We start from the raw sequence: 144,179 nt of genomic DNA on the forward strand, positions 1-144,179 counted from the left end.
AGATCCAGGACTAGAGTGTTCAGGGCGTTGCAGGTCATGAGTGAAGGAGGCGAAGCAGGATAGCTGCATGGACATGGCTGCACACTGTTTGCCTCTTGCTAACCTCTTGCCAGCACTCGTTTCCTCATTTTCATCATTCACTTTAATGTTTCAAGAACAACAACAGCAATTATTTTGAAGTCTCAGTGGATGTGCATTGTTCCTCCCCAGGGCCTACTGAGAGGCGTCTCTATAACTTTGTATTTATGCTGATAGAACTACAAGCTGAATTTGTCTTAGTGTGGGTATTAACACTTGGCCTGTGTAATGTTTTACCTTCAAAGATGTCAGGGGTCTTTCTGAAGGCAAATTTATAGAAGGCAGTGATAAATGGGACCAGCATTTATAATCCATCTACTTGTTAGCCATTCATATTTTCATATTTAGGCTTTGGCTTCCAGAATGTGTAAGCATAAGGAAATTTTATTAGCTTCCTTGAGAACTATATTCACCCTGTGCCTCCAGGGACCTCATTCAGGGTACAAATTCAACCCTTTAAGTTCTCCTTCAGGCTAGTGGCAACATCTTTAATTGGAACAAATAAGCACAAGAAAGGTAACAATTAAAAAAAATAAATCTAGATAGCCTGCAAAAAGGCTGCCTGGATCATGAGATTCAGCAACCAATTCATAGGAATATAGTCAAGAAGGGCTCAAAATTCTGATTTAAACATGTGCCTTCTCACCACTTTATGAGGGTGCTCAGTAAATTTAGCAACAATGTCCCCTGACTGATGCTTTTCCTATTTACCTTTTCTGTCCTGAAGTAAATAAGAAAAGGCAGAAAGCTTTCCATAGGAAAATAAAAAAAAAAGGCACAAAAATATCATATCTGGGGAAAATGTCCTCAGTTTGAATATGGGGGGGAGATTTGTGTCTAACAAGTTCAATATTCAATAGAAGAAGAAGTTTCAAGCCTTCTGGTTTTGCTGGTATTTCATAAGAACAACTTTTGTTCTGCTCTTTGTTCATCTCATTTGTACTCTTCCAAACTGTACTGTCATCAGAGAAATTTCCCTGAAAGAAATCACAAGGATAACACCCCAGGGCCACAGAATAGCTGAAGAAATAATCTGCAGTAGTACTTGTGCTCTTCTCACATAGAAAATGTGAAAGATAATTTGTTCCTCACAGCCTTCTCCTCCACTCTCTTAACAGTTTTTATCACCAGTTTAATTCTTCCTTCCAGCATTGTCTGATCTGTCCAAATGAGATATTATAGCAGTGTTTGTTTTGCAGCTGTGTGGATCCCATACTACCCTAACCTGCAGACCAAATCTTCATAGCAAGCTAAAAACCTGAACTAAACCCAAAGCAGGCGATACCAATGTGAAGGGAGCAGAAGCAATTTTTTGGTCATCTAGTTAGACTGTTAAGGAGCAATTATAAAAAAACACAAATGGAAGCTGAGGATTTATCAGGAATTTTCCCAAAAACAAGTGAAATTAAAAGAATAAATTCATTAACCCAGTTTTGACCATCTTGACTTACTGCTCTACAGGCTTCTGATTTGGGATTTTTAATTTTAATTAGGAGTACATGCCATTCAATGTTTTCGAAGATATTCTAGAAGACAAAGGTTCAGATGTCACAATTCATTTACACATATTTCAAAGGATCTACTCAACCAAAAGCATGTACTTCATCTGGTTGAAATGACATCAGAATTAGATTCTTCACAATAACTTTTAAACTGCTGCTGAATTAATATTTTAGATTTATTTCTCATAGGTGGCAGATAAACTTTTTCTTGCCCTTTTCACTCCAACAGGCATCAGAAAATAGATACAAAAAGCATCATGGAAAAGAAGCAATATATTTCTCTATGAGCCAAAACCTAGACTTTTAAAATAAAAAGATGTGCAACATAGTTCTTTTAAAAATGTACTTTACAACCCTCTTTCTTTTTTTTTTCCTTTAACTTATTTTCTCTTACAGCTGGGATGTCTGGAAAACTGTAGTAAACTGGCTTCCAATTCCAGTAAGCCCCCCTAGGAAAGCAGCTTTCAGTTCCAGGAGAAAAGTTTTACTTAGTGGCTAAAGGAGTTCCAAGTTCATGATCCAGAACAGGCCAAAAGCACTTAAAAGTCAACAACATCATAAATTAGCTAAGTAAAACTAAAGTACAGAAGTATCTGAGGTTGATTTTAGGGATATCAAATCAGAACTTAACTCAGACTTCCAAACCCTATTTAATTTTCTTATAGAAATTTTGTCTCAAAATCAAGTCTGTACCAAAATACTACATCCCACAAAACCCTCCACTGAAACCTTGAAGAGGCTTTGCATTTCAAAGGCCAAACTGTTTTTTTCCCCTTGATCATCTTTTTGCTATAATCAGACTTCAAATAAAGAGCTTTTCTGGGAGGAATTAAAAAACACTCACAAACTACCCCCATTTTAGATTGACTTTGACATTTCATAAGGACGTTAGAGCTAAGTCTAGCCAACTCTTGGGTGGAAGACTTCCAACCCAGATTTCTGCGGCACATAGGGCTGGTGGATAGGTCACATTCTTTCCTCCAGCCATACAAACTGATGTCCTAATATGGTGCTAGGTGGCACTATTGTGTGAAGACTCCTTCCCAAATACAATGTAACTCTTCATCACTAAATACCACTGTACTATTTGACTGAAGTGTGGCGTTAACCCATTCTTTGGCAAGTCTAGGGCATGAGCTACATTAGTCCCTGTTTTGGTTCATAGATCCAGCTTCATTTACTGCTGCTGTTAGAGAGGGTATAGGTCTTCATGTATATTTTAAAGAGCTTTTGCTTTCTACATAGGGTCCCATTAAAGTTAAGGAAACCTTTGAAAACTGTCAATAGAGTATTCATGCGTAAAAGCTCTGTGAGATCCTTTAGAAGAATGGTTCCAGATCTATATGAAGAATTTTTTAATGAGACAAAATTTAAAACCTTCGTCCTGTGCTGTAGGTAATTCAGACTCATGCTGACCTGCTCCCTAATCTGCTGATTGCTGTAAGAATGATATTTCTGTAAGAAAGGATATTCTGCTGTAAGAAAGGATATTTCTTTCTTTGCAGTATACCTTCACACCTTCCTTCTTCCTCTTTCTTTGTGGGCATCACTGCTGTACAAGGATCCATGAACAAAAATTCACTGGGACAGGACACCTATTTCTTTAGGGGACTGAAACCCAAAACCTTGGCCTACAGTACCGAATGTACCATTAACATCCTGTGACAGTTTTAATCTGTGTGCCTCAGTTTCACCTAGAAGAAAATATATGGCAGTATTTTTCCATGCTTATGATGTCTTGACATAACTAAACTGTGGCATCCAAGTGTCTCTTATTATCCCTTCCATGTATCACTGGTAAACAGAGTGCATACAGGCAAGCAGATTTGCTTTCCAAAATACGTAAAGCAGAAATGAGGGGAAAAAAATGTCCTACCTCCTTACCATGTATCCTTCCAAAATTTCTTCAGTGTTTGGTGTTGCAGTTGCTTAATGTAGTGTCATTTTCAGATGATGATTCCATTTGTAGTCACTTGTAATTCCTATGTCTCCCCAGAATACCCTTGGGGATACTAATCTCCTGTATTAAGCTCAACTTCTTGCTATAGTCCAAGATTTTTAAAAATAGCAATGCTGGGGACCTCTAATACAAGAGAAGCTATTTTACATTTATTTCTTGCCATCCATTCTTACTGGTGATTTGATGACATTCTGAAAACATTTGGCATTAGGCAAGCAATGTGATTGGACTAATTAACAATGATGTTCTTAAATACTGCACATTATTGAAAAAATCCTCTAATAACAGACAAATTTTCATGACAAGAAAGCTGTAGAACTCTGTAGACATTAAAGCTATGTTTTTCCAAGCATTTCAGGTTCAGCTCATTATAATAGGATATCTGTTGAAGCTGCATTCCCAGGTTTCGACTGTCTTTATAAATAATATAATAGAGTACAATAGAAGGGTATCAGATTTATCATGAACATATTTCATGGAAAGGAGCTCCTTCTTTATTAGCCACCAAATGAAACAAGGGAATAGTTCAAAATCCAGGGTGGCGTGGGGGTGTAGGGGCAGAGTGAGTTTTGCGTTACGTCCCCCCCCGCCCCAAGGTTTCTAGCTTGGCTGTTTTCTTATACATTCTATCCTGTGGAAGGGCATTCTGCATTCCTATCTCCTGTTCTCCAATTTGTCCATCCCACATGAAAGATAACAAGAATGGGCCAGGTAGCAGAGGCAGATCTTGCTATGGTTAAGGCAGCGGAAGAACTAGCGGGCCGTGCGGGAGCAAAGCCATGCCTCCTCTCCATAGCGCTGCAGCCTGCACAACTTTGCCTCCCTTTTAGAGGGGCAGGTTATGGCCAGGAGGAGGGGCAGCCCCCAAGAGATACACTTTGTCACTCTAGCCTATTTGCAGACATCAAACAGCTCCATGGGGTTGTTGTACTAACACTGTCCCATTTGTTGTCATCTTAGGCTCTGGAGAAAACTTCTGAGTAACGCCGAGTTTACTTAGCTACAGAACGTTTGGTGAACTTCAGTTCATTCTGAGGCCTGTTAACAGCAGGAAAAGTCCAGCCTACAGCTACAGAGGATTCACTGCTTGATGACATTAATAAGATCCAGATCCAAGAGGTAGAGACAGCTGTGATCTTCTGTATCCTCTGCCCTGCAGGGTGAGTATGCTAAAGCTTTTCATCTCCTTTATAATGTTCCCACTCCCCACTCAAGTGCTTAGGGTGAGGGGAAAACAGGATAAATTAGTGCCCTAACTTTGCATTAGTAAGAATTTGTAAACCTCCTCTGAGCAGATAAAACTTGGAGAGACTGCTGTAAAGATATTCCAGCCTCACCAACTTTTTAAACAGATACACTCATTAAGACAAGAGAAACAGAAGCTTTTTGCAAATAGCAAAACCAGAAGAAGATAAACATACACATAAGGCGGTTGACATGGGTTTCTTTGATAAAGTCAAGATTCTGGATATACAAACCACAGCAAAAAAGCTGAGGATGCATTAAGCTCCAAATATACTTCATAAAAATGATTTTTATGTCTATATTGTGTGTTACACTAAAAATGTGGGTTTTATAAACAGGCAGAGATATTACCAAAATGTTTAATGAAATACCTTTGTATTTTTATGTCATTTCAGCATCATAGGTGAAAAATGTAACAAAAGTATGTGAGGGAGAAAAAGCAATGTGCTTCTTTAGCTTTGTCTTTTCAAAAAAATAATCCATTTCTAGTGTGAGCAATTAGTGCCAAGTATCATTAACATATGAGTTATATATGAAGCGACTGTACGCCGCAAGCTATTCAGACTAAACAATTTGCATTCTCCATTCAGAAAACAGAGAGGATCCTATTCTGAAAATCATGGCTTGTGTGTAGCCACTGATCACTGGTGGTATTTCTTTGAGCTGAGGTTAGCAGGATTAAATCCTAATCTGTGCACCTGACATCAAACCGTCAAGGAAAATCCATGCACACAACAGACGTTTATCCTAAAGTTTAACAGTGACACACACAAACCACATCATAGAAAACACAAGAGCCCTTCTGAACTGTATTTATTATTGTCAGGAAATATATACCTTTAATGTCAGGTAATGGAATATTTTGGTTTATTAAATCTAACTTGAACAGGTGAAACAGTAAGAAACAGTTCAATTAATAGCTTATCTTTTAAATTCAGATGGCATTGCTATAGTTGAAAGGAATATCAACAGAAGGCGCAGGAGATAAAATGAACAAAGTTGTAAGAGATTGAAAAATATATTTGTTACTGCTTTAGACCAGTAGCTTCCAGAAAAATTTTTCTTTGGTTATTGACAGATGAAATACTATTATCACTAGAACCTTTCTAGTCATGGGTTGTTTTACTATAGTTATATACAAAATTATTCAAAATAACTTTCATGGAATACACAGATTTTACCACATAAAACTTCAGTTCGGAATGAACCATCATCTCTAAATCAGTATAGTGTCTGTGTGATTATGTACCCCTTCTACAGTACTTGCATTTCCCCAAATGTGCATGACCTACAAAGAATTTTAGTAGTTGTCTAATTCAAAGTTGCTATTCATGCTTGGCCTTGACTTTAATTATCTGAGTTGTGTGCCTGTATCATGCTGTAGAGCTGGGATCTCGTTTAGGTGCTGCATTATTAACATCGGTCAAAAAAGCATTGCTTTCAAAAAGAAAGAAAAAAAAAGAAAAAAGAGAATTAAAAGAATTTGTACATGCATAAAGTTCAAATGTTGCACATGGTTCTTATCAGAAGACTAATATCTGGATATAGCTTTATTGGAAAGCCAAATATTTATAAAATAATTTGGCCTTGCATTTAAAGGTCATCTAATTAAACAAATAAATAAAAATTAAATTAGTCACAAATGTTCTTAAAATATTGGTTTGTGCCATTTACCATTATCCAGTAGAAAGTTGACTCATACTTCTCACATCTGACAAAGTGTTACTTTTGATTTTTAAAGCAATAAAAGGTTTTAAGCTGTAACAGGCTACTAATATTTAAATGGGAATTGAGAATTGGCTTTGAGTCATGTTTGGCATGATCTTTTCCTCCCAAGGGTAAAAATTGTTGCTGAATTTCCCATTAACTTTCACAGCAATGTTCTTTGGACACAACTGGACAAATTCTACTCAGATTTACACTCTGGAATCCCATGCAAAGCCAGTAGGGATGCAAACTACAGCCCAGCAGCTATCTGCCAAAAGGTGACATGCTGTGATGCGTCTGTTTGCCATCAGGATACTGCTGTGGTAAAAACTAATATTACAGTTATCCCAAACACCTTTTCAAAGCCACTGCTCTTACTTTGAACATTTAGGCAGTGTTTACTTCAGAGAAACACTAATCTGAATGTATGGAGAGTTAATTTGATCCCTGCAATTTAGCGCCTTTGTAGTACAGCATTTGTAAACGTACAGATAACTAAGTGGTTTCAGAGGAAGTATTTTAATGAGACAGGGAGATGTCTATTATTTTTTAAAGCATGGCACTAATTGTATCTAATCATTGTAGTATCCACTATTCTTCTGTTGCTGTTGACAAAGGCTATTGTAGCTTTATTTAATACCTTCTTGATTTTTGCTACAGAAAGTGTGATTACATACAGTCCTGCACTGAAATGTTTGCCCATTCGCCAGATGATGTGAAAATTATTAAGAAGCATATACAAACAAAAGTGTTCCCCTAACTGTAATAAGCTAACAAGCTATAAGAAGTTCTTAGCCCAAAACAGAAACATTCTGCAAAGCCCTAATAGCATGGCCCTGGCAGGATCATACACACCAGTTTCAACTGCTGTAGATTTATTTTCACTTCAAAACAGTTTATGCCCAGAGTATGTTCAGTTTTAGTTTACAGTGCTCAAATCTATGATGTACAACAGGTTTTGTTTTGATCTAAACTGACTTCAGTTTGGAGGTAATTTTGTTGGCATAAAACAGAATCTGAATTCTCAATTGTACTTGCTTCCTCTTTTCCATCCTGGGCATAGGTCTGCTCCTGGAAAAAATAAAATGACAAGGAAATACAATATATGCCCAAATCATTTTCTGTAGCATATGCCAAATAGTAATATAAGGGTTCCAGTTCCTGCTTCAGTGACAGTGTGCAGCAAAATTCCCACAGGTACAAAACCACATTGTGTCGTATCCTCTTGACTCTATATATAACAATATTCAGCAAGCTTAATACTTTATATAACATATTTCAACATCAGAGACAAAATTATCTTTAGACATCTAATTCTCTAACCTTTCTGTGTTATTGTAAATCACTTTGGCCATCACATTTGGCCCCCCCATGTAAACTGGAATTATTATATCTGTGAAGAGTTCAGAAATCACTATTGAGCAGACTGGGAGATTGCCATCAACCCCAGCAGTCCACAGAGCTCCTCCCACTAGCAACACACAGAAAGAGGCTGAGATCTTCAGTCTGATACAAACTTAATAGCCTTAAAATATTTGCGAAAGTTAATTTGAATGTCATTGAAATTCACCTCTTTAATACAAATTTAAATCTATGTGAGACAGCAAAATATGCCTGCCTACTCAGATCATATCCTTCTTTTACGGATTTCAGTCCTTCCTTAAAGAAAATTGCAAAACTCCTGCTCATGTCACTGGAAGAAGAATCAGATCATTTCAGACCTTTACCAGGGACTATAGCCTACAGGTTTTTACATGAGAATCATCCATATCCAAAAGTATTTTTGCAATGGCATTTAATATGAAAAAATGAGGCCCATAATACAGAATCCAGAGTACACAGTACTATTTCTCAACCCCTAGAATTTGGCCAATTTACTTAGTCCCAAACAGGCTAGTTATAATCCAATTCATAGGCTTCAAGATGTAGGAAAGATCCAACAGTCAACAACATCTAGCTGAAAAAAACCCAAATGTGCAAGCAGAGCAGGGTGTCCCCCTTCCTACATTAACAAGACCTAAGTATACATGTGCTCAGCTGAGTGTCAGGCTCAGTCACACTGTGGGACAACATAGTAATCAAAGCAGCTCTCACTGCAGTAGCCTTGTGCCCTTATCAGACTGTGCTGTCCCTTATTCCCTGTAAAAATAGTCAAATTCTCTGCTTGGGCATACCTTACAAAACACTGAAGTCTTGGTATACAACTATATCTAACACTTCGATAATTAGCTTGAGTTCTGGTTTGGAGGGGGTTGGGAAAAGAGCAGGAGGAGACTAAAAACTGTGTTAAATATTGTAAGACTTCCGCCGTTTTATATGTAACATCAGAAAGAAAGAACTTCTGCATAAGGTCGTTCTCATGGTTTTCATTATCGCATATAGTTAATCAAAAACACTTCAACCCCAGGCAACCAACACACTGCAAAGAGAATATTAAGAGGGTATAAAAGCATCCTACTCACTTGGAAACTAATTAACTTGGTTAAAAATGAAACAGTTTTTTAAAAAGTACTGTAGTGTCAGTTGTTGATACCTCAGATTTACTATGTGTGCACATAAATGAAAGCCAATTTTGCTTCTGTTGAAGGTCATGGCAAAAGTCCATCTCCAGTGCAGGCATATCAGGCCTTTAGCATTAGACTTAAATCTTGAAATAAATAGCATAGCTATATAGTGGCTTGGGTTTAAAAAAAAAAATAGGCTTAGGTGCCTGGTGCTAGTTTAAGAGCAATTTAGGCACTTAATTCCAAAACAATAGCCCTGAAAATCCTTCTTCAACAGTATCCTATACTTTGCAGTGTTTCTATTATCATGAATATCTATTGCCAGTTTGGCACAAACTACACAGCTCCTTTCTGAAGTGTTACACTGCTCCCAACATAACTTACTACTTACCCATGGCCAGATGTATACGTTATGCTCTTGGGCCAAGACCCTTCCATTGAACCGCAGTATTGGTGCCCCATTCTGACACTGTCAGCAAGAATCTTTGTATGGTCAAAGAAGATCAGGTCGCTGTGGTTAATGGAGTTTGGGACACAACTCACTCTCCCAAGGTTTGCTCAGAATTATGGTATAGACTTTACTGTATTGTCAACAGGACAAGTACCTCAGGCGTTGATACTTGGAGGTAGGTAAGAAGAGCTCTGCATTTGGGATCACTCTTTCTGTGTCTCTTGTCAAGAACTCATTCTTTAAGCACATCGACTGAACACCAGCTGAAGCACAATCTGCATAAAATGCAGTAGCAATTCCTTCCATTCAGAAGATGCCTAAAAGAACTGCGTTCCCTTTTACATCAAGAAATCAGAGCACACATGCAGATTATGCAAGAATAATTTTCTATCTGAGAATGTTTGAATTCATGTCCCCAGATGTGCCAAAGCCCTCCAGGTATTGGCTAGTCTAACGACTATGTCAGATTTCAGACCCTCTTAATGAAGCTGTTCCACTAAACAAACAAACAAACAAACAAAAATTCATTGAGGTGGAAGAAGACAGTAAGAGGGATCAAGGCTTTTTGCAGCACCACGTGCAAAACCCCAGTCTCCTGAACAGACTACAGAAGCAAGCAAAAGCACTCTTTCTTTTCTGCAGGCAACGTACCTCTCAGCACTAGGCCAGATTCCCACCTCTCATGAGATGGCCATGCTCAGGTGTCCCACCCACTTGGCACCCCATGAGGTTTCCAAATAGAGATCCCTCTCTGAAATCCTGATAAAATATATAAAATACCCAAAAGCAGAACAAAACCCACCTTTGTTCACTTTATTTCACCCAGACTAGCTTGGTTTGGATTCTATCTTGAGGTTTTTCTCTGTATGGAATTTATATTAATTCTGGGTTATTTTCCAGTAACCAGTTTGTTAAGAAGAATACAGTTTCCTTTAAGACGTGTTCAGCTTCTGCCAATTTCAGTCCTGACCTTCCACTGAAAGCTTCCTGGCTATACCCTGTCTCTGTATAGGAAGCCAATAAAATGCTCAGCAAGTGCCTTAATATATTATGGGAGTTTCTGAAGAATGGAGGCCCTAATTTGAAATTCTCCCTTGCTGACATGCATTAAAATTAGAATAGGCAAAATGACTAAATATTTCTATTTAAAAAAAAAATACATCAAATCCTACATTAGAGTACCTTTAGACATAGCAGCACAACGATTTAAACAAGGATCTCAAAACTTAGTACAGAATAGGTCATGAGTCTTTAAAATTGTTACTGATGCCTATTGTGTGCTGGGATATTTTAAGAGTTATTCTGTTGCACTGATTAATAATAGAGCGCATTAGAGCGGTTTTATTTACTCAGCTTTCTCTCACATGAAACTAATCCACACATACATTATTGATAAATAATGCACACCTCTCCAGTTTACAGCATCTAAATTATGCAGAATTAGGAACAGCGGATGAACTAATACACATAACTGTTTGTCCTAGTAGATATCACAGTATTTGTTGCCAGCATACTTGGTGAACCGCAGTTTTGAGTAAAAATCGTAGTTTTATGTATAGATGGAGTTTTGCCATAGATGCCACACATTTGCCATTCAGATTGATACCACTCTCATTGTTCTTTTGCTCAGATAAAATATATTAGAATTAAATATAAATAGAAGCATTATTTGAAAGCCATAATACAGCCTTATAAAATACAAAGTTTTACAGTATTTTAGAGTATATTAACTTTCAAATGTTTCAGTACTGTATTGCACTCTAGTTGTTCCATCAACAATATATAACCTTCTACCAATGCTTACTCCTGCCTTGTTTTTACAAAGTAGTGCTCATTTTCATCTAGTAACTAAACACAACATTGTGAAGCAGCATCTCTCAACAGTCATGAAGTATTTAGCACAATATTCACCTGAGAGCATCACTTAGCACAGATTTTCAATGCAATAATCTTAGGTTACCTTCGCATTGGGTTTCCAAGAGGAAGTATGAGTTTTCCTACACAGATGCACACGGCCAAATTCACCTCATCAGTTCACTTAATTCACGTCTGGAATGAATTTGGGCTATTCTCTATTCAACTGTGTTGAATTAGACTTTGCATCTCCAGCTTTATTTAGGTGGAATTACTTACCTGAGAAAAGGCCTACAGAATACTCACTGTTTAATATTACAGTATTACAAAGAAATATGTAAAATTTTGCATAAAGTTCATTATATACTGTACGTTCTGCCAGTTATGACTGGGAAACTTAGGTGAACCATTCATAGAGCCAATGGTGTACATTGTGGGGTTTGGACTTTTTTGATCACTGGGGCAATACAAGTACGAGACGAAAGCTTAAAACCCTAAAAGCAAGCCATTCTTCAAATACTGAAATCTAAATCCCATTTTATTATGCTGTCAATGAACTGCTGAGATTCTCCTTTGCTTGTTAACATGATAGCAGACAGATGAGAAGAAATAAAAAGTACTGGCCTGTGAACGGCAAATCAAAAGGAGAGATTGAAGGGGTTTCTCGAGTTACTCAGGTGAGTCTTTACGCCCCAGCCAGTGACCCAGCCAGTGGTCAGAACGGTGCAGGTTCCGTTTGGTTGCTCCGAACGCTTAGACATGGTATCCAACTGTCTGCCCAACAGGCTGAGAATTTGCAGCTTCTTTGTAAGCTTACTGCACAATAAACAAAAGGAGAGAATTTGATACTAACTAAACAGAGAATGAATAGTCAATAACATTGTATAAACTTTTTCAAGTCACAAATCTTTATGCAGCAGGAGCAACTTTGCATGTTACTGGAGTCTTTTACTGCTAAGATTGCTTTTTTTGTGCCCTCCCCTTATTTTTTAGGTGTAAAATGTATTTTTCTAAAATGAAACCCTCACCTGTTGGCAGATAACGGTATCAAATCCCTAACATCCATAAAAGAAAGGTAAACCACAGATTAAATAGATGTTAAAGTGAATTAAGAAAATGCAGAGCACTATGGTTACAGAGATACTTAAATATTCTGCAGACCTGCAAAATAATTATTTTATGACTTTCAACATGGGTGGCATAATGTTTGTGAAATAAATGATTCCTTTAAAAAAAAAGTATATCTTTCCTTTGTTGTACCTCTAATTCTTAAATTTAAAAAAGCACTTAAAGTACCATGACCAACATTTTGAATAAAAAATTAAAATATGTAACAAGTCCCGTGCTATCATAACTCAACAATTATTAAATGAGGTGGCATATGAAGAAGAAACACAGAGGACAAGATGCAATCACAAGGATATTTGTACAACAATTTTTAGTGCAGTTAACTAGAGTTTATAGACCCAAGTGTGAATACTCTTACAGTGGAAACATTATTGTATGCATCATGGTGTACATTTCTCAGAATGCATTAGCTGTCAAGTTTAAGTAATACCTTACATGCCCTTTCGTAACTTGCAGAATTAGCTTTATGAAACCCAGCTGTTCAAAATAAAGCCTGGACTAGCAGTGCCATCTAGCATCTTTAAAAAAGAACCCAACAACAACAAAGTCTATGTGCACTTACTTGGTAGGTTAGCATTTATTAAGACCATCAATCTTTGTAATAGATCTATGCATCAAGTCTAACCCTCAAGTGAGGAACAGGACATGTTTTGATAATCAGTGTATTACCAAATATAACATCTGTATGCATCACAAACCATCTGGACAGTAAGTGTCAGACAAAACTCTTTAGTCTTTGAAAGAGCTGAACTGACTCTGGGAAGAAGACAGTTGCATTTACTCATGCAATGTTGGATTATAATACATGGATAGTGTGAAGCTGTGATAAAGATGGGAAGAAGGAACAAGAGTTTTTCTTCCTTAAGCAATATAAAATATGTAGAATGCTTTAGATGACCAAAGGAAATATTTGCTTATGCCAGTAAAGAGAAACATCTGCTTTGCATAGCTTAATAAAAGAATTCCCCATTCAGAAATCTAATACACTTCTGCTTTTCACAGGTATATATTGACCCGTTACAATGGATATGAAATATATTCATTTGCTCCTCTCTATATGGAGTTAAAATGCCTAAGATTTGCAAAAGTATAACAGTGATATTTCACACACTTTTATTTTTTGTTGAACACAATGAATTGCTTGGCATTGCATAAGACAAAACATGAAAACAAATACTGCCTCTCAGAGCCTACAGTATAGAAGACAGGCTCTGAAATGACAGGATGTACTGGGAAGCCTTGAAACACAGTCATTAATTATCATAATTGTTAGGAGCAAGTCTTCAGAAAGAACTTGAGTGCAAACAAGGATGGAAGACACTGTAGCATACGGAGTTCAGAGAAGGCAAAGTGAGATGAGTTATTATCACAAGCTCAGCTACAGCAGCCCCTTGGTACAACATGGTGTATAAATGCAGATATAGGCGCACTCCTTTGCCTCATAGCCAAGAATCATTTCTGTGTTGCATAAAACAGAGGAATTATTTATATCACAGGCAGAATAATTAGATTATGAATCTTTCTGTTGAAAGCTCCTGAAGAACCATTCCATTGTGAAAAATTATTAATGCATTTGTGACTTTCAGACAGATTTAATCTGCTATTGTTTTCCCCTGTTCCTGTGCGTTTTTGTACAGATGTTCCCTGAGAAGTTTCATTGATCTAGAATGGTAAATTTAAGATACAGCTCACAATACCGTAGACTATGCTGTTCATGAAGCAAAATTCTTCCCCCACCCCAGCTAAATTTTCTTGGGATAGAAACAAAAATAGTGCAAAGATCTAAATATATACCTCTAAAGCAAAACTAATCCCACCGAGTCCAGATGCGTACTCACCCTCCCAGATAACCAACGTGTCTGGTCTATGACACACAACCAGCAAACTTTGTTTCCAGAGAAACACATACAAAACAAACCAATCAAGAGATAGTTTAATGTGACATTCTGCATCTGGCTTAAATGTTAAAAATAAACTAGGTCAATGTAACTCTTTGGCAGCCACTATAAAGTCACCTGTAACTATCTCAAAATCATTGTTCTGTTAGCATCCCTGGTAGACAAGTGCTATACCTAGATATTTATTTAGGTGATTCTCTTTCAGGGAACAGGTGTCTTTTATCATTCAAAAGCCTCACTTTATTGTTATTTACTTATTACAACTGTTATTACATAAGGTTTTGTGAGCTTCAACTATGGAACAGCATTCAGCGAACACTAGATATTTATCCATGATATTCTCATTTTCCATGTCAGGACTCGGACTGTTTGATTGCTTGTTTTTCCAAAACTCTTTTTTTTTCCTAGGGAGAAATGCTACTCTGTAAGAATAGTAATTTTAAAAATATATCTGCGCTACTTTCAAAAAGGCCAGCAGGTTTTACATAGAGAATTGGAAAAGCAAGCTGTCAACACTATAGTCTGATAAAATGTTTTTACCTTTGTTAAAAAAATATACAAATGGTAGCAGCATGCCATGTTTTCCAGTACAATCAGCCTAACTTCATACTGACTAACAGAAAGGAACACCATGCACTTTGAAAGAGAGTCTAAAGGAAATGTGGGAATGGAGGCATGGCAGATGTTTTACAGAGCTCCCTTCTGCCCTCAGTTGCTTATTTCAAGCTTACTAGAAAGGAAATGCTATGAGGTGGTAACCCAGAGGATGTGTTTTTTTTCACACGCCTTTCAACTTTCTGTTTAAATGCAAGTTAGTACCTTACCTTTTTGCTGTATTATTTTCCCTTATTTTCTTTTTGTTATGGCAGGCTGGTGTGATTGGGAATTCATCCCTATGGGGGGAGTCTCTACTTATACATCTAGGGAGCAAGGTACCTTATATACACTAGTATAGCTATTTATGCATATCACATAGGTTTATTCAGAAGACTCATCATATCCCTGCAGAGCTCAAGGTCTGATATGAGAGCGCTCCCAGTTGTTAAACACCATCCCTTCAGTGCTTAAATAGTAAGAATGTTTCCAAAGGAAAGCAGCAGCAGAGAATAAAATACACAGGGGGAAATACATTCAAACTGACACACACGACTAACCCACTGGCACAAAACTGATTAGCCGCCTAAGGCCACTGAGAGCATAGGGACAGGATGTTTTCCTAAGGGGAGGAGGGGCTAGTTTGACCTTTTAATTTATAAAGGGAAACCACACACCCAGGTGTTGCAGCTCTGCTCGCTAGGAGCAATTAGGACATAATCTGGGTTGTTTATTTTGTTGGGTTCAGAGGTCCTTGCTGAAAGATCAAAAAAGACTTATAGTCACTCAGTAAGCTTCATGTATGTGAAGGTTTTCAACTCGGTTTTGTGTTGGTACTGCCTACTTACTTGTTTGTTTGGATGCTTTAAGTAGGAAATCCTACTTGGGCTACAGCAAGGCAAATTTCACCTTCATGGTAAAGTTGGATTTTAAAGGAGAAGAAACTTGAAAGGAAATCTGTGTCTGTACAATGAGCAGCAGCCATTCAGTCAAAGGTGTATTCTTAAAACTGATACAGCCAATCCTTTCTAGATTAATCCACTATTATTGAATACTTTGTGATTTAATGTATGTTGTTATAAACAAATTTAGTAAATACTGAGATTGATTTAGTATATTTTAAACCATTAACAGGCTTCAGAAGCTAGAACAATTCTGCTTGTTATCTATAGGGATGTATAAAAGAAACAGTTAGCCATCAATTACAACAGGTGCTTTAAGGGATTCTTCTGGGCAACTGTGACACTGATATCACAGCAGAAGTCACACAATTACCTCTGCAACCTTCCTAGAATGAAAAAGGCAAGATTGCATGGCTCTCCTGGCCTAAACTGTGCCAACCTGGCAAAGAAAGTTGGGCAGTATTTCAAAGCAGCAATAAAAAAATGTTTATCAGGCTGTCAGCACAGAACCAACAGTTGGAGAAGAGAATATGCTGTAGTATTCCCAACCTCTGGTATCTTGAATCTCTCCAAAGATTTATAGGTGCTGTCCTAAAAGTCCTGCCCCTTAGCGTGGTCTCAGGTTTCTTTAAAACAGTCGTGCGTTAAAGACGTACACAGTAGACCCTTTGGCCATGATATTGGTTCAAGGACATGCCTGACTGTAACAGTTTAAGTTATGTTTGTTTGGTTTTTGTGTTTTGTTTTTTTTTTTTAAATGAAGGTGGAATATAGTACTTAAATAAAAAATGCTTTTGTCGTCCACCCAGGAAATGTGTGTCCCTCTGTGGGATAAGACCTATCATTTATTATATGGATATGCAACTTCTAGCATACTGTAATGTCTTGGACAATCTTCAAGCAAGAAAGAGATTCTTCCCCTCTACTAAACTGCTTGGTAGTTGATCTGTCATCAACTACCCACAAGAGAGAAGGAGGGTAAAAATAGCCATTCTTCACAACAAATTCCTTTCCAAATCTTTCAGATTCCCTGTCAATGCCTTTTCTGTGCTTCTGTTCTCACAGCTACAGGGGACCTTGGCCAACAGCATGGCAGGCCAGCCGTACAGTGGAAACTCTCTAAAATCTTGAGATTGTCACAGAAAGATGTCAAAACTCACCAACAGAGTTACCCTACTGCAGTGACTAATAACAAGCTGGGATACTGCAATCTGGCCACTACTCTTGCAAAGTCTTGTACACAACTTCAAATTAACATACTGTTAGCCTGATCCAGAAAACACTGATATGAATGGAAACCTTCTCCAGCTGATGTGGCAGACCTTTAGCTCAGGAACTGCAACTAGCCTTGTTTGTGTGAGTAGCGTTTCTCAGAGTGTAGGAACTTAAATAATGAAGGTTATGACAGCAACACTTGCCTGGGACATGTTGGGATATGGCAGCCAGAGTGCTAGAAAGGATTAAGACAGGCTGCCTTTTTTTCTTGAAATATTCTGTTTATTTCTAAGGTTTGCTGACTTTTCATCTACATCAACAAGAAACTTCAAATAAAGACAAACTGTCTGTTTGGTCTTGTCTTCACCATTTAGAAATTTCCCCTCTAAGGTTTTCATGGAAAGAAAATAAAAACCAATCTAACATCTCAAACCCCCAGAATAATCCATAAGCCTAGACATGTCCATTTCTTTTCTTTTTTATTCCCATTAAAATGAACCAAGTATGTTTTTCTAAAGGAAATAGCAGATGAAAAATTTAGCACTGTAAGATGTGGTTCACTGCAACACCTTATTCTTCCATTCCATTCTGACTAATACAAAGACCTCATTTTATGTGACATTAATATTTTCCACAGCCTTGATACTCTAAGACAAAATTACAATGCAATCAGTTCTGTTATCTTTAGCTTCAGTGAAGAAAAACTACAGCATTCTATAAGATTCACAAAACTAATTTTCCTTTTATCAGAGCTAAAAACTATTTTGCCATGGTACAAACAGGAAAGCCAGAGAAAATCTGTTTCTGAATGCATATGTGGTTATGAACAAAAACTAATTCTTTGTAACTGATGGAAAATTTTAAAATCTCAAAAATACAGTAAGAGCAGAAAATAAAGAACTTTCAACGCTTCATCCAAAATTTAATTTCCTGAACTTAGATACCAATTTCTTCATTTTATATAATTGGAACATGTTTACATTTTTTCACTTTTGATTTTTTGGGGGTAAGGCTACTGTACAAATTCATGAATTTCTAGTCCATAAACCAGCAGATATCATAACTGGAGCTTGTTCCTCCTCACAGTGTCGACTAGAATCCACTGTTGGAGGCTTCTGAAAAGTTCTTTTAAGCACAAGTTATTGTACTCGCTGCAGGAATTGTGTGGAAGATAGAAAGAGGAGCTTTCTGTAGCATACATTAGAATGCAGGATGGATCTGATAGCCATAATAGTTATACCTGGCTCTAGTGTTTATGAAGAAAAAAATCGAATCTTTATCAATAACAGATGTAAATTTCATTCCATATTTTTAAGAAAGCCTACTATGCACAAAGGTACAGAACTACAAAGCTGGTAGTAATTTAAACAGAAAGGCAAGATATAATTGAGAAATACAGAAGCAAATTCACTGGTTTATTTCTTAAAATTTTAAACTACATCAGATGAGCAAAAGAGCAAATGAACAAATAAGCAGATGAGCAAAATCTTATTTTGTCAGCTATTTTACTATCCAAAGTGGACACTACATGGGAAAAAAATAATTTGCTGAATACATGCAGTAGCACATTCAGATTCTGGAGATTTGGCTCTTACCTGGGCTACTGGGCTTCTGGATTGCCTTTAGCAAGTTACTTCCATAGCGGTGTACCTCAATTTCATAGTACATAACGTGGATTTCCTCTGAAAAGCATTCTGATATCTCTTATTAATGCTTTCATAGTAAAATTGTATTGTTTTCATATTTTACTGAGATCTTATCCTTTTTGAAGGCAAAATATAGTTTTGGGATGTGGGATATAATTCATCCACAGCACTACCCTTGGGCAAATAATGTTAACCCCGGACTATTTGCAGTATCCAAAATGGGATCTAAGGCAGACTTATGCATCTGATCAACTGAACTTATGGAAAACCTTTGCTCAGAGATTGTTTAAAGTTCATAGGAGCCTCAAGGCTTCAATAAAGGTTCATTGGCACCTACAGATCAACATCTAATGTGTAAAAAAAGCACCTAAAACTGGACAGGACAAGCAACTCTGCACACTATTGCATGACTTTTGCCATGGTGTAAGCACATGTCCTGCTGGAATCCTGAAACTAAATCTGCTTATTTCCATGAGGGATTCAATCCAGTCGGTGTTAACAATCATACCTGTGAGAAGAGAGACTTGAATTTCAGTGCCTACTTGAACTGCTGCTTATTTATTTTGCATTAAGCAGTCATAAAATGCATAAACAGACCATGGAGCAATGACTGGAACCTAGATCCTTATTTTAAGAGGAAAGCTTTAACCCTAGTCCACAGTTGGTGTTTTTCTGGACACAAGTGCATGCAAAGTGGAAAACGATATTAGAATTTAGTATGAAGGAGGGATTATTTCACCTAACACAGCTCAAGCACTTTGTTGGACTGGAGATGCAGACCTAAATCCTCTTCAGGCAGAGGGATTTGAACTGAAAAGTCCTATCACATTAGTAAGAACCTGTGGATGAAAAGCAATCACCACTTGTGCTTTCACCTCTGTTTCAAAGTACTTCATCTGAACAAAGGATATTTACCTGAAGTGTCTATAAATTCAAGGGAGAAGATGGCATCTTCCTCTAGTATGGAAACAGCACCTAGGTCTCCAGCAGAGTGGTAACCAGGTCAGAATGTTTTCTTTGAGGTATACAGGCAACAATCTAGACTGAAAAGGCTGTAGCTTCTTCTAGAGGAACCAAGCATCTGACACTTAGGGACTGTGATGAACATCACAGTGCCAAAATCCTTTATTATGAACAGATTCCCATGGTAGTTATATTGCACAGAAACAGGAACTCACTTGTAGACATGATGACGTCTCCAGACACCCGGCAAGTTTTGGCAGTTCTTACAATGTTTCAGTTCAGATTCCAACTTTGTAACTCATACATTTTCTCCTAAAAATATGTCAGAAGAATGTTTTATATATTTTGTGCTTACCAGTAAGAAATTACATTCTGACAGCCATGTAAAGGCACAATCAGTAACTAAACTGACATGAGTCAAACACTGTCCATGTCTAGTTCAGGTCCTTAGTACCTTAACCCTCTCTCATGTTTATTTCAGCTAATTTCAAGAATGTTGCAAAAAGCTGTGGGTGGAAGGGGTGGGGAGTGAGGGTGTGTGTATACACACACATTTCTGAAGAGGTTGATTCAGTCAGGATTTGTGGCAGTATAAATTACAGCTTCCTGAGTGTTTGTTATTTAATTATTTGTTTGAATGCCAACTATCTGAGGATACGATTCTTGGTACAGTTGCCTGGTTTTCACATCTTTTATCTATACAGAAAATACCACAAAATCTGGCTCAACAAAAGACAAGACTACCTCTAAATGACAGAGTATTTACATCATTTAATTTTTGAGGCAATTAACACGGTTAAATTTTTCACACAATTTAAAACCAGCAGAGGACCTACAAGTAAACAGGCTGCAGAATTGGTTTAGCACCATTTGCAGGACCTGAATTGTTAACCTAGCCTTGGGTAAGAGTGACAAACAACATCAAGACAGAAGAAGTCCTTCTGAGTCAGATAGCTTCTTGTGACTTCTCTTCCCCCTTTCCATGAATGTCGATCATATCAACAGCAAAAGATTCCTTCCTCTAACTCAGCACCAGAGGAGTAAAAGGAACTTCGTCTACTATTCTCTGCTACCACCACCCCCAGCTAAATACCTTGGTGCACCAAACACATGTATACCTAGCTCCTACTTACCACTACCGTAGCAGACCAGCGTCCAAGACAGAGGAACAAGGATAGCTGAAGAGGTCCTCTCTTTCTCAGCTGTGAGGATGCATTCTTCAGCCTAATTGGTTACAAATGTTCACTTAACAAGCAAAGTTATTCGTATGTTACAGTAATGCAATAGTGTCTTGAAGACTTTAAATGTTGTTCACTTGTCTTTCTAAATCAAAATCACCCAGCAATTATTATGGAAAAAAAAACCCAGTACTTAAAGAAAATGTCATTTTCAATCTAGGAGAAATTTGTATCCCAGAATTTAATAGATTGTTAGCATTCTTTTCTTTTTTCTTTTTTTTTCTTTTTCACAAAAAAGCAAAACCTTTATAAGAATCCCTAGCATAGCTTGAAAAAAACAAGAATTAGAAAGAAAAGTAGAAGCTTTTTGCTGCTATACTATTAATTTTTTCACTCAGATGTGATCAAATAACCAACCTGTCTGCCAGGTATTCAGTGCACTGTGTAAAATAAACTGCTATATCAAACTCCTAGTGGATGTGCTCACATGACGCACATATACTGTACTGGAAAAAATATAGGAAAATGAAAAAATCAGCATACACTGAATGAACATTAATTACTGTCTTCCTGTCTACACCAGGAATTTCCAGGGATTTTCTAGAATTGCCACGCCCTGATGTATTTTCTGCAGTTTGGTCAGCACAGCAAAACCACATAGATTCTGTTGAAGTCAGCTGCCCAGAATCAACTGAAATTTGAGTCCTGTTTATTCTCTAAGTTTTACAGAATTAGAGTTTTAGAGAGAGAGGATCCTCATAAAAGAAATGGAAAATAAATTACTGTGAAGGGATGAGAAAGCTTGCTCTGTTCTTGCTTATGCTGTAGTTTCACAGGAGATGTCGCTTAGTAGTACAAGGTTTTGTTAAGCTTTTAATTGAGATCTATTTGTTTTCTTCAAAATCATTAAAACTATAGGAAAAGAATCCAGCAACCATCTAAATTGATCCCTGCACCAGATCAGGTCCACGTAGAACAACCCAACAAATTTCTTTCTAATGTACTTTTGAAACTTCCCATGAAAAAGATCATACAACTTACTGGTTCCTTGTAAAGCTTATCAAAAACACCTAACATTTTGTCCATAATAATGAACTTCTGAGAGAATACGTAATGGATGATTTGGTACCATTCTTTCCAGTTATGAAAATGTTAGTATCTTTCAGACTTCAAAAAGTGCCATGCAAAATTAGTTCTTTATTCTGTCATTTTGGGTAGTTTTTAATCCCTTAAAAAAGTCTTGATATTCTCACTCCTGATACCCAGATTTCTACAAGAATTCCACACCTGAGGAACTTTTTATAAGCCATCTGAAAGTCTGAGTAGGAAAAGCTGAATAAAACTGCCCTAAGAGCACTTAAACATATATGTAGGTTTGAACATATGAGTTGTCATATTGAAATTTATTGGAATATGCAGGTGCCTAAGCACAAGCATAAGAAATTGTCTAAATGGATGGCAAAGGGCTCAAAGTTCTGTAGGCCTAATCCCAGTTTTGCTTGAAGATTGCTAGTAGATTAAAGGGTCTTACTTATGGATAGTGTTTTCTGTGTCATGATTTGATGAGTTGACTTGCATTTATTTCCCTGACAGTAATATCAGGGAAATAATTAATCTCAGTAATTATCTCTTCATAGATATGGCTTGCACATTTGCTCCTGTTGTAGAGGACAATACTTTTTATACATTAGCTAATGTTGATTGATTTGCTTTTGTCAGAAATCCAGGGTGAACATAGTCATTCTTGGTAACTATTCCCAATTCTATTCAGTGTTCAGAAAGGAGATTTACATGTGACAGCCATCCGTCAAAAAACTGGGGAGATGACATCCCAGCCATCATTTCGCTGCAGATGCGCCATGTTGGGAACAGGATAGGCTGTTTTCAGGGTCCACAATACTGTGCATTTCTGAACCGATATTCAAGGGCAAGTTTCAGTTTTGGAGGATGTATGGCTTCTCCCTAGCTCCCATTTTAGGATACCAAGCAATTGCAAGAGAATGGAAGAATATTTCTTCTGAAGGCCACCAGGAACCAACTTGTCTAGTGGAGCTGTGCATAAACTCCCAGTCTTAGACTTCTGGAGGAGCACCTTTTACTGCAAACTGTAGAGAAAAGAGAGCTTTTTTTCTCTCACACCCTCTTCTCAGAGAACTGATTTGTGGTGGCTTATCTGATGATGTCATTTGTTGACAAATTTGAAAGTATGTCCCTAGGGAACCAGGATCAGAAAGACGGTTTGGTAATTAAATTATATGGTCTGAGTTAATGCATTATTTGTAAATGCTTTTTTAAAAATTTTCTGACTAATCGCTATTCAGTAACTATAAATCTAACTAGCTGTCTCTCCTGCCTAGGTTTTTTTTTTTGTAGGGAGGATTTACCTGCCACTTAACTAGCTAGCTGACTAGCTACCTAACTAAATAATATAATTGTTAATTAATTGAAGAGTTTTCTACCTTTTGGTGTATGCCTGACACAAGCACCAACAAGGGAAGCTGACCTGGGGCAAGAGGAAGCAAGGGTCACCACTGTTCTGTCGAGTGATTTGTATAGCAGACTCACAGAAGTTCAGAAGATATTAGAAGCTCTAACACTGAATGCCTCAGAGTTACGCAAATATTGTTACCCCTGCATCATCTGTGGATATTGTAGGTTGGTCTATCTCTTCAACCCTTCCATATGCTCTCCTCTGCTTAGACATTTTGTATTAGTTAAAGCTTTTCCACAGACTACAGTCAACATTTGCCACAACTAAGAAACTTGCTCTTTGTTGTTTGTATTTCTTTCATTCAGATACACAGAAAAGACTCCATTATGATATTCTTTTCCCAGTAATCACATGAATTACGGGGATTGAACTTGGTGATTCAGGGCTGGAAAGAGTATCAGAGGCAAAGCCGCATCACCAGCAGAGTACAAGAGAAAGAAATGGAGGTGTCCCTCCTTTGGCTTCCTCCCTCCATTCTTTGGGTGCAAGAACCTCTTGTATGCTTTTGAAAAGTGCTCAGAATTAGCTTATACCATGTACACAAGCTTCTACTGCTTATTATGATCAGTAAGGTCTCTTGGTTTGGCAGATACCAGCCTGGTTTAGGACGTACATATCCCTGAGCTGCACTGAAAAAAACTACAGCAGTTATTTTTAGTATTTAGAAATATCCAAGGAAGGTATTTCACCAATTATTGCCATGCAAAAAACAATGTGTGTCATTTTCAAAGTTCCTTGCTTTTAACTGCACGTAGGATATATGAAACGTGAGGTCAGGTTTACTGGATCTGGCATTTAGGAGCTAATCATTATCACCAGTAACTGGCAACATGGTTAAAATCTGCAACAATTTGGATCTGTGTGGCCAGTTGTTACCCAGATGCTGTAAAGAAAAATAATCTCTTTAAGCCTCACAGAATGGATGACTGCTTTTCAGAGAGTTGCTTAAATCTTTAACATGCTGTAAACATTTTAAATAATGCTAGAAAGAAGATACCATATTGTTATCCTTTGTCTCTGTGTTTTGATCTTAAGAAAAAGCTAAACAAACTGTTAATAAATATAGAACTAATTAAGCTGCATTTCCAAAACCATAATCAACAGCTGGAGAGTACCCTATAATAGAAGAAAATAATTTTTAAAAGATCACAACCCAGCAATAAGCTGATTTTAAGGGACTCATTCTTTGAAACAGAGCCTAGCACAGCAGTAGAGCCTGGCTGTTCTTTCTGAAATCCAGGACTAAATAATAAGAAGGGTGTATCTAGCTAGGCAATTATATCTGAGCCATGGTGTTCTAACTCATAACATTAAAGGTACTAGTATGCCCTAAGCTATGAAGTGCTTAGGGAAGAATCACGTATATTTGAGCTCACTCCACATTTGGTTTTTGTCTTTACGGTATCTTTGATGAGTCATGTTTGCCACATACATGTGAAAAGGTATGTTCTTAGGAAAGGTGGTGTGCAACACTGCACAGCACTTCTGTGGACACACAGGCGGAGTGTACCCTATAACAGGTAATGTGCTACGTATCTCCTGGATGACAGCATATTTAGGAAGACTGACAGGTGCCCAGCCTGGCTTGCAACAGCTCCGACACTGCCTGCTCAGCAGAAGGCATGGGGAGCTGTCCCTTGCTGCCCGGCCCTGCCCCACACTTCTCTGCTAGCAAAAGGCTTGCTTCCATCACCCTTCCTCACACTGAGAGGTGCTTACTCACAGAAGTAATTCCAGTGACTGCTACAAATTAACTGACAAAGAAGAGGCAATGTGTGAGCTATTAACTAGCTCAGAGGAGCCCAGCTGGCTACGCTGGTTGCCTGTGGTGAGGCAAGCATGTTCAGCTGTTGGGCTGATGTTCCTAGCTGTCAGCTCGGTTTCAAATAGCTCTACAAGCAATGCCTAGAAGTTACTTCTTCGCTCCCTTCCAGTAGCGCTCAAGGAGGATGGAGCCTAGCAGAGCTGTGGAGTTTTGGTTTGGCTTTGTTGCCTTTCCAAAAGGGATTTTGGTCGGATCCAGGAAGAGTACTGGATAGTTAGCACCTTTCGGGGTACACAACCCTGTTCATAAAAAAGCTTCTACAACTTTTTTGGTTTTGTGTCAGTTACATATCACACAAACAGCTTTCCCAGTACATGAATAGATACAATTTGAAGATACAAAGATGACATTTAAGTACCAGATTATCTCTATTTCTGGAAAGTTTCCTTCAGGGAACAGCAGCTTCAGTGTCACAAATGAGCCAACAAGGTTTGGATCCTGGGAATGGTTAGTGAAAATGTTTATAGTATATCTTCAGAAAAAGTTGTAAAATCAGTTAGAATAACCCATATGGGAGAAAAAAAAATCATTACTGCCAGCATTAACCATTACAAGGAAAACTCACAGGTGTATAGGTTTATGGAGAAGGGTATATCAGAATGCACAATGTATTTCCTCAGAGTCTTGCTAGGTTTCTCTGTGGAAAATGCTTAGGTGAGATTAAGTGGGTAAAAAAAGAATCTGGAGAAAGAAAAAGAAATCCTCTAAGAGTAAAGAAACTCCTTGAAAATATTGCCTTTTTAATTATGTTTGTGCCGCAGAGTATGCAAAACTGGCTGCCAGCAGACCATTACTAAACACAGTCAGTGTCCAACCCACGCACATAGCTATTTATGGCGCTGCAGCTCAATGTCTGGGGGTCTGTAGTCTCCTCTAGATGACCTCCATAGAATGCATTTTTTTCACTTGTTTCTTCTTTTTTTAATGGCTGTATTTGTCAAACAAAAGTCATACAGATATTTTCAAATGTCATGCATCTCTTCGTAACTTCTTTGCCAGGCATAGCATAACCATAACCATATTGTATGAGAATAACCATAATTAGCATTTTAAGAAGAATAAACAGTTTTCTTAATTGTCTGCTTGAAGCACAGCATCTAGACAGTTTTGCCAATACATCCATGAGAGAGAAACACATACTACTGATTTAAGTAAGGGTGTAAATCTTCCTGGTCCCACAATTTATACGTCTGTTTACAAGGAGATGACCTGTGCAGTCCTAAGACCTGCCATATTTTACTTTGTTTCTTAAAAGAAAAACATAAAACAGAGTATATTCCAGTTAATCACTACTTACCACCAGTGGCAGTGCTAGCCCAGCCAACTCATTGTTCTTCCACTGAAGAATCACAGAATCCCAGGTTGGAAGGGGCCTCAGGGATCATCTAGTCCAACCTTTCCAGGAAAAGCACAGTCTAGACAAGATGGGCCAGCACCCTGTCTAGCCAAACCTTAAAAGTGTCCAACGTGGCCGAGTCAACCACTTCCCTGGGGAGATTATTCCAATGGTGACTGTTCTCACTGTGAAAAATTTTCCTCTGGTGTCCAACCGGAATCTCCCCAAGAGCAACTTGTGTCCATTCCCCCTTGTCCTCTCCATGGGACTCCTTTTAAAAAGGGAGTCTCTGTCTTCTTTGTAGCTACCCCTTAAGTACTGGTACATGGGGATGAGATCCCCTCTGAGCCTCCTTTTCTCAAGGCTGAACAAACCCAGCTCTCCCAGCCTATCCTCATATGGCAGCTTCCCAGATCATCTTGGTGGCCCTTCTCTGGACCCCTTCCAGCCTGTCCACATCTTTTTTGTATAGAGGGGACCAAAACTGTACACAGTACTCCAGGTATGGCCTGAGAAGCGCTGAGAGCAGGATAATGACTTCTTTATCTCTGCTGGTGATGCCCTTTTTGATGTAGCCCAGCATCCTGTTGGCCTTCTTGGCTGCAGCAGCACACTGTTCACTCATGTTGAGTGTCTTACTCCTCCTGAGGAGGACTAGCCTCAGCCTGGGCAGGGCACCAGGCCATTCTCACTAGTTACTCTGTAGGCTGGGTGGAACCAGCTCTGGCTAAACTACATGTCAGCTATCTCGGACTCATTTTGCACATGTCTGTTGTTATTTCTTACCTAGGAATGCAAATCATTTTGAAATAAAAAAGAAATGTTGAAACAACCATTTTATTAACCTCTGCTAAACTCTGCTTGAGTTCTCCTCCAGTTTTGGATGCTTAGTTGGAAAGGAGTGTGTGCAGAGGAGCTAAGGGGTATGCTCCACACACTACCATATCACACTATGTCTTCTTCCAGCTTCATACACACAGATGAGTTACACTGCCTTCAGTCTTGATCTTTGACAACTTAATGGCTTATTTTATACCTCATTCTATACATAAAATTAGAATAATATTAGTATTTTGACACTTTTTAAATGAGAGGGCGACACATGACAGGGTGAAAATGGAGATGAATATAATGATGGTGATTTTGACAATTTGTCTGAAGAAAACAACTGTAATGATGATTTTTTTTCTCAGGCTTTAAGACATACTTTATTCAGATAAAATGCACTGGCCTTCAGTCACTGTTGTTGGTGGGCATGAACTCCACAGTATAAAGATTTCAGCAAGTAGCACTGCATCTCAAATCAAACAGCTTATCTTGCTGCTGGTTGGTGATTGTGGACACTATGTCCTACTACCTTTTCTTCATAACCAAGATTAATGTTTTAAAACACTGCCAAGTTCTGCAGTGCAGAACTGACATATAGACAGAGGCATCTGAGCTGTCACTGGCATTCAGCATTCCTTGCCTCATTTCTGGCAGAGCCATATCTCTGGCAGTGACGTTCCTAGCTCTCGTCTCACTCAATGAAAACGCTGGCAAATTTCCCAGCACCTTGAATAAGAAACGAATTGGGTCCCGTGACCAGAAGATCTCCCATCATACTGTAAGCAGCATATGTTCATGATTGCTATCCAGCAATCCAAATGGAGGGGCTAGTGACATCTGAGAGCAAGTCGATTTTATTAACACTCAAAGGCATAGACAGGAAGGAAATCATACTAGGCAAAATCTATTTCAACTACCTTAAAATATACCTTCTCCGATGCAAGTAATTTATTTAACAAGGTGGGGGGAACAAACCACAACAGAAGAAACCTCAAAACATCCCTCCCTGCTGATCAAAAGACAAACACATGACATAAGCTAATGCTACAATTTTCAGAAGAATATTTTGTTTAGACTATTTTTCATTAAAATTCACCTGTGCAATTCATTCCCCTGAACAGTCTTTGGAAAGAAAACAGCCTGAACAAGGAAAATATTAAAATGTATTTTCTACTTTTTGCACGGTTTTAGAGAGGATTTCCTTTCTTTATAGATGGGTCCATGTAATCCAGCATTTATAAAACTGCAGTGCAGTAAAATTTTCACAGAATCTTAGAGCAGCAAAAGGCAAAATAGAAACCCTGTTTTAGAAGCAGGAGGTACCATTGCTAGTCTAAAATGAGTACTGAAGGTAGCTGCTTTTCAAGCTTAGCAATGGAACAATTAATAAAGGAACCCATTAAGGTCTGATTGTTGCTGCTAAAAAGGAAGGTTGAATTTCAGTCCTTTGAAGTAACTGAGAATGATTCAGGCCTCATTACAGAGATATAATCTACATTCATACATTTATGTTAGTGATTCAAATCTATTGGGACAGATTGAATTCCATTAAATAGTGCATCTTTCCTGTGGAACTTTTCTCAGGCTTTCTCAGGCTAACCTAAGAGATGACCCAACAATACAAAGTAGTGGGATATTTAGGGATTCAACTGTGCTATAAAAGAAAGGCCTTACAGAAAGTAGAAAAAAGAATGAGATATAATCTAAAAAGTTATGTCAGGTTTTCATTTGGACTCTGTTTTGTAAACGCCCTCCCTGTCATCGCACAGGATAGAAAAGGACTTTATGTGTTGTAGTAGTTTTAAGCACTGCACTGAATATTGCACCTGCCAGAAGCAGATTTAATATGAAATTCCGGATATGTGGGTTTTGTTCTTAACCACAAGATCATACAAACAATATACAGCCAATCACAAGCTAGAAATAAGTCTACGCAGAACTCCTCTTGAGTAAGTTCAAGACAGTACCTATATTTTTAATAAGCAGGGGTTAAATATATCTGTTTGGCCACCAAACTACTATTTTCTCCTGCCACCACAGATCCCAAATAGCCAAATCATTGTATTTTTCAGTATTTGACAGGAAATGGAGAAAAAAATTGAAAGGTTTCTTCAAATGTATAATTTTAAGACATTTTAGTAATTAGTTATGAATTAAGCTGATGGAACCATCAGAACTTTAATTTTAGAAATAATGTGTTGTATCCTTCATGTCCTAGACAGCAAGCAGATATTGACACAGCTTTGTAGACGTACAAGTAAGCTGTCAGGCATTCACCGAAAAGTAGGCTTTTGCTTTTCATTTTGGTTTTACTTCTTTTTTTCATTAGTTGCCACAAAAGGAAAGTCTAAATCAGATTCACAAAAAAGAAAAATCTGAAATGCTTTGCACTAAGTGCAAATACAAGCAGAATAAATACTCTGAAGTACCATAAACAACATCATAAAACATATTGATTCTAACATTAAATGGTTTCATTTTTAAGGCTGTTTAAATGTCACCCCCAGAAGCTGAACGCATAAATTTGGGAGCGGACTCTCTCCAGAATAAACACTATAATTGGAGAAAATAATGTCTAATTTCTGTTGTGAAGTTAATATATTTAACATCCTAATCTAATGAATCAGTCTAATTTTAGAACTATTTGTTCTTTTCTGGATTTTGTGTTGTTTAAATGAAGATTTACTCCAAATGCCAGAAGTTATTGCATAGGCGGTTTTCCATTGCATTCCACTGATTTGCGTTATTAAACTGCCTCTATTTCAAATAAGTCTGGGTTTATGTATTGAGCTACTCACTGTGTTTCTGTACTGCTTCACTTCTCCACTACTCCATTCTCTTAGCAAATGTTCCATCTACCTGCATTCCAAAACAGTTTTTTTACAATAATAAATACTGAACCAAATTTTAATGTCTTGCACACTGCCCATATCTTGTCAGTCCCCAATACCTTATTTTGGTGTTAGAAGATAGTACATCATATGGAAGATGCCTGTTAATTACTGGGAAAGCTGCACTTCAGTAACAGGCAATATGAATCTGTCATAACAGTCAGTATGTGAAATGACAAATCCATTAGGAGAGATGGAATCAAAGGAAAGCCCAACAACTTAAGAACCTCCAGGAAAATAATAGCTTGAAAAATCACTTTAAAATAGCCTTGAAAGTGGAAAATTTGTTTCTTTCTGGAAAAGGAAACTGCATTAGGTTGTTGGTTTTTTTTAAAAAAAAGACAGCGCGATCTTGAAACAGATTTTATGGGGAAACCTTTGCAATCCCAATAAAGCCCCTTTTGCTTTGAAGTCAGACGCGTGATCCAGTAAATGACTCATGTTAGCAATTAGAAAATGGTCATTTAGGGCCCTGATTTCTTTTGAGACAAGGAGGGTGAGGGTGGGGAAAGAGGCACAATAAATCTTGAGAGGCTTAAAAGGAAGAGCAGGCTAAAGTGTGAACTTTTTATTTCAGCAACGGAAGCGAGAAATCAGTGATTCATTAAAGGAGGGAGAAAGACCTCCATGGAAGCTGGCAAAGAAGAAGGAAAAGGAGCTAATTATGTCTCTTCCCTTTTTACTCTCTCTGACCAGCTATAATCTGCTTTTCCAGGGTCTGCCTGTAGTATATACTTCTTTCCAACCTCTCCACCCAACCCCTCCTCCAGCGGGGGGGAGGGGGAGATCTAGCAGGCAACAAGCTCCAGGTGGCTTTCTCAAGCACTTCACTGCCAAAAAAATAAAATAAAAACAAGTTTGGTTTTTGGGTTTGGTTTGTGGTTTTTTTTGGGGGGAGGTGGAGGGGGGGGCGAGTGGGGAGGGAAACCTCCCTAGAGGGGATTGGCTCAGCCTGGAAGACAGGGAAATTAGTAAAGCATGAATCTCCAAGCCATGCTGGTGGCCGGCGCTCAGAGGAGAAGAAGGCTTTAGGAGTAATTAGTAGAGAGCCGAAGGCGGCGGTGGCGGCTGCCGGGAGGAAGCAAGGGCAGCTCCCGAGGCTCCCTCCGCAGCCGGCACCGCTCGCTGCAACTGCACAAGGGTTTCAGATGTCCCACCACTGCTTGACCCCCTGCAAATAAGGGTTGACCACCAGAGGCACATCCCACCTCTGACTTGTAATCGCTGACATTTAGGCTACAGCTTCCAACCTGTTTACAACCAAAGGGGGAGGGAAAGGAAAGGAAAGGAAGGGAAGGGGGGGGGGGGGGGGAGAGACAAGTTGGGATTTCTCTCTCTCTCTTTCTCTGGATTTTTTTCCCCTTAATACTGTCCTGCAGAATTCAAAGCAAAACAAAGAAACTGCCTCCTCTGGGGTTGTCAGTGAGAAAGGACGACTTGTGCAACTGGTTTGGGATTTGCAAAAAGGCAAGGGGGTGGGGATCAGAAGAAGGTGCAAAGCCACAAAGTGTGAGTGTGTGTGTGTGTGTGTAAAGGGGTATGTGTGAAAAATCCCTTCCAGCACCCCTTTCTGTTGGTTATTATTTATTGTTGTTGTTGTTGTTCACTTTGCTGTCATCTATTTTTCAGACCTTTCTGCATCTAAGATGGTGAAGAAAGGAGTGAGGAAGAGAACAAAATAACCACTGGGAAGTCTCAAACCAGGTTGGGGAGTGTGTGTGTATGTGGGGGGGTGGGGTGGGGAAGAGAAAAAGGAAAGAGGATTAACCACAGCAACCCCCCCAAAAAAACCCAACAGCTCTTTTTTCTGAGGGAGGACTCGAAGGATTAAAAGGCAGCAACTTCTGAGGCGATTTGTCCCCTGAGTTATGGATGTTGGTGCACTTACTTCAGGCCAGATCAGAACTCAGAGGGATCTAACCAGAAGCAGCAACCACCGGTGCTCCACTTGCCTTTTACCGGGTTTTACCCTTCCAGTATGTTTCATTTGATAAGACATTTTCCAGCGCCCAGAGTTTCAGTACAATGTGCAAATGGATACTGACAAATGGTGCCTCAGCCTTTTCCCACCTGCCTTGTTGCTGCTTGCTGCTGCTCTTCTTGGTGTCTTCTGTGCCTGTCACCTGCCATGACCTCGGCCAGGACATGCTGTCCCCGGAGGCCACCAACTCTTCTTCATCATCCTCCTCCTTCCCCTCGTCCTTCTCCTCTCCTTCCAGTGCGGGGAGACACGTGCGGAGCTACAATCACCTCCAAGGAGACGTGCGCAAGAGGAAGCTCTACTCCTACAACAAGTACTTTCTCAAGATCGAGAAGAACGGCAAGGTCAGCGGCACCAAGAAGGAGAACTGCCCCTTCAGTAAGTACGGCTCTGCCCCGCGCCGCCGGCCAGCGGCTGCCGCCCCCCCCCCCCCCCCCCCCCGGACCCCGGCCCAGGAGCGCCCGAGCCCCCTCGCCGGGGAAGGAAGGGGACGGGGAAGAGGAAGGGGAAGGTGGCGCCTCGGCGGGCTGGGGGCTCGGGGCACGGGTGGGGTGGGCTCCCTCGGGACGCCGCTCCCCGCCAGCCCCTATCTGCTAATCTCTCCCGTTACATTTGTTTTGCAAATGGCTCCGCCGAGCACAGTTTGTTTCTTTGCCTGGCAGAAGAGCAAAATTAGAAAGATTTGAAAGGATGTGGCGCGGAGTTGGTTGGGGGAGACGACATTGTCTCCCGAATCTGCAAGTCATTATCCCCTGTCATTAAATGCCTTGACGGGAACGCTGTATTGAAACAATGCGTCGATTTCCCCCGCGCGCACGGTCGCACTCCTCGCCCCGAGCCGCACAAGAGCGGTCTGCTCCCTCCTCCCGAGCCCGCGACGCGGGGGTGCTGGTGGTGTTTCCTGGGCGCTGGCGTTTGGCCGGGGTCTGCTGTGGCCGCGGGGGCGCCGGGCGGCGCTGGGAGCCGGTGCGGGGCCGCGCTGGTGCCCGCCGCTCCCGGGCGGCAGCGCCGCTGCACCGCTACTCGCTCCATCGTAAACATCTGGGCTGGGTTCGCACAGACCTCACACGCGTTTCATTGTCATTTTTTTTCCCTAAAAGAAATTATTTCAAAGTAAAAGTCGGACAGCTGTTTCTGTGGTTGAAGTTTCGAGCTTTTCTTCAGTATTAATTAAGCTTTTAATAATAGTGGGCTTCTGGTAATGTATTTTTGTCTGTCAGTGCTAGAGATGTAACCTTTATTCGCTTTTCCTGCCCGTGCAATCTCAAACTGAAGCAACCGTAGTAAATCACAATATATTGCACTGTAACTCTTACGTGACTGCATCTCATTGTAGTAACATGCTGAGAAAGTAAGCTCTGTTATGCAAATGTTGGAGGAAACTCTCTGAGTTGTTTCACTGGTGGAGAAGAACCACTAGTGGAGAGAAACCACTGTTTGGTTCTTGGGTTGTTTTATGTAAATCCAAACAAACAGGGGATAAATATTCTGTTAAATGAAAACAACTTAAAGTGACTTAAGTAGATCCCTTCTCAGCTAATGTGTGAAGTATACAGTACTTCAGCAGGTTGCCATGCTGTACGGTAGATATTACTGTTAATTCAGCTGTATTTCTATTAAATACCCATAGTACAGGCTTACAAATAGGGAGGAGAGTTCTGCTGTATCATGTGTCACTACTTCACTTGTTCTACCTTGCAACTTCATACTTTATCATGCACTTAATGTTTGTAAAAGCTTTAGATGTCAAAGCAGCTGAATCTTACCACCTCCCTTTCTGTATTTCATAGAAAGTAAAATTCTTGAAAAACGTAGCTATGATTAAGCCTTTACCTTGATGAATTTGTGCAGAATAAGGTCCAGGCACTGTATTTCTTGGATTACCTTGGTTTGTGGAGGAGGACAGCATCATTTGCCTAAAACGGGATTTTGAAAGCTTTGTGTGCGTCTCAGAGCACCAGCCATTCTGTGTAGAACACTGCTGCCAAAAAGGCTGTAAGGGGCCCAGTCTGACAGCAGTGTACTCATGAGAAGTAGCTACTCATCTGGGCAGTCCCATGTAGCCAGCAGAACTGTTTGGTGAGTAAAGTTGCACACATGCATGAGTTTCTGCAAGATTATGCCAAGAAAGAGGTAGAATACATTGAAATGCACATATACATCTTTCTGCTCTTTCAGTCTACATGGAAGAATAGATCCCTGCAACTATAGGGTGCGATTCTTTTTTCTTAGTTCTCCAGCCACTGCATCAGAAAGAGAATTAGCGTTCTGGTTGATGTCATGGTTATTGTCATGTCCGCAGAGTATCTACTGAAAGAGAGGAGAATGTAATTTGTTTCATATAAAAGCACAACAATGCCTTTATTATAGAGAGTTGTATCCTGTCCCTCAAGTTTATGTGCAGTGAAGAAAGGACTCCCATCATCTTAAAACTTGCAGCTGACTAGCTGCACTTACATCACAAAGTCAGACCTACTGTACAACATCTTTAAACATGAAACAATTAGGAACTTGTGAGCAGAAGATAAGTCAAACAGTTGTATGTTCTTCAATAGCCATTATCTGCAGTGTGAAATTGTGTTTTCTGTAAAAGTACATAGTCTGGGATTATTTAGGAATATATTTACTGTGCCTGCATTTCAAGGGTGTCTGTGTAGCAAAATGTTGCAAGTGGTTCACAAAAGCTAGGCTTTTTATGACCTCATGTGTGGCTGTGCCATCATAATGCTGCCGTGATCCCCAGGTGGACTGATTCCATGCAAATATAGGGTATCTTTAAGATAGTCTAAAACATTCAATTACATGTGAATAGATTTGTGCCATGCATAAACAGTTAGCCAGACAGCCCACTAAATTGTAGCCTGTTTAACGTTAAAGGCTATTTAACCTCTAATATGAGCTCCTTTTTCAAAACCATGCTTTACTAAATAAGTAATAGTGACTATTCACACACAAGGCTTGGAAATATTCTAATTTGGAAGGTAATTTTCTTTTTCTCATATGTTAATGTTTGAAATCCATTTATGTTGCAGTAAAGCCTTATCTGTAGAGATGTAAGATCATGATATGTTGTGTAATTAAACAGCTTTCATGGCTGGAGGCCAGTTAAGCACTGTCAAGTAAGAAGAACAGTTGGAGAAAGTCAGAATAAACATTCAGAAAACAGAATTTAGCCTCCAGGCTTTAAATGGCTCAAACAGCATTCATAGATTTGCTCTATAAATATTGTGTAAAGTGTGCTAAATTAAAGTTTACTCTGGCAGACGTTTTCCAACTTGATTACTTGGAACTATTCCATCAGCCTTTCTTTACCTATAGGGTAATGGGAACAGAGGTGGCTTCTGACTGCTCTGTCACAAGGCTGGGGTAACTTGCAGCATTTGGCATAGCTGAAGGGTGTCTGCCACTAGACAGGATACTTCTTTGGTTTTGTTTTGCTCTTCCTTAGGTCTGGAAGTTTGTCCTCAAAATGCAACTACCAGCTCGTCTCACGGCACCGCAGCTGTGAAGTCCCTTGCCCCTATCCTTGACAGAGCCATTTGCATGCATGAATAAGGACAGCTGTACTGCTTTTTCGTGACTTAAGTACTTGTCGGGGGAAAAACAAAACTAAAGAGCTTCCAGAGAAGAAGTACAAAAGCTTTCACTATAACTTGAGAGCTGAGATGACCAAGAGAAGCTTAAGCCATATATTAAAACGCAGAGAGAACTGTGTGTGTGCAGATTCTGACTTTACTTGCATGCAGAAAGCTGTCTTGAAGACAGTGAAATTCTTTGGGCTTAATGGATGGCATGCATTGGAATCTATGATATGTGATGGGCTGGTTCAGGAAAACTTGAACATATTTTCGAGTGTTATGCTAGAGTTAATAAGTTAATAGTGCTATGAAGCATATAGACTTCAATTTTACAGGACAGATCATAGTAGCCGAAGAACAATAATAAAATATGTGTTGATTAGCAGCAGCTAACCTGTAGTTCTGCCTGAGCAAGGTTTGCAGGATCAGGCCATTATTTAGGTAAGTGCTAGGCAGCCTGTATCATTGGTGGGAAGAATTGGATATTAGTGGAAAGAATTGCTGGAGCGATTCCTGTGGGCTTCGGACCAAGCAGTGCTATGCAAAAGCTACGGTAGATGGCGGCACAACCACTGTCTGGTATCACCTCTGCTCGAAGTAGGTGGACAAGAAGGGGCTGGATCCTCAGCTGTATGAGCTCATTTAGCTCAAGCAGAGCTAAAAGGGTTTACATCAGCAATGATTCTATTAATCGGCCTTCTGAGCATCCAGAGCGGATTAATCCAAACAGTGCAGAGGCACTGTAGTTGCAGGGTAACAGTGTTCACTGGGGGGGCTAGCATGAATTAATTAGCTGATTCTCATGAGCTAATGTATTCCAGGCTTCCCCTTGAGTATGCAATTATCTTTTATACATAGCTTTAGGATCTGCTGAAGTCCCTGGTAGTCTATGGTTTTGCTTTAGTTAGAGAGGGATCATATTAGCAACACAGTGACTAATAGCAAGAAAGTTTTCAGCCTCATTCTGCAGCCCAAAAGATTGTAAACAACCGCTCTAATTACTCGAAACAGTGAACATTACTGCTGAGGGTTTTAAGTATATGCATATATCCATGACATATAAATACCTCATATATAGTATAAGTTTGTTATACACAGAAGAATATCATTAAAAGTGTTTTGATTAAGTATACTCGGTTTGATACTCAGTATTTTATTTATACCTCAGGAGTAATAAAATCATAAAGCTTGCTAGGTACCTTAACCTCAGCTGTAAAGCTCAAGCCAGTTTAGAATATTTGGTAAAATATGTTCTTTTGCTACTGAATGCTTTTTAAGCTAGCTCTTTGGGGTTACTGCCTCTTTATGAGCTGATGTTTGTAAATTAATGTGAGCATTTTTCTCTACTTTGCTGAAGAATGATTAGTAACCATACATGTTTTGTTATTTTACTCTCCATAGAGTTCTAGTCTATTTTTTACCAGTCAGAAAGACTTAAAATGGGAAATAATACTGCTTTAGTGAAGTAATTAGAATCTTAGGTTCTTTAATATGAAATGTACAAGTTCTTATGGAGGTAACTTCTCACTTTTTTTTTTTCCTTCCCCTGCAGAACTCGGTTACATAATTTATAACCAGCAGTATACAACCTTAGTCACTTAGGATTTATGAATGTGGAAAGAATTGTACTATTTAATGTCTACATGACACTCTCCTGTTACCCTTACTGCATTCCTGCCTTATGGACCATCCATGCTGATACTGTAGCCCTGTCATAAATCTGTACAAAATATACAGTTGTAAGAAGTCTTTTTGTCTTCATAAATCTAACTTATAGGCTCTTGAAAAGAAAAAAAAAAAAAAAGAGGGGCAATTGGAAGTTTGTTCTTCTTAAAACCTCACAAGAAAGAAACCAAGGGCCATGCAGGCTTGTAGATGCGGTGCTGCTGTTTTAATGGGAGGTTTCTCAGGTAGTGGCTCGGCCAAAGATTCCCTTGAAGTTGGCGTTAGCTGAGTGAGCACTATAGAATGTGCTTACACTTCTGAAACATCTTGGATGCATTCACTCATAGGATAAGATCCTCTGTTTTGAAATAAGGTATTTTAAGATGACTTTCAGATGTCTTTGAGCTGTATATGTGAATAGGGGCCTTTTCACTTCAAATGGGAGTCAGATCAGATCCTGCATTAAGAGAGTTTTCATTTATTCCATACAGCCTTTGATTTTGGAGAAGGTAAAACCCTTCTATGGGCAAATCTTGTTAACCTGTGTGTCTTAAGTTAAAAATAGTAGGTGCCTGTATGAACATGGGGCAACATCTCCTGTCATGGTGTATTCCTGACTTTTCCTCTGAGCAAGTAAAATAGTTGCACAGGAATGATTCTAAATACGACCAAAGAAAAAACAAACCTCTTTGTAAACAATATTGTATTTCTATTCTTAAGCTTAATATTTGGGATGATAGAAATAGTGTCAGCAAGGCAGAGAAATTATTCAGTCAACCTGGGATTTCTTATAACACTCTCTTCATGGGCTGTTTTCATTTGTTTTTCTCAGTTTTCTGAAGAGCTTTCTGAATCAAGCTCTTACAATTCCTTCCTCCCCAAAATAGCACCAAGTTGAAACTTCAGTTTGAACATTTTGAACACTTGCTACCATTGTCTGCAGTTGCCAGAAGACACTGAAGTACCTTATGCTAATATTCTGGGGTTTATCATCAAATGACGTCTTTGCCTCTTTGAACAGGACAAATAGTTGGAATGTTTATCAGCATTAGCAACCACTGTCAGCTTGATGAGATTGGATGGAAAAGTAACCTTTGCTTGCTTTGGGCTGTGAAAACCAAATTATCAGATCATAAATGGAGGATGCATTTAGTTAACGTTAGCACATATATGCTTCTTGGTCAGTAGGTATACTGGTACCGCTAGTTTAACTGTACGTATGAAACAAATTCTTCTTTGCTTCAAGAACTCATTTTGGTGCAGTATTTTAATATCTTGCAGCCTTTCATTGCTCAGATGCTTTGAACACAAAAAAGTAGTCAATGGTACTTGCAACTATTAGATATTTTCCTAGCTGTATTAATTGCTTCTCTTTCTAGTGCCAATTTGTTGTAAAACATCTCTGTTAGTTACAACATCATAAAAAGGAGACAACAGAAAACACTGTTACTTGAAGTTTTGAAAAGTCAGCCTGGGAAAACTCTGTGTTTATGAAGAAAACTAAAATCTTCAAGAGTAGGAGTGAGGAGGAAGTGGCTTAATCTTTAATCACTGAATGGCTATTAAAATGGAATTAATTAGCTGAGTGGATTATTAAAACTGATTATGCTACTTTATGAGTACAGTGCAACAAATGGAAGTTGCAGGGGAAAGAAATGGTTACAGGTGAGCCAGGTCACACATTAAATAATGGCTTTAAAGGCACTCTGCTTTTAAATTAGGTCACTTGTGTTCTTTCTTTGAACATTCAGTTCTAATTGCAACAGTAAATCAAAGAATACACTCAAAGTAGATTCCCATGTAAGGTGGACAACTGGACAGTGCCTTTTTACTGCTACTAACACGTGCATCCAATTACTGGGTTGATATACTCACAGTGTCGACTGTGAGTATATCCCTATTTTATAGTTTGTGAAAGGGGACTGGCTAATAATTCTTTAGACTTTTACCTCTAAATAATCTGTCAGTAGTGTATACTTTCTACAGTTAAAGAGGAATTTTCACACACACTGAGGTGGACTCAAAGGAAATGTTGAAACTACACCAAAAAGTTTAATTCCTTTTCTCCCTCCCTGCTTCCATGATTTCTGATGTTGTGCAAGAGAGGAAAAGACTACAGGTGCTAGAAACATGAATGCTCATGAATTTTATATAAAAATGAAGATCAGATCTTTAATAAACCTTGATTTATTAACACAATATGATGCCTACTCCTTTTATGGTGGAAAATATATATCAAGGACAATAAACTTAGTGGGTTTTTGCAGTTCTTGACTCCTCTTCCTACATGGGGAGCATGTAGGGGGCATGAGGAGCCTAGCTGCTCTTCTTCTGCAATTGATATTAGAGGTTCAGCAGAAATAAAGAAAATATAAGTTTTCTTTCAGGTTCCTGATGCACATCTGTGCAGCTGTAGCCAGTGTGTGTGGGAGTTGTGGGGAAACGCTGAAGCATTTTGGAAGCATTCAGGATGTTGTTTAATTGGAATTAAGGCATGGTTCTAAGTGGAGGCTGGGTATAAATCCATTATATCATGTCCGCATTAGAGGAAGGGAATGGGAAGTGTGACGAGTGCCAGAGCAACGCTAGAAAGGATGACAAGAAAGAAATAGGGGCAGCATGTGTGATAAGTGGGAGAAAAGTGGAGAAAGGGGGAGCATGGCTTACCCACTTTGGCAGCTGTGAACTGTCAGGGATGTTGAATTGTCCTGTCTCATCTCAGTCCATCATCAGTTTGCTGATAGGCTGAACCTATGAAGCCATTAAGGTGTCCATTCAATTTGTCTAAAAGTGTGTAATCGGTGTTGGGATATAAACTCTTCCCCTTCACAATTTCGTTATGTCTTCTCTGACCCGTTCTATACATACTAGATACTATTTGGTACACGCCCTGGAATTCTCTTCTTCACACTATCCTCTTCAAGAGGATTAATAACCTGCTTTATTCCTAATGTTAAAGTCAGTACAGACTAGTTGCAAGCAGAAAGGTGGGCAAACTTGCCCTTGGAAGTAATAAGATATTTAAAGGAACCACAATAAAACCTGTGTTAAAGAAGGAAAAAGTTGGTGTTTGGTTGGCTTTTCTTCAGTTTTGGGCTATGCTAGTGCTGTATTTGTTATAAAAAAACACACACGTGAAGGACATCAAGGTATCACAAACTTCTCAGTGTTTTAATCTTTTGAGGGTGGAATAGGGTGTTTTTATTACTGATATGTTTAGTGTTATCAAGTATGTCATATTTCATAAGCTTATCTTTAATATTTGAAGTAGTTACATAGTTACAAGTTCATATATTCAGTAAGTGCTACTATGGTGTGCAAGGTAATTTATTCTCACTGGGATAAAGAATGATGATGTTTAATATGAAGTGGATTTTATAAGACTGGCATTTTAGTGCCTTCTTGTCACACATTCTAATGACATTTTAGGAGATGCTAAAGCTCCTGTTCACTGAAACAGTCTCTTGACTTCAACAGTTCTCTGTGTATAACCTAGATGCTTATTTTTTCCCTCTGGTTTTCCTGGATGTAAACATTAAAAGTGTAAACCATGTTGATCCGGAAGTGCCTCATCCACATAACGCATCTTAGGACCTGTGGCACCTGCTCCTTGGAGGAAAGGAAGCTAATGAAAACCTTCCCCTGAACTGTAACCTTAGCCGACTTCACTGTGTCCTTCTCCACTCTCTCAGGGGAGGCAGAGAGGTGCAGATAGCCCGTGTTCTGATGACAGGAGACCTTTCTGTTGTTGAAACACTAGTGCTAATAACTGCAATACAGAAACTGCATGCTCACTGAGGACCTGTAACTGCAAAACTAATGGTAACATGAAGCAGCAGAAAGAGTCTAGAGCTAACCACATTCAGCTGAGCTGTGGCTGCTTTTTGTTAGTCTGCTTCAAAGTCTAGGCCTGGTTGCTCAGCTGGCTCTTCAGATGCTGAAAAGAGAACCTTCTCCTCCCATGAAAGATTCATGTGTTGTTTTAGTGCTACCCTTACTGAGTAGCTGGGTCAGCAGTTGGCAGTTTGGCCAAAGGGCTGGGCTAAGGCACCATTGCATGTAAGCTGGAGCAGAAAGTTAGTATGAGCTGAGTTTTACTGGATGTTTTGAGGTACGCCAGACATCCAAACCGTTACAACCTCTTTAAATTATCACTTTACCTGGTTCTGACAGAAACGGCTTGGAAAGTGAGTAGCAGGTAAGAAATGGAAGGAAATTATGATTCCTTCAGCTTCTTACAGGTAAAGATGCTGGGTGAAGATACATGTTGTGCAAGTACGCCGACTAATAGGCACAGTAACGTTTACCGTCGTGTCTGTTAGCTTTTGTCCACAGGCCAGCACCTCTTCTGCTTCCAAACACACACAAGCAATGACTCATTTCTTAGGGCAATGCATAGTTTAAGCCACTTAAGCAGTGGTTTGCCGTAGCATAACTACGGCATTTAGACTATATAACAGCTATATATCACTTAGTTATTCCTTGGTGCTTCCTTTTCTCATGTGGCATAAACCAGTCAAGAACAGTGACCACTGATTTCTTCAAAGCTGATGATAACCATGTATTAAGGAGCTACAAGACTGAACCCACTGTCACTGCTAAAAACGTTTTAAGATCACCATATGGAAGACATGGAAATATTACTATTAGTAAATGCAGTGTGTAAAATACCTTACTATGGGGCTTTGGATGGGGAAATGCATATCAGCTGGATGGTGTACCACAAAGAATAGCTACTCCATCAAGGTTGCATGTAAATAGATCGGGAAATAAAAGGTCCAACACCAGCTTTCTTTGCAGAAGAGTTTCTGGGTTTTTTGAACTTTAGAAAGGTTCTTAATGACCACGATGGATCTTTTTATTTAACCAAAACAAGACTGAAACACATAAGGTCTGGAATAATAATGTAGGACTGTGGGAAACAAAAGGCTCACTTCCTTCACCACGTGCTGTGAAGATACCCTGGGCGTGAAGGGAGCTGGGGGATTCTTCTGAATTCCCACTGCTCCTCCTGCTGATGGTCAAGCAGCATAGAGGAGGAATTTAGTTAAAGGGAGAGGGAAGAAGGCTGAACAATTTGTCACAGGGATAGTCTGCGGGAACTAACCTTTGAGTATAGGGAGTGCCATATAGTGTTAGGTATTATGAAATATCAGGTCCTATATATGTTTGTTATCCATTGTACCCCCAAATTTATAAATGTATTTGACTCTAATCTCTCTTTGGCTCTTTGCTGCCTATAGAAATGAGGATAGTAATTCTTACTATATGAGTAAGGGTGGTATGAAAACAAATTATTTATGAAACACACCAGTAACACTGTGATGAGTACCAAGAAGAAAAAAAAATGTGGATCGTAATCATTCTCTTTTTACAGAAAGGTTTGGACATAAGGAATAGCAAGGGCAGTTTTGTCCTCTTATAGAAAGGGAAAGAGTAGTCTACTTCTTAACTCCAACAGACTTAGGCATTTGTCTTTTGATTCCATAGGAAAAAAAAATTCTATAGCCTCTCTTGCAAGCACTCTGTCAAGATTACTCAACAAATTTGTTGCAATGCATAATACAACAGTTAATGGCAAAATAGCTCCTAACCAAACAGCATGGGCGTAGGTGCAAATTGGATCTGTCCTTCTGTCAAGCTGGGCTCTAGGTCTGGTTGTGTTGCATGAACATTATAGTCACGAGCAATGTAAAAATTTATTTTGCTTTGAAAGTATGAATATTAGGATGTTTCAGCTCAAGGATATATATAATTTCCATGATTAAATGATCAAAATATAATTGTGATTTCACTTTATTCTCTTTACTGTCAGGCCTAGCAGTCGAAGAAATTTGAGCATGATGTCCACCTAATATTTATTGTATTTGGCCCTATTATATATTTTTGGGACTGCCTTAATTTCCTTGAAATGTTGTCTGTGTGTTGGAGTTAAGATACTGGAATTATTTGTTTGGTTTTTATTTCTTTTCCTACCATTTTTTTATTATTGATACTTCCACTTCAGTGTCACAGCATTATTCTTTCAGTTTAATTTATTACAGTTACTATTACATGTCACAACTTCTCTTTGAAATGACAGCCATCCAAGTTAAAGTCTTTTCAACTTTAGTGAAAACACATATAATGAGGCTGACACTTGGCTCATGTGGTATTAATCTGGTCTCTTGGTCATTTCTTCTGTGTCTCCTGCTGCAGTCTGCTCTCAAAAAGACATATCTGCAGCTGGGGAGTACATAAGATTAACTTCCGCCTCTCTGTGGCTTTTTGCCTCAGACCACACACCAAATAATTCCTCAAAGCATTATCCAGATTTGCTCAAAATTCACCATGCTTGTTTTATTCCTCCAGTTCTGCCACACATGCATTTGTGGACTCTGCTTGCAGCTGATTCTGCTTATGAAACAGGAAACAAATCCAAATGAGGATTTGGAGGCAAACACTATTGTAAAATATCTATAGTAATTTTTCAGTGGAACTCTTCCCTGTTTGGTTTTGCTGATTTTATAAATGTACGCAGTAGACCATAAGGGTCAGCAAGATGTAACCTTTTTGTTTTTAACTGTACTTGGGGCATAACACAGACTGATGTAGCTTTTCAGACCAGACTGAATTATAGAAACTCCTGTGCACAAAATGAAATTTAAAAAAAAAGCACACCACAGTGCTTATATTAAGGAAGATCTTCAGTGCTGTCTGAACTATTAAATTCAATAATGCTACAAAAAAAGGTTGCCACTGTGCAGATGGAAGAAGTGTTACTCAGCTCTGTTATGCAGGGACCTCCAAACCTTAATCACAGTTTAAAATCCTTAAAAAGGGAGCCACCGAGGTGAGGAGTACAAGTACCCCTGCTCACACGCTAATGCAGACTCAAGAAGTATCTGTAACGATGAGCAGGAAAACCAGTATGGGAAAACACATAACTACTTTCTGTTACCTTGTGCTTAATACAAGAAGTTATAGCTGAGGTTATACCAGACACTTCTTGTTAAGTCCACAGTGGGGATGGGAACATAATTTTGGTGTTTGAGTAAATTTCAGTTGGCATTTTCTAGTATTCGTATTGTTGGATTTTCAGCTAAATATTTTTTTCACGGTAGTTTCAGAATCTTTCCGCTTTTCAGAGTAGCCAGTTATAAATATATGTAAGCTCTTCATTTATAGCTGTTTTGTGTGCCAGGCTATGGAAGTTCTACACGCAAAACTCCTGTTACACACTCACAGGCATACTGATAATGCAAGAGTAGGCTGCATGGTGATGCAACTAATACACTACATAAGACAGAGTTTCCAAAGAATCCCTAATGGTCCTAACTGAACACCACATTTACATTTTCAGGTGTAATCCTTGTGTAGCTATTGCTGTGAGCACCTCCGAAAGTTCACTCTATCAAGTTTATGATGTAAAAGCTCTCATGATGTGAAACATCTTGAAAATAAATGGAAATCTGTGTCATTACTGCAGTATTTAGACACATTAGATTCATGTCTTCTGGAGGGCCATAGCTTTACCTAGCAAAGAATTACCTAGCATTCTATGCTTTACCTAGCAAAGAATGACAAATGTTAGAGACTTCTAGATATCTAATAATAATTTCAGAGTTAAGTCAGTTAAAGAACTTATCTCATTCTCCTGTTCCAATAAATACATTGCTAATGAATCCTAGTTAACATGACCCCGTAGCAGAATTTTTTGCTGTTGCTTTTGCTTTTTTTTTTTTTGCATTCCTTATCCAAATGGTAGGTTTGTTTTCTGATTTTGAAGGAGAGCTGATACTCACAAGTCATATGTCACAAGCCACTAAAAGTGTCAAAATCTTACAGCAGGCCCGTGGTGGCTTGTTAATCTCTCCTTTCTTTTTCCCTCCCTCCTTTATTTAAAGGAAACAGACTAATTCACTTAAATATAATGAGAGCCATGCTTGCCATAGCCTACTTTTTAAACAGTGTCAGCCCAAGTAGATCTGTCTTATTTCTTCACCTCCTTTTCTTGGCTCCAACAATTAAACACAAAGCTGAAAAATACAGGTTTTTATGGCAGTTATTTCATATTTCAAATGAGAAATGGAGGCTGCTGTTTTGATAACAGAAAAATATACAAGTGTTAGGGCAGGGAAGTTTTTCTTCTCCTTTGTGCCCCCCTTCTAAATTATCATCGCCAACATGCAAAAGATAAACCTCTATATTAAATAGGGAGACCAGATGTGTGTCTAACCTCTTGCCCTCATTTTTCTAATTGGCTTCCGTGAGGAACAATAAGTTAAAATATCTCTAAACAAAAATAACTGATACGGTAAGGTGAACTTTTCAACTGGATAAGAGCTCTTCAGAAAAAGAAAGTATTACAGAGTGCAGTGTTAGGCCAACAGACTCTTTTACTGTAGTGATACATCTCTACTCAGAGCAATAACTCTGAGTTATGGTAAATATAGTGGTAGAAAATCTGTTGAGTTGCAGCAAAAATGAAACTAACATATAGTTAAAACTCTCATGTGTTAAAGAAAATCTAGAAATATCGAGATACAGATCTTAGGTTTGCTGTTCAGTGTTAGACTTTTTCATCTCTACAGACATTAGCTAGACAAATCTTGAAATATGACTATGTTATTTTCTTCTTCAGAGACAGGGACTGAGGCAGAGTCCAGGATTTTCTCTCTTTTATCTTTATTCAATCTTATTCCACCATAAATCCCTGGACTGATGATTATACTCTATTCCTTATTTTGTGTTCACAATACAAAGGATGATATGAAATGGGAATTGAAGGGTAAAGCATAATACTGTGTATATTGTATAGCAGAGTATGCCTTCAACATAGGTGTACATGTATGACAGACTAAATGACAACTTTAACACTAGTTAAAGATACAGAAAGTAGAAGAAAAACCTAGGGAAGTGATTGAAAAGAGACAATAGGCAATTCTGTCTAAAGACAGAGGTATTGGAAAGTGCCTTCACTTGGTAAAAATGCCAGTCAGCCAGTTGAGTCAAGAAAACTGGCAGTGTAAAGAAATTAGTTGTTCCTAATGAGCAAAGCTAGGAGCTGTTGGTAACCCATAAACTATCCTTTGGGAACTGAATTTGTTTTATCATGAAAGATAAATGTTTTAAGTACTGTTAATGTATTCACTATAGATACCAGCTGGACAGAGTCTGTCCTTTTGGAAGTACACAGTCTGAAAATCAGCAGATTTTGCATAGGGATTCTAGATCAATAATTTTAATTGCTTCCTTCTCATATTGTTAATCTTCCATGGATGAGTTAGTGTTTAGGAGAGATTTAACTGAAGAAGGGCTATTCACCCAGGAACAAAAGAAAATTGCCCACAGAAAGGGACAAGAAACAGGTCTGACTTTGAAAAAATGAAGAGACTATTGCAATCCTAAAATCACTACCAGAAGTGACTGAGTAGAGGAGAAGTGTTCCACCGACTTCTTCTAACTCCTCTGCTGGAGGTTACGAAATCTCACAAACTCATGTTAGTATACTATGATTTCCACCATGCAAAATCACACAACTTTACTGGCTTAAATGCAAGATTTCAGCCATCTTGCTTTAGATATTGTCTGAAGCAAATGTACACTGGAGTGTGTGGAAAGCAGCTACGCTCCATCTGGGGATGTCACATAAAGACTGGCTGGTATGTATTTCTTTTTTCCTTTAGTCATGATTTGTAGCAGGAATGCAGGATGTTTTAGGAGGGAAAAAAACTAAAGGGAGTGTTAAAAGGAGCGACATTTTATGTAAAGTCACCAAAATCATTTAGACTTTGAATAAAGAATGGAATTTTGACCCTGTACCTAAGTGTTGCAGTCCAGGACCTCAGTTTTGCATTCTTCATATTTGTCCGAAATTGGAAATGTAAAGTAGCCAATTTATTCACACTGTGATTTCAATTTCTATCAAATATCATTTCAGCACCTTATAAAAGTAATAATACCACCTTAGAACCTAGTCCAGGAGAAAATACCAGTTGATTTTATGGGTTATGCCAACCCTGGAAAAAGTTGCAGATGTCAGCTTTACAGAAGGCTGAAATAGCCAAAGGAAAAGGTCAGCTGTGGGGTAAAGAGGAAAAGGAAATGAAAAAATAATTCTTTGTGCTGTAAGCTGCAATGGGGAGGCAGGACCATTCTGAATTCACACAATAAGCTCCTCATCTTTTATGCGCTGCAGCTACCTTAGAAACTCTACCTTCTCCTCATCTGCCTAAATTTCAAAGGTAAAACACTAATATTTGGAACCATTCCTACTGGATAGCTTCAGCAGACAGTTTCTGCAGAAATGCATGATATCAACAGCATCTCTACTACACTTCCAGAATGCTAGGCATCCACAATGAGGTGGCCTCTCCCACCTACAAACAACCTGTCTGTGGCTGTTTGAGAGCAGTAGGTAGGTGGGGAGTGGTTTGTGGTTCCTGGCCTAGAACAGGGAAGTTCTGCAAATCCATGTAGTATGTAACTTACAGTATCAAAAAAGTCTCTACTCATCTTCCACTGGCTGCTTCTTTTAACATCAGCTTTTGGTGGATCATTTCAAAGAGGTCAGGCAGGCCTTCTGTCCCAGGATCAGGAAGCAGCCAGCATTGCTGTGTGGCTTATGCCTGGGGAGCTCTGCTGTGTGGACAGCCTCGTCATGGGCATTTGTTACACTTGGTCGGTGTGTGTCCATTAATTAAAAATGTGTCAAGTCACAGGAAAGCAGGACCAAAGAAAACCTCCTGGGAATCCTAATATAGCCCTATTGTCACCAGTGCTTGTCATATACATTTGTTCAGGAGTTTATCCGTTTCAATTAACACCAGGGAGGTTTGCTCACCATACTCCTAAGCTAAAGGTCATTCCACAATCACACTCCTCTAAGGGCTACAAATAATTCTTATTTTCAACCAAAATACCTACATAACCAGCACTAATCTTCCTGTTCTTTTGCCCCAGTAGCGTTCTTCATTGCCCTGCAGCTTTTCTTCTTTATTGTTTACCACCAAAACATACATGTAGGAGGCAGTTATATTCTCTCCTTTGATTTTTTACTTTGCTAAACTTGATATGCCAAGTTCATTGCTAATCAGAGAACAGTGTGCTGAGACGTAGCCCACCATCTTCCTGCTGGTTCTGGATGCAGAGCAATGTAGCTGCATCCCCATAGGCTAATAAGCTATGCATCTTGATGGAACATATTAATTCCTGTGTGGCACCCTGGAAACGTAGCTGTCTTGTTTTCCAAAACCAAGTTTAATAGATTTTCTGGGGCAGCTTAATTTGAAGTCTTTCTTGTGGTTCTCCTGGTTGGCTCTGTGTAGACAGGCCCTTTTATTGTAAGATAATGCTTTCATTTTCCTGCCTTTCTAGAACTGCTTCTAGGTGTCTGGTCTTAAACTGGAACTACACACCATGTCCCAGACCTAAAAGAATTCTAAGAGTGCGAAAACTAACAAACCGCCAGAGAGACCTCACATCTGCCACTTGGCAAAGGCTGCCCTCTGCCCAGTTAGTGAAAGAAATGTGAGCTATAGAAATGGGCCTGGTTTACAGTGTGTTTGACAGGGCAGTGTTGGAAACACTGAAGTACTCTGTTGAGAGAGATGGTCAGAATACAGCTGATGTAGGCAAAGGTGAACTGAAACAATTTATCGAGTAAATTTTTACCTTTGTTATTTTACATGTAAGACTTCCCTTGAAATTTGAAAGAATATTGGTTTATGGGTATTTTGGGGAAGGAACTTATTTACCCCACGTTCTTAAAGATGTTGAAATGCCAAAGCATTTCTAATTAGAGTGAATATGAAATATTTAAAAAGACTTTCTTACAAAACCAGAGTCCAAAATAATGTCAGTTCAGACGAAGCATGACATTTTATGGTAATTAGTTAGAAATATATACTGAAAACAGTCCAAATTGAATATTTTTTTTACTATCGTGAGCTTGACAAGAGGTTTCTCTTTTTCTTTTAAAAGTACAAAAAAGGAATTGTATCATAATTTTATAGAAAGTTGAACTGAAAATTTGGTTGAAGACCATTATTTCTATGGGAAAATGAAATTAATTTAGTGATATTTTCAAATGAAGTAATGTTTGGTCATAAAAGTTCCATATGTAGCTTACTAATTTCAAAATAGGAAAAGAATTGGAAAGTGAGCAAATAAATGCTAAGAAGAGAGTTGCAGTATTCTTTGCCAAAATAATCAGGCTCTTCACTGATATGATGCTAAACACAGAGAATGGCTACATTGTGTTTTGCGCAGGCCTCTGTCCAAGTTCTTGGTCCAGGCAAGCAGTTTGACCCTCTGTAAAATCTAAGTTAATTCTTGAGGCTCAAGGCACTGATGTCTGTATGACTGAAGGGACAGACTAGTCCAGCTAGTCCTTAGGTAACTTTAGTCCCTAAGAGGTATTGAATTATTGAATTAGAAATACTGGAGAATTAGAGCACATGCCCATAACACTTAACACTGTGCACAGAACTGTTGCTTTCCATGCAGAAACCTGCCCATGGGTCATTATCTCTCTGTCCCACATCTAGAAGGGAACAGGCAGAGTTCTACCTTTACTTCCTTGGCTTCATTCCCCAGTGTTATCAGTGGGCTTAGGGTAAATATGAGGAAGTACGTGTGCTTTCTGCTCCCCAGGCAAAGCATTGTTTCCCCTGACTTTTTTCAGGAGAAGTAAGACAACTGCTATTTGGTCTGGATACAGTGCAAGTTAAGCAACCAGGACTTTTTTTCAGGAAGTTGTATCTTTTTCATGCTAAAACACATTTGTATTTAGAAAAGCACTTTAGGAAACAGTGTGTGTTATGTGGCTGTGTATATGCATTTAATGTAATCCATACAAATCTCTTGCTTCTGTGTTGACGAGGGGTGAGAATAAAGCATTGACAATTTTTTGGTTTTTTAGTAGTGTGACCAATCTTTTCAGTAAAGTATTTCCTGAAGCTTTTAGGTATAATTTCGCTTGTTTCTCCCATTCTAAGACAGATATATCAACCAAAGCTATTCTTAGCACTCCCTGATGCATCAAGATGTCACAGAAGTGTGGACTGTTGCAGCTGATATATGGAGATAATGGGCACCACATGACAATATTTTTTTTCTGGTTTCCTTTGCCTTTTCTGTCTGTACGTCTGGCTTTAATCAGTGACTTCTCTGTGAAATGTTGTAATTGGGCCTGAACAAACTCTTTGCTCTTCTCTGATATGGACCTGTGGATTATAGGTGAAACTGCATTAAGAGGCTACAGAGGTTAATTATGCCTGAAAGTTTCCAGTACTATCCACATCAGTTGACACTCTTGGCACACTACATAAACAAGCTGGGAGAAGCTATCATTAGCAAAGCAGGAGCGCTACACTTGCCCAGCCTCTTCACTATCTGCTTGTATTTTGAAGCCTTCACACATGGTTGTGCATTTTGAATGTGTCATTTATACATTCAAATAAGTTTGTTGTTCAGCTGCACATCCTTTGTGTGGTATTTCTTTCACATAAACAAGGAAAAATATTCCTACATATCCTCCAAAAATTTAACACCCAAATAGACCTTTCTAAAAACTTTCTTTTTATTTAAGGTACCTAATCTTTCTTTTTTTTAATAATAGCTTGAAATAATTTTGATAGAACACCTGCATTTATTGTACTTGTCAAGAACTTTTGAGGCTTTGTGATTGCATTTTTCTAGTTTAAAAAGCAATTTTTGTCTGTTGTCCTGTGTAATTCCATACTGAGCTGGAAGCTAACATTCACTGGGAAAACAGTAAAACAGAACAGAATTGTTGTCAAGAGTACAATGTAAGCATACTGATAAATCATTGCTCTCTTTTTAATAGAATATTTGTAGGTATTGGGTTAAAACAGAAAGTGTAAGGTTTTCAAACAAAAAGCAGTCTCAGGACAATCGTGTCTCATTTAAGATTATTTTATTTTGAATGAAACTCCAGTGAAATCGGTTATCTCCTATGCAAAACAAAGACATAAAAGTACAAGTACCTGCTTCCATCTATCTCTTGTTACGATGTTTTCCTACATTCCAACACCACTTTCTTTACTCTTTTTGAAGAGAAGAGGCAGCTTTATGCTTTGGAGTGTACAGGAACAAGTTGAGGAAGGGTTGGAAGGTCAGCCAGTGAGCTTAAAGCGTGGCAATTCACTTCTGTCTCACCTCATTCCTGCTTCTTCAGAGCAGCAGCACAATAATCTCTTAAATCTGTTTGATATGGCTTGTATGCTTGAAGCAACTTGGACACTGCTTGCATAGGAGCTGTCTTGAATTTGCCTATATGAGATCACAGCAAAAAAAAAAATTCATAGGACACTCAAGGAATTCTCCAGGTTGCTAGATTTAATTACCAGAATTTCTAAGGAATTCTTTTGTACCAAAAATAATTGGATCATCATTTTTTTAAGTGGATTAGATACAAAAATATAATGTAAAACAGCCATTACATTGAGATATGATGTGGGACATTTTTAGCTGTCAAAATGTGCTTAGAAATGTATAACAAATGCCAGCATGATACTGTGAATTGTGAAAAGGAAAAGACACAAGTTCTGCTGTTTGCTATTGCCAGTAAATGTCTACTTTTGTTTAGACATTATTACTACAAAAGCCAAGATAAGATTGTGATTTGCCAAATGTTGCATTGTGCTGTCCAACTCAGATTTTGAATTAAAATACACATATGCCAAAAATTATGTTTATATCATCTAGTATGTTGTGTAATTAAAGTGTTAGGTAGTCCAGTTAATTGAATTACTAAATTTTGGCAGAGTGGTGTTAAACCAAGTTTATATTTAATATTGTTTTGGGGGAGAGTGGGTGGAAGGAGAGTTGCATTCTACTTCATATTAATTGAAACAGACTAAGCTGTTTATATAATAATGCCCGTAAATAACAATTAACTGCTATGTGACAGTAGGTTTTTCTAAGAAGACCACTCGGGAAGAGTTTGCTTTAGAGCAGAATAGCCTAAACTGGAGCTTTTATCCCTGTAAGCAAGAGTCTGTGTAGCCACCTTCCTTTTTGGACAGGTGAGGTGTTGCTGGTCCCAGGAGAACCATGTATGTGGGGAAAAGGTCTTTCAACTCATAGCACAAGTTAAAAAATCAGTTAAATATTCAGTGGTAGAAGCTGGCCCATGGGAATTTGCACACCTTATTACCTTCTGTCAAATAAGATCTTGATTCTCAAAATGAGTGCGGTCTTTTCCATTTTTTTTGTTAATTAGAGAACATGTACAATTTAAAGGAGCTCATTCTTTATATCAAAACCCTATTGTAGACACTTGGATAATTTTCTTGAAGTTAAATATCACTTGAATGGAGAAGTTTGCAGGATCAGCTTTTGTCTACTTGCAAGTTGCTCAGGCACTTTCAGTTGGACAAAATCTGCACACCCCAGCTTTTATGAGTTATGTTTGTTGTTTATTTTTCCATTATCAAGATGACCAGTTATATGTTTCATAAGTAGTTTTTTGATCAGGAGTGTGGCAAACAAGCTCCATTCGTCTCTTGTCTGGTTTGACACCCTTCCTGGACACTAACACTTAATTAGTCATTGTTCGATCTGAGGAATTTGAGTAGCTTGTTGTTTTTGTTTGTTTATTCCATCCCATCAGTAAGTAGAGTAGTGTAAGAAGTATCTTGAAATAGAACATGAAGTGAAATATCCGTGTTGAAAAATTGCTTATTGTGGGTAACAGAAGTTAAATCACTGCACCATTCTTAAATTCATGTTGATTGTGCAATAAGAGATGACACTCTTCTAAATTGCATATCAGAAAAAGAGAGGGATGGATTGAATTTGTAGCTAGGAATACCTCTGAAGTTTGAAGGTGAAACTAAATGCTTGTCTAGGAAAGAAGTAAGTCAAAATTTGAATATATAATGTATTTAAGCCTGTTTGAAATAACGCTATCTGAAGACCAACAGCAGCAATTGTAAAGGGCTTGTGCTGCCAGTCTAGATGTATACTACTCTTTCTTCTGAGCATTAGCTTTCTAGTTTGTGTTTCACTGAATAAAATTGTTAAAAGAAAATTCAAGATCTAGAAAGATTTCCATGTGGGCAAAAATACTGACCCTGTTCCTTTCTGAATAATTTGTATAAACAATTGCAACAACTCAAGCCCAAAATGTTCATTAAAGTCAATCTCTGCTAAACTTCACAATTTCTGGCTTTACTGTGAATATTTCCAGTTGTCGCAATCTAGGTAACTGGGGTTTTTTTTTTCCTTTTGCTTAGCATGTTTTGCTCTAGCAGTACGCAAACAGGCAGGTAAAGATGTTTTAAAGTATTATTTTGTTTGGATCAATTCGAGCCAAACCTTGACAGCTTGTATTTTTATGAAATCTTTCCCTTTGTATTTATTTTAAATTAAAAGAAGTTTCATATATTTGATGCTGGAAGCTAAGCCTTTGGGTATCCACTGATAGCATCCAAATGTGCATAATTCCAAATAATTTCACTCTGCTCACATACATCGGAACAAAATAGTTAGGAGTAGCTAAGAAAGGTGAGACATGGCCCAGAACAATAAGATAAAAGATAAGAGATCTGGTTATTTAAAATTGTATTTAAAAAAATAAGTCATCATTGACATATGTCTCATGAGCATTTTCTTAACAGGAATATTTATATAAGATGACCAGGTCTGACTGTGCGGCTGTAGGAGAGTATTAGGTGTCTTGTAGTGTTATGGGTGTAGAGAAACCACAAGAACTGAAAAGAGTAGATGTGTGTATGTGTGAGTGTGTGTATGTACAAAGAATAGATTAAATAACAAATGTTATCTTACTCAAGGTCGTTTACTACAAAAAAAAAATATATTTTTTTAATTAATTAATCATTTGGCTTGTTATCTAGCTGTCTGGTTTTCTTCTCATGGCTGCAGTTTTTTTGCCTGGATACACACATGCATGAACATATATTGCAGAGACTATAGCGGAAGCATTTACAGTAATTTACAGAAGTTAGCCACATGAAATAAAAGCAAGGACACTCATGTTAGACACCTGGCTTCAGCTAGTGTCTGCCTAAACACTGCTGGGTCTAATGAATAGCAATGGAGCCTGGTATTACAAAGTGCAGGGAATCATCAAAGGTAATAAAACTGAGATCAGACCAAAGCAGCATCTGGGAGTGAAGTTTTAAGTAGCAAACAGGAATGTGTACTAATTATTGCATTGTTAATATGTTGCATGTGTTGGTTGAGTAGAGATGGTGTGACTAAGGCCAGGCAGTAGCACAGCCAGTAGCCCTGGATTTTATCCATCACAGATTCTGTATTAAATCTCCAGCTGCTTTATAACTTTCCTAATACAACATATTCCCATGCAAAACCTGTCTGGCCAGCTGAGCATACCACTTCTTTCAGATGTCATCAAATTTATATAACAGCCTAGGTCCATTTGTCTTCCTGTTAAACTGGATTGAAAGCTTAGAAGAGACAGCTGGACAGTGCTTCACTGCTACTAAAATATTTGCATTGTATACATCAGACACTCAAGTTCATCAGTGTGCTTTGATGGCTTCTTTCCTATATATTTAGGAGGAACATTTAGTTGAGATGATGTTGCAGCATTGTCTTTAAACACAGCATTCCATGGTGTCTTTTTTCCTTAGAGAAGACTCTTCTTCAGTCTGTTCTTCCTTTTAATAGATCAGGAGGCTTTAGAGAAAGTATTGTTTTCTTTTCTGCTGTAGCAACAAAAGCACAGGAAGTAAAAGAAGTCCTGTACTGCTTTGAATACAGTGTAGCAGGATAAAATAATCAGCTTACATGTCTGCATGAGGAATAGTCTTGAATATTAGCTGGAATATTAGTGTGGTAAGTGAAGCCATCACTTTTCTCTCAGTTCCAAATTTCAGGCTTTTGCCATCAGTATCTGTTTAAAATGAAGAAAATTCACCTGTTATCATCACTGCTGTTTCCATCATTCTTAGTTTATGTCCTGTTCTGTCCCCAGAATTCCTTGGGCTATCTGATATCAATGAAAAATCATAGGATTATGACAGATGTCAAGGGAATTTGCCTCTCACACCTAGTAGCCTTGTGCAGCTCTCTTCAGAAAATTTTTATTTCTCATGTTATTCTGATTGTTGTCTTCATGTTAGGGAAATGTTTTGATTGTTTATAAGTAATGGAATTTGTCTGTCAAGGGCATTTGTAGGATGTAGCATCAAATACTTCATGGATAATCTGCTAATGTAGTTGTCAACCCATGATGAAGACTTTTGGTTAGTTAGTGAAAAGTAGAGAGGTACTGAAGGACCTCACATCACCATCCCCTTGACCTGGGAATGGGCTTGCGTTTATGATTTGATCGAGGGCGTACATCAGGAACGGTCACATTTCATTGTGGCACCTCTCACAGGGCCATCAAGAAAGAAGGCAGCAGGGCACAGGTCACCAGCTTGATTATGGTGCACTGGATCTGCCCTATGATATTCAGGATTTTCTTATGCCAGTCTGAAACTAGCCAATGACCGGGTGCTGTCACACTAAAGAATTTACATTTGAAAAGAGAACAGGAAAGTGTGCTGTAGCTTTACTGGGCTTTGTACATTCTCCTGTACATTGTTTTTTGCCAGGCTACCAGGACTCCAATTAGTTTTTTCCTATTCTAATTTTGCTCTCAGGCTGGTAAGAAAGTGTGGGGTTTTTTTCCAACTCTGTAGATTTTTAAACCTATCTTGTCACTGTCTGTTTTGCTTTGTAACATATTTTATACTTTGGACACAAATACCCACCTATCTCATTCCAGTGGTAGCAGTGGCTAGGTCAACCTCCTTGGTGCAGAATGGGAACACCTGAAATCTTGAAATGTTTCCTGGGCTAGAGACACTGTTTCCCACCCAGTTCTCACTAGCAGTCACATATTTATCCATGGAATCCCCTTATGGCTTTGTGGGTGGCAACGTGTAGAAGGCAGCTTTCCCGCCACAGCAGTTTTCCTCAATACAGATTGATTTCTCTTTTGCTCTGCAGAATTTTCAATCTTAATCACTGCTAAACTTAGGCCTGGTGTTTGTAGGCCAATATTAACTGTATGAGGAAATAGCTTATACTGAACCTTACAGCTCCTTGGATACCCATTTGTTACTTTTTGTCTTCAAAATTGGATAATTATTTTGCAAGTTTCCTCATCCTGACTAGAGGCAGAATAGACTGTACAAAATCCTGGCACAAAGGCTTTCATTACAAACTCCAGCCTGGTGACTCTCTGAGGGTTGAAAACCTCAGCCATGCGGAAAGCAGAGAAGAACCAACAAAAGCAGAGTCCTCTGGCTGACTCCTGTAGATGAGAGTGCTGCAGTGCTCTGTGTACATAGCAGGGGGCAGACAGCAGTCAACTTTTGGCATCTTTGTCAGCTCTAAAGTCAGCACTCCTCAGAAATTCATGGCATAAAAGTATGAGAGCAACAAGGTCACCCTGAAATTGGTAAATACCAGTTTGAAAATATCTTCCATTATATAAAGTTTGGCCGGAACCAGACTGAGTGTCACATATATTGCCCTGTTAGTTTATGAGCTGAATCCAGGAATTTGAGATGTGTACCTGACTTTTGTTATTGATATGCTCCAAGGGCTGGGAAATCTTTCGGTTCCAGTCCAGTAGATACAGGTCTTAGCTCAGTTAGAAGATGCCTTTCTGGCAAATATCACTTATTCTCTTACTTTGAGGAAATACTGTTGTTATATTGTGGAGGAAAAAGGAAAGAATAAAGCATGCTTCATATCATCCTGTCCTCACTGGAGAACTAGGGTGCAAGAGGCATTTAATGCACGCTGTGGACTTCCATTGCAGGCTGGTCCAAAGGCAAATATTGTGGCTGGAGAGAGCAGGCAACCACCTCACCTTCTCTTGTAAGATGCATGAAGTACCGCTATTCCACTCCCATCGTACTCATGGGGCCATTAGAAAACTGAAGCTGTGAAGTGAAACTAAGTGCAAGTATACGTCTAAGCAACCACCTAGTGAATGCAACTTTTTCCTAATAAAACAGCCAGTAAAAGATTTTCTGCTGCTGCAACTGAAAGCTTGTCCTAAATTGTGTATGTTGTTTGCAAGTTAAAGACATGAGATAGGTCCTCATCTATAATAACATTATCCAGATTTAGTCTTCTCATAAAAAAAGTAATGGGTATTTTTGAAAGTACACTTAAAAGATGTCAGGCTGTTCATTCATTGCCTCTAGTTGTTTGGTGGTGTGGTGGGAATTTTCTTTGTGTGAAGAAGTTGGATTCTGGGACCACAAGGGCAACTTTGTGAGGTGCTGTATGAGTATTTAAGAAAGTATAGTCTCAGCCTTTCACTTGTGTCTTTGGAAGCAGCAAGAAAAAAAGGAGCAGGAAGAAGGTGTGTCAGGAACTGTCATGAGACTGGGGATTTCAGGATTTGTTGTAATAATTGTAGGGCTTTAACCTTACAAAATGAGGCATTTGCTCCTGGTTTAGGAACAAGAAAAGGTTTCCTCCTCTAGTTATAAGCTTAGTGTAAGAGAAGATTGAGTAGAACTGCAACATGCTCTGAGTAAGCTGAGCCCCAGGCACATTTGCTGAGACGGGTGAAAGGGATAAGCAGAGACTGGTGCTTGGTGCAGCCTCAGAGAATTAGACTGAACTAAGGCAACTGAGCACTGAAAGGCAGTAGAAAGGGCCCTGCCCTTGCCCCTCCGTTTGATTGAGTAACTTAGTGGCAGTATGTTATAAACCACAACTTCGACTACAAGGGAAACAGAAAGTTCAGCAGTTAACACATAGTGCCTCCTCTTTAGAAGGAAAACTCTCAGAATAAACCTTAAAAGAGAACAATTTTTTTTTTTTACTTTAAGCAATTTGCATAGTTCTGATTACCCTCTTGTTTCTTTGGTGGAAAATGCTAAAAAACTCTTGCTTAAATCCAAGGCAGATATTTTCTTTATAATGTAAATCAAAGTTATCTTCCCATGACACTGTGGTGCAATCTCTTATCAGTGATAGATATAGAGTAACAAAATCTACTGCTTTCATTTTCTTTCCTAAGTTGGCAAAAGTTAGTTTTCTGACAGAGGCAAAGCCAATGTCACATCCTCAGCGGATTATATGCATCTGTATGGTGTAATACACCATAGTAAGTAAGCGGCTGGAATTGCAGGACCTGATGCTGTTCTCCTTCAAACCAGCAGTAGTTCTGCCATTGACTTCATTTGGAGTAGGGCCAGTTTATATTTACTAGAGTGTAAACCACAGATTTCTGAAGAATAATGGCACTTCAAAAGCAACCCTTTATCTACCTTTCACAACCTTCAACTGTTGTGTGTCATGCAAATTTTGTCTCATATGAAATAATCCATTGAGAAAATACCGCCCTATATAGAAGTCATTGACAGAGGTGTTCCCAAGGGTGGTCTTGGTACATAGCAGGTCTTGTGAGAGAGACTACTTCATTAGCAGCAAGGAAAACCTTCACTTTTTTGTGTTGCAGTGACATTTTATTTTATGTAGTTATAGCAATAGCATAGGAGTGTGCAAACTGACAATTTGAGATTCTTGGGTGTTTTAGCCTCAGGCTTATTTAACTCTGTTGAAATTGCTGAGGTCGTCTTTGTGCTTTTATGTAGCCTCTTTATTTGGTGTCACAGATAGAAATATTGAAGAAAAACATTTTCTGGGCATTAGTTCTTTGTGGACTACTAGCAATATTCAGCAGCTGACAAAAGCTTTGGGCATCCCCTTTTGAAAGTCACTAAATCCCTGAAATTTCAGAAACCGAAAACTTCATTAGGCTGTTATATACCACCAGTGCCTTTATATATCATCCCACTCACAGTCCAACCAACCTCATGTCCAAGAAACTAATTTAAATGTTTTTTTTTATACTACACAAATAATCTTAATCAACAGAGTAAGACCTTATTGAGGTGTAAAAGAGGATACTCTACACTCCAGGGAAGCAGCTTTGATGTCAAGTAGATGAGGGTTTGATCCTTTTGTTTTGCTGAGTCACACAAGTTTTTGTTTGTCTTTGTGAGTGGGAAAGGCTTGATAGTATTTTTGCTACTTTGTTTTTGGTATTAAAATATTTCCCTTTAAGACGTCAAATAGGAAATGCCCCCTTGCATCTGTTTACTGAAAGCTGTTGATAGAGTGATTATAATTATTGTTTTTTAAGACAAGTATGTCCTTCATTGTAGATGGATAAGAAACAACTGTTGACTGTATCTGGCACAGACATAGCTGATCATCAACATATGTTAATAAGTAAATTGGGGATATTTTATTTTACAGACATTTTCTGTGCTGTGTGTATATTTTCAGTTTGTGATAAAGTAATATTCATTCTGATTGAGAGTTGAGTTTGAGCTGCAAGGAAATGGACTTAACTGAGATATGTGCCATTAAAGGGTCCAGACTGAAGTCCATGGAAGTGTTTCCACTGACTCCATTGAACTTTATTTCTGGTCCCTAATGAATGTCAAATTAAAGATGCCTTATTTTCTTTCTAGATTACTCAAATATACTGACCTACGCTTCTGGTTCACAAATGGAGGATGACAACAATTAGTTTCAACACAAGAATTTCAGTTCTCCTGTTTAAAGCACTATTTTATATGAGAGAGGTCGGTCCCTACATTATTAAAATGTGGTGTTAAAAAGCAGGTACTTCATTGTGAGGTGTAGAGAAGGAAAATCTTTCAAACATGCAATTGACCTCCATTTTGGATTTTTTTAAACCTCTTGTCTTCAAGAGCTACCCTTTACCTTAACTTTTAAATGGGACTTCTTAAATCAGGTCTAAATGCATTTCCAGATAAATCAACTTCTAACACGGCTGTCTTGGCATAATGTTTAAGTAGAGCTAAGAATTAAAATGTGTTTTAGCCTAGATAAGAAGGTTGAAAAGCCCAGAGATTGTTATATCATTGTTTCTCAGAGTACCGCAGAAGATTCCCAGTCTATGTTTCCAAGCTTTAACGATCCATAAAAATTATTGTATGCTTGGGATGGATGACAAAGTATCAAATTTCTTGCTTTGCCTTAGAGACAACCATGCATCCTCCTGAACAATGATCCTGGATAGCAATTCCAACATGACTTTGAACTCATCCTTGACAACATCTTATTCTGAACACAGTTTTATCTCAAAGGGCCCTACTGGACACATGGCTGCCCTCAAAGATTCAGGTCTCTGACGCCTGGAGATGAGCTCACTGTGATTGCTCTCTCTCATCTTCTCTCAAACGATTTCCAACTCTTTTTTTTCACACCGGCATTATTATGACCAGAATTAATCTCTGAGTATTTTTATCTGCACAAAGAAATGGTAACAGTACAAAGCTGTGACTCATTGAATAAAGTCTACCAGTATGAATTCTGAAAACTGTTACCTTCAGAACGCTTTGTTTGGCTTCTGCTAGCCATGTTAGTCTTTATTGACCTTTTACTCCAGCTTTTGCAAATGCAGTTGCCATTTCTTGTCTGTTCTTTCTCACCTTTCTCACACTTTCAAAAAGTCTGGAAAAACTATTATACCACCCTTTCCAGTCTCTGCTTCAATTCATATATCACGACACATCCAGAAAACTGTTGCTAATTGACATTGCCACACTGTCACAATGTTCAACTTGTGCTCACTTATCCTATTAGTTACATCTTGCCAGGTTTTGGTTTTTTTTTTAGGGTGGAAACTCCTGGGACCAGGGTCATTTTGAGAATGAGCATGAATACAGAATTCTGCAAAATACGGTGGTAGATCCTGCATAAGATATCCGAGCACCATTGCAGCTAAACAGAAATACATTTTATGCACACACGTACATACATAGCCCAAACTTTCCATGTTAGGAAGACTCTTCTTGTTGTAGTAAAGAAGCAAGGCCCATGCTTTAGATGATCTGTGTAGCACCACACAGAGATATGGTTATGGACAAAGATCTGGTGTAATTCATTCCTATACACAAAGCCTTGTATAAGCATGTATATTAAGTTCCACCTAATCATATTTACATTGTAAATATGTACATTGTAAGAGGAATCATTTTGTCTTGTATTTCTGTTAGTATATTCATCCCCTCTTTGCATGTGCATTTACCTTTTCAGTTGCATGAAGTCATCAAGGTTGTAATTTCACTGCCATCTGTTGATAACCAAGGACAGACTGTGATTCTTTACAGTGCCCTCCTGCTTGTGTAGGACCTAAATTTTTTTTCACAAGATGAATTTGAGCATTTTTCAGAAAGGCACCACTTGGTGAGCTGTTTTTCAAAGGACATAGGGTCTTAAAGGCTGGTTTTAGCAAAAAAGTGTTGTCTTGAGACTTCTGTCCTGTGTTAGGTAGCCACACCAATCCATTCCATATTCTTTACTGGGTGGCATCAAAAGAATAAATGGCATGGTTTGCCACTGGCTATCATCAGGCAAAAAAAATCAGCAGTGCTGGAATCTACTGCTGATTCAGGAAAAGTGAGTCTGCTTGTAGGGATTCTGACTGCTCTTAGATTCTTCTACTTATTCCATTCAAATTTTTCATTTTTGACTTGTCTACACAACTAAAAATCAGGTAATCTAAAAATCATAGAATATAATTATTCTCTTCTTCAACATTCATTTTAAATGCATGAAAATAAATAGAAAATGAGATAAAATTTAACATTAATTTTCCAAAAAGGCATAATATTAGGGTATTCTGATATCTTTCTTTGACTATTTTATTTTCTGGACAAGGAAAATAAATGAGATTTCATCTGTCTGTCTGGACTTCATGACAGCTGATATATTTTCGAAGTTTTCAGTAGTAACTTGGACAGCAATGCAAATTAAATGTGGTGGTGTGACATTGAGAAATCTCAAAAATACAAAGCAGTAGCAGTATCTAGGAAGTATTTTAAGAGATTGGTGAGTGGGGAGGTGGGAGGAAATTTGATAGTTTAAAGAGTAAGACACACCATTATGGGCTAGTAACAATAATATATATTACACACAACTATTGATTAACCTGAAAACAGGATTTCATCATACAGCTTCATCACAGAATGAATAAGAATTTATAATGTGATGCAGCCATGAAAAATATAAACACAAGCCTTTAGTGTTCTGCATTACAGAGTTCCTATAGAGGTGGAGTAATTGTGGTTCCATTCTGGCACTGTTAAGGGCTCATCTGAAATAAAACACATGATTCTAGTCAAGAAAAAATGGGGATGGGAGCTGAAGCAGACAGGGATCCGTGGATAGCTCTGCAATGGAGAGGCAGTTTTACCAGGGAGTCTGAAAGAAACTTACTTGTTTAACTAAGCAAAAGAAAGGCTGGAAGAGGATGTAAGGCTTCTTATTAATATATCTAAGCAGGAAGGTAAAAAAGGTGTAACCCTACAGATATGGAAAGAGATAAGATGACTGCTTACATTAAAACAGACTAGTGATACAGAAGAAAATGAGTAAAAACTGACCATTTAAAAATTTTGCTGGAATTCATATTTTTAAACTGTACAACACATGCAGTTTTTGAAATGCACTTTTAACAAAAACCTAAGCAGGAATTAAGGTTTATCAGTTTATGAAATGATGATATGATGCAGTTACTTCACAAAACAAGTAACCTAACTCAGCTTTACTAGCCCAGTTTATGCTACCATGTTTAAAGCATCCAGCAGGAATATTTAATTTAAAAATAATCATTTTGTATTCATTGGTTTTAGTCATTGTGTTGGTTCTCACTGCTTGGTACTGCTTAGCACTCCTCTCTGCTAACCACAAAGAGGATGCAGATTTGTATATGCATAGTTATATGACTTAATGAGTAGTTATTCAGATTTGTAACTTTCCTTTTTGGTTTTGCTAGAAAATGCATGATAAGTTAGTTATTTACAAGATAATCATTTACATATGGCTTTTGTCAAGCCACATTTGGAAAGAAATTAGCATGTAACTGAAGAAATTAAAAAACAACAATTTAACATTGTTTTGTTAGTTAAATTACATAGTATGACATTATGTTGGAAACATAGGGTAATTTGTCAAAATATGCTTTGCATTTAGTATGAACTAATTCATTAAGCAAAAGAAGTGTATGGAAACTGGCTGTTTCTGGTTACTGTTTCCTTTGAGTTTTTAAAGGTAATAGAACTCATCTTCTGACACCTCAATCATTTATTCCTGTCCTGTTACAAATTTCACTATCTCTCAAAATCCCAATCACTTCTTAACTTTGAATGAATTACTTCCTGATATAAATAAGTTGGATGAATCATAATGAAGCAGCTGTTTTCTCTGCTAAAACTGATGCAAACTGTTTCATCCATGTCCTTTACTACTCAAGTGTTTGACACCTAACTTCATTAGCAAGTCTACTACTTCATTTAATATCACGAATTTAGTGTCAGTCTTCATATGTTGTCATACAGCTGAACTTTCTCATTAAATAATAATTATTAAATGAAAAATAAATGAGATAAGTAAATATAGTGTTAAAAGTAAATAACATGCTAATATTGATTTTTTTTTTTTAATTAAAATAAATCTAATGCTACAGATTCGTATTCTTCCAATTATACAAAAAAGAGACATGGTGAACAGTTTAATAATGGAGAGTGCTGTAACATTGCCTATAATAATTTCTTAAGCAACTTCCACAACTCAAAATTGTCATGGTTTAACCCCGGTAGGCTCCACACAGCTGCTCACTCACACCCCCACCCCCAACCCCGAGTGGGATGGGGGAGAGAATCAGTGTGGTAAAAGTGGCAAAACTTGTGGGTCAAGATAAAGACTGTTTAATAATTTTTTTAAGGAACAAAAAAAAGCAATAAAGAGGAAAAGAAGCAAAACCAAGAAAAACAAGTGATTAAAGAATGCAAAAAACAATTGCCCACCACCAACCCATCAACTAGCTGATGCCCAGCCAGTCCCTGAGCAATGGCAGCCCTGGCCAAACACCCTCTCCATGGTGGAGCATGATGTGATATGGTATGGAATGTCCCTTTGGTCAGATGGAGTCAGCTGCCCCAGCTGTGTCCCCTCCCAGCTTTTTGGCTACCCCCAGCTGCTCACTGGTGGGGTGGGGTGAGGGGCAGAAAAGGCCTTGACTCTGCATAAGCCCTGCTCAGCAGTAACTAAAACATCCTGTGTTATCAACACTGTTTTCATCACATATCCAAAACACATCACCATACAAGCTACTGTGAAGAAATTTATCTCTACGCCAGCCAAAACCAGTACAAAAACCAATGTTGTATTCAGGCTTTTGTATACCCCACTACAATCAAAGTAATATCTGTTTATGTATCTAAGAGCCAAATGTTCACTCAGTAGATACTGTGGAAGCATAATATTATAAAGGGAAAGGGGGGTGCAAGGTTGCAAGAAATTCAACATTGATTTTAGTGGAAGCATATTTAGCACAAGAATGAACTCTTTAGGTTTAGGACAATTTTAAATGTCACTGTGCCTTTATCTTATTTGCCCACTCTACTGGCACAAATAAAATATTACTGCAATAAACAAGGCAAAATAATGTTGCCATGGAAGTTGTATGATGAACTGTAAATGTTCTTGTGTATGATAATAGCTAATAATTCTGCAATATTTACTAAACCCTGATTTTTGTGATTCATAATGATTCCAGGGTCCTCAGCCTTTTTTCAAGCAGTAGATTGTTTCCAGTGCTGGCAAGACTTCCAGGCTGCAAAGTGAAAGTATTTTATGTGGAGAAGTCAGAGAGCAAACTTGATATTTAACTATAGCTGACACATCTCTACTAAAACTTCTGTCACCACTGTGTTTGCCAGCCCTGCTCATGGCTCACAGGAAGAAAAACTATGAACTCCAGCCATTTTGTGCGTGTATTTTCAGACATTGCATTTCATAATTACATTTCACAATTCCTTTTCAGCAAAGCCAGCCAAATGTTTCATTGTAATCTCCTCTTTATTAATGAAGTGTCCCTGTACAAAGTTTTTGATGATGCATTTGTGATGTATTTGCACTTAGTCTGTGAGCACACTGTGTGAACACACTTCAGCCCTCTGCTGAAGTGCACACTGTAGTGTACTCCATCAATTTCAGTTTTCATTATTTATTCTCTTTTATGTCACTTGACAATGTTTCTGCTTACTTATACTGAAAAATCATGCTTTGGGACCTCTGGCAGACAATTTCTGTGGTGTGGAGAGAAATGCAAACACCTGCATTAATGAGCTTAATATTCATCAACCAGATTATTAGTAGTAGATATTATTACCTTTAGAGGTATATTGATGTGAACATATGTGTTATCTGATGTTACCTAAAACAGATCGTGTTTTTCAAGATGTTTGCTAAGAGTTGGCTAAACGCAGCTGTGCGGAAAAGATACCCATAATTAGTGAAAACTTGGAATACTTTCTGAAAAATATCCTTCTATAGTTCTAGCTGTTATTTCTTTTGTATGGCCTGCCTCCAGATGGGAAATAGCTTAGACGGGGTCTATGCATTAGGCAACATTGGCATCTGTCTTGTGGGTAGAAATATGAGAGGGTAAGATGAACAGTGTGTCATGCCTGTACTGAAATATATAAAATTTTAAGACAAGCAAATTCACCTTGTGTCCTTGGATTACATGAAGTACTTACAGGAGGTCAGTATCATTTTGCCTGCATATAGAATCCATTAACTTTTATTTTTCTACATCTTTTCTGTATCAGAAGTATTAATTACTAGCTATTGTCCTTTATACATGTTCAGTATAAGTTGAGACTATGAATAATTTTAGCTATGCATCATTTTGGCTTCTGATGGGAAATACACCAGGGATTTCAGATGCAGTTAGGTGTACTTCAGAGTTTAGAAGTACATTTCTAAATCATATGTGAAATGCCCAATATATATACGAAGTCTTCATAAACAGTATTTCAGTAGCTAACATTCATATGGCTGGATCTATACTTTTACATCACAGACATAGTGAGGTACATATATACACAATGATATATGTGTTTAGTAACTATGCAAAAACATGCATGAGAAAAAAACCTTTTCTTACATGCAGTTTAATATTGCAAACAAGATGAATGTAGATACTTGCAGGTGCATAGGTAAAGATATGTCCTCTATCAGTTCAGTGTAATTTGTTTTTCTGGTGTCTTTTAAGTAAAGGGACATGTAAAACTGTTCCAGACCAGTTTATAAATACTATGTGGCCACGTGATAAGATAGGAACAAAAGTGGAAACATCACTGGTTAACTGGGTGGAAGGCCTACAAAAAGATAACATCTAATGCAGGAGAATGCCTAAGCACACAGAATCGGCGTGAGTCAAACAGAAAAATGTATTTCTTCACCACGGTATTACAGAGCTGTTCAAACTACCTTTAGACTAGCTAGCCTGTGTATCAGCAGCAGTCAAGCCACTGGGCTGAATCACTCTGCAGAGCTAATGCATTATGTGCCGAGCACCTAGAAATCCATGGTGGTAATGCCATTATGCTAACCACAGTACAAGTGCAAAGTAGGAGACAGTTTGTCTGAACAATGTGATGGCATTAAACCTAATATTTGCTTGGTTTTTATTTTTTATCACATAATGTGTAACATCTCTAAAGGCATTACATTCAAATCAAATTATTTAAACAAATCAGTTCAGGCTCCTAGCCGGCATGGGAGTTTGTCACACAGGCAGGGCTGCTATCTCAGGTGCTAAGATGTCTTAATAAGCAGACAAATCACATTTCCTTTTAAAAAATATTCTGTACTGCCTCAGCTGTTGCAAAACCTCTATAGTTTTGTTTTAATTGTTCTGGTAAGTGATATTACCCAAGTTTCTCTAGTAACAACACTAATGAATTGCAAGGATTTCAGAAGACCTGTCTTCAGTTTACACTGTGGTATTTTCATTTCTCTCTAGCAGGCAAACTCCCACCTCCAGCACCTACACATGCAATGATACATGTTGTTTCTGCACATCATACGTATGTATTACTTAAGATTGTATTGTCACAAGTGCTCAAAAACCTGTATTTAAAACCAGTGCTTGTTTGAAGGAAATGAATGCCAAAGTTACTTTAGTTTAAGTCAGTATTCACTGTTTTAGCCTTGTGTGCTTAGAAGTAACTGTAGATATTCTGTTTCTTTTACAATACTGATTTATCCTGTGGTTTCAGGCAAAGCAACAGAGGGATAATGGAGGAGAATCATAAGGTGTAAAGATGCCAGAATTAGGCACACTTTCTATTTATCTCGAAGAACCAAACATTAAATTTTTATATTAAAATTTAAGCATATACTAACTAGAAATATCTAATAAGTTATTTACTAACTTAATTAACTTAAATACATGCACACTTGGGGAAGGAGACTGTAAAAATACCTTGCCTCTCGGATTTTGCAAATTAAGTTCTCTCTATCCCCCTCCACCTCCTTTTGTAGGGTGATATTTAACAGTGGCTTCAAATTTTTGCATCTATTTCTACCTTTCCCAGACTGTTACCTACATGTGGTAGTTTCTTCATACAGGAGCTACGTGTATCACATTTGTGAGGAGCAATGTTGCTCAAATCTGGTTGCAGGTAAAATAACTATTTTTATATTGAACCAAATTTTTGCATGCTTAGGCTTTTCTGCTTTCTTCTGGCTAAACTCTTTTGTTACATTTGATTTACAGAACTGAATTTTTCACAATAAATCCTATAGCTAATAAACAGTCCATATATTCCTGATGCCCCCAAGTTTCTATAGTTTAATTCCACTGCCCTCATTTATTTTTCCTGTGGTAGGCAAATAGTCACCAACTAACAACAGATGTTAGCTCAGGTATTGCGGCATTTCTTGTAAATGCTAAAACTGTATGTGGCAGTTCAAAACATCTAGGAAGCTTTTGCTACAATTCAGCTTTTTTATAACAGGTTTTCTTTGAACATGCACTGCAATGGCGAAGATGAGGAAAAGGCTTTACTGATATTTGAAGCACATCAAAAGCTTAAGAAACTAAACATGCAAGACATGCTTTCATTAGTGTGCCTCATTTCACCATATTTAGCAGCATATACAGCTTCATTATTTGACAAAATTACTATTTTGCTGCAAAGAGAGTGGTAACAACTTCTCTGAGCATCACTAGTATTTAGCTAATCATATATCCCAGACAGGCATTAGTCTTCGTTTAGACACGTCAGTATTTAGAGAATCTTCACTTTTTCTTTGATAGCTGGTACCAAAGCCTGATCAAAAATTTTCATTAAAATATTGTGCTTTCATTCTTCATGAATTTTCCTGGTGTCAGCTTCTACAATTTGATCTCTGCTGAGTCTTTGCATATTTTATATTAGGCAGTCTTTTTTTTTTTTTTTTTAATGAGCAGAAAACTCAACACAGAAATAATCCTAGAAGCGAACAAGGTTTGCCAGTATGATTGTAACAGCAAATCCTTTATTTCTGGAGACTGAGTTGGAAACAGTAGGGGAAAGTGAGTTTGGACCTCCCTGTTCCCATATGTTGATAGCCGCATCTGCCGTTCCCCTCAAAATGCTTTATTACCAGCTTCTGATTACTGACATTTTTTCTTGAGGTAAAATAATAATGGTGGTGATGATAATCGAATAAATTGGCTAATGGACATGAAAAAAATTGGCTAATGAATGCTGCCTTCTACTGCATTGACTCTAGGGTATGCATAGGTCTAGCCTGTTTACAATTAAAGACAATTCTTCCAAAGTTAAAGTGGTAGAGAGGCCTGTTACAGAAGAAAGAGCTGGGTCCTATCCCCACTTCTGCTTTGTAACCACAAATTTGTTACAGTACTTTATGCATACTGCTTTCCATTTGTAGACCTCATTGAAAATGCTCATCTCTAAATATTACCAGCTTTCTCCCTCATTCAGAATATGACATACCGCTGGGATTTCCTTATCTTGTTTAAGCTGAAAATGGGCATGGACTAAGACTGTCAGTTTTGGTTTATTAAAGTAGTAGCCTTTAATCATTACCAGCAATATTAGTGCCACAACAGTGTTTACATCTCAAATATGCTTCTAATTTTCCCAGTCAAAGGCAAATTGTTGGTGATATCTTAATGTTTTTTTAGGTAGCTAATGCTAAAATGCAAGGTTATGATCTTGATCTGAATATTTCCCAGATGTGTGGTAAGGTGAAAGGTGGAACAGCTAACAGAACTTGACTTCCTATCCATGTTAGCCTAAGTTAAGTGAATTCTAAGTCAGGCATAATTAGAGAATGAGACCCCCAGAAGCCTTCACCTTCACAACTGTTTGAGATGAAAGCTTAGCGCTTGGGTGGATGTAACAAAATCCACATGTTGGAAGAGAAATCAGAATCAGCTGTCATTGTCCTCTTGCATATGTTTACAGTGCCCCAGCAGCCACCTTCTTGTCAAAAGTCAATGATTTTCTCCAAGTTTAATACTTCTAATTCATTCACAGTGGAATCAGGACCAGATTCCGAATCTGATGCTGGTTCTAGCCCCGTGACTTCCACTGATGTTTCGGTTTGTGTATGGCAGATCCCGTTTTGGAAGAGATCGCTGATAAAGATGGATTCTAAAGATCCTCAGTCATGGAAGTCAGTTAACTCTTTTCCAGGACAGCTACCTCAGAGATAATATAGATACCAAAAAGAAGAAATAGAACAACTTCACAAAACTGTGAATTTGGCCCCTGGGGTATGGAACAGATGACCTCCAAAGGCCTTTCCAACCTGAATTATTGTACAAATGGAAAAGGCATCAAGAAATGTTTTCTATATCCCATAACACTAGAACTGTTAAGCTGGGAATCAGAGATTGACATTCAAATAATTTAAGATAATTAGGAAAGTTTTCTCTTATTAAATGTTGTAGCTTCACTGGATAAAACACTGAAATAGAACTCAGATAGTGGATTCCTATTTCAGGCTTTGCTGTTATTCTCCTGGGTCACTGCTGCAAAGTTATCAGTCTCCTGAATCAACGGTGTTTACTGCCTTCTCAAACTGATCTTCCTGACTGACAGCTAATGATCCTGAAACGAGGGTCACAGTCTTTCTGAGTATTGTAATATGTGTACTAATATGTATGTAAAGGGGAAATGGCATTCAGGGGCATGTCTGTTATCAGTAAACAGGTAATAGCCAGTTTTTAATGTACATGATAAAAAGTATTTTATGAGGGCAGAGTGAGCAGACATTATAGGGCGGTCCTCAAAAAAATTCATCAATAATTTGCCTTAGTCCACTTGTTACTAAGAGGTAAGCCAGGTTTATTGAAGAAGTAAGGCTTAAGTATTCATGCTAGTTGTCTTCTCCTAATAACTTTTGCATCTGCTGGAAATTTTCGTTCATGTTTGTTAATGAATAGCTCAGAGTTTTCATGTAAATAAAAATATAACTTTTACGAGATAATAGGCAACCAGTCAGAGAAGTGACAAATTACTAGTTCTACACTATGAAAAATGGTAGATTTAATCAACCACAGGCCACAAATCTACAATAACATTTTTTGTTAGTTTTCAAGGCTATGTAGATTTTGTCAGAAGCAGCACAGAAATAAGGAATTGCTGAAGTATCACCTGATGATTACAGAATATTTTAGGACAGTACTGATGAATGGCTCTATGTGTTATACATTAACTAGGAAGAAGAGATAAGGCTTCCTAAATTAAAGCATACTGTTCATTAAAATCTTTCTATTTCTGAGCACTGGACGTAAGATTTTGAGCAAATAATGGTGAATCAGCTGAGAAATGTGCCAGACTGGTCACTTACGAATTCATTTCATGTCCTACTGAAACGGGATTTAAGAAGGAAGGATAGATCTGGCATAAACTTAGGTCAGCCTTCAGAAACTTTCAGTCTTCCTGTCTGCGGGTAGTCTGCCTTGATTTGGGAATGTGGCCACAGATCTCCCTTTTATGTGCCCCACAGCACTGGAATTGTTACATTGGAAATCAGAGATTGATATTCAAAGAGTTAAGATCAATTAGAAGGGATTGCTGAGGTAAGTGGGCACTGGGTCTTGTCAGCTGACATTTGCAGCAGTGGCACTGGCAGCTTTGAGATCCTTCAGGGAACACGCTAGAACTCCTGGCACCAGAACGGTTCCACTTTGATACTACAGAATTGAGAGGGTATTTTGCCAACTGGGATTTTGTCATCTGTGGCTTATTAAAGATTTTACAGAGCACTAGCTGTTGCTTGTATGTACATGAAACACAGGGGACATGGAAATTAAATATCACCTGCAAACAATATCAGTAATATAGTGGTACTCTATTGTCATAACAAAGGAAATATTTGCAATATAATTTCTATCCTGATACAAAAATTACTTCCACTTTTCCTACCAGAGATTGGTTTAGCATCTTCCACTTTCTCTGAGGGCTTTCACTTTTTCATAGGCAGCTAACAATGCAACTGGTGGAACTGAGTGGGATCAGGCAGTCCAACTGCTTTGTAGTTGCATGGAAGTGAATTATGGTTGTCCAGATGCATGACAATAGATTTTGCAGTCTTTTGTAACTGTTGATTTTTGTGTTAGTTTATACACAGCAAGGAGCTCCCAGAGCGTGGTCTTGGCACACACAGATTTCAAAACAGTGAAATAAATAAAGTAAATAAATAGACTGACAGTTTAAAGGCAGCCACTGTGATTCTTAGTGGTATGTTTCACTTACTCAGCTTACACTTTTCTATCAAGTTCTTTTGTTAGAGTCTACCACAAAGAGAGAGGAGCAGATTACAGTGTGGGCTTGAGGGGAAAAAGAGGCACCAGGAAAATGATGAATAGAAAGAAAATCATTCATTAAAGGTGGGCAGAGGAACATGGATATTAAGAATCAAATCTGCAGAAGTGGTTCTGTTATCTTCATGCTTTGTTTTATAGAATACTTGCCTGATTTGTGAAAGGATTTGTAAGTCTTGTAGGAGCTACAGTTGGGAGTCCAGCTTTGAGATGCTGAATCCCAAGTTCTGTAGGATGTACCAGTATGCAAGCTCTATATTTTTTTAAAGTAGAAATCCCTTCCAATTTAAGTACAACAGGCCTAGTGCTGTTGTCATAATTACGTTTTCCGTGACAGAAATAAATAGGCATCTTATTTCTAAACACCACGAATATAGTGTTTAAATGGTTTCTGACAAAACAAAAAAAAGTTATGGTTAGTGCTGCATTTGATAAGATGTCAGTTAGGATCAATAATCACAAACCTGCAAATGAAGAATATGAGGATAGGGTACATAAAGTTCACCAATTAGAGGCAAGATCTCCAAAATTTATACATAATCTGTAAAGAATATGCACTGTGAAACAATTCATGGTCCTGAAGTTTTTGTGAGCAAAATGATCACACTCCTCCTGTTACCAAGAGCTACCACATATCTGAACTTTACTCTTCTGCTGCCTGGGACTTTCAATAATTCTTTGAATTTCTTCTGGAATTTCAATGCATTGATCAAAAATATCATAAAGTAGTTCTGGCTGGTTTCTGTGTAAGCAAAAATCCTGAATATTTCAGGACATCAGCTGCACGCCATGCACGCTGTAAGTCTTTACATTTCTGGAAGTGTTTGACTTCCTATGCAAATACTGTGCAGAATACTGGTCTGTAGTATAGTAAGTCTAATATTTTCAGGAACATTTGATTGAATACTTGCGTGTGGAAACACAGCTTTATAGGTTTGGAAGAAATCTTAAGAGATAGTATGGTGCATCCTCTTGTCCCACAATGTACCTACGGATGATACCTATTACCAACTCTGCTGAACACTTCTATCACCTGCTTTTAAAGACTGCATGTGCTCCAAAGCATTTTTAATGAATGCAGAGAGTTTTTGCCATCCTTGTTACAATTTTATTATTCTTAATATGCTCTCTTACTCTTCAGTGCTGTTGAGCCCATAATTCCTGTTGCCTCTTGCATGGAATATTCCCCTACTCTTTCCAGATATTTTTTAGCTATTTGAAAGTTACTGACATGCTTTATCTTCCCAAATCTACTCTTCTTAAGGTAAACAGGATTAATTTATTTAATTTTCCATTGCAAATAATAGTCTCTAGACCTACGGCCATGCTGGTTGCTCTCCTTAGCCATAACTTGAAAGGAGCATAGAGCCCAGGAGAAACCTTCCAAGTGCTGGATGATGTGGAAAGATTTTCCTTTGCATTTCACACACTATATTCATGTTTAGATGTGTTAGGAAGATGTTTGCTTTTCATGTTGACCACTCAATCCTAGAATGTGGACCACTGGCCACCCAGGAACTTTTTTTCTTCATCCTGTATTTGTGTTTCCTTAATACTTCATTCCATTTTGGCAGTGAGTCATTGAGACTGATTCTCCAAATATGGTTTTCTACCCTATTTTTTATCCTACTTAGAATATAGTTTTATATAAAACTAATGTATTTATGGTAATGTGTGTGATAGTGTCAAAAGATTATGTAGCTCTTTTCATGATATATCCTGTTACATTGTCATAAAATGAAATTAGATTTAACAGAACTTGCTGTTGACAAACCTTTGTTAGCTGTTTCTCTGCTTTCTTCCATTTCTCTATATGAGGGGATTTATACATAAGAATTAAAGGGCAACTCCACTGCTTCAGACTAAAGGTCAGTCTGGTTTCCTGTCTCTGACAGTAGCAGTAGCAGAAGCCTGAAGAGGAGAAGAACCAGCATATAGTGGTAACTGCCTTTTATACTTTTTCAGTTCTGCTCCATCTTTTTTGAGATGAGTGACTAGGGTACCATGCATATTAAAAATGCAAGCATAGATGGATTTAAACTTTGTTTCTATATTTTCCATTTCCTACACATTCCCTATCCTGTCCAGTACGTTCTTAATTTTTGTTTTGCTATCTATTATAAGAATAAGAAGCGATAGCTGGGCAATAAGCCATTCTGTAACAAATTCCATGTTTATGAATCTAACATTACTTTCCCTGTGTGCACCACTTTCTGTAACGTTCACCTACATTGAATTTTATCTGGTATTTTATTGCCTTGTCAGCTTGGATCCTGAGATTCTTCTGCAGTTAATCCCAGTTCCTTCAGATTTACTATCCTGAATAGTTTAGTGTAATCAACAGTGTTCCTCTTGGCACTACTGTGGATCATTAATTAATATGTTGAGCACAGATGGCACCAGGACTTTGCTGATTATTTTTCTGAGAAAACTGATTACTTTTGTTCCCTATTTTTAACCCATTACTTATTTATTTATTGTTATCTGTACACCATCTACCCAACATATGTATAGAAAAGTTGATGCCTCCTGGAATATAATTGTGGCGTTGGTTCATGCACAAGCAATAACACATTGCAAATAGACAGTTTTATATTTATTGTCTGTGGCCAGGCACACACCCCATTGCTCTAACATTGCTCAGAAGTTTCTGTCTCCACATGCAAAGTTCCAGACAGGAACACGGCAGCTCCACTCTTCACCTGCTCATGTCCATAGTTGCCTAAGGCTAGGTCTACACTGTCAAATATCTTAGCTCTCCAGGTTGCTTTTGGATCCAGCACTCCTGACCCTTCGCATTGCACGTGTTCACACTTAGCTTTTTTAACATGAACTATTTCCTCCCGAGATGAACTTCCAGAAAATTCTCAGGATAGTTCACCGCAGACACCACTCCTAAGAGGGAACATGGACAAGACCAAGCCAGGCTTGGTTCCTTTGGTTTTATACACTCTCATGCCAGGCCCTGGAAGAGGATGTCTACATGACCTTCACATCAGTGATACAAACAGTAAACTGGTGGGCTACCACATAGTCTTCACAGTATGTCAGACACACAGAACAGAAAAACCACAGGCGTGTCTGAGGGCTATGGGTAAAGTCTCTAGAAGTAATAGTCTGAGGAAAATTGAACTAAGCACTCTCAGGGATGCACCAGACCACCCCAAAAGGTGCAAGTATGATTGTCAGCCAGTTTGCCAGGTGCTCTTTGCAATGTTAGACAGTAGTGTAAGCAAAGGTATCTCTAAGCCTGACATAAAAAGTACATAGAGAAGATGGGAGGTTCTTTGCCTGCCCTCTACATGTGTCCTGACAAGGATTCTGCTGGGATCTCATTAGAAAACTCACTCACTATCGGTTGAGTGGTTGGTTGGCTGAGTGGGATTTTGTGCTGTTAGACTCCAGTGAGCAGAAACCCCAATTGAAGGTTGACTAGAAAGCTGGAAAGAATGTATGAAACCTTCTGAATCATATTGTCCATTAACTGTTCCAAGCATAGTTTTGTTAGTATTTGTGCAAGAGACATACATAGTTCAAAGAAATGGAAAAGCAAAAAGATGTCAGCAACCCATGCTAGGGAATCAGAGTTTGTATAAAAGGACAAGACATGAGACACAAGCACGTGCAATTAGGTCACATAATCCTGTGTACAAAACACGCTTGTTAGCTGCTATCTGAGGATGTCAGCAGAGAATATGGGAAACAATATAGACAGAGATTTGAAGATAATGAAAGCAGAAAGGTGTGAAGTGATTGTGCTCTGCAGATCAGCCTTTTAAGTTTCTGTGCAAGATTGACGATTTTGTCATCCTGCTTTTTTATGAGGTGTTGAATGAATGTTTAAAAAGACAGCACTTATCACTGCTCATCAAAGTTTTAAAAAAAACTGTTTGTACTAGAAGACTGAAGATACCAGGTCCAGCTAGGTTAGGAGACAGTCAAGTATTAAAGATGAAAACACTGTGAAAGACATATATCAGGTGCTTGCACTATAGTGGGCAATAGTTTACATCTGTGTGCAAGAGTACAGACCTTATTACTTGCTTCAGTGTTACAGCGTACCTTTGATGATGAAAGTGTACAGAATATGTAAGAAAGTAAAAATATAGCATTTGAAAATGAGAAGGTGATCACATAGCATTATAACAAGAATAATACAATTATTGAATTGTGTCCTTTTGATTGGTTGTAATTTAGGATTAACTAAGTAGACAGAATTAGTTATGTCAGAGAAAACAAAAAATGAATGAACAAAGCAATGAACTGGCGATCAGAGGTCACTGAATTCTTTTCAGCCGCTAAACTGTTGGCCTTAACGTCTTCTCATGTAGTATCAACATGCTAATAATTTCTCTTTATTTACTGCAGGACAGTCCAAGAAAAATTGTTATAATAATTGTGTCTTTCAATAAATTTTTTGTCTGAAAAAGTTTAGACATTAGTTTATATGTGAAGTACCCATGGGTCTACGAGCTACTCACAGTCTATGACTGTGCATCTTAAATCATATACAACATTGACTCAAACTGTCTAAATATGAATATTAGCATAAGAGACCTGTCTTTTAGTCACTCACATCCAGGTCGGTTAAGAAAAGAATCTTTGGAGAAAAAAAATAACTACAAGGGACAAACAACAGTTAGGAATTTTAAGATATAATGAAATACTGTTTGCAGACATTTTCTTAACACAGATCACCCATACCATCCAGCTGCCCTAATCTACACTTCTCAGATGTCCATTCTGTTTCCACCGTCATTATAAAATTTCCTTTAAAAAGTGATTATCGTGACTAAGCAGTATTAGCAATATTTGTGGCATTGTAAAAAAAAATTCTGAGTGTCGATGAGTAACCACCACCAAAGATAATTATGTGAAAAAGAGTGATCATTAGAGCTGTCCAGGGGTAGTCTTGCATTATAAACATGTGGATCCCATATTTTAAAATACCATGGATTCCTTTTTCCTGCATGAGGCAAAGACAGACATAAACCATTAGAACCAACAACTAATTGAAGTGGTGGATTAGTGTGCTTGGCAACTTTCTGATTTGCTGGGAAAACACTAAAACATCCTTTTTTTCCCAAGAAACCTAACAATAGAAGAATACTGCTAGGAGCTGTACCTAGTCATGGTCCCTTGAAAAGGAACCTGTAGAACTTTGTGATATTTCTCTTTTACCCCATTACTAGGTCATTATGCCCATACAGATTTAGAAGAGGATCCTACCTGCCACAGGCAGTGCAATACACATTGCCAAGCTTTGTGGTCCAGTAATGCGGTGAGTTTCCTTCTGTCTCCTATCTTCCACAAGAATATAAGTATTTGAGACTGGCAAATGAGAGACCATATCTTTTTCCAGTCCTGTTGTCTTGCACAAAGGGGCGTCAAGTTGAGATCAGTCATAACAAATGAGGCCCAAAATTAAACATAACCGTAGAACAAAACTGTTGTCCCATTTTGATGTGCAGCTGAGCAGCCTTAGCTAGAACAACAGCTACAGTATGTGTCAGACAGTCTCAGTAAGAGGCAGCAAACCTGTCATTTGGATAAAGATTGTTGACAGACAAGTAACAGAGGCCGTCTGCAGCACACCAAGTTTTCTAAGTCTCACAACTTCCACACATCTCGTAGGGATGCCTTTTTTTCATGTTTGTACATGCTCTGACCACTTTAGCACTCAGGCTTACTTCCATCTGCTCATACCTGTCAGTGCCTAGGCAGCAATTGGCTCCATTTAATTATAATTTGTGCCCCATTTGCAAATATATATACTATATTTACTAGAAGCTCCTGACTGAGCAGCAGCTGACTGCCTGAGCAGTGAAGGCCTGCCTTTCCAGAGGCTGCAGGTGGTGGAGAGCTACTTCTCCTGGCATTTTGACTGGCATTGACTACAGTGCCACTGCCCATGTATTATCTCTTCCTTGTGTGTTAGGATGGGCAATAAATAGAACAGCCTTAACTCCATACAGTTTCTTCCGATTTGTGATTATTCACATTGAAACTTATACAAATGGTAAAATGCAGGAGGTGAATGTAATAGTCATGAATGTGAAAGATAACTCAGGATTCCATCCAGGTTGAAACAGGCAGCTCCACACACCCCTGAGAAAATTTACTGAACTGTACTAGCCTCTTACAGGCTTTCCAATCTCCTGTGTATTTCTGTGGAGACCTAGAAATTTAAGATTTGGCAGAAATCCCGAGTGCCTGGTCTTGTCTACTGAATGGAAACATATATGGACTGCCAAGTTTCGATTAGCATTTGGATTGGGATCCAAGTTTCCTTATAAACACATGAAGTAATCTTTCTGCTCAATTCAGTACCCATCAAGCCTTAGTTAGAACATCAGTCCAGTCTTGGGCACCTCACTTCCAAAAAATTAGCCAACTGGCAAGTGACCAGAAAGAGAGCAATAGGAGGTCTAGAAAATATATAGTACTAGGAACGACTGCAAAAATTTGGATTGTTTGGTTCTTAGGGTTTTAGGTTGATTTGCTTTCTATTGAGAGTTATTTCAAAGCCAAATCATTCCAATGATTTTGTTTATGGTGCTGCTCCACAAGCAGTTATATTTGAAGGGTTGGTAAATTTAAGCACAGAGACAGGAAGAATTATCTGGGGGAAGGGAGGGCTGAAACTCCTTAAGCCATCTTTGTCAAGAGATCTAACAAATCAGATAACCCTCCATCTAACCATATATACTAGTTGGGGTGGTGATGTTTTGTTCTCTTTATTTTCTCTTGCTATGTCGATGAATTGCTACCATTCCTTGATCAGTATTAGTCATCAGTTATAACACTCCCATCCCAGAAACAGAGCAGATAATTAATTCTGACACAGTCTGTGTCTAATCCACAAGTTATCAAATCTTGCAATGTTTGGGGTCAAGCATGCTGCGTTGTTCAGACCCTTATATTTTCCACCAACATTCATGTAGCTGGCTATACATCTTCAAGTCTTGGCTCAAAGCATGGAGCTCAAGAAATCTGAGCTCTGATTAACAGAGCTAGGTACAGTTGGCTCTCCATGTAGTCACTCCTCCACAGCACAAAGGAAACAAATGTGTTTATCTTGCCCCCTGCAAGATAGTTACAGTGCTTTAGCTAAATCCAATGACATGCATGCATGTTAGTGACAAAAGTGAAAGACAAGGTGCCCTTGAGGGCAGGTCTCAACTCACCTTAACTGACAGCGTAGATGTGTCACTTCCTGTGTTTCCTTTGCTAAAGTTTAACCCATCTAACTTTGGACATTTAACAGAAGGAGTAGTGGTGTTTAGAACTGTTCTTTGGAGTTGCCTCCCTTCACTGAAAAGAGGGGAAAATGTAGACTTAACTGCGCTCCTGAATTAATTGTTTCTGTTACATGTCAAGGTGTATACCACCTAAATTGACTCCTACCAATCTTGTACCTAAACATAAACCCCTCCTTTGCTAACCAACAGCTCTGACAATTGCATCACTAATGAGGCTCTCTATTCCCATGTACCCTACTGCTGCCACCCTTCCACTTACTTTGTCTACAGAGGACTGTTGGTTGAGTAGTCCTTGCTCTGCTCTGAAATTAAAGCCATAAAAGCCGTAGATAAGGAAAGGAGACATTATTTATTTTCCTTTAATCCCCTTGTGGGTCTGAGAAAGGGCTCTAATAATTAGTCTTTTTCGTGGTCTTTATGCACCATGGAGATTTCACATCATATGCTGATATTGTGCTAATGCAGGAAGACTCAGAGGTCCTGTTCCCACAGCCTTCCAGGAGTTTGGATATATATCTCAGCCTTATCCAAATGCATCAGATGTGGGAATTGGACTGAAAAGCTCATGGGATATTCACATTTTGGCTATAGTTGATCAAAATATGACACAATAGCAACTCGCTTTCTGGTCTTTCAGTACTTTCACTTCTGATTTAGAGCAGGAAGGGTCGAGGACTCAGAAAATGTTTTAGTAATAAAAAAGCACCAAACTGATTTCAACTTTAAAGTTTTAGTTTTTAAGTCAAAGCTCAGGCTGTCATTCAGGTTGGTTATTATTTGAGATTTCTGCCCATAACTGTGGCATTGTGGGTTGCAAGATTTGATCTTAAGCTGCCTTCCAAAGACAACCGCAAAGTCTATAAGGTTAAGTTTTAGTGGAACTACTTTGCTTCATTGAAAAAGCTTCTAAAGGCAAGTGTTGCTTAGCCCATCTTCTGTTTCCTAGGTTTGTTTATCATCCAGTCCACCATCTTCCTCTTTCTGTTGTCAATAATTCTTATGCAAAACAAATAAAAGAAAGGAATAACTGTATAACTTCTCATTTGGGGATGTTTTCAATTTGCTTTGCACAGGTGAAACAGAGAGGAAACAGTGGCCCCATATTTCTTAGCAGTTCACTCTTTCATGACCACATCCAACCAGCCTTCTCATTTCTTCAAACCACCCTTTTTCAAGCCACCTACTAAAATCAGCTTTTTGAACCATTAGATCTTATCGTCTTATTATCAACTTTGACCCAAGCCAATGCCAGTTGAAGGTACCCTTTCAGAGAAGTTCCCTGGACAGTGCATAAACCAAAGTTCTGAAAAGTCAGTTTAGAGGAATGTTACCGTTCTGCCCTCTCCAGTTACCCACCAAGAGCAGAAGCTGCCTTCACAGGCCCAGCAGCTTCTTGTCACCATTTGAGAAACCAGGAAGTTTCAGTTCTCAGTCATCATCACATTCCATACAGCTGAACTCACTCTTCATCTGCAATATTTCTGCAGATAGAAGAAAAGACAAGGGAGGGAGAGACTGCCTGTGGATTGCCATCTATATGGGATAATATCTGGAAGCGGGAGGAATATGGAAGGTGGTCCTGTTCCTCTATATTAAGAAGACTGCAACTAGGGTTGCAGGTGTTTAAAGTGCATTTTAAGAACTTAGTACACAAATGACACAGGTATAGAAAAATGGTCACTGCTTTACACTGCAAAGTTTAATTTGGTCCCAGAATCACGTGGTTCTCCTTGCAGTGTATGTTTGGATCTACTGCAATATTGCCTTGATAATACATCTGATACTCTGTCAAATTGTCTTTCCTAAAATATTGCTTGATATAATTGCACTCAAGTGCTAGGATATTTGCAATTTTTTTTTCTTCGTATTACCAGATTTTATATAAAAACACAGGACATTTGGAATTAGCATACAGAATTATGTAACCACAATTTTTCACTTCTATTTTTTACAGTCCCTTTGTGCAGAGCAAGACAGCCAGTTGGCTTTCTGTTGCCTTGTCATTTATATAATGATTACTTTTATAAACTATAAAACTACAGTTTATTTAAGTTAAATATATTTGGTTTCTATCGGGAATTTGTTTCTAGCCTTTGGGACCTGTAAAGAGAGCACATGCATAGCTACAGGGTACATCTCAAATTGATATTTAAAATGTTTCTAATTATAATGAGTTGGGAATGGTTTGGGTATTGAAAACTATGTTTTTAAAGTGGATGTGGTCAAAGGGGATTAGTTGTAATTGTTAAAGTTTACAGAGTTATGGCTGTAAAATAATGGTGTGCTATCTGTTTTAAAACCATAATGGAGGCCACAGAATTTTTATTATTATTATTTTATTTTCCTTGCCAAGGCATGGACCCAGAAATGAGTAACTATTAACAATAATTTTACCCCCAAGAATATTAATTTTTTGTAGTGCTTATTACCAAGCCTAATTACAAGTCCCATTTTATCATGGAAGTTATCTGTTTTACTCATTTTCTTGGAGTGAACATTTTTCAGGCATGGAAATGGCTGAGTCCAAACAATGGTATAAGATCACATACAAGAAACATACAAGGAAGTACGCTGAAATGCCTTTTTTGGTTCAGTCTTCACAGAAAAGAATCATGAGCTCCAAAGAGAAGTTAACATTGGTTGGAACAGAAAAAGAACAAAATGAAAATTAGTTGGATGATTTATCTGGTTTTCATTTGATAAAATTTACTCACTCTACTGAGTAGGTTGGCCAAGCCTCTAGAGATTAATTCTGAAAACTTAAGGAGAAAAATGACTCCCCAGATAATTGAGGAAGTAGTAAATATAATACCTGTTTTTTAAAAGGGCAAAAGCAAAGACCTAGAGACAAGTCAGCATATCCTGAGAAAAAATATGGGAAAAGTAATCTTTAAATGTATGTTTGTAAACACCTAAGAAATTATCAACCAAAAAGAATTAATCAAATAATTGATCTAAGAGGTGTTATACAAAACCTAATTTTCAACTGTAGTGGGCTAAAAATCTTCATATATAGGAAGGAAGCAGTAGATACCATAAATTGGCAAAGATTTTTGAAACTAGTATCTCTAATGATGTTCTCTTAAGCACGCAAAATCTGAGTGAAAATCTTACAGTGTGGAAAACCATACTCCTGAATTAGAAGTTTTTCAGTGCCAATCTGAACAGAGCCATCAAGTTCTACAAGAGTTTCTTCAAGGTATCTCGTAATCAAAAATTCATTAATAACTTGAATGAAGGAATTGAAAATATGGTTATAAAAGTTTTAGGCGATATGAAACTTTGAATAGTTGCAAGTATTCTGGAAAACTGAATAAGAACTCAAAGCAACATTGACAAGTTAGATAAATTATAAAATAAACAAGAGGCCACTTAACTGGCACATGTGTGGAATACTATATTTAATTAGGAGTAATCAAATTCACAACTATAGAGTGAGGAATGACTGCTTACATGTCTTCCTTGTATCCAATGGTGGTGGATCACAAATCAAACATGAATCAGTAATAACATATTACTGTAAGGAAAAAAAAAAATTATGCATAAATGTATGAGTATGCGTTTATCCTTTGCAGGAAATATGAAATGTTCCTTCATGTATCAACATCGGCAAGCTTTCAGTAAGAGTATTATGGCCATGCTGTGGGCATAAGCAACAGGAGTGCTCAAAGGTCTAGAAAACCTGAAAGCTTTAAGTAAAGCATTGAAAAACTGGGCTTGTTTAGAGAGCAAAAGTTGGTAGGTAGGTAGGTGTGAAAATAATTCCTGAATAAGTAAAAGGTTTCGGCAAAGAAAAAAAAATAACCTCTTTTTCATGTTACTTTACAGTTTAAATGAGAATTAATGGGCTCAAGTTACAACAAGGGTGGTCTGGCATCCTTTCAGTCATATTGTCTATGACTACACATAGGTTTCTACTTCCAAGCCCACAGTACTTGAAGTATATGAAATTTTACAAAGTTAATCTTGGGAGCCCATGGAAATTATGTTTCTTATTGCAGAGGTATAGAAGTCCAATCATGGCCTGTGACTCTACTACATAAACCTTGTGGAAAATACAAAACTTTTTGGTCCCTTGAAGAAGTCAATTTCATTAGATGATGAGAACACTATAGTTTTAAGCTTCATACTGTGTGTTTCAATTTCTTTTTTTTATACACTGCTGCTCAAATAATGACTCAAGAATAATCAAATACATATTTTCACTCTTACATCAAAAGCATTTGCTTTAAATCCAGCCTATTTCAAAGTTGTGTAAAGTCCTTATGGCTTCTGTTTCTATATCCATGTCAAATGAGTTGGTACTTTCATGCTGACCTTTGAATTTGTGTCTACATCGCTGACACCTATGAAGAGATTCCTTCCATAGATTTCTATGAAACTCATGAGAGAATTTCTTCCTGCAAAAATCTGTAAATAGTACTGAATAACTTGCACTCTAGAGAGAAGCTGATTTTGTGCTTGTAACTAGCATGTAACTCCAGTAAAGTCTCCAGGGTGTACAGAAAGTAGCAGGGTAGACAAGTACCAAATTAGGCCTCTGTTACCCAAGGGGTAATAGATTAGGGGTATTACATTCATGTGAAAGAAACACAGCCATTAAAATGTCCCCTTCTCCCGTCAAAATACTGCAGAAGTTAGAATATAGTAAATTGTCACTGAAAATCATACTTTTTTCAACTTCCAAATACACAAAACACACCCAGTAAGAATAAATCCAGGATCATTGGTGATGAGATCAAACTGATAATAGTTCCAAGAATTCAGCTATATTTGGCTCCAGTTAAATAACATAACTAGGTATAATCAAGCTAGTTACTGTGGATATAATGTAAATGTAGTAACATTTCTCCTCATGACCTCCTTTCAGCTCCCACAGTGGAGATAGAATGGACTGTGAGATTGCAAACTTTACCAGAAATAATTGCTATATTTTCATGAATTATATGAATACTTCTGCTAATTTAATGTAGGTATTGTACTGAAGAGCAGTTTATCTCCATCATTCAAGTGCAAAATGTTTTAAAAGGGCTAATTCTGTGCAAGTTTCTTATTTAAGCACTGTTTTCCTTCAGCTGGAAGTGTAATAATCAATCAAAATGGTCTAATATGGTGTTATAGTTACAAGGATAATATGACAAAATAAAACTGCGTTTAATCCATTTCAACGTAAAAATTAATAATGACACGTTATTCCAGTGTCTTTTTTTTTTTTTTTTTTTTTTTTTTTTTTTCACTGCTGCTGCTGAAATGGACCCAGCCTAGTTTTACTGATGCCACAGTTCGGATTACAGCAATTAATTTCTGTAGAAAGAATTAAATACTTCCCCTCATCACTTTTTGGCATGGAAAATTAAAAAAAAAAAACCACCCCAAGTCACTCATGTAAAAAGAAGTGGGTGTTGTAGCAATGTTCACACCACATTCTTAACCTCTAATAGTTTGTCATCCACATAACTTAAGGCACTCCACTTCACTCTGATTTTGAGCACAAATACTTTAGGAGATGTCCTATGGGAGAGAAATATTAAAAACCACTGCTCTGTATTAATGCTTTTGAATAAAATCAAGAAAACAACTTTGGCTTTTCTTCTCTGTGAAAATGAACAATTTAAGAGTAATACAAGTATAATAGGCCTTGGCTGGTATGGACTCGCTGATCTACTTGTATCAATGGCATGACAGTGGTATATATAATCTAAATATCAAGACCTAATTAAGGACCCCTCCCAACTTTTCTTGAGTTTAGAGAGTATAATTGTCTTCATCTTACATATGGAAAATTATATATGGCTCCTTTGCAACAGTAGACGAGTTAGCCTTAAAAGTAGGTTGTAGGTGTTAACTGGCTCTTCCCTCACATTTTCTGGGTCTTCCTAAGTTATAGCCCCTGTTACTTCCACATAAGCAGCTTATGCTAATTCTCAAGTTAACATTACATATAAGTAACTAATGGAAGTTTTGTTTAGAGTTTTCATCTAAATAACTGGTCGTATCTTTTCTGCTTGGCAGTAGTTAGGCAGCTCCAGATATCAGAGGGGTCTTTGCTGCTACTGAGTTGGATACTACTAATGATGGAGTGAGCTATTTTGGGAACTGTTGTTTTTACCCCCTCACAGGTAGCAGACTTGCAGTGCCATATGTAACTCTTCATTCACACTGTTTAAGCCTGGGTTTCAAGCCTGAGAGGTGATTAGTGCAGTATTGCTCTCACACAGCTGTAAGAAGTTCAGTGGATATTCAGATCTTTCACAGCATAGGTGAAGTTTTCTTACTTTATACATGCAACTCTATCCTTAGCGCTGCTGATTTTTCATGCTGCAATTAAGAATCTTACCACAAAAATCTTACAGCAGAAGACTATATCAGGTTTGTTGTTTTTTTTTAATAATACATGATCATTTGTGTTTATCAACATTTCTTTTTGTATTTTTATATCAATATTTAAATAAAACAATCCTCCACTTTCATGTCTTTATAGGTTTGGACAAGAAACTTTTTTTTAAAATGTTATTATTTCTGGTTTAAAATGGTCTATTTTCTGAAGGGCTTTGCTAGATCCTAGTCCTACTGTTGTTTACCTTGCAGTTCTCACTGGAGTCTTTCTCATATGTAAGGATTACAGACCCTGTAGTCCTTGTAGGCCAACATAATGCTTCTTGCTAAGTAAACACAAAACCTCTGGTAATTGCACTGGAATTGATGTAACTTCATATTAAAATTTATGTAGTTTATATAAGTATAGAAATTTCTATATATTTAAAAATACATCCAGGAAAGATCACCTCTTCTTTCGTGACAATAAAAGGAGGTCTTTCATGTTAAATTTCCTAGTTTGATGGTCTCTCTCTTCTTCACATGTATAAAGTATATCATCAGTTCACTTCCCAATAAAAATCAGCTACTAATATTTCGTGTTTGCTTCTCAGCCACTGCCCAGCTAACGTCAAAGCCTCTACTTCTAGTCCCAGAACAAGTAATGCCCACAGTCCTGAGTTGCATAGACTAGTTCCATGGCCATACAGAATGGCTTTTGCATCATATATAAAACAGCCATTTTCAGAAACATTTATAATGAAAGAACTTCCTCCACACATCCTCTGCACACTAAGGTCCACATGGTTCCACAGTCTAAATAGACTGTATTCAGTTTTCAGGGATAGAAAATCAGCATTTCCAGAAAAAGCACTGAATACCAAGTTACACTGTTGGCTTCAGTTCATGTGTGGTTACTATAAGGAGTAAAAGAAGAAATATAGGGGTTTTCCAGTACTACCCTGCTCAGACAAAAAGCATAGAACATATTTAGGAGGAAATTATTGTAGATTCTTTTTTTAAGCAGGTAGAAACTCATCAGTGTTTTTCCAGATGATCTATTTGTCGCATCATTTGTGTGCCCAAAGAACATAGGCATCCAGTTACTCTAGTAATAGTTGAAAAGGGATGTCTAAAGTCACAATGTAAGTTGTAGTAACTTCTGCTACTCCCAAATCAGTATACTCTTGAGCAGAAAACAGAGATTAAAAGCTCCATGTCCCATTCTTGGCCCCGTGAGCCATCCAGTATCATAGAAAGATTTTGTTTTAAAGAAAAAATAATTAATCATATTTATTACAAACAGAGCAAAATGTTTCTGGTATCTGAAAGACAAAGATAATGTGGCTGTTAGGGTTAGTCTTACTATATCCCAAAATGTCAACACACTTGCCAAAAGTGAATTTATCAGTTCAGTGCAGCCAAGAGATTTAGTTTATCTAAATGTCCTACAAGGAATAAATAGTTTACCACTGGTTTTGAAGACTGGGGTAAATCTAACATTCTACTGACATATGCTATAGATTTAATTTAATGCTGTGGTTCAGATGTCTCTTCTGATAAATTTTAGTAAAATCTATGCTAGGAAGAATGGAGCTGTTTCAGTACTTATGGGGTTTAAAATGCAGGGTTAGCAAAGGACACATGTTAATTGAAACAATGTTTGTGTATATTGTTGCAAGAGTTTAGAGAAGAATTTTGCTAAAGTCTGTTGGGGTGTTGGTTCTGAATATTAGAAGGTTAGTATTTTTAGGGTTTATTGTCTTTTCTATAGTGAGAAAATCCTCAAATGAAGTTATTAAATAGCTCAATTTTTTATTTTTTAGGCATATTGGAGATAACATCTGTAGAAATCGGAGTTGTGGCAGTTAAGTCCATTAAAAGCAACTATTATTTAGCCATGAACAAGAAAGGAAAAGTCTACGGCTCTGTAAGTATTTTTTTACCTTCCAAGTGAATTGCAATAGTGATCACAGTTCCCCCTCTTACCAACTGAAAACCCCACTTGTCTTTGTATTACTACCAACTAGAGCTGAAATGAGCTGTTCATTAAAATTTCATGCTCTGGTAAATGAGCAGCCCTGCTCTCTACAAGCTCCTTGGTGTTTGTTAAGCTTATATCACACCAAAGCATCTGCTGCGATTTATTATGCTTCCTGCTTCAGGTTTCTTGTTAAGTAGCGGCCAACAGAGAGGGTCCCACAAAATGTAATCTTTAAGCCTGTTTTTCCCTGGGTTTCTGCATTATAGTCACATTTAGCAGTAATTCTGGGGAGGAATAAAGTGTACCTCAAATATTGGAAACTTCAGCTCATGGAGCAGACACACCAAACTATCTAACTACAACTTCCAAGAAGAAGATTTCTAGTGCAGCCAGCTTTACATTGATTGTATTAATGAATACACAAGATTATTGCCAGTACAGAGAGATATAGACTTATATATCAGCAGATAGATAGCTTTGAGCAGAATTTGGGTATCATTTGAAAATCATCCATAAATCCTCTAGTTGTATTTGTGTAAGTTTGGGGTTACTGATACTTTCAGGAAAAAAAAAGCTAAAAAGACAAACAATCAAACAAACCATGGAACAGCAGTAACTCCAAATATTTTTAACAGGAAGCAATATGATCTATAAATCTGACCACTAAAGTCAAGTGTACCCTCACATATCCTCATGACTACACAAACACTAGATTGTTATGGTATTACATCTGGTTGGGTTGTAATTTTGCAGTTTTTTGCCAGTTCCGGTATGCTTGGGCCCATATAAATATAAACTTACTCAAGTCATCTGCAAAGGTTATGAGCCAATCTTCAGATTGCTCAGAATCACTGGGGCTGGGTTTATCCTTGGGCAGTGTAGCTAAGCCTCCTACCTCTGCTGAAAATAATCAAGTAATGCCAGTCTCAGCTAAGACTCAAGGGCCTTGAATTCATTTGGCGCTCTTTTCTAAGGAAATATTTCTACAGAGTGGGTTTAGTTCATACAAACTATATAAACTGTCCTCCCCCATCTGCACTGTGGCTAGTCACTCCTGGTTCAAAAGGTTACTTCTGACTTTCTAAACTCCTGGGTAGTGCTGAAGAATCCTGTTAAGGAAAGACCGGAACAGAAAAATGTTTCTTAAACTCCTGTAAATGTAGTTTTTAATTTCTAGAATTACACTGGTCAGAAATACAGGATAAGCAGTGCTCAGTCCTGCACCATTGAGGGGTGTAAGGGTATACTCAGCTGCTGACAATGTTACCATTTGTCAGTTAAGCTACGCTCGGTGATCATGGATATGCTTCTGTACGCATGTGAAGATGTTAGCATAAATCATCTTCAGTTCACACATGTCAGTTTACAGTGTTTAATTTAGTAATTTCTGATGGTCCGTCCCAAAGCCTGAGATAAGTTTTCCTACCCAAGTTGTTAGCCATGGCTGGTGTGGTGAGAGTCCATCCCGACTGTAGGTATACACAAAAGAAGTCAAAGCAGCTTTCATGTACCATAGGTGGAAACTGGTGCCATAAGATTCAGTAATTCATAGTGTATTGGAAATAGTGTTGACAAGCCTTTTTTTTAATCCCAGGTGCGATAATTTTTCAATATTCACATCATAAAATCACAACATATTGACTCATCAAAACCTACTCCACAATACTTCAGAGATTTCAAGAATGCTTCTGTTATTATTTTTCCCATCCTCCCAAGACTTGCAGTTAAACTCATATTACTACAGTGTGGCAGGTTGCAGATGGATATGAAAAACAGAACCAATAAAAATTGTAAAAACACTCTTAAGCATGTGCACAATACACATTGGTGCAGGGCTATACCAAAATTTGTTTGAAAGGAGCAAAGCAGTCCTGGGCTAACACTTAAACCTCTGCCAATAAGACTTCTTAACCACATCACAACATCATCTGTTCTCTTTGTGTTATCTAAGAATAGAAATAAAAGTTTGGATTCAAGTACGGTCCTGCATCTGGAAAAACAAGTCAAGACTGTTTCTGTGTTTATCAAATATGTTTCCATTTGACTGACTTTAGTTAGAATGAGGGAGTGAAAGAAGACTCATTATTCGTTTTGGGTTTTTTTGGTTTGGTTTGGTTTGGTTTTTTTGTTGAAATAAGCTGCTGTCAAACAGGAGAAGTTACTGAGGTTTAAAACTGTGATAGATGGTCACATGCCTTCTTAATGCCTTGACACCAGAGGTGGCATATTACAGGAAAGAAATATTGAACGATCTGTATGTAGCTTTGTGAATAGTGGCAGTATCAAGAGTCATTTTGTAGAGAGTATTCTCTTGATAGTGCCTGCCCCATCAGTCATTGTTCAACTAACTACTAATCCCAAAGTCAAAGACCATTTTGGGAGCCAAATTGAGTTTGAATATGTGCAATTCTGTTAGGAAAATATAAGCATGCATTCTGTGGTCTTAGCAACAACTAAGTAAAACATTAAATATAGAGCCAAAAATTCTGGCTGTAGCAAAGTACTGAACATGAACTAGTTTAAAAATTCTAATTTAAGTGATAGGAATGGAAAATATATTCTTAATAGTCTTATGTCCTTTTTAATTAATATGGATACTTTGTATATCTTTACCAGCTGAATATCTAAGGATTTTGATCACAATAAAAGATAAAACATCCCTGAAATTCTTATCTGTACTATGAAAATTGTTTTATTATTCAGATATATTTCTTGTCTTGTTTGCACACATGTTAAAAATACCACATGTAGTTAGTCTATCATATTCTGAGATTCTGACATGCTTCTGCCTAAACTGTGAAATAACATTTTATTTTCTGAAATGTAGAAACAACAAAATGCTAATTTTTAGTTGTAATTTAAAAGTGTTGTAAATATCCCACTTTCAAAAACTTCCTAAATAGAATATAATTTATCTTGATAAAAATAGTGAGGGGTGTTATATTTAGGAATTACTTGTTTGTGAAAACAGAACATTCTTGTCTTCATTATAGAGAAGAAACACCGCATAAAAATGCATTTAACATAATAGAAAAATTTGTCTTCCCCTGCATGCTTCCACATGCTTGTATTTTTTGTTCTTTCTAACAAACTGACAACTGGTTCTCCTTTAAAAACTAGAAAACCTTAATCCCTGGTACCATACCAAAATTGCTTTCAAGTTTATTTAGTCAACAAGATACAGGATCATATAAAATTCTTTTTTAGGTTAAGCCCCTCTTCAGGTCAACAAAGCAAACAGGCCTCACATCCATTGCAACAGCAGTGATAATAGTGATTTGCACCCATCCAAAAAAGCTTTTTTTCATGCCAGTGTCATGTAAACGATCTTACTTTAAATAAGAAGTAGGCCTATGCCTTGCATATTTGTTTAACATATGTTATCAATAATCTGGTTCAAGATATTTAAGGCTTGTATTTGTTAGAACTGAAATATGATGAATGACTGCAAGATTGCTACCTCATACTTTGAGTTTATGACTGAGAATTTGATTTAATATTGTTGTTATCTATCATTTCACTGCTATAATTATACACTGAGTAATTGATTGTGTCTTTTGTTGGTTTCACTTTTTGCAGTCTAGCTGATGTGGCTTTAAATGCTGTGGACACAGCGAAACTTTTATTTAAATACACTGTAGAATCCTAAAAGGATGTCACAAACAGAACACTGAAATCTTCCAAAACATTTTCAGAAACTATTTACCTTCAGTATGCTGCAACTCTGAAAGATTATGTTTATTCTGAATGTGTGTATTTGTTATCTTCTTTTAACAGAAGGAGTTTAACAGTGATTGCAAATTGAAGGAAAGAATAGAGGAAAACGGATATAACACATATGCATCCTTAAATTGGAAGCACAATGGAAGGCAAATGTTTGTGGCCCTGAATGGAAGGGGAGCCACAAAGAGAGGACAGAAAACAAGAAGGAAAAACACTTCAGCTCACTTTCTTCCAATGGTAGTAATGTCATAGATGAAGGAACTATTTTATTGATGCAGTTGAACCAAAGGCTCTTATGTCAAGAATATTTGGTAATCCTGTTCAAGAATAAATGGAAAGAAATAGTGCAGACATCTGCTTGTTTGAAAAGAGAGCAGGAGAAGCCTTTGAAGGTTTTGTAGTCATTGCTGGCACATGAAATACTTTTATTTAGTTCAGTGTCATATCTTATAATCAAGATACAAGCTGGATCAAATGGGATGGAATTTATTGCCAGTGTGAACAGTTTTTTTTATCTCTGCAACATGAGACAATCTGTTGAATGATCTTCATGGGGAAAGTTATTTATGGAATACTAACTCATATCAAAGACCTTAATTGCTCGTTCAAGCCTAATGATCTGATGAACAGTTAGACATGCAAGCATTTACTGGAAGCACTTGGATCATATGCACAAATAATGACATTTCTGGAGAAACCTTGTGGAAGAGTGGATAGGATTAAGGAATATAAGCAAAGTAGTGTAAAACTGTTCTAACAAAACGAATAGTATGGTTTGCTTGTATGTTCTAACTTCATTTCTTTTTATTTCTCTCTAAGTTATTTATTTAATAGGATGTTAAATATCTTTTTGATTTGAAATGTTTTCTTCATTTGCTGCTTTGTTATTTTGCCTTTTTTCCAGAACTTCACACAGAGGTTGACAGGTTAAAATGTCAAAACCTCAGAAGTACTCTGAGACTAGGTATTAGACAAGGCTTCAAAGGCAGAATTTAATGTGTATAATCCATTTTTCTCCTAAACTGTCTTGCACTTAAGCAAAAAGACCAAACAGGCAGTGCTTGGATTTATGGTATTGGGTGTCTTTATGTTGGAGAAATATTTTTACTTATCAGCACTCAAGAACAAACTTCAAGAAATACTTTGTTCAAAGGGTCTTTCTGCTATTTTGAAATTGAGAGAAGAGGCCACATCTGTACTTGGGTGTCAATGCATCTGTGTGTATATTCATCTGACTTTGATTTCAATTTGGAGCTAAGATCTAATGCATTGCAAACAGTGCAATACTCTAGAGCAAGCATTGGGCTGGAACCTAGATGTGGACAGCCCTAAAGTCACTAAGATTGCAAATATTAAAATTAAACAATGTGTGGTATCCCAAGTGTAAAATTTGGCCTCTGAAAGGTAGTGTAAGAAGGCAACACAGTCCTGCACTCCTTATTCAGTTAATATGCCGATGCAGCACACTTGTCCTTGTTACCAGCTTTTAGAATCACAGGCATATAGTGAGAGTGATACCTAAATAAGCCTGAGAGACAGGAGATCCAAAATCATGCTCATGCATTTATCAAAGATTATTACTCACACGTGTATTATATATGAGAGCCAACCAAAAAGCTGTGCTGGTATCCAGCTTTAGCATGCCTTTTATATCCATCATAGTAACTGAAGGCTCAAAATACATAATATCCAGCACATTTTTATGAAGTGTTACTAGTCCCATGGCTTAACTTGAGCAACTGCAGTATAACAAAGTTAAGCATAATATGAAATCTGTTCAATTAAAGGTACATAAGGTTTGTTTTATGTTTTACTTTACTCTTTAATTTTAGAGAGCTCTGGATAGCTCACCAATGTAACCATATTGAGATTCATTTTGTTAGAGCAGATAAATAGAAAACAGTACATCAAACAATTTGTACCACTGTCTTCACATTGTATTCCACTAAATAAATAAATAAGCCTTTGCAGTGTCTTTAGTAAGAAACAAAAGTAGTATAATATTATTTTGTTCTAAATACTTTAAGTGATAACTATGAGATTATATTGATGCTGCAGTTTTATCTTCAATATTTCTTGTTGTGAAAAAGTTGGTTTTATTTTTATTGTTTGGAAACTGTATTTTGGTACAAAGGAGAGCCTTGATTAATGTGTCTTTTTGAGAATGTTTAACCTCTATAAAGGCTGGTGTATTTGGAATCTTCTGTAACTTATTTAAGTCAATGTTTAACCAGCACTTCAATCTTACTCTGTTATTTAAATATCAGCTGTTTTTTTAAAAAAAAAAAAAAAAAAAGGCAAAAAATAATAGCTTTCCCATAAAATACAAAATGGTCATGTTGCATTCCCTGTCCTTAAAGTCAACTGTTTTAAAACCAAGAATTCATTGAAGGACAACATTTTAGCTGACAGCTGACATTTTAATTCACAGTACTTTATCTCCAGCTTGCTTCTTCACAAATGAGATTTCTCTAGAAAGTTGAAATAAGAATTTCAGATTTTAAATGTAATTACAGGTTACAGCAAAACTTAACTAAAGTGATAAAAGCTAGTTTCTATTGTTTAAAATTTGTAATCGATAATTAAAACTGACAAGACATAATGGACCACCCATAGTGAACATTTAAAGTCAGGGAATGTGGTATTGGATGATCACTTAAAGAACGTTCAGGGTACCAATGAAATTCTCTTTTGACAGAATTACCTAGATGACTTGGTCAAGAGGGATTATGCACAGATGTTATCATAGTACTCAAAATACAATACTGGTCAGAGGCCAAAATCAGGACATATCACTTTTCCAAAGTGGTCAGGAGCCATTTGTGACATGAATAGTGTTTTCTGAAAATTAACCAAAATTAAGAAACCTTGAAGGAATCAATGATTCCTGTGTGTTTGGTATACTGTAATACCCATTGTAGTGGAAGCAAGCTGTAGAAACTCTGTCTAGAGTATCACAGATCCTCAGTCATAAGCTCTGCTTTCTGTCACCCGTAGCATAACAGACTCCTGAGCAAAAGGAAAACAGGGGAAGCTATTTAAAAAAGAAAAGCGAAACAAAAATCACTGAGCAACCATGTATTGTATGTTATATTTAAATAAAAATAAATATGGGGATAGAGAATAAGACTATTGTCCTTGTTTATTTTATTAACCTGAAATGGTACTGCACAATAAAATACAAAAGGCAAAAGATGTTTTGTACTACAGGATGTGGTTTGGTGCTGTACAGCCCCAAAACAAAACAAAAATCACTTGAACATTTGTAAGTTTCTTTAATTTTTTGCATGTGTGAGTCAGCTATCTCCAAACTAATAACAACCAAATGCTTTAGATTCTTCCTGTAAGTATTCAAATCTATCTAGTCTATACAGTGGAAAAAGCAATTAATTTAAAACAAGCACATTTAATGAAAGAGTGAAGGGGTTTAGGAAGAAGAATATGTACTTACATTTTAAAAGTAAATTTTGGATATGGAAAAAGAGTTACACAAGAGTACCAGCATATGAGCATAACTTTGTAATTCATGCCCCTGCTGAAACTCATTGTCTCCATTCACACAATCAGTCATAACTGCTTCAAAGAGTGATCTTGAAACTAATTGATGAAGACAGGCCCTCTTTTGAAGTATCAAATATCATTATTTACTCTGTTAAGTTAGACTGTGGGGCAGAATTCATCCTCTTAATTTCCTATTAAATTGGAGAAAGAAAAGTACAACATGTAACACAAACATTGTCTCCTGTAGCTAGTCAATATATGATTACTGATGGCATTTTTCAGAAAAAGTTCATTGACTAAAAAAATTTCAATGCAACTGCAAATAAACACATGGAAAGAAAAAGTTGTTTCCCATCACATTATCAAAAAGAAATAGACTATGAAAAATTAATTGATTTTTACTATGATTTATAGTTACGCTTACCTGCTCAAAATATTTGAACCTTCTGTTTAACTATACAGGAACTTTCTCAGAATAAGTTTTGGGAAGCACAGTGAATCTCAGATACCCAACTGATGTCTTTTCATTCACTAAAACCACAAAAAGAGAGTAGCATCTTCTTTTCCCACCCCACCAATGCAAAGAAAATATGCATCTGTGAAAGGCAAAATAAAGGAAACATGACTAAGCCTCAAGTAACTGATATGGGAGCACTGATCTCTAAGTTACTGCAGTATAAATGAGAAGAATTTGCACTGTTGAAATTCCTCACCAGGACCTATATTGGTGCCACTGTATACTATTTCATTAATATAAAATACTAGCTCATGCAATTGAGTAAACGGATATGCTGGTGGTGACATAAGAAATGCATGTCCTTTTAGGCCATTGTCCAAATGGCTATGAGAATCTCCGTACCAGGAAAAAAAAATTAAAGTACCCCACAGTATAGTATTTAGGGAACTGATAGTATATAGATAATGTACCACAGCAGAAAAAAACAGTCTATATTTACATCAAAGCTCAGACTCTACATTTATCTTGCAATAATGTAGTAAATGAAGAATCAATATATTACAGGTACTTTATTACCACTGAAACGTTATGTGTGTATATGTTTTTTTGATTGTGAAGCTGTTTTACTAATTGCTCAATGAACTTTTAGCCCCTTTGTTTGCTAACAGTCTCCTCAGAAGTCTGGGAAAAGGCCAAACAGTGTTTTACACCTGAATCTGCACTTTTTTCCTAGTTATAAATAGATGAAAAACTGATTATATTCAATGTTGTACATGCAGTAACTTACCTTATTCAGTGAGGTGTGTCTGAGTGGGATGAAAAATTAATCTCTCCAGTCCATTATTTTTATGATGCCCAGCTAATTTGTATACTTTCTTACATTAGAAATACTCTTGAAGCCTCACTTTTCCATGTTTCTGAAATGTACATCACAAAATTGGATGAGCACTTTAGCTTTCTTTTTATCTTTCTTTTTTTTAACAAGTTGAGACAGCCCTCAGAAAAGGAACTGCCTTATCAGGACCCTGTACGTACAATCTAACAATCTTTCAAATTGTACTGAAACAATCCATTCAGGACAATCAAAATATTTTGAGCTTGGTCTTCTAGTGTATGTATCAGTAGGCTTCAGATACAACTAACTACTTGAAAAAACTATTTTATTTGTACTCAGTTGCAGAAAGACTAGTCCAGGAACAGCAGAATGTTGGAAAAAACTCAATAAACACTCTCTAGATGCTAGGTAAACTAGGACATTTCAGGCAATATTTCTTAAAAAAAATCACAACAAAAAATGAGGGTATTGGGTCTAAATATAAAAATCACAGCTTAAGTATTTACATGAAGTATTATAAGTTTTTTAATTTGCACTAAAATATGAGCTTAAAAAACACATTCTTCATTTAATCTTTTTGAAAAAACATAGTTTTCAGTCTACTCTTATACTGCGAACAATGTGCTGTCTATTTCTTGTCCAGTTTTGGTAATTTCCTATGATTTCTTTCTTCTTTTACATGTAGTGATGCCCCCAAACAACAAGAATCATAAATGGTTCACTGAGGGAGCTTGTATGACTGATGTCTGCAGTACACTGTCATTAATGCCACAAATCTAAGACTCTAATTTCTGGCTCCATGCAGAAAATGACACAGAAAACCAGTGATACTGTAGTGTTTTGATAACCTGTGGCTCCCTTGAAACTACCCATATACTTAGTAGTAAACACGCCAATTAGATTCAAAAGTTAAACATGCATTGTGAGGTTAGCTTGGCTTTTATAACAACCACCATGCACAGGATACGTTGCAAATGAAAATGTATATTTATCCTTCTTTCCCTTTCCATGGTTCACTGAAGGAAAGGATATAATATTGTTATTTACAGTCTTCATTGCTTTTCTTAATTGGTAGCCAATACATGACCTATGCTGGTCTTTGACTGGATCTTATTTTAGTGATGGAATAGAATAGAGATATCAGGAGTCTTGTAAAAGAAGGGTTGCCTCTTTCTCTTCCTTACGGTCAGCCAGTTTGACTTACTGAGTGCTACTGATATAGCATACCATTTATGCTCACTTAAATATAGATTAAGCTGAAAGATTCCAGCTTTGGAAAAAGAGATATAGCTCTGCTTATCCTATTAAATGAGTACTGTATTCTTTGCCTGACAGAGATGGATAAGGTTTAATTCATGTATTTATTTAACTGATTGCTTCTTAAATGCTCTGAGGTGAACGATATTGTGTGAGAGAAAAGTCTTGCTGATAGCCATAATTATTACACTTCTATGGTAATTGGGAGGTGCAGTGGAAAGGTGCAGTGTCAGGACAGTTAAAGTACTCCAGTACAAAATCCTGCAGCAAATTTCAGCCTATATTCATACCAAAAACCTCGTTGTAAATGAATGCCTGGGCCTCCAGATTGAAGAAGTCAATTACCCAGAAGCAATGGTAGGCTGTTTGCTACCCTGACTGCTCTAGTGTCTTAACCATTGTCCACATTAAAATCACAACAAACTTGACTCTGATTACATGTACAGATGTAGAATGAGAGGCAAATTCAGAGTCAGAAAGTGACAGTGACTGAGTTTAAGTCACCTGCAGTAATCATGTGTTTCTTACCCTTCACTCTTGTAACATTTTCCCTGGACTTCTTGTCTGAGTCCTGACACAAATACAGTTTTTCCTCATTGCACTTGAAATGCAATACAGCATGAGGTTTCTAACACCACATCCTTTGCATACCAAGTACTAAGGAGGAAAATTCACTTGTGAAAAAAATCAAGTGAAAGCTGTCAGGTGGCACCTTGCAGACACAACCATTGCTGAAGACTGCCTGTAAAACATAGGACTGGATATAAGAGCAGGTTTCTCAGCATTCATGTGGCAGGTATGGTGCCTGGGGTTAATCATATGTCATAAGCCTTATGACAAGCTCAAACTTCTCATTTATTTTGCCATAAAGGACTTCGGTGAGCTTCAGACAGTTGTCTCAGCTTATCCACTGAAGACTATTAGTATAAGACACTAGTTTTTGGCCTAGGAAGTACTTGAACATCTTAGTGCTGGACTTTGGAAATGTACTTGAAGAGAATACTGTAAAACTACTCCATTCTTCTGCTCATCCCTCTTGGCACACTTTTATGCTTACTGTCGAAGGCAGAACATTTTAAAGGATAGTTTTTAGTCTGGCACTATATGTCTGTTCTCATACATTATTTGGCATGTCAAGAATTAGATTTTGGCTTCTAGACTTCCAGAAAATGCTCACCTAGCCACTGGTCTTATGCAGATCAACACATAAGCAGTACTGCAGTAGCTGGGCATGCCCAACTGCATGCAAACTGACTGCATGTACCTAAGTCATTTGTGAAACATAGACATGGTATATACAACATAACCCAGAAAGGCAGACCCTCAGCTTCTACTCTGCATGTAATAACTGTGTCCAAGAATGTCAAGATACTATAGTACTATATAACAAATCCTTAAACATTTCTGCCTAAAATGTTTATATTAGATTGCTATATCAAATTGCAATGAAAGCGGTAGCCAGTAATAAATTCTGCAGGATAATCCTGGATTGATAATCCTAGAGACTGGGCTCTTCTCAAAAGCTGCAATGCTTGTGACCATCATATGACAGTATTTCTATATCATCCTGTACATCCAGCTTCATCTGACTTTGAGGTCAAATCTCTGCCTCTGAAGAAGTTGCTCTATTTTCAGAACCATTAGATTAGTTCTTTGAATATGTTAAGGCCAGACAAAACTGGTTGTCTTGATTGTTGAAACATGTCCAGTTGTGCTATTCTGTTATGCTGATAAATAAAATATCCCTATTTTCACCACAGATAGTTTAAGAACAAAATTATCAAACTGAAGTAAGGGAAATTTAAGTTTGAATATTTGGAAAAACCTTCTTAACAGTAAGGGCTCTGACGTAAATTGATTACAATAATTGTACAACTTACTTTCTGAGTTTTAAACATGTAAGAGCTATCGGGAATGGTTTGCTTTGTTGATTCTGCCACGGAGAGGAGGATGGACTAGCTCTCTTCTAGGGTCCATTATAGCAATATTTTCTATGATTCTATGAACAGTCAGCTGACTTTATATAAAACACTAGGCAGTCAGCTGCAGCCGTAACTTTCATTTATTACCAGCAGGCTCACACTCAAGCCAGTTACACGTAAAGAACCTATAAAAAATACCCAGATCCATCCAGTTCCCCAGCCCACCCCAATTACTTTACACAAGTGTGTTGCAGTACTGAACAGGATAGAAATTAAGTAGCTAAAATCTTTCTAACCAAAAAGAAATCAGACTGACTAAAAGCAGCCCAACAGAGCACAAACTGTTCCAGGAAATGTCAGCAGGATAGTATTTGGTCCTTTTTTATTAACCATTATAGAGAGATGTAATCTGTGTCTGCCTCAAGATCCCATTGCACACTGATTGCAGGAAACAAGACTGACCCAGGCAGTTACAACATGCAAAGGTCAGTATCCACCTCCTTTTGACATGTAGTAACTTGCACAAAAAGCAACAAATAATTTTCATAGATAATTGCTGTGGTCCTTGCAAGAATAATGCCACAGTGAATAAATCTCTCCTTTAACCCATTCCTGCTCAAAACGTGCTATATCCTAATATCAGTTACTGATGGATACTGCCCAAGAACCTTTACGTATTTCAGCTATCACTAACAGTACTATTAATTAAACAGTATATTAATTTGTTCTATTTAATGCAAGTTTGTGATCTGATGGCAGCTTAATAATTTGTAATGCTCACTTTATGTTTATTTTCTTTTGTTCATTTTTAAAGTAAGTGTGGTACTTGATCAAACGACAGACTGACCCTACATTATAGGAAGCCTCTATCTATACTGGGGAGACCTCAACCACTTACATATTCTGTTGCTGCTTAGACTCTGCAACCATGGCAAGGTATAAACACAACTAAAATACAGAGAGAAGAGGGTAAAATTATTCTTCCATGAACACTAACAAGATACAAGTTAATTCTAACACTAACAAGATACAGATGTATAGTATGCTACGCATCCTAAACTCCATTTTCTTAAATTTATTTTATGTTAATGTGTATAACACGTAACACTATTTATACCCAGTAGTCATAAATAACACACACATGCACACCGACTTATACCACTGGCAGTTTCCTGCCAAACTCTTTGTTTTCTTCATTTTTTTTCACACCATAGGTTCACCAGTGTTATCCCTTGCTGTTGCTTCTATAACTTAGGTAGGAAGTTATCTTAATCAGCATCCTTCAAAGATAATGCCCAACTAAACATTACAACTCTTACAAATCCATATAACAAAGCGCTGTACCTTAAAGTCATTAAGGCAGGTGTTCTCATTTATCTGTGTATTTAGCAGCTATGAGTTTACTGTTCATAGCAAAAGTACAGTTCTTAGCTACAGCTACTTCTGTTATCAAAACTCCATTGTTTTAGGTACCAAACAATAAAAGGCAAGAGAAGACATGTTACTGCTCCAGTAAGATTACAACTGTCTTGTCTGATATGGTGGAGTATGACAGAGAACAATAAAGAGAAGAGAGTGTTATTATCAAAGTATCATTATGCATAACTCTAATCCATATCAGGAAGGATGGGGTTATGGTCCTTACTGAAGAGGTGAAATTAGAGGAGTGATTTATGAGAAAGTAAAGTAAAAACTACAGAGATTTTAATTTGGAGAATTTTTTTTCCTCAGTCCAATGGAAGGAGCATGAACAAAACCCCTGAAGACATACTGGAGGCAGAGGCAACAATCATAGCTAGAATCATGAGACCGGTAAATCATATAAGGCATATCAGGGGAAGTCTCACTGAAGCCCTCTTCTTTAAGTGTCGTCAAACAAACACAATGAAAGGGTGCTAAGCCCTGTCAGAGAAGAATTATTTTAGCAGCTGTGTCCTTAATATTCATAAGGAGGGGACTCAGCACAGCTGGCATCCAAGCAAAACAGTAATAGGATAGAATCCTTAAAGTATGTCATCATGACAGTCTTATCAGTACAAGGCACATCTTTCTCACTTACTATGTTCAGGAAGAAATTAGAAGTAAATTGATATTTAATCTGTTTGAAATACAGTCTCTAAACAGGACTTCATTATTTTAATTTAGAAAACAAAGTTACTGAAAAAAACACAGCAATCATGCAAATAGACTTGTGCTTTAGAAGAAAATACTTGTACTTCAGACAAGTATAAGATAAACCTTGCCAATGTACTGTAATGACCAAAATAAATGCTCAGTGTTGTTCAGAAGTGTCAGGACCAACTGGGTAAATCAAGAGCTGCAGAAAGGGGACAGTGGCTAGATCTAGAGCCACGCATGAAACTTTTATTGAAATGTTGTTACCTTTGCTTACTACTTCTTTAAACAAATAGTTAGCTCAGAACTATATTACAATAGAATAAAAGGGATCATATCAGTACTGTAGAGCAAAATTAGAGCCTTAATCTTTACTTAGAAGGTAAGCCCTAAGTGTAGCAAGGTGATATAAAGGGTTTTATGCATAGGGGATCGCAGCAAGAAACTACCAGGCAAGGACAGGCCCAGTCCATATCATATCACAAAAGCAACTGAGGAATTTAAATGTGGCTAGACCAGGAAGGACAGCAGTGGAAATAAGCGGTATTGGAAAGAATGACTTAAATTAACTCTGCAGAACCTCACAGAAATGGGTCAATTTAAATTTTGGGCAGAGCCTGAGCCTTAGGGAGAAGTTCCAATTTTTTTCAAATCCAGTCCTAGGAGCAAGTTGCTATTTGGTTCTAATTATTACATTAAATGTGATTTTTGTTTGTTTGAGTCCCTCCCAGATTGTCCATGTTGTAAACATTTTACTGGTAACATTATTGTGTTTTATGTAAATATGGAGAATTTTCTTAACTTGAGCCAGATCACATTTAAAACAAGCACCATGTAACAAGGACGGCCCTAATTAAACTTGTGCTGTTTCCTGTCTTTTTTTATTGAGCATGAAACCCACAGCAGACTTCTTGCCACCTAGGTAGAACTGAACAAAGCCACTCTCGCTCTCATTCTTCCTTGCAAGTGCATATAGCTAGTGCTGTACAGAGCCACAGCATTGACTGTGGGACTATGCAGCAGTCTGTGTTTACCCAAGCATGTGATATGGAGCTTGTACCAACCCAGATACTTCTACAGGGGACACTGAGACAGTTCAGCATGCATTGTAAACCAGATTTCTATCACTGAACATGCTTTAGAAAATCCATTAGGGAAGAAGTTCTTTGCTTTGGCAGCTGTTCTCAGTTGCCACACAACATCAGACTTCACTTTTTGGAAGAATGTCAATGTAAAGCAAGAATGGAAGTAGTTTACACAGTGGAAGAAAGGGCAAATAGAGCTGAAGCAGTTAGGGTTTTATGACATGTTCAGGTAAGGACTCCACTCTGCTCTAAATATTGCTTCCGACAAAGACCAATATAAGCAAGAGGAGAGAAAAGATCACAAAAAATTAATGAAGTCATGGCACAAGAGGAAAAAGGCTGCAGTAGAAAATGCAGAAAGCTGGCTGTACAATGAACTGGCAGACCTGGATTAGTGCAATTACCTGTACTTTAACATACAGTTTGCAGTGACTAAGAGAACTCCATCAGTACAAGAAATGATCTAATACTTCACTGCAAACACTTGACACTGTTTAATGGACCACTGCTTCCACACTCCCATGACTGTTGTGCCTTCAATCATGAGTAGTTATTTGACCAATAGTTTTATACACATATTCAGATAAATAATTTCTCAGAAATTGTTCTTGCAGACAAGAAAATTACCTTGTTTGTCTTTCCCTCATGTACCCAAAAAGCGTGAAATTAGAAGAGAATATTGCTTTATCTTCACAAATTTCTCTATTGTAGCTATAATTAGCTGAATAAGTTTGGAGCTGACTACAGCTTAATTTGTGTTTGACTAAAGCATATCCTCTTGAAAATGACCTTATCTTGACAGAAGCATCTGAAGAGAGAGTGAGTCCAGTTTTGTCCCAATTATGTACTTCATTTAGGATTTGTGTTTGTCTGGCTTTAATGTGAATCTTAGGAGCTAAAAGGCAGTGATCCTCAGTGTTTTACTCTCTGTGAAGGATCAGAATCAAGTCACTCAAATTTCTGAATAGCCATAATTCTTTCAGTTGCTCAGCATAAGGCACATCGCTCCTCCTCTGATAATGTTTAAGAATCTTTTTGTGTGACAGCATCTATAATGTCTACAGTGTCCTACCATACAGAAGTAAAACAATACTTAACTAGTTTTATCACCTCTACTCATAAGCCTGAGGATGAGACTAGTTCACGTGTTGCCACGGAATGCTTTTTTATGAACTTAGTTTGTACAGATAGGTAAGGAGTTTAGGTTTATGTCTGGGTCATTGATTAAAATCTTGAATACCATCAGGTCTAATATGCTCCCTTCTGGAACTTCTATTTAAACCCCCTATTCAGTTGGTTTTCTATGATTGCTATTTTTGCCAAGTGCTATATCTTTTAACATGTGTTTTACTGTTATTTCATAATGCTGATTTTTGAACTGCAATATGATATGATGCTAAATGGATTGTTTATAAAATGCAGTGTATCTACACAGTTACTTTTATCTATCAAACTTGTTTTCTTATTAAAGAAAATCTAATTTACTTCATAAGGTCTAAATTTCCTTTGAGGCCTATTGGCTATTACTATGCTTTCATCCTCTGGTTCACAAATCCTGCAGCAGGAATTATATAATGCTGGCTGGCTGAGTTATCCGAAATACCTTTCTGATGGTAATTACAATTTTGTATGCTATGTATAAGGAATCTGATTTAATTCAATAATTTTGAATGTACTCTGTGTAGATAGTTGCCAAAGAATCCAAAGCATTAAGAAAAACAAACCTATCATCAGTATGTCTGATACGTTGAACGTAAGTTCACATCTCCATTTCCATTGAATCTGCAAAAGGGCTGAAAAATTATTCATCTAATCACTAAGACACTGGCTTGCTGTAGGAGCACAACAAATAAGAAAATACATGCTAGTTTTGTTGCTTGTGAATCATTAATGAGTCACATACAAAATTTGACAGCTTATCCAGTTGAACAACCAAACAATGAATTACTGAATTTCTCTGAAAATTTACAGTTAATTTTCTGTTTGTCTAGTACTTGTTACTTTTATCAGTGAGCTGGAGATATAAAATTGATAGCTTTCTATTCCAGACCTTTTGTCTAGGGTATAATCCATTACCTAGACCATCACAGACAGAAGTTCAACAGTTTCAACATATCTATTTATGGAAATTCTGCCGCTTCTTCAAGTAGCCTGCCTGGGTGTTGAACTGGCCTTTTGATCTGGAAGTTTTTCTTAATACCTAATATAAATGGTCTACAAATGGCTACAAATTAATCTAATTAATTCGAGTTCTATCTTTTGCAGGGATGAAAAAACTTGATCAACATTTCCTTTGCAATAACCTTTTATGCATTTGAAGCCTGTTATCATATCCCTTCTTCATACTTCTTTTTTCCAGACTAAACAAATGAAATTCTTTCATACAGGCTTTGGAGGTCATGTTTTCTAAACTGTTTATTGTACATATCATTTATGATAAGTAATGTCCAATTTCTGTGTCTTTCAGAAAAGTGTCCCCTCCTCCAAAAGTGCTCACCAATACCAGGTAGCATGAAATAAACACATCCTAAATCTAACAAGTGACAAGCTTTTAATAACTTTCTGGAATGCCATTTGCCTCTTTTATAGATGATCATTCACTTGCATCTGTGTCACCAACTTGTTTCCTGCATTTGCCAAGCTAGTCCTTGCCCATTTCCTATTCATGTAGTCAGTGATAGTGGTTTTCAACGATCTGTGACTTCACTTATGTTAGTTTCACTGAGACCGTATGTCACTAGATTGCTTGATCACAGACCAGAGGACTGTATGGGCAGTATCCTAACAGTGTGGATAAATATTAACCCAGACTCTGATAATTCCCAGCCAGAGCCAAAATTTATATAAACTAAGAATCTCCTCTCTCTGCCCTCCAACCTCATTCTCCATGGGCTACTATCTACCTCAATCTACTCCTGCTTTAACAATTTAGTTAGGTCTGCTTCTTGAGATCCAGAAAGTGAGAGTCAAGTTAAACTGGCTGTGTTTTCATATAAAGCCCATATAGGCAAGAGTTTACTTTAGTCAGTTTACGTTAATGCGTAACACAAGTACCACATATACTTTACCCTAACATTCGCCAAGCCTGAAGTGTTGGACAGCTAACTGCATCTGTCATAATCTAAAGAAATCCTAAATACATCCCAGGTATCATGTTTTAAATATCTGGAAATAACTTGTTAGCCTGTCTATAGTAACAGGTAATTTTCTGAACATTGCCCCCAAGATAGTATAATACCAAAACACTGGGAATATCTGTCATGGTTATGAACAGTTAATTAATGGGGATCAGCACTAAAATGCCTTTTAGGTTTTTGCTTCTCTGCCTTAGGACAGGAGTGACCAGGGTGCAATACATCCATGAAATGCACCCTATTGAGCATGCCCAGCGTTCTTCTTATGTTTAATAAGAAAACACAAATCACAGGACTGAAAACTCCGCAATAATTCCACATTAATCTAATGAAAAAAGCAGAAATTTCAAGATTAAATGAAATAACACAAAAGCAAAGAAATAGCTGTACATAGTCACACCAAAAAAGTCCTTTCTTTTGGAAACACAGATGCATCATAGCACACAGGTACTATGCATTGTTTTAATCACATTATTCATAGGTTTTTCATAAAGGCACAACTTTTGCTGTACAGTATCCATGTTGTTCTCCTCCATTCTCACTGTATTTCCTTTGTGTCTGCTAGTCCTACTTGCCAGTATAGTTGTATGAATTTGCTTTGCATGGTTCTTCTTTCATACATCACATACAGGACAACAAGTTGCTAAGGCCCAGGCAGCATGGGTTTAGGAAAGGCAGGTTAGTACTTAGGGTCTATGACAAGATGACCCACTTAGTGGATGAGAGAAAGGCTGTGGATGTTTTCTACCTGGACGATATTGAAGCCTCTGACATCATTTCCAAAAGCATTGTCCGGGAGAAACTGGATCCTCATGGCTTGGATGGGCATACTCTTAGCTAGGTAAAAAATGTCTGGACATGTGGGCCCAAATAGTGGTGGTGAGTGGAACTAAATCCAGTTGGCAGCCAGTCTCAAATGGCGTTCCCCAGGGCTCAGTATTGGGGCCAGTTCTGTTTAATATCTTTATCAATGATCTGGACAAGGGGATTGAGTGCACCCTCAGTAAGTTTGCAGATGATGCCATATTGCATAAGAGGCTCTGTATAGGGATCTGGAGGGGCTGGATCAATGGGCTGGGGCCACCTGTATGAGGTTTAACAAGGCCAAGTGCTGGGCCCTGCACTTGGGTCACAACAGCAAGCAACACTACAGGCCTGGGGACAAGTGGCTGGAAAGCTGCTGATTGGAAAAGGACCTGGGGCTGCTGGTTGACAGCTGGCTGAACATGATCCAGCGGTGTGCCCAGGTGGCTAAGGTGGCCAGCAGCATCCTGGCTTGTATCAGGAAGAGGGTGGCCAGCAGGAGCAGGGAGGTGATCGTGCCCCTGTACTCAGCACTGGTGAGGCCGCACCTTGACTACTGTGTTCAGTTTTGGGCCCCTCGGTCCAGGAAAGACATGTAGTACATGGGACACAGGGACATGGTTTAGTCATTGGCTTGGTAGCATTAGGTTTATGATTGGACTCAATGATCTTAAAGGTCTTTTCCTAAATGATTCTATGATTCTAGAAGCTTTTTATAGAAAATTAGTGTCACGTTTCAGGATACTTACCTTGAACTCAACAGAGGAGACAAATGCAAAGAGTTTTCGTCATTGCATGCCACCCAAAAGTTTTGTTTGAGAACATTATTTTCTGCTAATTTTTTTATCAAAATGCAAATTACCTTTTATTAGACTTAGTAAGCAAGAAACCAAATGCCAGAAGTGAAAAAGAACATTTTTCAAACAACATTCCTCATTAAAAACATGCTGTCTTTAAAACACATTGCAGAAGCTTACTCTGAGCAACACAAGCACAAGGAATTTGAAGGTTGACAAGAAGCTTGAATTTCATTCTATCATTCTCCCTGTGATATGTCCAACTTGAGCCAATTTATAGCAGCTACTATGCCTACCTCAAGCTCCTTTTTAATGTAGAGAACGTACTGGAACCAAGGAGCAGAACCTAGGATCCTTTCTGTCCCTGAACACATTGTCATCCTTGGAATGGAGACCAGTTGCCCCTTGCTTCCTGCCTCTCCAGCCACACTAATTTGGTCCCTTGGCTCTACAGCAGCAATCTTTGTGGTGAGCGGTGGGACAATGGCCACCTCCTGCACACTTTCTAAACTGATGGTTATGTCACTTTCTTAGAAGCCAAAGGATGGTAAATGCCTTCAGATTATTATATGAAAGGTGACTGGTGCAGGTGTTTTCTTCTCTATCTGTGTTTTAAAAGAAAAAGTAGACACAAAGTCAATGGCATTTGAGGTATAAAACCTTTAGCCAAATTGTCACTCTGTCTATAAGGGACTGGTTCTGCACTGTGAACCTTGCTTTCACAACACACATTAAAAGCAGAGGAGATGTATGTATGGCCAGGAGACCAATGGGATCTGGGACACCTCTTCCTTGAGTTAGGTTGGGCTCCACCATGCTGATGTGCAGGCCATCAAGAATCCCAGCACACCCCAAATTGTTCCCCTTAATTTTTATGGAACTCATATCCTTTGTTCAGGTTTTGAACTCTACTTGCAAAGCTAAGTACCAAGAAACTGCCATGTTTACTTGTTCTCCAGAACTTGTCACTATGTAGTTACTAGGTAAGTTTTATAAGTGATGTATTATTCAGTATTCTTTTCTTTAAGCTCAGACCCCATACACTTCTACAGCTGCACTCTGCAGTGTTAATCCCCCATATACAGAGTCAGAGCATCATTGTCCGTTCATATTGTTCACAGAAACAAACAAAAGAAATACTACTTCTGACAAAAGTTGTTTTTTTTCTTAATTTTCTGTTGTTTAGTGATAAACTCTTCTTTTTCATTCTAAAAAGCTACTTGGGAGATTCAGTTAACCTATTGAATAAAAGCAGCAAGTTATCATCTGCAAGCTCTTTAGCTTTTTGTAGAATTTGTAGGTAAAAAGAAGGCAGTGTCCTATTTTGCAAGACATGTTTTAGAAAACGTTGTAAATGTATCTGCTAACATTTACAGTACACACCACCTGGGATATTTTCTATGCTCCTGTGCCAGTAAAACAAAAGGTTAAGATACGCATGGTAGAGGGGATCAGGAGGGACTGAAGGTGAGGTGGATCTTTAAAACACATTGGATTGTGTTTGTGTAAGTAATGAGCAGTATGAATATTAGCTTATGTTTGAGACTAGAAATCTACAGAGGCTCTGGTATTATGGTGCATGCTAGGAGCAGGTTGCTGAATATAAATAGTGACTTCCCAAAACCTGCTTGATGCTGAAACTAAAATGCCAAGGCTGGTGCCCTGATGTGATTTAAATGCGTGTCTTTAATTACAAAATGACTAGTTAGTTTTGCAATTATTTAATGTTGAACTTAGGACCTCAAATAAACATGTTTTTCAACTGGTTTTCAGTGTGACTCTTACAGTCATATGAGCACTGAAGAATTAAGGAACCTCAGATGAGGAAAGCAGGTTAAATAATATGAAACTTATATTTCATTTGGCTTTGAGAGAGTGAAATTCTCTTTCCAGCCTAAGCTGGGGAGAACAGGAGAAAACCCATATTAAATGTATTATTACAGCCTTATGTTCCACTTCTGAAGAGCAACTGTTGAGTGCTAGATCCTCATGTCACCTCAAACCAAAAGCTATCTCTCTTTGAAATGTTTACTGTAGAAGACAGGAAATCTGTTTGCAATCTTAGCCACAGACGAAATTTTTTAAAAGATGTCTCTAGTTTCTCAGCATAAAGATAATTTTGTGGGTAATGCACGGGACTGGAATTCTGACCCCAAATCTCAGCTGCCAGAGTGGCTATATATGACCTTGGCAAGACATGCAGAGCCACATATAACCCAAAATGCCTAAAATAAAGATTCAAAAGTACATCTGTGGCAGATGACAGATGATAGGTGCCTGCATAATAATTTGTAATCTGGCAATCTTCATTTGGTTGCTGCTTAAATTCCCTAAAGCATTTTTCTCTTTGGTCAAGATTCCCTACACTGTACATGTTGTACCTCTTATTGTGATGCGCCGTCTCAGTTTCAAGATCCCTCTTAAGCATGTTCTTTCTCTGAGTGAGGTACTGATGGGAACTGAGGATTCGGGCAGCTGATCTTACATCAGCAAAACCAAATCAATGAAAAAATATGGCTGCTGTCTTCCACAACACAGTGACTGGCAGAGCTATTTTCCTTATCTATCTCTCAAAACTTTGATAACTGTGACCTTTTCAGGGAATCATCCCCTCTTGTGGCTCCCTCTGTCAATCACATTGCAGTTGCAATTGCTAAGGAAACAACAAAATACAACCAGTAACAACTGGTTGTAATGTAAATTTTGTTGTTGTAAATGGTAAATTTTGCTTCTGGTATTTCATAGTAGCTAGCTGCCCCTGGCTAGTATAAAAATTCTGTAATGCTTTCAATCCACCTATGGCCCATTCAGTGATTAATTTACCACTTAGACTAAACTGCAGGTTAAATCATCTGCCAAGGAAGTAGAAAATCTATGTTCGAGTCTGTTCTGTTTTCTTGTCCTGCATATCAAAAAAGTTGACATTTCTTATAGAATCAAGTACTGAATTGTGAAGATTTCTTTTGAAACTGCAGACTTGGGCACAGCTCTGTCTAAGAAGTTTAAGTCTTTCCTATGAACTTGTTCTTCCTATATTGCAGACTTTTCTTCCTGCCACAGACAAAATCATGTGCAGCAGGGATGTTTTCAGGGCTCTTAAGAATAAACTCCCAGGAGTTTACCACTATACAGGTTAAAGCTAAGCTCTGCAGAAAATTCTGTATGTCTTGAGAAGTCAGCTGTCTCCCCATTACCAACAAAAGAAACCTGGATACAAACTTGGACTAGATACTGACCTTTATAAGGTTAAAGGCAGACCAGATAGTCTTAAGACCTTATTCTTTTCAGGAAAAGTACTGTCTTTACTATTTGCCACTTCTTTCCACAAAACATTCATAATCTTCATAGGAGCTTCTGTGACAACAAATAGCAATTAAGGTGGTGTAATTAAAAGTTATGACTTCTCTAAGTGTATCCATTATTTTAAGCAATGTATTTTAGTAGCAAAAAGCACTGATGGACATTTTACTACTCCTTGTCCACTACAGAAAGTAGCTGAATATTTTTTATATCTTTGGTCCATCTGGACCCACTGGTATGAATTAAGTCCTCAGATCAAGATGAGATTAGTTTAATTAAACACAGTAGAGCATAATTCATTAATCTCATACCAAAGCTCTAAAGTGCAGCTCCTCCATTCTGTCCCCAAAGAGGTCTGTATGGGGTATAAGCTCTCCTGTTTTACAAGCCTTTCTCCAAATGCTGTATTTGATACAGTTGTTTAATGCTTAGGAATAATACATTGTTACTGGATGTTCATCCCAATTCAAAATACCACGACATTAAACATTTTCAGCCGAACATAACGTCTAGAGAATGTTCCACATGTTTGGCCCACAGAGAAGAGGTTATAACACTATTGCAATTACATCCTCTACAGATGGCACATGCTGTATGGATTACAGTATTGCTTGTTCTGTTGCTGTGGACTTGGTTTGAATTGTCTGCGAAACATTGGAACCATAAATCAATTCTTCTCCCTCTCAAAGAAAAGAAAAAATATTTCAAAGGGAATTTTGTGCAAAATGGCAAGGGTCAGGGAGGCTAGGGTAGCCTTCCACTTTGTATCAAGAAGAGGATGCTTTCTGAATAAAACAAAGAAGAGGAACCTGTCTCAATAAAACATCTTTTTTCTCCTGACCTCATACATCAGAAAGAAAATCTCCATTGGAATGAACTATAATGGAAGGCAGACTATATTCAGTTATGTCTTGTATAGATTTCCAAGGCTGGCAATTGTCCTCAAGAACAGCTTTACCAGCATCAGTGGTAAACTGAGCCAAAATCCATATCTAACACATACTCTCTAAAGCCAAGCTGTCCATGGCTAGAAGGATTGTAAAATATTATAGCAAAATTATTTTCAAGCTGAGTGTTGGACCAGTTGACAAGGTAATGTCATGGCTTGATCAAGCTTTATATTACTATTTTGGTGTGTGGCAACATTAAATGTCAGCTACTCTTACTAACATTTGTCTTTATACATGAACTGATCATTAGACTTACTGTATTTAGAGAAACTCTTTTGATAGAAGTGCCAAGTTATTTTTGCAAAATTCTATCTTTTAATCTTGATCTTGCATTGCAATTATTCCCAGACCTTATTGTGGTTTCCTGCACAAAATTATATCCTTAAGCATACCAGTCCGGCATTTAATACAGACACAGGACAATAAAAAGTCAGCAGCAGGAGACAATATGTTTTATATGTGTAGTTAACTTTACACAGTGCTGGAAAATATTGGCAAGTGGCACTTAATTATGGTACCCCTGGATCCTTACAACATATCACAAAGAACACAAAGGCACTAAGCACTTATTTACTGTAGTTACTTTTAGGAACAACTTTTCACATGTACAGGCTTTGCATCTTAGAATAAAATTTCAAGATGTTCTAATATTGTTAATACAATTATTCTTTCTTGTTTGCATTCTTTGCTTGCTTTTAAATAATTTCCAATTAAAAATTGTATTTAAAGTGGTTTCATTTGAGACGTCTAAGAAATAACTCCAGACAGATCTAATTCCAGTTTTTTACCATGTTGGCTCTGGTCTGTAAGTTTCAAAAAACACCAAAGGTAGAGGATTTTCTACTCCATTGCACAATACCTCGGATCAGTGATGGAAAGAATCCTATAAAACAAAAGGCAGGGTACAGAGAAATCAACATTAGGACATTTAGGTTTGTGGCCCATTGAGACTACATCCTAACATGAAATTGCTGGAAATGCTGGGCTGAAAGTTCTTCAGAAAAAGAAATGAAGATATGACCAGGTGGTCGAACCTTCCTATTTTCCAGTTAGGAGTCCACTCAGATTCCAATGATACATCCCCATCTAGCTAATATTGACCAAATTTTTATGCAGAAACCATATCCTATTTATTTGAGATCCTGATAAAATGTTCTAACAAGAAATTAAACTAGCTTAACACAATCATATCTCTAAATGCAATGAGAGAAAAACTTACCAGCTGACACTAATCTGCTGCTTTAGTAGCTTGTGCAAGAATTATTTTATATATCAACAAAAAAAGAAAAATATTTGGGTCAGTAAACACCTTCTAAAAATTGTTACTACCTACAGTGTAGCATGCCTCTGTACAGTGTACTCCCTCACTGTCTGAAAAAGAGTAGTGCAGGGTCTGATTCAAAGGTACCTGGAAGTAATAAAGGAAATTCTGGAAAATATTTGACCAGAAATTTTAAGCTAAATGGTAAAAAGGGATAGTTGGAAAATACCTTATACTCATTTATTAAAAACTTTTGCCACCTACAAAAAATCATCTAGAGGAATTGACTTTCTTTCTTGTAGATTGTAGACTGACAATTTTCTTAGTTTTAAGATTGAATTTTATTAGGAAAGTAAATCTGTAATATGATAATCCCACATGGATTCCACAAAACTTCGTAATGCTGTACTTTCAATTATATGAATGTATCTTAATAAATACTGCCTTTACTTTCACTGACTGCTACAGACAGCAATACAGCTTAAATACTGTGTTTAATAAACAACCATTTTTGTTGCTACTCTGTGAGAAGTGTGCTATTGAGTTATTATTAGACTCAATACTGCTAAATTCTGAGTCACACATGGAGAAAGAGGCGAGCATTTTTTCTTACCAGCCCCATAGTTTGACTTTATTGACAACATTTTAGTTTTGCCAGCTTAATTTAAAAATACTGACATTTGTCTCATTGCAAAAACTTCACAAAACCAGCCATTCTTGCCATTCTCTTTTTAATTTTCTTATTACTACCAGGACTGCACATAGCCACAAAATTGCTGTTGGCAGTTCAGAAGCACATCTTCTCCTGGCATCTGGAGATGTGCACTGTGCATGACACAAGGCTATGTTCATGTTACAGTTCTGTTAGCCACTCCTGCTAATACATCTTGAGTAGCAGAACAAAAGTTATTGGGATTTGGTTTGTGCTTGGGTGTTTTTTGGTAAATTTACATTTGGCTTCAGTTCTAAAAGAAACAGAGAAACCTTTGACCAGACCCTTCTCTGATATGAGATACTATTCCACTCGCTTTAGTGGTATCTTTGCTGATTTATACCTGCTTAGGATCAGTTTCAGTGTGTCTGTGTTAACTCCAAGGCAAAACCTGAATCTGTTGAGCTCTCCTGCACAATGAAATCTGCAAAATGATTGTAACGAAAAAGACATCACCATGTGAGAAATTGGTACATGCTTTGTCTTCTAGCCTCACTCAGAGAAAAATGGCTGTTGCCTTTGCACACGAGCGGTGCTTTCAAAGGTCAAAATACAATTCATAGAACATGAAGACAGAACAGATTTAAAAGTTATGTAACCAAACACCTTTTAAAAAGTTTTAGATTATTCATCCAGAAAAAGTAATTAAAAGTTCTCTGTGATAAGCTTGCACTGAAAACTTGGAGGAAAAGAAAGGAATTCTGCCCTCTATCAGCCTGCTGGGAACATCCTAGCGTGTACCTGCACTCACAGAAGAATATGACTCAAGGAAAACTCACCCTGTTGAGCCAGGTATTTTACAATGAATTTGAGGTTAGGCTGGTAGCCCAGAAGATGGATCCTTGTTTTCCAGACATCAGTTTAGTAGATTATGGTACATTAAAATCAATTCTCTATTTTGTTTATGCCCTGCTAAAACTTAATTAGAATTTGAGAACAACTTTTCTTCAACCATTTAGGAGAACTATCGCAATATATCTAGTTAGAATAACTGCACACTACCGGAAAAGCAAAATGCAAATATTGATCATTACCATAAAAGCTGATACTAGCCAGTCTAACACTCGCTTATGACATCTGGAAGAATGGTATCCTCCTTTGTAGGAATGATACTGTAACACTGTGGTTTTATCTTTAATTACAATGAACAGTCTGTCAAACCGCAAAGATGTAAATAGTTAAACTTTACTTTGATCCTTTAACATGGTTCTATCTCATTAGGCAGATACATTTGCAGTTTCCACTTCCTTTCTAACGATGGTATATCTTTGTTTTTCCTACATTTTAATTAAATAAAAAGTGTTCTAGACAGGAAACTCTTTTCTGAAGTACATTTTCAAACCTGCTAGTTCAGATGGCATAAATAGGTTTATAGAAATACGTTAATTCAATTTATATTTAGCCATCTAAATGGCAACTAGGACTCCTTTTTATTCAGTGTGCAAAGTTACATTTTAGGATAATGTAAATTAATCTCCAGAGATGACAACCTCCTTCCATTGACCATCAGAGGGAGTCACTCAGACTAAGAGAATAAGCGAGAAAAATCTCACGCTTAATTTTACAACAAAATGAAATGTGTGCTTTCAGGTATACTGACGAGCTTTCTTTGGACACAGGCCACTTCTGTGGCCATGAAGAAAAAAAATATTCAAATTAAGTGATGCATAATTTCACCGCTTTACAGTTTTTGTGGGAAGCATTTTGCAGATAAAACATACACAACTTTGCCACAAAATTTATAGTTCTTTAACTGGGAATAAACAGAACTAGTAAGGGAGATTACAAAATACCTCTGGTATGTCTACAATTTGGACACCCCAATGGAAGTCACTTCTAAGCATATTTCTTCTCTGAAAACAAGAATTGTGCTCCTACTACTTCTTACATACAGTCTTAAAAACTGGAGAGCCAAGAAGAGCTCTATTCTGCCCATGAAGAAGCACACGACATTTGAATAGACTGTGCAAGTTAAATTTACCCGAAGCATTTGCAGAGCCTTAAGTCTAAGGCAGTTTTAAATCTCTATGATGTGGAAATGACACTGAAATGTAACAGTGAGCCCGTAATAAGAGTAAGCGTTAATAGACAGTTAAATTTACTCAAGCAAAAGGTGAAGCAGATCTTTTCAATATTCCAAACTCATTGTTAATTCTTTTTCTTATAATAGCTGTTGCATCTTAAACTGTCACTGAGAGGACAGGCCAGCTTCATGGGGTAAAAAGGGATTGAATAAGTGAACAAGGCCGAGAAGAAAAATTGTTAAAAATGTGAGAGTAGATTGAAAATCACAGCTATTTTTTCTCTTATTCTTCTACTGGTCTTTATTGTTCATAGTGAAAAGATACAGTATATGAAACTCTAAAGAGTTGAATGAAATAACTTGTTAGCAGCAAGCTGCATTTAAGACCAGTTAATCATGTCAAGATATACAGCAGTGCGGTATTAACACACTTCTGAAGATACTGAAGTCTCTCAGCGTTTGGTCTCCAGGCTTACATCACATCCAAGAAGTATACCAGTAATCTACTAATGCACACCCTTGTTGTGGCTTACTATTATATATCTCAGTGCTGCTTCCACATGTTCCAGTTTTAAAACTGCCTGACATATTTTGGTTGGGTGCATTGTGGCTAAACATGTGCAGGAGCAGTTTTTCCAAAATGATGCATTTAGTTATTTTAAAATGTTTATTTCCCTGAGTAGCCAAAAGGACTGGTCCACAACCACTATAGGGTGGATTGGGATGGCTTGCAAAATTACATTTCCAAAAACCAATGCAAAGTTTGAGTTAGAGAAGTGTGAAAGAACATCTGAAAGCAGTAACTTTTTTTTTGTTTTATTTGTTTTTTTTTTTTTTTATTTGCACTACTGTAATTTGAAAAAGAACCAAACAGGTTTCTTAAATATTATGAAAACAAATGTGCTGCTGGGTTGAATACCTAAATGTCAGACTGGGAAAACATTTTTACAATTACATTATAATTCCCTGAAAGACATCAACTGTCTTATTACTGAATTGGGAATAACTCAGGTTTTAAAGCAGTTCTATTGTGGTTTGCATTGTTGCATTCATGCCTAGAGCTTCAGCACTGTGTGAGGATCCAATCATAGCTTGTGGAAGTCTTGTGATCTGAATGGAAAAGAGCCTTTGACTTTTGGTCAATTTTCCTTTTTACTCCTATCATGTTTTAAGGCAGTTTTGTTCAGCACTTCGAGAATGAAGCGTTCAATGTGTTTGTTAATCTTCATATTTTTCTTCTTTTCTTGCCTTTTCCAGGTTTTTTGCACCCATATAGGCCATTCCTATTCAAAGGTTCTTTTTCTATTAATCCCTATAAAATATCTCAGCAACTATCCGTATCATTCTCCCCTACTGCCACTTCACTTCAGGCTATTTAATTGTATCCAATTCTTATTCTCATTTTTCAACATTTCTTTACTTAAATGTAAAGACCCTCATTTCCTGCCTTTTGAGATTTTAGTCCTTAAATTTGGACTGCTTACTTCTGCACCCACTCCACTTTATGGAATTGTTTGTAAATCAGTCCTTACGCTGTCAGATGCAAATGCCTCATAGCCATCCCAGTGAGGCTGCAGTATATTCAGCTGAGGGGAACATTGCTGAACTGTTGTGGATCAAGACCACGCCAGATTATAATTATTGTTTACCACTAAAAAAATGCATGCACCAAAAGACAACACATAATCAGACTATTTTTGCTTTAAAAGTGGAATATCCTTTTTCCTTTCAGTTACCTAGATTTGGTCTTCATACCATCTCCCTTTCAAAGTGACAGCTGACCCACAAGAGACATAGATGAAAGAATATTGGAATTAATATATTTATGGCCATTCCTCAGTCCATAAAAACTAAAAAGAAGACCACTCAGTTCAGTGTATATTGGATGATTCACACTTCTGTAGGATTTGGCCAGCCCACACAGGAGTGGAAACAGAAATTCCACACAACATAGTTGACTTCTGTGCAATAAACAAGCAATGCAATTTTAGATTTCTGAAGAAATTAAAGTTGCACTTAACTTGCCTGAAAATATAAACAAAGAAGTATAAAAATAGAAAAGGCTGTTACTTGTAGAATTAATAGCTCTTAGTCATGGCTAAATGTTTTAAACAAAGCACTATAATACTTTCATTATATTCTGATCTATTAGAACTACAAAATCTACCTGTTGTCTTAAAAAATGGGTCAATACTAAAGGCAGGCATCCTTTTCTGAATATTGTTCAAGCAAGCAACAATGTGACCTGAAATCAGACTTCCACATACACTGCAGAATATCCCAATTAATTTTATAAAACAAAGCAGCTTCAAAAAGTAAAATAAATATTCAGAGAATGGAAAGGCATGAACAGTGTTTGCACCTGTACATGCAAACATTTTTACATATACTATTACAATCTGAGACACACACCTTGAGGCAAGATTTTCACCATTGTTATAGAAACATGCAGGTACAGTCCAAACAGCCGGGTGAGGACTTCTAGTCTATACCCCTGCCTAAATCAGAATCATCTCTTCCCTTTATCATTCTTTTATTATGTCTTTCGGACCCAATTTTAAAGCATTCAGTAACAGAGATCCCAGAATTATGTCCCAGAAATCTCCTTTACGATTTATGTGTCTTTAGGAACTGCAGGATTTCTTTTTCCTGTTCACCTTAAATTTCCTGTACTGTTGTACAAACATATCAACTTAATAAAAACATTTATTTCCCTACTTTAAATAACCTTTCGCATTTTTAAAGAATATAACCATGTGTTTATGCCTGCTCTTCTAGGTAAGCCTAATTAATCACAACTACTCAGCCTTTTCGTATGGAGCATCCTCAGGCATGGGTGAGTAGAAATACTTTGATCCATTACCTAATGCTAACCAGCCATACCATGGGAACAGCTGAAGGATATTAAATAGTATTCCATTTTGTACTGAGGTCTGCAGTTCTAAGCATAGCTTCCATGAAGTTCTATGGAAGTTTATAACACTCTTGAGATACTCTGTAAAGCATAATTAAAAATCGAAGTATATTGTTTTGAATAAAATTATAAAATCAGTATACTTTTTATTTTTCAAAATACAGGAGGCTGTGTAAACATGTTTAACAGAATCATATATAGATATGGACTGTAACCCATTACATTAAAATCTATTCCATCCTGACCTATTCCCTTTTCTCTTAAAATTGCTTTGGCCAATTCCGTTGCCTGTATCATTGTTAAACAGTAAAATATATTGGCCAAACTTATACTTTCCAGCTACAGTGTGACAGACACACTCCATGCACTCCAGAAAATTATTTTATGAAAATTTCAAAACATATTGATAACAATTATTTCCTTTATTGCAAAACTGTTTAAAAAAAAAAAGATTATATACTAAATTGCAAGGAGAAAAACCTTGCAGGCTAGTATGATACAAGTCCTCCAAAACTGCACAGCAGATGGTCTGCAAAATATCTACCTGAGACTAAAGCTATTGAAGCAAAGGATGATACTACTGTTCTTGGTATGACAAGGCATGTTTTTTTGCATAAGTTATATCGCTGTATGGCTCACTGCTGGGCTTACATCATGAATAGTAAGTTAATCACTCAGGTTTGGCTAAATTAAAAGCTACATGTCATGAAGTGACTTTAATTGGTCTTCCACTTGCATAGAAATTTAACATTAAAGCGAGACATTTTCTAAGAATCAACACAACTTATTAGTTAAGGTTTTAGCTAATAAAAACTACTAGATTAATAATATATGAAAGGACGAGCCCATTATTTCCATGAGTCTTTTTCTTGCACTGAAAACATGATTAGCTTTCATCTCTAATTAAGTACTTGCTTCTATCAGTCTATATCCTACCTTCCATTGTAGAAGGAGAAAAACAGACTGCAAATTAAAAAAAAAAAAAAGCCACCTTGCAGAAAATTTAAACCCCAAAATAACAGAGCCTGGGTGGGACTGGAAAAGGATAAGACACAATCAAAATAAGGTGGTAACCATTTTTGCATCTGCAGACAGGCAGTGTTCAGTACTCACTGGCAAGTCTTGGTGTTACAGACACATAACCAGCATCCGTGAGTCCAGTACTTTGTGTTTTGTGAAAGGATCGAAGAACGCTTTATTTAATTGTGAGCCCACTCAAACACTGTGGTTATCATGTTTATTTTCTTTCTAGGAGAATGAAAAGGAGACAATCCTGCTATAAAAGTTAATTGAAAATGACTCTCAGACAATAAGCCAAACAAGAAAACAAGCCTAAAATCACAGAGCAAAGAAAGAACAAAGAAAATTCAGATGGAAACCAAACAGGTGGAAGAAAAACAACTAGGAGAAAGTGTTTGTTTCTGCTATGCTTAGGATGTCCCTCATACCTTATAACAAGCCCAGCATTATTTTTTATTTTAGCCAAAAAAACCTCTCATATTTTTAGCGATAAGTTTATTATGCACTTTCTAAAGTGCATGTTTTCAGTGCTTACCATCTTAACTGCTCTAAAATAAAACAGTACAAGTGTAGCCTTTTCTTCATATGCCAAAGCTTTATACATTTGAACAGTGGGTCCATACAACTGAAGTCACTTTGCAGTTTGATTTGGAAATCTTTTTTTTGTTTTGGCATATGATCAAGAAGCTGAAGCTACAGAGACTGAGGTAAGACTGTGCCTGAGCCACCTGCTTCCCACTGTTTGGAGTTCTATAAAAAGGGAAAGCGTGCTTTCAGAGTCACAGTGCAGATACAATAATACACAAAATTCTGAAAGCAAATTGCCCAGTTTTAAATGAGCTGTCTTACTACCATGGTCTTAAAGGAACAACAGTTGCTGAAAACTACACTGCATACCTCACAAGTAGAAAACAGGCATAACCTGGGCTAAAACACACCTGATAAATGACAGAAGCTGGTCTGCTCAAACCTGTCAGTGCTGTATGTGAGCATCTTTTAGCCACGCATTAAGAAACATGACTGACAATCTTGTGTCTGTTCTAATTTTTCCTAGCTGAGCTGTAGACACAGGTGATTTTGGGGGTTTGGAATTGTTTGTGTGTTATCCTCTATTACACATGCATATCTATATCTTGGTCAGAGCTAGAAAAGTCAAGGTCAAAGAAAGATGTCTTACCTTGAAATTAGAAGTCAGTGAGTTTTGTGATGGTTGTTAGATCACACCACAGTTTTGTTCTGTTACAGACACATGTGCTGCACACAAGGAAACTTGCACAAAGGAACTTCCTATAATTACATGCAAATATGACAATCAGGATCTTCATTCTGGAGCTTTTGGAGGTCATCAACTACCCTAGCCCAGAAAAGCATAATCTGACAGGTAAAGAAGCACAGAGACCACTCCCCAAAGGCACCTCACAGGTCACTGCCCTGTTTTTAGAGTTAAGACAGTTTACTAATATAGACAGGGGTCACATCATGCTGGCTGGGAACTGTCTTAATGCCAGGGAACATTCCACTAAATGGCAGGGATGGGAGGGGAGAGGTACAGGGACATGGCAATCATATAATGGTATCACAGAAATTTTACTGTCATACCAGTCTGCAAGATACCCATGCTATAAGTTCACCAGTTACTGGAAAAAAGATATTTGAGAGAACTTAGTATATCAAGCTCAAGAAATACAGCACTTACCAGTGCAGTCATCATCTGAGAAGAAAATACCATTTTTCCTCTCAAAAAGTTTTTTTTCCCAACTGTAAATGAAGCAAAGGAAGTTCCACTACTGAAAAATAGAGATGTGATTAAACTGCTACGTGCGGCAGCTGACTCTATCAATACAGAGGGGTCAAATGCCACATTTCAAGCTCTACATTTTCACCATACCTCTGCCAAAACCAGATCAGTTCCTACAGTCATTTTTTACTGTGCCTGATTTCACACATTAGAAAATCCTTACTGTTTTACAGACTGTCTCACATCTTATCCGTAAAGTTAGGTATAAGTACACCATCAGGGTTAGATATGAATTAACAATTACTGTTCACTTTTATTTGACAACCATAACACAAACTAAAGCGAAAGTCATCAAATACAAAAAATAAAGAGCAGAGATAAAATAGAAAGAAAAGGAATACAGACTCATTGATGTGGGTGATATGTGGTTTGGACTTACATCCAAAAAACAGAGGGTACTTTTTTGCCCTGTTTACACATCTAAAAAACTTTGTTTCTTTCCCATTCTTGTTACATAGATCTGCAAAATATTACAGAAACAGAAAAAGTATATATATACACACACATATATAGATACACTCACTCCTCTGGAAAGAGCAGCTTAGATCAGATAAAGCAGCAGTAAATGGAAACTGCCACCTAAAGTATGAACTTTTTCAGACCTCAAGAAGTTCAGATGACAGGCTTGCTAATCTGTTTTTTATTGTTGTATACTTCTAAAATTCCTTTCCTTCTTAGGTCTCATTCTAAAAATCACATGAAGACAGGCATTCTCCAAAGGTTTTGCATGTCTTTAATTCTGGACAGACAGACAAAAATAACTTTTTTTCCTTGTGATCTATTAGCACGTCTGATTTTAATGTTTTTCCAGTTTGGTTTTAGCTTAAATCAGAAAATACAAAGATTTCAGAAAGCACAAGCTTTTTTGTTACTTTAGGTATTCTTTCTCTGCTAATCACTATGGTGTCCCAGGTGCTTTTAACACTAAATATATTCGTCAGGTATTCTAAACACAAGATTTTGTCTTTTGCCCTTTACCAGGAAAAAAGCAGACAGAAGTGTATACACTTCTTAAGAGGTAAAGTAAAATGCAAGTGGACATAGTGCTTTTGTTCTCTAGCAAGAGAGTCCTGCAGTGTTCTACAGAGTCGTACAATATTCTAGCTTTTGGTCTCATTCTGTCGTAAGTGTGACCAATACTCTGAGATGTACTGACTCCCAGCTCAGTGCTATAATCGTGCTTGTAATGACTTACTCTCAGAGAGTGTGTACGTACGCGTGTATATGTGATGTCTCTCTGTAAATAACATACACATCCACCTCAAAAGCCATTGATGTGCCACTTGTATCTCTCTTATCAGATACTAAAAAAGTAACAGTTGAGAAAAAAAGTTATTGGTTTGGCTAAATCGGCATATCTCTAAGTCAGAATTTCACTAATTTACACTGGCGAAAGTCTACTCTAAATGCTTGTAAAAGGCACTCTATATGCAAACCAACCTGTTTTATATGACCACTATATTTCACCAAAGAACTTTACAGTCTTTTCTATTTTCCTAAGCACAGTTACAGTCATTAATAAAGCCACCATGACTTTTGTGGATTCTTAATAAATATAGCAGAGTCCTATACTTAGAGTATTTGCTGTATTTGCAAACCACTCCTTGTATTGTTTAAGAAATTCATGCCTCGTGCAGGAGGAGGTCAGATTCTAGCTTTAATTTCTTCTTTCCTGTGTTCTCTGTATTGATGGCTGGTTTTCTTACTTAGCTGGGAAGTTGAAAAGGGAGTTTTCCTGTCAGGTCCAAGTAGGAAACAGTATTAATCCACCTAAGAAAAGCCAACATAACAGAAAGAAAAGATGGAAGGAGTTGTAACACACAGTGACAGTTTATGGGGCAGGTCCCAGCCTTTTTCCTCTTTGGAAGTGAGGCAATTAATAACCACCTTGGAGTATTACTTATAATTTTCTCCCTGTGGTTGTGCATAAGGACAGTGGAAGAGGAATCTGATTCCTTTTGGACTGCCCCAGAGCAGATCAGGTGTACATCCATTATCTGGACTTCCTGTAGTAGAAAACCACTGAAGTGATTATAGACTATAACTATGTCAATTTTTGACACTTTGTTAAGGAAATTATACTATATTCAAGTTTGTATGGAAAGGTCCCTTTTGCTGAGGCAGTTAAAAATGCTTCAGCCTGGGTATCCATTGCTGAGCATGTAGCAAGCCAAGAGAAACACACATAACTTTATAAAAACTTTAAAACAATGTCAATTTTAAACTACACAATGAAGTAGCATAAAGAAATAATTTTCAAACACATTTCCAGGGTTTGTCTGTCTACTTTAGTTCAGAAGCAAAATAAGACACTAAAGAGAAAAAGCACTAAAAAGGGAGGGATTAAAGTTTAGTGTATATGGCCTGGATTCTAGTTCTAAAAAATATGGACTGTCATTAGCTCACCAGTCAACTAACAACAATGAACTTTGCAGACAGGGGCAGCTCTGATACACAAAGATTTCGGGGGGAAAAGACACATAAATTTTATAAGCAATGTGTGAGTTTACATTAAACCTAGCAAAAGAAAAAACAGTAACTTTCATCAATGGATAACAGGACCAGAAAATGCTGTTGTGATGATTTGTGCTGGGAAACACTAAGATAATATTAATTTTTAAAGTACCAATATCTTGGCATTAAATTCACTGGCACTTTTTAGTACATATTATTACCTATGGAATAAAAAACAAGGATTGATCATTGTTAACTGTTCTGTGTAGTTTATATTTACATATGCAAATACAGCTTCAAACTTGTATTAAAAATTAAGCTTTTGTTAGGCAATTGCCAGATTACATCCAAATCGCAAGTTTATTTTTAGTTTTGCAATACTGGTTCTCACTTTCTCAGGCATAGAGCCAGACAGGGGAGCGAAAGGAATAGGTGAAAACCTTGTTTTTTCTTTAAGAATAAAGTTTATTTTAGCATTTGTACCTTCACAGAAAAACTTTAAACACCTGAAGTCAGAAGACTCAAGCAGCAGAAGACATAAAATCCCAGAAGACATTTTATTACATCTTATGATTTTCAAGACAACCATATATTTTAGTAAGACAGAATTATGGAGTTTTGAATGTCTGAAAGAATATTGTGTATCTGATTGCTGCATGAATTTTGTCTGGGGAAACAGAAGTCCAAGTGAAACTGCAACTATATTTTTGCTCCTCTGAAGTGACTCAAACTCTTGCTAACACAGCTGAAGGTGCCATATGGAAATGAATGTTCAGAGTCAGAGATCTCCTAGAATTCTGGGCATCCATATAACTGTTCTGTATTCCAAATACTTTTGTTAAAGAAAAATCAATAACTAGAATAAACAAGAAAATTGAGATCTATGACCCAACCAAAAGCAATTTTCATAAAATTTTAAAAGTGAAACACTAGGTTTCAAAATTATGTAATTGAAGACAGAAAGAAATTAACCTGCTTCAGAAGGAATTCAAAAGCACTTGTCCTTAATTATCATGATCATACACAACCTGTGCCTTCAGTAAATGACAAAACTGGCAAAGGATAACACAATAGGAGGATGATTTCCTTGCATTCTGGCACTTTGGTGACCTGAAAACAATATCTAATTTAGACTTTCTAAGTAACCAAAGGCAATTATGTCACAACACTCATTGCTTCAATTTTCACAAAACCTATAAGACAATACCTCCAGATTTCATAGAAGCTTTCTGAGGATAAAATTCATTCATATGAAACATTCTGACACTACAAAACTGAGGGCTATGTACCTTGCTTGCCATTACAGTGAAAGGATGTAAAGGTCATATTTTTAAGAGGGGCTGAAACAGTGGCTATGTGTCATAGTATGCTGGTATGTCATGATGACAAGCCATTTTTTTAGAACTCTAAAACAAGAGAGAAATTACTAAAATAAGAGTCTCTAAAGCGATTCCTATGTCTTCTGCTATAAAAAAAAAAAAATCTGTAAGCAGTACGATCTTGTTAGAGCACAGCACAAGTCTCTTAGAGCCAGAATCTTCTCTAAGCCTTCAAATCAGGTCCCTTTACAGTACTCCAATAAGAAGGAGCTGGTCATGTTGGAATGCTCAGAGAAGAATCATAATAATTCTTTTTAGTGCTTTGCATCAACTTGTGTGGAATATCTTGATTTAAGGATTTAGTATAAATAAAGCCTTGTCCTTCTAACCTGCTAGGCAAGTGCTAAAAAGTACAACTTATTCTAAATCAAAATGACATAGGTAAAAGCAGCGTAGTTTTAGAGCTATTTACTATTCACTTGTTTAGGTCACTTCCTCTCCCTTGCTCTTACTCTATTGTCTTACAATCCAAAGATAGAATGAGCTATGCAAACTTTGAGGCTGCTACATGTCAGAGAGACTTTAGAAACAACAGAGATCTGCCCTGTGTCTGTGTCAGCAGGCATGGAATTGGAAAGACAAATGTTGTCATAACTTCCACCCACTGGAATCTGGTTGTTGGTTTAGTTAACACATCCTCTGGCTATTTGAACTGGTCACTCAAGAAGTCAACAGTCAAGTTGTCATGCATTCCTTATTAGTCATTTCCTCCCACAGCTGGATCTTCTGCATTCATGTTTACAAATCGGATGAAAACTTATTTGTACTTTGAGGATGAACTGAAGACATTACAGGAGTATCTACTGTTCAACTCTGCAAACTAAGTAGATTTAGGTTCCCCCATGAAAGCAAACTCCACCAATTCGCTGTTTGCCAGCTGTCTTGCTACCGCTGAGTTGCCTGGGGTTTTCAGTATCTGATTAGATCTTTTCTTTTTTTTTTTTTTTTTCCTCGGGGGAGTAGGGGTGGGGGGTGAGGGGGTGTGGTCAGGGACGTCAGGGGGGGACACAAAGAACACGTCCTCTGACCCCTTCTATGTAAAGTACCAGGCATGAATCTCAGCTATTTTCAGTGAAGGAAATGCTATTTCATGTAGTTTTTGCTTGACGTGCTTGCTCTTAGAAAGAGAGGTGTGCATATAATAACTTTTTCTGTCTTAATGCAACAACTATTTCTCGGCAATATTTCCAGGTATCTGGGCAGCTTTTGAGACTGTGAGTCAACATAATTGCTTACTTTTGCTTACTTTCACAGAAAAGAATAAAAATTTAACCTTTAATAATTTCTTCAGTTTACTGAATGCAGAACACGCAGCATATGAAAGCAGGCAAAATGGACATGATACAAAGGAGGAATCTGGAAAAGTTCTAGCCAAATCCAGCTCATTGTCAATGTTATTTCTCTTGATGTACTGCATTTCTTGGCAAAATTACTCTTTCTCTTCCCTCTAAAGAGTTACCTAAACCATGCCCCCATCCTTCCATATCTGACTAGTATGTCAGTTTTTTACACAAAGATCTTTGCTCATTAAACACAGAAGACTTCATCTACCAATTTTCTTTTTCCTCAAGGATTCTCATTGGACCTATCTGGGTTTTGACATCAAAAAAAAAATTTAATTCTGTTAAAAATTGCCTGGAGAGAATGTAGAATTGCCTGGAGAAAGCAGAATACACTTGCATTAAAACAAAAGCAGAATCAAATAAAAACGTCCCACAGGTAAATTTTGTTAATCTATTCTGAAAGGCATAATGCTTATGCATTAGTCAGAACATCTTCATAAATATCTCTTGTAAATATTTAAAGTAATTCTTTAGGAATAACTACTACCTAATCACCATCTTTTTGGAGAAGTGTTTGTATTCTACTGTTATTTTTCATGACATTCCCTTCCCAAGAGATTAACAAATAAAATACTCCAGCTGTGAAGGTCAAGCATGTCTATTGAGTTGGAACAACTGAACCTAAGACTACACCTATTTTTTAGAATAGTTAGTCATATGTTGCTCTTTGACTTTAGCTGCAGATAGAAATGCCAAGACTAACTAGTGCGAAGTTGGGTACCCAGAGACTGAGGAATCCATACTTGTCATCCATGAGTGGAAAGTCTGACTAATGCTCAGATTTTACAGCATTTTGTTATACAAAAACAAACTCTGTGGTAGAAGCAGGGTTGGTTCTCCAGAGCAATATTGCAGTGTTTAAACTGTACAACAATCCTTTTTCCTTACAGTCCTCCCAGTCCCATCATCTACCAATAATAGACTTATTCTTAACAGGTTCTATAAGCAAGCTAAGTGATGCACACTAACTCACCTCACTACCCAATCATTATGTATTCCAAGGTCAGGACCCATCCACCAACAAATTGAAGATACGCCTTCTTCAGCTACCATGGGGAAATTTCATTGATTGCCTCTGCTTTAACATGAAAGGTGATATTTCATATTAATACTTTATGCTAAAGCTCCTCAAAAGGCTTCGTCCACAAGAGTCTAAAGCACTGCCATTTTTACAGGAAAGCCACACGACCATTATGAGCCATAGAGATGAAAAATCTTTCATGGAATTTTTATAAAATGGTGAAAAGTCTTATATAATATTTAATGTATTTACTACCAGGCCTCTTCAGTCTTTTCTAATGAATAAAAGGTTTGATGCAAAATAATTCCATTGCTTGTAATGACAGAGTTGCAGCAAAATAGATGCCAGTTTCATCTGTGTATTTTATGAGGAGGTAGAAACATCTGCTTGCACTGTCAGGGCTACAACTTTTTTCTCAGTCTTCATCTCACAGCAACCATTTTCTTAGTTCCAGATGAGACTTGTCTTGAACCAATCAAATATACATTATACAGGTATTCCTGCACCTATATGAAGACAGATTAACTGTTGGACACTGAATGTTTTCTTGTGTGCTTGTTGCTGATAAATAAATATCACAGCAGAAAAATATGTCTATTGGCAGTAAGAAGTTTTTTACCTTGACAACAGAGGGCTACACTCACACAAAGGACACCCATTTTGTTCAAATTCATATTTGTGCTCATCATTTCACAACCGCCACTGCTGCTGCTGCGCTTAAGCCGTTACCTTTCTTGCAGTCCACTGTACTCTTAGGCTTATTTCCAGTAACTAATACAGACTGAGTCATGGGATGTGCTTGGCCAGCAGATGGAAACAAGCTGAAGAGGGAGGAAGATATGACTTCCAATGCTTTGTTTATGAGAACATCCTTCCTGTCATCAATATCCGCATTCCATTAACGTATGGTTTCAATTCCATCTTTGCGATGTGGTTCAAGCACTATAGTCAAGGCATATATGCTCCAGTCAAGCACATTTCACTTTATATTTAATCAAGTAAGAAGGGATACTATAGCAGTTTCTGTGAAATGTCTTGCTGCTTACCAACCTGCTGCTCCTAATCTTTCTCAATGGTACTGCAAAACTTTTCCATTACATAAGAGCAAATTCGTCCTCTGATAAAATATTATGGATAATACACATGAAAAATAAAATGTGCTCAGAAATTATTGTAGTTTTAGTTACTTATCTAGTTGTTTAAAATTTACATGATTTAAACTAGCATTCTGTCAAGAAAATGTTTGAAAGAGCAAGAAATTAGAAAACAAACCTCAACGAGAACTACTAATCATTAAGAAATAAAAAACTCTATATATGTTCCTTCATTTCCATAGCATATACACTATCCAGGTTTATGGCCTGAGAAGAGCCTTAGGAAAATGTTTTGAATATGAGCTGTAATTGCAAAGGAACTGAGAATCTATTAAAAAAAGATTTGAAGAGTATGAGCTATACTTCATCTTTAATTGCTGAGGGTCAATCAGGGTATGCTCTAGATTAGCTAAAGCCCCAATCACTGTGATACAGGTGACACACAATTTACATGCAGACACCTATATGCAACCACCTAAATGTAGGTGTCTCTATCTGCAAGATTAATTCCACATTAAAGACCCAACTTTAATTTACCTGGAGATGCATCAGGTAGAAGGCTTCTATTTAAATAAACAAACTGATGCCTATATAATCCCAGTTATATTTACATAGGCTGAGAGGAATAGTAGTAAAGTTTACTGCTTATTTTAATTCCCAACATTAAGAAGGCACTCTCTGAGCAAGCAGTCCAGATATTTCTGCAGAGCACTGTACCACCACATACATATATAACTCTGATGGCAAATAAAAGCTGAATCAGAACCAGCGACTGGATCTGCTAGATTTTTTCTGCGGCTTGAGTTTACAACATTGGGACAGCCTGTGGCCAAAGAAATAAAATCACCTTGATCTGCAGCTCTAGCTTCTTTTCTAGCAATTAGTCATTCTTGAGTAATGTGCAAAATTTCCAGTAGACAATTAATCATAATAGGTATTATAACTGAGTGATTCCTGAACATTACACTAAATCTGTAACTACGTGTGAATCCATTAGGCTGCCAAAAACAGCATCTGGCAATAGATAACCAAGAGATAACAGATTTCCTCTGTGGAGAAAGGCTTGTTATGGTCCAAATAACAGACAATTTCTCTTATGACGATGGAACAACTTTTATGTTGGGAAGGGATAGTAGCATGCCACCTGTACCAGGGTCCATCTCTAATTCCTGTTATCTTTTCTCAGACATCCTGTGACTTCTCCTGGATAATTTGTTTCCTGCTAGAGGAATAAAAAATAAGATCAGACTACTGGTATTGTAGAACCAGTAATTATAATACAGAAACTGCACTTGGATTCTGCATTGCCGTCTTTCTTTTTTACAGCACATGCTGTGTCTAACTTAAATCTGTTTGTGAGAATGTATTATATGTTTGTTAAAATGCCTTCTCTAATCAATATTTAAGACCACCTATTCCTCCTTCTCTAGAAGTGAATAGAACCAAGGTAAAATCATTGGCTTCAGTGGAATTATTCCTGATTCACAAAGATGAACCGCTCTTCAGCACAACTTCTTAATAAAAACCAGCCTAATGACTTCTGGTAAAGGGTCTGAAATGACGCAACTTCCATATTCTTACAAGAAAGATCTCAAAGTAGTTTAGAATAGAATAGAATAGAATAGAATAGAATAGAATAGAATAGAATAGAATAGAATAGAACAGATTTCAGTTTGAAGGGAGCTACAATGATCATCGAGTCCAACTGCCTGACCACTTCAGAGCTGACCAAAAGTTAAAGCATGTATGTTAAAGTTATTGTCCAAATGCCTTTTAAGTACTGATAGGCTTGGGGCATCAACCACCTCTCTGGGAAGCCTGTTCCAGTGTTTGGCCACCCTCTCAATAAAGAAATGCTTCCTAACGTCCAGTCTAAACCTCCCCCAGTGCAGCTTTGAACCATTGCGACGTATCCTATCACTGGATCCCAGGGAGAAGGGACCAGCACCTCCCTCTCCACTTCCCCTCCTCAGGAAGCTGCAGAGGGCAATGAGGTCGCCCCTCAGCCTCCTTTTCTCCAAACCAGACAAACCCAAAGTCTTCAGCCGCTCCTCCTAGGACATTCCTTCCAGCCCTTTCACCAGCTTTGTTGCCTTCCTCTGGATGCATTCAAGGACCTTCACATCCTTCTTAAATTGTGGGTCCCAGAACATCACATGGCACTCAAGACGAGGCCACGGCAATGCTGAACACAGCGGGATAATCTCGTCTTTTGGCTGGCTGGTTGTGCTGTGTTTGATGCGCCCCTGGATGCAGTTTGCCCTCTTGGCTACCAGGGCACACAGCTGACTGACTTGTATTGAGCCTGCTGTCGAGCAGCACCCCCAGATCCCTTTCTGCAGGGCTGCTCTCCAGGCACTTCTCTCCCCATTTACACTTGTGTCTGGCATTACTCCATCCTAGGTGCAGAACCTGGCATTTCAACTTGTTAAATTTCATCCCATTAATCATAGCCCAATGCTCTGATCTATCTTGATCCCTCTGCAAGGCCTCTTGGCCCTTGAGCAAGTCAACAGCACCTCTCAGTTAGGTACCATCAGCAATCTTGCTAACAGTGCATTCAATCCCTGCATCCAGATCATTGATATTGAACAGAACTGGCTCTACAACTGAGCCCTGAGGAACACCGCTGGTGACTGGTACCAGCCAGATGTAGCCCCATTCACTACCACTCTTTGAGGTCTGCCCTTCAGCCAGTTCTTCACCCAGGACACAGTGAACCTGCTCATCTCACAGTTGGACAACTTGTCCAGAAGGGTGCTGTGAGGGACAGTATCAAAATACGTACTAAAATCCAGAAAAACTACATCCACTGCCTCCCCTTCATCCACTAGGTGGGTGACCTTGTAACAGGAGGATATCAAATTAATTAAACAGGATTTTCCCTTTGTGAACCTATGCTGACCGTGCATGATGATTGCATTGTTCTTTAAGTACCTTTCGGTAGCACCCAGTATAATCTTCTCCATAACTTTTCCAGGAACTGAGATTACACTAACTGGTCTGTAGTTCTCTGCGTCTTCCCTCCTGCCCTTTTTGTAAATTGGAAAATCATCAGTTAGCTTCCAGTCAGCAGAGACCTCTCCAGAATCCCAAGACCTTTGGCAGATGATCGAGACAGGTCCTGCCATAACACCTGCTACCTCCTTCAGAACTCTGGGACGAATTCCATCAAGCCCCATGGACTTATGAACATTCAGCTGATACAGCTGGTCCCTTACAATTCCAGTGCCTACAAATGGAAAGTCACTGTTCCCACACTCATTGTCCTCTGACTCAGAGGACTGGGCAGCCTACAGTCTATTGGTATTATTAAAAACTGAGGCAAAAAATGCATTGCATGCTTCCACTTTTTCTTCTTCTCTATTGGACAGGAGACCATCTTCAACAAATAACAGTCCAATGTTTTCTTTAGAACTCCTCTTGCTATTAACATACTTTAAAAAAGCCTTTCTTGTTATGTGACAAAACATTGGCCAGTTTCAAATCTAACTGAGTTTTGGCCTTTCATGTCTTCTCCCTGTATATACAAACCACAGCTCTGTAAGCTTCCTTCAAAGCCTGACCTTGCTTCCAGAGCATACAATATTTTTTTCTCTTGAGCTCCATGAGGAGTTCCGTTTTCAGCTAAGCTGATCTTCTGCTCCACTCACTTGACTTATGATACAGTGGAATTGCCTGCTCCTGTGCTTCTAAAGGGTCATTCTTAAAGATTGATGACTACCCATGGACTCCTAAGTCCTCAAAAGCAGATTCCCAGGTTACTCTGCTAAATATCTCCCTGAATAGCTTAAAGTTTCCTCTCCCGAAGCCCAGGGTAGCAAATCCGCTGTCCTTTTTTCTCACTGCACTGAAAACTTTAAACTCAGCCATGTCATGTGGCCAAGACACCCGCCTATCATCACATCCCCCACAAGTCCTTCTCTATTCACAAATAGAAAGTCTAGGAGGGAATCTTTCCTATTTGGCTCATTGAGTACCTGTGACAAGAAGTTATCTCTTACAAACTTCAAAACCTCGAATAAACAGAAAAAAAAGGAGGGAAAAAATTTTTGTTCCCATTTAAGAAGTTCAGTTGTTTAAGAGAATCAAGTATTCTGGAATATGGACAAAACTGTTTTATATAAGCAAGTCATCTGAAAGTTTCTTGTGGGCAAAATAGCTATCGTTTCCTGGACTGGAGCCTAACTTCACTCTAATAAAAGTGATTCCAATACTATGAGAAAGAACTGGAGGCTGGAAATTAAAAAAACAAACATTTGACCACATTTCAATCTTGTGGTGCAGGAAGTGATGGGGAGACACAAAATTACCTGAAATCCTGCCAAAGCTTGCACAGGATCTGTCAGTTCCTAAAGAACAGGGTGTGCCTCAAAACCATTGCATGGCTCTTGTATCCACCAAACAATGGACTTCATTAATATGAACAAGATATTCAGGGTTTGGGGGTGTTATTTCCACAGTTCAGTTTCTTGGGATTATAGCAACTGACTCCTAAACAAAATGTTCCAGCAATATGTGTCACAACTAAGAATTTGTAACTGATACGATTTATGAGGATGTATCATTTTCTGTTAATCCTTAGACTTCTCTCTACAGCTCTCTACAGCTGAAAACATGTATTTATTCCCCTGCAGGAATTCATACATTGTGACTCAAATACCAAAGCTAACACAAAGGCACTGCATTCCCAAGTTGTTTCTATTACTTTGAATATTGATTATGTTCCTAGAGGTAGCAGCAGCTCCAGTGCCTCAAAATAGGTCTAGTATGTACTTATAGGTAAAAGAAAAAATTAGTTTCAACAAACTCGTAATACTTTTACTGGAGCAAATCTTGCTTCTGACACTGTGAAATCTCCCTGACAGCACTGGAAGTGAGGTAAGTTGATTTCATGGGAGCAGGGGGTTATGGGCACCAGGATACAGATGTCAGGACAAAGAAATCAGGACTGCATGGACCAGAGTTTGTGGAGGGCCAGACAGTGAGTCACAAGGTAATATATAATACTCATTAAAACCAGGTCATGAAAATAACTGTTGGAACTACTGCATCTTTAGTATTTCTTTTCTTACAGCCTATTACCTGGGAAGAACTAATGTGAGATAATACAGTGCAACTGTCTTCTGAGGGATTTTGTATGTTTATAAATGATTGCTGTTTCATACCCATAACTAAATTCCTTATTGTCTGTAGTCCAGGAGGCTAGCTGAGAAAATCATACAGTAAGCAAGGCAAATTAAAGTGGACATGACCTTTACTCAAATTTTTGCACTGTAAGAGAACTGCAGAATGACAGGCTGAACCTGAACAAATGCCAATCCCCATAGACTTTTTTCTATTGTCCTGGAATTATAAGTCACCAAAAAAAATAAAAGATATGAACACTGGGAGACACTGGTAGAAGGAAGAAAGCAAAAATACCACTAGAAGAAAAATGTAAGCATTCACAAGAAGCTCCTGGACAACAGCATGATACCCAAGTGGTCAAATGGGGTACGTCACTGTAGTAGTCATAAAAGTTGGCCCAAAGAATCCACAGTCAGATGTTGTGTGGATAGACATTTGCCTAAAGAAGACCATATTAATAGGTCTACAACTGATAATGAAAACAGTTTGTGATTATGAATCACCAAAAAGGGACACTAATTAATTGTGCCTCAAAAAGTCTTTCAGTCTTCCTGCTAAAAGAGAAGCCTAATACAGTTAAAATATTACAGCCAGTACCATTCACCAGATGACAAAAGAGCTCTAGCCAGAAATTTAAAAAAAAAATAGAGGGAAGAACATAATGTGTTCAAGGGGAGATTCAAACTAAAAGCTAGGAAAACTATGAAATATCACTTCACTAATATTAAGTGATGAACATCTCATTACTAATACTGAGCAATGAACTGAAGAGGAACACTGCAGTTTCCACTCAAAACTTCATTCATTTGGAGAGAACATGGATATTACCTATAGACATCCTGGTCACTGATCAACAATCTCTGACTTTCATAGACAGTTTGTTAGCAGTAACATAGTCTTCTGTGCCATGTGCCAGCTTGATGGTTATTCTTACTTATCTCACCCTTTTCTGCCCTTCCTCAGACAACGTACTAATGGACAGAATATCTTTCAGACAAAGCCAGAGAAGTGGCCTGGAGGCTGGTCACAGACTACGCTGTCCTCCATCACTTATGAAAAAAACATCAGCATTAGCAACCGGGACAAATGGCTTGGTCAGGAAGGTACTGAACTAAGAAATTCTGAACAGAATTCACAAATCAATATGGGAATTCTGTGGAGAATAATTTATTGTATACTGTGGTTTCTATTCTAAATAGGTGTTTATTTTTCCAAGAGGCAACCATAAAGTTCTGATTTGGAGCTTTTGTTATGCCAGTGTAAGACAGACGCATTGTGGAATCCTCATCAGGTATCCTCTTTCAATTTTGATTAATTTTCCCAAAAAGATTACTTAGCTGGTCTATATTTAGAAGAGTAACCTTCAAATCACATAAGTGTGTTTGGGTAGTCAATACTGTTTATATCCGCAAAGACTTGGAGCAACTTCCATTCAATTGATTTCTGCAAGAAATTTACCTATATGCAGATAAATCTCTTAACAAAGCAGAAACAACTATTCAAAGGTGCAGCTAAACTACTTAGGTGAAGTAGAATGCTCATAATTTTTGCCTTCTCAGATGAAGACAAGAGGTGATGTGCAGTGATGTTATGATTATGGTTATTCATTACACATATCACAAATAAAAAGAGTCTTTGTAAAACATACATTGATTGTAATTTCTGTGGAAAGGAATTAAAGGGGGTCACTTTTTCTGAAATCAGCAGCTGCAAGTGAAAGCCAGATGAAAACAATAAAGGTTTAAAAAGAGAAAATTCAGCTCTGTAAAAAAAATTTATAGTCTTACAAAGAACAATACTAACTGAAAACTACTCCAGGCTTTTACCAGGGATCAGATTCATCTTACCTCTATTTAGATTTCTAATTATTAACTTCGAAACTCATAAAAAATCAACATTTAGGCTTTATCTCCAGTCACCGAAGAGTAATAAAGCATCCATAATGATATGCATTAACAGAGTTGTGAGGTAGGGTTGCATTCAATTGCTTGAGTGTAATTCATTTCCTCCCGAGAGAGGGTAACCAAAGAAATCACCTTCCCTAGAGAAAGCCATGGTACTCCATTGACTCTGAAGGAAGCCTTGGGATGTCTATCTGTTAGATACTCAAACCAGACAAATTAATCTATCCCTCCATTGCCTAAATTCCACTAATACTTAAAAGTCTGTTAGATATTTATATGTTTTTAAAATTTTATTTAAAGTAGGGCTTTTTAAACCTCGGTGTGATGCTGCTTGCCTACCTCATGCAAGTGCAAGATTCTCCCTACCATGTAGTCTTCTGCAATCCTAAATACAATCACTGACACTCTGAGGGAAAACTGGGATCCTCTGAGAAAAGGTGATTAACCACATTTATTTAATTTTGGATTTTTTTCCTGTAACAGATGGTGGCCTTCTCTAACTGCCAGGAATCCTCAAGCACGTGTTGACCTATAACTAGTCATTTATTCCAGGGAAAGTGTTCTATAATTTGACTCTCCACTTTATACTGGCTGACCTATGAGGTTTTTCCTAATGTTTCTTCTCACAGCAAACTGGACTTTTTACTGTATGACGGTGACCTCAGAAGCCAACAGCGTAATCTGTTACATAAACAATATGTTTTCAAGATAAACATAATGGTGGATCAAAGTATGATGAGTGTTTCCAAAAAGGGCCATGTTGGCTTCATATTTGTTACACAATCATCCTGAGCTTGTTGCCTCCGTGATTTTCTTCCCCTTGCATATTAGTTTTCATCTGTATTTTATATATTCATTTAAAAACATCATATATTTACTCCAGCAGAGGTTAAATGTCTCAAAGATGGATTTAAGTGCAAGATCTCTCCTATTTCTATGTAATTACATTGCCTTCCATACTGCAGTACTGGTCTCAAAACAATTCCTTAATTCCCCCCAATCAAAACTCCTGAGCTAGTTCAAGCTCCAGGAATTCAGCCTACAGAGAACTCAAACTAAACAGACTCTGGCCCGATGGAGATCAGGCACTTTCCCAAAAGGTGATAATGGATAGGCACCAGATGGCTGACTGAGGACAAAACAAACGTTCCCAGTGTGTGCCAAAAAAAAAAAAAAAAAAAAGGCGGGGAGAACAAACAAAAAGAAGAGAAAAAGATTGACATCAAAGGAAAATAGTAAAACCAGCAGTAGCTAGTGTGACGGCAACCTGAATTATCACAACACAGTAGACAGCAGTTTCACATACTGAATTCAGTGCAAACTTTGAGCCATGCTTATTAATACACATTGGTGTAGATAATGAAGCACAAGTTATGCTTTAGCTCAGCCACAAATTGTTGGGCACCAAGGGTCATAAGTATGCAGATTTGAACTGTTTGTGAAGTGCAAGATGTCAGGCAGACGGGCCACTCCTTCCCAGCCTGAAACCCCGGAGCACATGAACCCCTACGCTCCCCTCTGATTCAGCTCTAATAGGCACATTCCTGCAGACCCTCATCTAGAACAACCATCCTTGAGATGGCTTGAGAAAGGTACTTCAGCCCCGTAATATAGAGTTAATGATCAAAGTTTCATGCAAAGTCATCATGACTCAATAAAATAAACTTTCATTACCTTTGCACACTCCAAGGATCTTTCACTCTCTCGTTGGCAAGGTACCTTGAATATCAAAATGAGCCACTCCAAGAACAATGGAGACAGCAAGGCTCTGTTTTCAGGCTGCACAGGCTCCCATAAAGTCAGAAAGTCTCTTTTCCCTCCAGGGACAGGCAACATTACAGAATCACAGAATGGTAGGGCTTGGAAGGCACCTCTGGAAATTATCTCCAACCCCCCTGCTTGAGCAGGGACACCTAGAGTGGGGGGCGCAGGACTGTGTCCAGGTGGGTTTGGAATGTCTCCAGTGAAGGAGACTCCACAACCTCTCTTGGCAGCCTGTTCCACTGCTCTGTCACCCTCAGTTGACTGGAATGTGGTCATGGATGGTTACAGGCCTTTCAAAAAAGACAGGCCAGCAAGGCAAGGTGGAGAAGTTGCTCTTTATGTGAGGGAGCGACTGGAATGCATTGAGCTCTGCCTTCGAATGGAATGAGAACAAGTTGAAAGCTTGTGGGTAAAAATTAAGGGACAGGCAAATATGGGCAACACTGTTGTGGGCATTTGCTACAGGCCACCCGATCAAGAAGAGGTAGTTGATGAAGCCTTCTACAGACAGCTCGAAGCAGTCTCACAATCGCAGGCCCTGGTCCTTGTGAAGGATTTCAGCCACCCTGATATCTTCTGGAAAAACAACAGGGTGAGCCATGCATGATTCAGAAGGTCCTGCAGAAAACTGAGGACAACTTTTTGATGCAAGTGGGGTGGAGGACCCAACAAAGCAAGATGTGCTGCTCGACCTTATCCCAATGAACAAGGAAGGGCTGGTAGAGGATGTGAGAGTTGCCTTGGCTGCAATGACCATGAGATGGTTGAGTTCAGGTACTGCGTGGTAGAAGCAGTGCAACAATTCAGATTACAACATTAACCTTCCTTCACCAGCCACTATAGGAATGGGAATTCTACACAAGATTACAGTAGGGCAGGTGCTCCTCACAGCAACAGGACACAGCTTCTGCTTGTCCTCCATGCTGTGCCAGGGAGCTAGCTTCCCTTCCAGAACAAGTTGCAGACCCCAGAGGAATCAAAGCATATGGGAGGTCAGAGGAGCAGTGAGGTTGGAGCAAGAAACCAAAATCCTATTGATGGCTCTTTATCACAGCTCCCTGAAACCAGCTTTCTCAGGGAGCTGTGAGGCTGCCACTGCAAACCTGAATTCAACATCCTCGGGGCAGCAAAGCACAGCACTGTCTGTATGGGCAGTCTTGGTCTCAGCCACTGCCTCTGTGAGGCTCTCCCTAATCTGGATTTTCCAAACAGTAAAAGGATAGGTAGAAGCTTAGCCAAAGACAGAGAGGCTGGACAGTCATCGTTTTCACAGGAATGCAGGGAAATGCAAGGTGAGAGTGCTGCCTTGCAGATGGAACAAGCCAGAAATGGAGGTGAAGGACAGCAGGATGCAGGACCTCTGCAGCCAGACTGTGAGGACAGGGTTAGATTTCACCAGCAGTGTGTACCTCAGCACACAGCCCAGAATAGAAGCAGAAAACACCCTGGCGTCCATGTCCTGGTGGCCCTGCACTGGCAGCAGTGGCTCCAGGCCCCCTGGAACTTTCCAGAAGGAGAAGCCATGTCAGAGATGAGGGTGCCCTGGGTAAACAGGGAGGGCTGCACTGTGGGGGGGCTGAGCAGGAGCCAGGAGCTGGCAGAAAGCCAACACTTAGCAGAGAAGGGTCTTTCCTGGGGTGCAGGGGAGGCTGGGTGGTGGTGGCAGTTGCTTTTGCCTAGGAAGCCACTGCAGATGTCTGAACAGCAAAGAAGATGGTGGCAAGCTGTCCTTCCCTCTGCTCCCCGACATGCAGCCACAGCACCTGTAGGGGAGGAAGTGTTATCCCGTCTCCCCCAGCACAGCTGTGCTTTTCAAAAGTTTGCTGTTCTGCATTTTTTAAATGGCATGGGTTTAGTTTAAAATGCAGCTTTGGAGTTTAGAAGGCTCCATTGGTGTTTTCTTGCTTTCATGGAAATGTGACATGAACTACCTCAGAACTCTTCTTGACTGGGATTTCAACAGAGAAGGGAGGAGGAATTGTGTGGGGACAAGGCAATATCACTATTGCAATAAATGAGATTGCTGGGAATATTATCCTTAGATTTACTCTAAAATACTCTGCCTTATCATGCCGAAAAGGCTAAAAACCATGGGCTAAGCTCACTCCCAATGTAACTACAGGTGAATTTACTGGATTCTGTGGCATCTCTGCAAAGACAGTTTATCTCCATTCCCACTATAAATGTTCATGAAAGTAACTAAAGCATCTATGGAGTTGAGGGAATTTATTATCCCACATAATAACTGATGACCATACTTAAGTACTCTGAATTAGGTATACAGCTGCAGATCCCTGTGCTGATTTGAAAATCAAATTCTGCAAGTTAATAAATCAAGACAAGGCCACAGATGGAAGAAGCCACTGTGTATTTCAGAGGCTTACCCTTTGTGAAACCCTGTGAAATTTCATTCAGATGAAAGAATTTTAGTAGGCAAATTAGTACAATATTCCTTCTGCCATTATACTGCTTTTTTTATTTTCAGCTTAGAAGCTGTATGTTCAATGTACATTGGTTACCACCTTAAACAAAGGACACTCCAAGTTTTCAAGACAAAGCTATCCTAAAAATTCATATGTATAACAGGCCTGTTCATTTAAATCAGTCAGCTTAAAATCTAAATATCATTAGACCTGAGAATTGAAAGGTGCAAAAATATGAAGTGTCCATAACTTTAAACAGTAAATACCTGAAATGGAGAGAGTAAGAAAGCATGAAACTTCCAGTAGAGTGTGTTCTGCATTAATGTACACAAATAATGTGTTGTGAAAGATTTAAGTAAGTGAATGAAACTTCAGGAATGAAGCAATATAAACCAGTAAAGTAAAGCATGCATACCCTGAGGCAGAAGTGGTTTTAGTTTTCTTGTCATAGCACAACATTTTGTTGTGTTTGTGGAATGAGGCAGGGGACACTCGAAACAAGGTGCTGAGAAAATTCTAGTAGGATTTTGCAGATATTTCTCATGCTAAAAGACTCTGTTTAGGGTCAAAAACCATATGCCAAAGTGCTTAGAAAAAGTTCTACTTTCCCTCATATAGTCCAATCTGTCCTAACTACCGAATTATTCCCCTGCCTTTTCCTGTATGCAAATATAATGCAGACTGAAGACAATGTGTACTTCTAGCATTGCTTGTTTGTTTTTACTGTCACACTCAAAAATCCATTTTCTTTTCGAACCATGGTTTTTTAATTCTCTTTTTCCCTAGCTCTGAGCTGAAGAATTTAGTGACTGGAGGCTGTAGTGTTCCAGGGCTAGGAGTTATCCATAGGTCCAGTCTTGTCCTTCCCAGACAGGTAGTCCAGTGAGAATCCAAACACACTGAAAATTTTTTTATCCCATTGCAAGATCAAACTTCCTTAAACAGAGAAAAACAATGCCTCTGTAAACACCCTGCCACCCACTGACTGAGCTTTGCAGAGTTCAGTCATTTGCCACAAAATCCTATCTTCAGAAGAACTGCTTTTAACTAAATCTTTACTTCCTATCTTTGTCTTTTGGGTGACATATCCATGTATTCATCCTTGTCACAAATCATGTCTTTGTTTCATTTCAGGTTCATACTTTGTCCATTATTCTAATTACCAGTAGTAAAATAATCAGCTTGGGTTATGTCTTTTGAGGAAGTTTAAAGACACTATGCATTATAGCATCCTTAGAAGTAGCAGAAGGCTGGCCCTTTCCAAAACCTTGCTTGGGATGATCACCTCTGCATTACAAGCTTACATTTCAGATGCTGTGCATTAGTTTTATATAATCTCATATTTGACCAGAAAAGCAAAAACCAATGTGTTCCATTAGTTTTCCTTGTGATTTTTTTTAGTTGTTCTGAGAGTATTTATTAGGAAACAGCACTTGTATAAAGAACAAGCCCTCAAATATATTTCTTCATACTTCAATTTCATTAAATTCATTAGTAGCCAATCATGAGGAAGAATACATCATAAGAATGTCAGTTTATATGGTAATTTTTTTTACAAGGAACATGAATGTTTCTGTTCTGCTTTACCTTTCCTAGGTCATACAATTTATCCATGACACTTTCATCTTTGCCACATTGCGTCCTCCTGTCTTATGGACTCATAAGTGACTGCAGGCCTGGAAACATTTTTTCCATATTATTGAGGAGCAGGACAAGACCCCATGTAAATCTTCTTGCAGGATCGCTTTGAGCTGTGCTACCCAGCATTGGGCTCACCAGAAGACAAACCCTGGTGTTATGATGCATGCTTTGCTGGTGAGTATACAGCCGTCATGGTGCTTTTCACACTTCAGTGTGATTCTGCTGAAAGACTGTTATCTTTGATCTCTCACAGGTCTGCCTTTCAATGGTATCTGGTTTTAGATGAAATGGAATTAAGCCACTGACATTTTTCTCCTTTTTTTGAAGAGGACTTCTCACATGTTGTTTACTCTCCTCCATCTCTGTGAACATTAGAAGAGTGTTTCTTCTCTGCTGAGAGGAACACACTGTTCACGTGCACTCTCTCCTGCTCGCGTTTGTGTTGCCTGGAAAAGACCAATTTTCCCTAACTGCATCATGCCACGCACTATAAATCACATTTGTGTCCCATTTAAAATATGAACCACAACAGACACAGAAGAACAAAAGGAACCACACGCCCAGCTTTTTTGACAAAACTCCCACACATTGATAATTAGAAGCACATAAAACCATACACAGGCTAGGAGAGTTCGAGCGGCTGTCATGCCTCATGCTGTCTGTCTCAGCCTACTCCACTTTCAATTCTGCCACAGAATTGCCTGGAACAGTAAAAAGGGCAGGAGAAGATTAACATAAACAATCTGTGAAACAATGGAGATTAAAATAATAGTAAAGATTGCCTGAGAAGGGTGCTTTCTTGAGACTCTGGGAAACCTTTGCTTTAATTAATTATCTGCACTTGTCCAAGGGATATCTGAAGCACTTAAACACTAAAAGGAGAAAAATGCATTTTAAAAGCCATCTCTAACACAAATAATTGTTGAAAACCTTTTAAGTCATTTACTGCTCAGGCAATGTGGATAGGCAGTTCCGGCCGCATGTTTGCTATGTATTTTGCAATCAGACTTACTGGCTCTATAGACTTGACTATAATCCTGGAAATTTACATGTATAAGTATTCCCGCTAGACTGAAAATAATTATTTGAAGGATAGATTGTCTGGTTTGTTATATATACTACCTAATGTAATGAACAGTGCTCATTACATTCGCTAATATTGTTGCTGCTGTTGTAAGGCTCCATACATTTGTGCTTAAACTGTGCAAGCATACACCTCATTGCCCTGTTAGCAGTTTAAACACCTAGTAAGGAACTGAACATATTAGCAAAGTGTGGAAAGAGAAATAATGGTTTGAAGGGCTAAAGGACTTTACCCAATGAAATTTAATAGATCAAAGGCAAAGCTCAGTAGGAAAACTAGGGCTCTTCATTCCCCACACAATGTCACATGCTAGTTGACAATCTTCACACTAGGATTTTCCCCATCTTGCAGAAGCAGGCCCTTATTTTAGGCATATTACAGCAAGAGTAACACATGGAAATGAGGTGAAGAAGAACCTCACTGATCTTAGTTATCAATGCAGTGACAAATATTTATTTTAGTCTAAAAATTATTAGCTTTGAGCAGTCTCATTTCTCAACTTATATAATTTGGGCTCAAATTTTTTCACACTAAAATATATTTATCTTCCATTAATTTCACCCTTTCAGTCAGGTGAATAAGGATTGGTAGGATAGAACCATCCTTAAAATGAAAGATGCCCTTTTGTAAAAGCCAGTGCTTTATATTCTTCCTCTTATTTTTAGATCTGCTGCCAAGTTTCTCCCATACAGGTATTTGCTACTAATCCTCGTGCAAGTGTGCTATAGGAGTTTCACCCAAAGCAAGGGAGATGCACTTGGGGAACTAACATAAGATCACATGAGCTCCACACCTCCAGATCATCCTGCCACATATTCTACCACACTTGGTCACTCTGAGCAGTGACAGCCTATAGTAGATCCTAATTTCCCCAGGTCTACATGAGAAGTACGTACTGAATGCAAGTGAATTACTCTGAATCTAGTGATTGCAGGAGTAATTACTCCCAGGATAAAATTACTCTTCTTGTATGTCTAGTCAGAAGCAATCAGCAAGAACAATTATTTAGCTTAAGAGCCTAAATTAGCACCTAGGTTCAAGTAGATTGACAACAAGATGAAAGTTAATTAGCTCTATTTGCTAAATTTTTAAATGCTAGTGAAAAAGACCTTCTCATTTTGAGGTAATTAATTGCCTTTTGGCTGTTCAAGCTGTTCATGATTGCAAGCCTGAAGGGGCTTGTTATGTCCCAGGAAAACAAACTAGCCTTATAAAACCCTAGAATATTTTACCACGAAGCCATCAGGAAATTCAAACAGCTCTTTGTCCAGAAATCAGAGAAAGAACATGGAAGAAAAAAAAAAACAACAACAAACAGAAAACAAGCAACAAAAACAAGCTTTTGAACATGGAGTTCTAGGAAAGAAGAGTGTTGAAATATCTGTTATTAAATAAAAAGGAAGAAGAAATCAAACTTCCATTAATTATATGCTGATTTTCTTGGGTACTTTGGTTAACCTTCATCCTCCATCAAAATAAATTAATCTAAAATAGGTGACATATTTCAATTTATGCAGTTATTGTATTCATTGTATTATCTGAATTAATGATACATTGACATTTTAGGTTTTTTAATTGAAAATGCACCTCTATATCCTTGTCTTGCTGAAAAGTAATTTATTTTGTATGATCTGAAATGATTTTTTTTCCCTTCAGCTCTCTAAAA

At 37.8% G+C, this 144,179-nt stretch overlaps 1 protein-coding gene across 3 annotated transcripts; it reads left to right on the forward strand.

Annotated features, from left to right (window-relative positions):
• Positions 1–31,217: 31,217 nt before the first annotated feature.
• Positions 31,218–94,507, forward strand: FGF10 (fibroblast growth factor 10). 3 transcript variants are annotated; one of them, XM_075078968.1, is made up of 5 exons: positions 31,218–31,413; positions 31,826–31,900; positions 31,995–32,555; positions 87,511–87,614; positions 91,446–94,507. In XM_075078968.1, the coding sequence occupies exons 3-5, from the start codon at positions 32,222–32,224 to the stop codon at positions 91,641–91,643; spliced, it is 636 nt and encodes a 211-aa protein (XP_074935069.1). In that variant the 5' UTR covers positions 31,218–31,413; positions 31,826–31,900; positions 31,995–32,221; the 3' UTR covers positions 91,644–94,507. The 3 variants fall into 3 exon arrangements, with proteins under 3 accessions (XP_074935069.1, XP_074935070.1, XP_074935068.1); XM_075078969.1 differs by lacking the exon at positions 31,218–31,413 and adding an exon at positions 31,516–31,705; XM_075078967.1 differs by lacking the exon at positions 31,218–31,413 and having other exon boundaries at positions 31,516–31,900.
• The last annotated feature ends 49,672 nt before the right edge of the window (positions 94,508–144,179 follow it).

The sequence above is a fragment of the Phalacrocorax aristotelis genome, chromosome Z (assembly GCF_949628215.1).
Source record: "Phalacrocorax aristotelis chromosome Z, bGulAri2.1, whole genome shotgun sequence".
NCBI classification, from domain to species: Eukaryota; Metazoa; Chordata; class Aves; order Suliformes; family Phalacrocoracidae; genus Phalacrocorax; species Phalacrocorax aristotelis.

Excerpts from the sequence above, each read along its gene's own strand:
- FGF10 (XM_075078968.1), top strand. The coding sequence starts at position 32,222 with ATGTGCAAATGGATACTGACAAATGGTGCCTCAGCCTTTTCCCACCTG. Across the intron at positions 32,556-87,510 it reads GAAGGAGAACTGCCCCTTCA|GCATATTGGAGATAACATCT; the intron begins GTAAGTACGGCT and ends TTTATTTTTTAG. Across the intron at positions 87,615-91,445 it reads AAGGAAAAGTCTACGGCTCT|AAGGAGTTTAACAGTGATTG; the intron begins GTAAGTATTTTT and ends TTCTTTTAACAG.